Below are 144,179 nucleotides of genomic sequence, written 5' to 3' on the forward strand. Positions count from 1 at the left end.
TTCCGTTAGTAGACGCGCATCGTTTGTTCTCGGCAAGGGGACCGTATATTTCAAAACGAAGTGTTTCTCGCCTTCTAATATATACAGTTGTTTAGAATAACAGAGAGCTGAGCTAGTTGGTACGTATTCATTCTAAAAAGAGACAGGGCGTGCAAACACGGACACAAGAAAGAGATCAGGACACCACAAACGCCGACTAACAACTGAAGAGACGCACAACGGCTGAAAAGAAAGAAGGCACGAAAACTTATCTGCGCATGCCCATGCAACCGGCGAACCTATCAATCCGGCACGCGTGGCGGTCTACGTGGAAGATAACTGTTAAGGCATTTGATTTCATCTTTATGCAAGCTAATCGACGGTTGGCTCACGCATGCGCTACCACTATTCTCGATATGCCATGCTTCAATCATCAGACGCGTTTCTTCATTTCTATGCCGGTACAACACTGCGCATTCATCGAATTTTGGCGTGCACTTACAATCTCGACAATGTAAAGATAGATTAGATGGTGAGCCTCCTGTTAGGGATCTCTTATGTTCCAACAATCTCTGGTTAATGCATCGGCCCGTCTGTCCTACGTAGAAGCGGCCAGAGATTGTTGGAACATAAGAGATCCCTAACAGCAGGCTCACCATCTAATCTATCTTTACATTGTCGAGATTGTAAGTGCACGCCAAAATTCGATGAATGCGCAGTGTTGTACCGGCATAGAAATGAAGAAACGCGTCTGATGATTGAAGCATGGCATATCGAGAATAGTGGTAGCGCATGCGTGAGCCAACCGTCGATTAGCTTGCATAAAGATGAAATCAAATGCCTTAACAGTTATCTTCCACGTAGACCGCCACGCGTGCCGGATTGATAGGTTCGCCGGTTGCATGGGCATGCGCAGATAAGTTTTCGTGCCTTCTTTCTTTTCAGCCGTTGTGCGTCTCTTCAGTTGTTAGTCGGCGTTTGTGGTGTCCTGATCTCTTTCTTGTGTCCGTGTTTGCACGCCCTGTCTCTTTTTAGAATGTATACAGTTGTTATACGAAAAGTTATTGTTGTTATTCTCAAGCTCACACAGTTTCTGAAACAGCAATAGGTTTCAGTGCTGATAATTATTGGTTTTCTCTTGGTGCGGAAGCATTGGATTGAATTGAAATTATTTCTTCTGTTTACAAGAGAATGGAAGCAGAAGCTAAAGGCCATGTGGCCTGACAAAGGCTTCTGCTCTTACGACAGTTCAGCACGCGGGCCGTACGTAGCACACAAGTCAATAAAAGGTATACTGTACATACAGATTCAACTGAATAGTCACGAAATGAAAACGACATGTGTACAAAGAAGTAGAAAATACTAGAGTCGCGAGAAGAAAACAAAAAAAACAAACATAATTTTTCTAACCTGCTCGCGTTATTGTTTTTAATCTCAAGCTCAAACAGTTTCTGGAACAGCAATAGGTTTCAGTGCTGATATTTATTGGTGTTAATTTTTCTAACCTGCTCGCGTTATTGTTTTTATTCTCAAGCTCAAACAGTTCCTGAAACAGCAATAGGTTTCAGCGTTGATATTTATTGGTGTTAATTTTTCTAACCTGCTCGCTATGTGAAGTCGTGCACGCGAAACAAAAAGAAAAGTAGCGGTTGGCGCAGTTTTTCAAAATGTCGTCCCACCGGAATGTCTGGCTTGGCTCCCGGGTGTCGGATCGTCAAAGGGAGCTTCTGCTGGCTTTTATGAAAGAGCAGCCACAGATCGCTACGCCTTGGTGCCCGTTGGGGCCGTCGTTCACGAGTGAGGACCAGGAGGACACGTGGCAGTAGATGGTAGCGCTTTTGAACTAAGTCCCTGCGCGTAATACCACAGCCCAGTGGCAGGCCCGCTCATTTCGTTCGCACTGTTCGTTTCGAGAACCGAAAGCGACGCCGCACTCGCTCGTGTCTTCAAACGCATCTCCCACCTCCAACCGCAAGAGAAGCACTCGTCGCAAGCGCCATTTTCTCAAAATCAGCTGTTGCGGCAACCGCAACCGCCGCATCATGCCATGCGAAGTTCTTGTTCGCTCGAGAGAGCGCGTGCGAACGGGCTTGCGCTCCGTTCGTTTGTAGCAGACGACATGCTCGTTATGACGCGGTATGACGTCATCAAAAAATAAAAGATCAAGCAAAAATTCGGCAGATCCCACGTACCGTGGGAATCGTTGTTATGCGAAGCATGCGCGGGATAGTGACTGTGGCATAATTTTTCATGTTGAGCGAAACGTTACGGAATGACGCTAAAGAAATGTGGAAGTGGTGTAAATACACTCATGTGCTGAAGCGTCGCATATGTTTTGTATAACCAGTTTAAAGTTGCGTAACGATGCCAAAAGCAACATGGGTGTTACCATGTTGCTTGGATGACTACATCCAAGCCGTCTTTCACGCAGTATAAAAACCAGGCCTTGTTCGGTCTTGATAAGTCAATGTTGAAGCCACCGGTAATGATGAGGGACCTGGTCCTCCCGGCAGCTTACCAGACGCGGTAAGCTGATATGTAGTGCTTATATTCTTCAATACTGGATAGCGCGAATGCGAACAGCACAAAGAAGAAATACAAATGCACAGGACAGGTGTTACTCACAACTAAGTGCTAAGAGGTTTATTGGCAAAGAATATGGCAAGAACAAGCAGCGGTCAGCAGCGTTCGGCCAAGCGCAGCAACCACGAGCTCATGCCGATGGTGATGCCGCTCAAGCGCAGAGCAATGCCGCTGAGGCCACTCTTCTTCTTTACAATTGCCCTCCGCAGAAAAAGGCGCCATCCTGGCGGCTTAGGGTGAGGACACAACGATTGGGTCGTAGTACGGCTTAATACGAGAGACGTGGACCAGTTCGCGGCCCCGATAGCGTAGATCTGTCGATGGTGTGATGGGCTCCACGAGGTAATTGACGGAGGACGTTTGCTCTACAACGCGGTATGGTCCGAGGTATTTGGCAACGAGTTTTGCGGAGCGGCCGGGTGCGGTAGCGGGTACCCGAAGCCATACCAAAGAGCCAGGGGGAAAAGTTGGTGCCGAACGGTCTCCAGGTTGACGGGATTGCTGCTGCCACTGGTCCTCGGTAGAAAAGGAGCGGGCAAGCTGGCGGCATTCTTCAGCATGTCGGGCAGCTTCGGACAGGGGGGTACTTTCGGACTCGTCAGGTTTATATGGAAGAATGGTGTCAATTGTATTGGACGGTTCTCGTCCGTATAGAAGAAAGTACGGAGAAAATCCAGTAGTAGCTTGTGCCGCAGTATTGTAAGCGAAGGTGACGAAAGGGAGAACTTGGTCCCAATTTGAATGATCAGAGGCGACGTACATTGATAGCATATCGCCAAGAGTACGGTTGAAGCGCTCTGTCATGCCGTTCGTTTGCGGATGATACGCTATACTTGTGCGGTGCACGATTCGGCATTCGTCAAGTAGTGCCTTCAAAGCGTCGGCAAGGAAGGCACGCCCTCTATCGCTTAGGAGCTCGCGAGGGGCGCCATGTCGCAGAACAAAATGTCGCAACAGAAACGTGGCAACGTCACGGGCTGTGGCAGTCGGCAGTGCGGCTGTTTCGGCATAGCGCGTCAGATGATCTACCGCAACGATAATCCAGCGGTTACCTGCTAGAGTTGATGGCAGAGGTCCGTATATGTCAATGCCAACACGGTCAAAGTGTCGACTAGGGCAGGGAAGAGGTTGTGCCGGATAGACTTGTCTGGCAGGTAACTTTCGTCGTTGGCACTGAGCACACGAGCGAATGAACTTCCGTACGTAGTTATACATGCCGCGCCAATAAAATCGGAGTCGAAGCCTAGCGTATGTCTTGAAGAGGCCTGCATGCGCGCACTGTGGGTCCGCGTGGAAAGCATCGCATATAACAGCACGGAGGTGGCGGGGTATCACAAGAAGCCACTTGCGACCGTCGGAAAGGTGGTTGCGTCGATAAAGAAGGTCATCCCGAATGCAAACGTTGGTAGCCTGGCGACGGAGAGCACGAGATGGCGAACAGGTGACGGGATCAGAAAGGATGCCAATGAGGGCACTGATCCAGGGATCCTTCCGTTGCTCCGCCGTCATGTTGCGTAGGGCGGGAAATACAAGTGCAGGCTCAAGGACAGATAGGCAAGCACCGTCATCCGATACCGGTGAGCGGGAAAGGGCGTCAGCGCCCGTGTGCTTGCGACCGGATCTGTAAATAACGCGGATGTCGTACTCCTGAAGTTTGAGGGCCCAGCGAGCAAGTCGTCCAGAGGGGTCCTTAAGAGTGGATAGCCAACAAAGGGCGTGGTGGTCAGTGACGACGTCAAATGCGTGACCATACAGGTAAGGGCGGAATTTTCCAAGGGCCCAAATAATGGCTAAACACTCTTTCTCGGTAACTGAGTAGTTAGCCTCGGCTTTCGTCAGAGTTCGGCTCGCGTAGGCGACGACATATTCATGAAACCCTGTTTTTCGTTGCGCGAGCACAGCGCCAAGTCCGACGCCGCTGGCATCAGTGTGGACCTCCGTCGGAGCGGTAGGATCGAAGTGGCGGAGGATGGGCGGCGAAGTTAGCAGACGGCGTAATTTGGTGAAGGCGTCGTCGCAGGCTGGTGACCAAGCGGAAAGGTCCTTGTCGCCGCTAAGTAGGTCTGTCAGGGGCGCACATATGGTGGCGAAATTTCGAATGAAGCGTCTGAAGTACGATGACAAGCCGACAAAGCTTCGGAGCTCCTTGAGGTTCTTCGGTTTAGGAAAATCGGCGACTGCGCGAAGCTTGGCTGGGTCTGGAAGGATGCCATCCCGCGATACGACGTGTCCAAGAATGGTGAGCTGTCGGGTGCCGAAACGACATTTTTTTAGGTTGAGCTGAAGTCCTGCGTCAGTGAGGCACATGAGAACGCGCTCGAGACGACTTAAATGGGTGTTGAAATCGGCGGAAAAGACAACTATGTCGTCGAGGTAGCATAAACAGGTGTTCCACTTGAGGCCTCGTAAAATAGTGTCCATCATCCTCTCAAAAGTGGCTGGGGCATTGCATAGGCCAAAAGGCATGACAGTAAATTCGTATAATCCGTCAGGTGTGACAAATGCTGTTTTCGCGCGATCAGATGCTTCCATGGCATCTTGCCAGTACCCAGATCGCAAATCCAGCGAAGAAAAGTATTCCGCTCCCTGCAGACAGTCGAGGGCATCGTCGATTCGCGGTAAGGGATAAACGTCCTTCCGGGTTATCTTGTTTAAACGTCGGTAGTCGACACAGAAAAGAATGGAACCATCCTTCTTCTTAACAAGAACGACCGGTGACGCCCAAGGACTGTTGGAAGGTTGCACAATACCTCGCCGGAGCATGTCAGCAACCTGATCGTCAATAACACGGCGCTCCGACGCCGAGACTCGATAGGGACGTTGCCGTAGAGGCGCATGGCCTCCTGTGTCAATCGTGTGAGAAATGGTCGATGTGCGACCGAGACCAGAAGCATGGCTGTCAAAAGAAGCGCGAAACTTCTGCAGTAGGGTGATCAGCTGGCTTCGTTCTGAAGAAGACGTTGCGGCATCGATGGAGCGATGGAAAGCGTCAAGGAGTGGCTGATCAACAGCAGGGTCAGAAGTGAGTGCGCTGATGTCCGTAGAAACTGAAGTAGCCGGAGCGTGAAAAATATAAACGGTGCCGGTCGGCTGTACGCGACCAAGGCATTCACCATGGAACAAATGTAAGGGCCACGCCAGTGTGTTGTGAACGAGCGTCTTCGTGACGCCACTGTGGAGAGTAAGGAGAGCGACGGGCAGTGGAGAACACTTGCGGTGAATGAAGAGGTCAGAGGGCGTAAAGAGAACATCGCCATCTGAAATAGCGGCGCACGACACAGGCACAAGCATGGAAGAACTCGGAGGCACGGTGGTGTCGTCGGATACGCACAGTTTATAACACGTAAGGGGGGTTTCGACAGCATCAACGTCTGGAAGTGCAGAAAGCTCGAGTTCGGCGCGACAGCAGTCAATGACGGCGTTATTATTCGCAAGGAAGTCCCAGCCTAATATAACGTCATGGGAACACGAGTGCAGCACAACAAATTCCACGGTATACACAAGTCCTTGGATGACGACTCGTGAGGTGCAGGCCGCGAGAGGTGTTATGCTTTGCGCGTTCGCCGCTCGAAGCGACAGGTCGGATAATGGCGTCAGAACTTTTCGGAGTTCGCGGCACAGCTGGGCGGAAATTACGGATACAGCGGCGCCTGTGTCGACAAGTGCCATGACGACGGTACCATCGACAGACACTTCAATTACGTTGGCTGGAGAGGGGCGAGGACTTGTGCATGGCGACGGGGACGCAGTTCGTGCCTCGGGAACTGCGGCCATCAGTTTTCCTGCTCGGTGGGTCCGGTGCGTCGACGCATCGGAGAAAGCGAGCGACGACGTGGAGATGGTGAGCGGCGGGTTGGTGCAAAGGAGCGATCAGGGTCAGGGCCAAATGAAGAGGACGGATTGCGATTCCGAAGTTCCAGGGCGATCGAAACCGAGCAGCCTCCACCAGTTGCTAAGAGGTTTATTGGCAAAGAATATGGCAAGAACAAGCAGCGGTCAGCAGCGTTCGGCCAAGCGCAGCAACCACGAGCTCATGCCGATGGTGATGCCGCTCAAGCGCAGAGCAATGCCGCTGAGGCCACTCTTCTTCTTTACATAAGCTTCATTAAGCAAAGTTCCCTGGGATAAACACACAGCTGAGTGGCACACGCAGGCGCAGTCACAGTCACGGTACTGTCACAGTTGCAGTTGTTACAGTTGCGTTACAGTTGTTATGCTTATGCTTATCTGTTATGATGGGAACGCACGCACGTTTCACGAACCTGTGTGTATGTGTAGAAGGGGTTCTTGACAGTTCTTGAACAAGGTCATTATCACCGTGATCAGTGAGCACCAGCAGCTGGAGCGGACTTGTTAATCGGATCCGTTCGTGATCGCGGCTACGAGGGGTCTAAGTGTAGTGAAGTGCCAGGTGTAGCACAGCTGGTGGAAATTCTGGATGCCTCTTACGATGAAATGATCCATGATGCCTCCTGTCGTGGACGTGGCAGTGAGCTCTTTTGACGCCCTGTCCACATCCAAGCCGTCTTTCACGCAGTATAAAAACCAGGCCTTGTTGGGTCTTGATAAGTCAATGTAAGCTACCGGTATTGATGAGGGGCCTGGTTCTCTCGGCAGATTTATTGTAGGAAGCATTGACCCCGGTTCTTGCGCAATCGGCGTGGTCCAGTTGCGGACCACGTGACCGAGTGCATGGTAGTTGAGCGTCTTCAAGGGTTCTGTCTTCTGCTTCCTCATTTTCCTTGTGTCCGCCAGGGTAGTGTAGCGGTTACGGTGCGCGGCTGCTGACCCGAAGGTCACGGGTTCGATCCCGGCCGCGGCGGTCGCATTGCGATTAATGCGAAATGCTAGACGCCCGTGTACTGTGCGATCTCGGTGCACGTTATAAAATACGAGATGGCCAAAATTAAAGCCCCAACAATTATTATTATTATCACTTTCCTTGCGTGTCAATGTGTGTTCGCGTTTACTGTGTTGGTTGAGACTGTATCACCTGTGGCACATACCCGCATAACTTAAACTCTGGTATGCGGGTATGTGCCACACGTGACTGAGAGAAAGGGTTTCATGACGTACGCTACAGGTATTTTGCGTTATTCATGCCATGACCAGTGAATCGCGTTCACCATACACTGATCCCCTGCTATGCCAATTTTGGTATATTAGAAGTTATGGAGACGACCAGGAGAGCGCCCAGACGTAGGCTGCTAGATAGATAGATAGATAGATAGATAGATAGATAGATAGATAGATAGATAGATACGTAGATAGAAACGCCCAAAGTGCCTGAGGTTCGCTAAGAAATGCTTCGCATTTAAAAGAAAAATGGCTACGCCCCTCAGAGACGTGGTTTTTTAACACGGAAGTGTTTTATGCCGGGGTCCACCACGGCTCCACTGACTCATTTCCGTCACGGATATGACGTTGTAAAATATAGACTAACATATGGAAAGAAAAAACTTTCAGAAAAAGTTCCGTCACCTTGAGTCGAACTTGCGTCCTCTCGATCTCCAGCGCAACGACTCCGCCACAGACGGCATGTCATCCGCCATGCTAACGGCGAGCTATTTATGTACACCATTTGCCGGTGGCGCTACTCAGAGATCGGCGGTACAGCGTATTTTTGTTATCACTAGCGAGATGACGCGAAGGGCTCGAAGGGCGCCCTTTAAAAGTCGTCCCCCACGCGGATTAGCGCTCGCCTCGACTGGGCGTGGTTGCTCGTGCGGGCGCTTATCTCGTGATCTCGGTGATTTGTACGCCTTGCACTCTGCCTGCAAGTTTCCGTTGAGTGCACGAAGGTCAGCTCGCTCACTGCAGCGGTCGCTTTTGCGAAAGGAGCGCGCTCCTCACACAGAAATAAGTTACAACTGTGACAGTTCGCGCTCATCCTGTGTGTGTTCGTTCCGCGCGTCCTTTCTGCTTGAGTAGCGCATTGCAAGTGTCGAGCGGCTTGCCGTTCTTCGCATAACATACCGAAATTCCCGCCTAACGTATCCCCCACCACATAAATCTCTCTCCAGAAGTGACCAGGTTTTGTGGCGCAGACTTCAAACGGCCACACTCGCGAATCCTTTCCTTCTCTCCCTTATTACGCATGGCGAAACTTCTCCTCATTGCAACTTGTGTCCGAGCACCAGAGCCGACTTCAATCACGTCTTTGTGAATTGCCCAAACAACCCAAGCCCCCGTGGCAAGGGTCAGAACACCAGGAGCGATGGGAGGCTGCTCTGCGCAGCTCACAACCGGAGTTACAGCTCCGGACAGTGGGCTGGGCCAGAGGGGTCGCCGAAGCACAGAAGTGTCCGGCCACCTAGAGCGGCCCGAGGGCTCATCGTCGTCCTGCTTCCGCTTCCGCCCCCCCCCCTCACATGATTCTTTCACGAATCAATAAAGTTGTTTACCTACCTACCTACCTACCTACAATTTGATGCTTTAGCATTCATTCCTTCGCGCTTGGGGCGGAAGAATGCACAACAAACACTCAACTACGTCTGTGAAGACACGTTTCACTTTCGTGTTATACCGGTTGATATGACAGAGGGATCAGCCATGTTTGTTTCCGGCTTCGGCCAATCGTGTGCACCGCCAGAATGGGCGCAGAACGAACGGCGCAGAACAGAAATCTCCGATCACCCCACTCGTTATGACGCGGCATGACGTCAGCAAAAAAAGAAAACCTCAAACGAAAAAAGAAATGGCGACACCCCCCGGCCTTGAGTGGCATCTCCCACTTCAACCAATCAGCGCGCTTGTTCTTCCCCAGGAGAATGAACACGCGGAACGAACAGATCTCCGATCACCCCCTTAATGACATCCTCTTATGTAACGATGCAAATAAAATTGATGAAGTATTTAGAATATCGTTAATATAGACGAAACAGCCCTTACTTTCGAAACCAACGGAATGTGGTTTCAGTTTCGATATACGAGCATGGGGTATGAAAAACTTGCTGTAACTCGCAAACTAAGAATGATAGGAGGATAAATTTTGTTTGAACATATTTTTGAATGTTTGGGTATGCGCAAAGAAAAGAACTGAAAATCGACATCGCGAAAAAAAGAGACTTTTGAAGGCGACCTACCAATTTAAAAGTGGATAGCGAAACAATTGAGATAAAATACACGTATGATGACCTTTATATTTGTTTATCTTGTTCTGATGAACATCGGAGCAATAAACTGATTTTTCATTGACGTCATCTTTACTACCCATGCTGCACTTTTGTTCTTAGTGCACTCAACTGTTCGACTCTTCATATCTAGTACGCAGTTTCATGCTCTATGTGTATAAAAAAGAGCTGCTTATGAATGACAGCTGAAACCAAACTCCGTTTCCATGTCAAGATAATTTGACGAATGCTTTGAGCGTTGGTATCAGTAGGGCCTGAAAGAACTGGAAAGAAATAATAACGAAAATAAAATGCTACATTACACCAACAATTAGTTTACTACACATACTTTTTGACGTTTTTCGACCACTGAAACGTTACTTGCATGACACCTGGGAAAGAATTAGTGCAATGTAAAGGGCCTTGAAGCTAGTCGTAGCACACGTGTTGTTTCTCTGTGTTTCAATCAGTGTGTTGGATTCTGGGCTAAATAGTCACTACTATGACTATCAAAAACTGAACGTCTACCCTTCCGTTATGCAACGCGTCTGAAAGGAACACTAAAGGCAAACTACAATTTCTGCTACACTGAAAGACTGTTTCTGGAGAACGTGGAAAACTTCCACCGTAATTACTCGAATATAGGCCGGACCCGATTATAAGCCGACCCCCGAAATTCGCAAGGCCAGCAAAAAAAAAAACACCTAATCATTGTACTCGCATGTAAGTCGCCCCCCCCCCTCCAACACTTTCGCACATAATTTTTTCGAAAAAAACGTCGGCTTAGATTCGAATAAATACCGTATTGCAACGTGAGTTTTTTACTATCACTGTTGCTGTATTCGGTTTTCGCCCACAAAGACTGTCAGCAACGCTCAGCGCAAACCGCGCCTCATTGTTCGAGAAGCTTCGCGATTATTGTTGATCGTTTTGTTAAGATTGCGCGCAAGACGCGAACACTCGAGCTTATTCTAGAGCGCGCGACAGCCAGCGGTCACGCTGGAATATTCGACGGCACATCTATAAATGCCGACGCGCTTCACCTCATGTCACTTCATGGACGGCGACGCTCGGTTCGCCGCTATCAGTGCATACCGTGTGTATTGCTGTAAATTAACTTTCCTTTTCTCAGACACAAGTTCGGCCAAATACAGAGTTTCATCTTGCACACGTCGCCTGCGGCCTTCGTCGACGTCACGACTACGTGACATCTGGTGGAGGTGCTGTTCGTTCATGTTGCGGACGCTCCCGTCAAGCCGTGAACCTAGCCCACAGCGCGGAGAAGACATCGACGCCAACCACGACCAGCGAGCTAGCCGTAGGCAACAAGGTCTACCACCGGAGTACGGGCCTCTACCCTACAAGACTCGGAAGACCAAGGCCGGGACCACGAGTGCTGCAACTATGACAGCCACTGCGTCACCTCCCGCGATCGTGTTGCAGCGGCCAATGGAGCTGCCGATCTTTCGGTGATCATCATGTGATGACCCAGAAACTTGGCTCGAGTCATACGAGAGGACTGCATCCTTCAAAAACTGGGGACACCAGCGACACGTTACGCTATGTGTACTTCGCGTTGGAAGACAGCGCCAGTACGTGGTTTGAGAACAGGGAGTGTATCATGACAGCCTCATCGCATCATAGCTGAAGAAAGTGGCCAAACAATCCGTCAGAGCCTGTACCGAGTTTCGACGCGCGAACCCGACGCAGTAAAGGAACAAGTCAACGAAATACTACGCCACGACATCATTCAGCCGTCTAAGAGTCCGCGGGCGTCACCCGTCGTGTTAGTGAAGAATAAAGATGGAACCCCGCGTTTCTGCATCGATAAATCTCGCCTGAACAAAATCACGAAAAAGGACGTGTACCTTCTCCCACGGATAGACGACGCCCCGCATCGACTGCACAACGCGAAGTACTTTTCGTCGATGGACCTAAAGACCGGCAGTTGAGAAATCGAATTCGACGAGACAGACCGAGAAAACATTGTCTTCATAACACCAGACGGCCTGTTGTGCCATTTCTTCTTAGCTCGCCACCTGCGACCTGTATACAATACTGGCTAGCTTGATGTGGCAGACTTGTCTCGTGTACTTGGACGACGTCGTTGTGCTTGCCTTAACCATAGCCGAGCACCTCCGGCGCCTTGAGGCTATGCTTCAAGCAATCAAAACATCTGGACTCGCCCTGAAGCCAGAAAAGTGCCGCTTCGCGTACGTGGAGCTCTTGTACTTGGGCCACGTGATTAGCAAATCTGGAGTTCACCACGACCTACGGAATACAGCTGCCATCGCTGCCTTCCCGCCGCCCACTGACAAGAAGGCCGTACGGTGATTTCTGGGCTTGTGCGCCTATTACAGGCGTTTCGTCAAATGATTTTCACGGATCGCCGAGCCGCCAACACACCTCACGAAACCCGACGTGGAATTCCAGTGGGGGACGGCACAAGTCGAAGCATTCAAGAACTGAAACGACGCCTGCAGCTTTTGCCGGTACTTGCGCACTTCGACGAATACGCCGACACGGAAATCTACACCGCCGCAATAGGGATGGTAAAATCGATGAACAATTAATCTATTAATCGGTTAACAGAGCACCGTTAATCGATCAATCGCAACCCTGGCAGGAGGTGGCCCACCCTGACGAGGCAGAGATGCACTTGACAGCTTCTCATCGCTCACAGCCTACTGCATTCACCTGCTCTCGCCCCCCTTTCCTTCTATCGTGTGCCGGCTAACCGTAGGCCGAGTGCACGTGATGCTTGCTTACTATATTGCGTTATTATTAGGTTTTGGTGTGCATACTGCTTCCTTTGTCATGTCATAATGGTGAGCAATCGCAAGAGGAGCGCGGTGGGGGCGTTGTTCACAGAAGATCAAAAAAAACGATTACTGCGATGTGTGATAATGGTGGTAAGCATTACTGGAAGCCAGCGACGGAACCTCTTTAGATATCACCTGCTTCTCGCCACTTTATTATTGTGTCAAAGAGTCACCCTTCAAAGAGTGAGTGAGTGAGTGAGTGAGTGAGTGAGTGAGTGAGTGAGTGAGTGAGTGAGTGAGTGAGTGAGTGAGTGAGTGAGTGAGTGAGTTTTCTGGGACCAGGCCGACCAAGGCCAAAAGGTTAGAGATTCATAACAATGAAGAAAAAGAAGATTTATTGGAGCTCCTAACGCATGCGTATTCTTCTTTAGGGCTTTTCGCTGCTCTAACAAACACCATCATGGTGTAGACGGGTCTCCAAATATTGTCATTCCAAAACCCTCCTGAGATAGCACGCGTGCCAGCTCCCGATAGCGACCGCACCTTTGCATTCAAAGTTCACTATTGTTGCTCAAACGACACCCCCTCAACCCCACACCCCTTCATGATCGATCAAGATGGGCGGGGCCTTTTGTCTCTGCCTGAGCAGCATTCGATGGCTTGCCTAACACACGCCGGAATGTTATCGTATGCGTCTCCTAGCGACGAAGATGGACCGGTTCGTTTGATATCCCTTTCAGCCTCGTTCGTCGCCCCCGATCACGCGCTTTTACCCGTAGATAGATCATACTACGTGCGGGAGGATGCTATCGACTAGGACTTTATACGGAACATGATGGCGACGCCGACGACGAAGGCAAAAATCCGTCGAGAGTGTCGATATATTTGATAACGCAGCAACATTTCTTTCGAGATTATACACTTTGTATAGATTGTACAGTAGTTCTCTGTCCTAAACCACCAGACTGAATACCTTCGATATCCTATTCGCATGTTATTTTTCCTTTCCGTTGCTCGAATTAAAATGGCCCGAGTATTTTGGGATTTGAGCAAACTGCAAAACAATAAAATTATGATGAGCAGCATTTATGGCGGAGACTATCTGTTTTCATTCGCTTTCTGGTTTATATATTGATAGTGATGGACAACTATTTGTTTTCGGGAAGCTGCTCGATACACGAGGAATTTATACACTTAGATGTTGAGAAGCGTGCCATCGATGTCAGAACCAATTTAACCGAACAACAAGTTGCTTTATTCAGGGATAGCGCAAATTTGTGATCGCTGATTGTGAATTTTAGTTTAAATCATTAGAATTCCGTGTCACTCGAATGCACCGACAACATATCTTGTAGTTCTGCGTTAAGTAGATTCGTTAGTGTGGTTATACTCTCGATTGGAGAACCCTTCTGATGTTTGAATATAGATGGACTTCAAAGCTACACCACAAAACATAAATATTTATGGCATACTTTTGATTTGATTTGGAGTACAAAGTATTATTGTGTGAGCCCGAACGTTTTTTTTTACTTTCAGATTATGTGTATTACAACCTGCTTGCGGGCGGACACAACGCTGAACAAGCAGCGAAGAAGTGTGAAAGACAACACGAATAACCTGCTAAAAATAAAGGAACTATGCAATTTAGGGACGACTGCAAAACATAGAAATAAATAAAGCCATTTTTGATACTTCAATAAAGGAACTATGCAATTTAGGGACGACTGCAAAACATAGAAATAAATAAAGCCATTTTTGATACTTCAACTACGGATCTATGAGATTTTTGCGACATGCAATATGCATTTGTTGACGGCATGTGTCCGTGCAGACAAAACAGTGCGTAAGACTTGAAAGCAGCGATGGCGTTAAACATTACAGTAGCACGAGCGCGCTATCCTTCGCACTGCAAAAAAAACCTGCAAGTGCCTTTACTTCGCACGTCGATATATATATATATATATATGTGTGTGTGTGTGTGTGTGTGTGTGTGTGTGTGTGTGTGTGTGTGTGTGTGTGTGTGTGTGTGTGTGTGTGTGTGTGTGTGTGTGTGTGTGTGTGTGTGTGTGTGTGTGTGTGTGTGTGTGTGTGTGTGGTGTGTGTGTGTGTGTGTGTGTGTGACGTAAGCAGTTGCAGGGATGGCTGGTAGAAGTGAACGAGGAAGAAGAGCGCGTGAATGGAATAAAAGTATGGCGTCAGAGCCACAACACGTCTACCACATGTAGTCCACATCTAGTCTCATACAAGTCGACAGGATGAAGACCTAGCAGCCACTTAATCAGGCGCACGTCATCAACGAAGTACTCAACAAGACGCCATGACCATACACGGACCAACGAAGCACATCCTAGCTGAACACAACGACCAGCATCATGACGGCATCATCAACAGACCAGCAGCTGGACAGGACTTGTTATCTAATGTGTTCGTGATCGCGGCTACGAGGGGTCTGAGTGTAGTGAAGTGCAAGGTATAGTACAGCTGGTGGAAATAGTGGATACTTCTTACAAAGAAATGGTCTATGATGCCTCCTGTCCTGGACCTGGCAACAAGGTCTTGTGATCCCCTGTTCGCATCCAAGCTGTCTTTCCTGCAGTGTAAGAAACAGGCGTTGTTGGGTTTCGTTAAATCAACCTTGAAGTTACCGTAATGATCTCTTCGGCAGATTTATTGTAGGAACCATTGACCCCGGTTTTTGCGTGTTCTGTCTTCAGATCCGTACATTCTTTGCGTCCGCCGTGGCGGTGTAGCGGTTACGGTGCTCGGCTGCTGAGCCAAAGGTGGCGGATTCGATCCCGGCCGCAGCGGTTGCATTTCGATGGAGGCGAAATGATAAAGGCATGTGTAATGTGCGGTGTCAGAGAACGTTAAAGAACACTGGTGAACACTGGTTAAACACTGGCTAAAGACCACTGGAACAATGGTGAACATTTCTAGAGCCCTCTACTACGGCGTCTCTTATAATGATATCTTAATTTCAGGATGTAAAACTTCAGCAATTCTTATTATTATCACATTTCTCGCTGTGTATGTTCACGGTTACTGTGTTGATTGAGACTCTGTATCACCTGTCGCACATACCCGCATAACATGAACTCTGGTATGCGGGTATGTGCCACACGTGACTGAGAGAAAGGGTTTCATGACGTGCGCGACAGCTATCTTGCGTTATTCATGTCATGACCAGTGAATCATGTTCTCCATGCACTGATCCTCTGCTATGTGAAGTATGGCAATTTACAACCTATGGAGACGATCAGGAGAGAGAGAGATACGAAGAGGAAACGAAGGGAGGTTAACCAAGCTTTGGCTCGGTTGGCTACTCTGCACTTGGGGTGGGGGAAGGGGAAATAATAGAAAAGAAAGGGTAAAGAAGAAAGAAGAAGAGTAAGAAAGGGATGAATTAACAGTTTGAAACTACACAACACGAATTCGCGCTGTTACTTCACAGGCGCTCGTGAAGTCCGGTGGTCCTCAAGAAGCACAAGAGGGCTTTCGTGGCCTTGCGCATATGCGAGACCGTAGGCCAAGGTCCCAAGATCTTCTTTTCTGTCAGTGGTCTTGAGTCTGGGTGACGGAGCTTGACTTCCATACTACGTCGTTGAGCCTGGTATGATGGCCAGTGGCATAGAATGTGTTCAAGCGTCTCCTCGCAGGCGCAAATGTAGCATGCCGCACTGCTGGCCATTCCAATGAGACACGAAAACGCAGTCGTAAATGCCACGCCCAACCACATGCGGATGGCAAACGAAGTTGCATATTTGGGTCAATCGAATACAGGCGTGCGTTAGAAAAACCCGGCCTGTTCTATTGTAGAACAGTGATACGGCGTACAAGTGATTGTAGTCGCCACGCGGCGTCCGTTCTCAAGAGTGGTATGGGTGTCCGCAGGTCTTGGTCATGAGCCGATCGTGCAGCTTCATCCACGCGGTCATTGCCGACAATTCCGCAATGACTCGGCAACCATCGAAATATAATATCATGTTCTTCATCGAGTGATTGGTGGTAGTCGTGCCTTATCTCGTACACGGATTGTTCGTGTAATCCGTGCCGTAAAGCAAACCGTAGTGTTTGTAAGGCTGACCTGGAGTTCCAAAAGATGGCCCATCGATTAGGTGGCTGCTGAAGGATGTACTTGATAGCACCTTGAAGCGCCTATCAGATGGAACAACCGATCAGATGAACCAACAAAAAAAAAATAAAGAGCGGGGGGGAGTGCGAAGAGAGCAGTGGTTTTATTAGCTTTCACAGGAACGGCGCGGAGTTAAGCCGCGTTACGGCTATGATTTCAGCTTGTCATCTGCAGGAAATTGCCAGCTAGAGGTGATCCGCATCTGAAAATAAAGTGATTCACTTGGCATTGATTGTGGCCGCATAACAAGGAAAAAAATGATTGTGCCATCCGGCCTCATCGGGATACCGGACGTCCAGTTTTCCGAGGTCTGCACTGTGCGTAACATTCCGGGAATTGTGGTAGCCATGCCCAGCATTTCCGAACATCGGTTTTAGCTCACCGATTTTCACACCACGTGGCGCACAAAGCTGGAAGATTCAAAATTCGCGCGTAATACCGACCCGTACATATTACCCAGAATGCCCGACTACAAACCGCGGAGCGATACAGAATTAAAAAAGAAAACATTGTATTGCCGTGAAGAAGTGTTTTCTACATTACCGTGAAACAGTGCCGTGAAGCCACTTGCCCAGCGAAAATTCGCATCGAAAATGCAATTATTTTATAAAAGTTGTAAAGTTGGATACCAAATTATCCGATGTACCGAACTAATTCCCGTTTTTCTATGAGTTCGATATAGGCGGGTTCGACTGTATACATGTGCTTCTACACTGACAGCTTGCCCCCATAAGTTCGAAATAAATTGTCGGTTTCATTGTTATTACTTATTACTATTGCTCAATCTCTATACGCGAAGTTGCTACTGTTAATCACATCTGAACACTTTTCCTGAGTTTTTACGTGATCGACGTGAACTTTCTCATCCATTTAGTGACAGGCGACTTTTTTACCCCTCCAGGGCTGCTTTGCCGCTGTGCAAGTTAAGGAAAGCGTTTCAGAAAAAAAGTGCTGCCGGCGTAATCCCACCAAAATGCAAACACCTAGAACCGTCGTCCTAGAGTACATTCCACTAGAGTGCAATTAGCGAATAAATGATCGTTGCACTACAAGCTACTTTCTTTAAATCACCCCATGTATTTTCAATGGATGCTCAAAAGTGTCTCGGATTAAAACTAATCGCGATGTACAGCATTAGGGCGCTGTCAGATGAAGTGACTCAACTGCGATTCGCAAAACATGACGCACTGCTTAGTACTACATTTTTAAAGAATGCTCCCCTTGAAGTTACGCCGAGAGCTTCGCCTTAGGATCGACTTTTGCCGCAGCAGTCGATGTCCCAGATTGCTGGACTTGCTCGGATTATGTGTCGACTGGTGCAAAACACAGTAAAATTGATGATTTATTGACTCGGACCTTGGCTCCTGAATTTTCGTTAAGTGTTTCGTATAATTGCAATCTCGATACAAAAGCGTCCTCACAACGCCTGAGTCACACTGTTTGTGCAAAAGAACCTCAGAATTGTCATTGCTTGCAGTAAAAAAAAAATCCGTGCAAATTGTGTTCAGTATAGTCATGGATCACCGGATCTTGATGGCATGATGAGAGAATATTGCTCCCCGGGTACCGTTTGTACTTTGTAGTTACGAACAAGAACGTCTCCGTAGTGCCATGATGTATGTCTCGCGCGAAGTACTTTACAGGCCTTAAAGAGCGCCTGGTGGTGCTTAAAGAAGTGAATGCTGACAACTAGCGTTCTCGAATGCTTTATTATTATTAGAAAACGTTGGGCTACTAATAATTATCATCAGGAGCTGATGTAGCACAAACAGCCAGTCATCTCTCGAGGAGTTAATTGTGCAGCTACACTTGTTCACACATTGCAATTACGCAGTTATGCACCAAGAGTCACGCCAGCTGAACTCTGCAACGTGCGGGCGCTATAAGGAGGCTCACACATCACAAACAGCCATGGCAGAATTTTTTACCACTGTAAACAACTGCATAGCCCTTGCAAAGTGCCTTTTGGATCACAATGTCCAGTTCACTTTGTATATATACATATGTATGTATATCTATAAGTGTAGATTAATGGTCCAATCGGCCAGTTCTTTTTCAGTAAAGGATATAACACAACGCAGGCGTTGTCAACAGTGATATCAATATTTATTTCCCAACAGTTTCGGGAGGGGTCCTCCCTTCGTCAGGAGATGAGTTAAACTCACGTCGAAGTTTACCTTAGGTCATACACAGTTCTCTGTTTCTTTTATTCCCTCGTTTTTTTTCTGATTTCGTCGTCCTCTTCCATCTTCTTTTATTTCTCTAATCTATCTCCCCCACTCTCTCTGAAATGACTTGAAGGTGAGAGCGACGCAGCAACACACAAGTTAGAACTTCGGCGTCAGTTTAACTCATCCCTTGACGAAGGGAGGACCCCTCTCGAAGCTGTTGGAAAATAAATATTTATATCACGGTTGACAACGCCTCTGTCGTGTTATACCCATATATATATATATATATATATATATATATATATATATATATATATATATATATATATATATATATATATATATATATATATATATATATATATGGTGTCCCAGCTATCTTTAGCCAAGGGTTTAAAAATACAATATTAGAAGCAGGCGAGTGGAAATCACTTGCAAATACTGACAGTCACCTTGCGCACTACAGACAATTTTTTGTTTGCTAATTAACTAATTCATTAATTATGACTATTTAATTAAATCGCTAAATATTGACTGTAGGCAAGAAATGCGGCTTGCAAAGTTCGAGAGCGTCTTCAGAAGCCCCAATTCTATTATTTGCGATAAAGAAAGTCTCACGTATACCATTTTTTCCAAGCTGCAAAGAAAGCCCGCGAAATACAAAAAGAACCACGTGACTAGCGCGTTCACGCGCCTCGTGAATGCTGCCCTCAGCCGGTTCGAGCGAACAAAATCAGCTGCGGCCGCGACTCGGCGGCTCCGTTGCGGCGGTAGGCCGATAAGTTGACGGTGGTTTCTTGGCCCGCACTCGCTACAACTTGCACCGTCACGCGCGCCAACTGGCTGACGAAATGTATAACTTGTGGCGAAATGTATAAGAAGACACCCGTCATAGCAGGGAACAGCGCAGAAACACGAGACAAGAGAGGTGACAGGACTTAGCGTTGGCTAACAACATGAGCGTGATAGCCGTGCCCGCGAAATCTATGAAGCACTCGCAATTCATTCCATTGGACCATCATGTGTACCCTTACAAAAATCCTATATATGGACATATATAAAAATTCCCATATATGGCCACATCAGGAATTGGGCATATCAGGCCCATATATGAATATTCGCCATATATGTGCCATATAGAGCCATATATGGCTAGATATGCCCAATTCCTGATATGTGCCATATATGGCCATATATGGCCTGATATGCCCAATTCCTGATATACCCATATATGGATGAGGCCTATATATAAATGCAAGCCATATATGGCTTTATATGGGTACTTTTATATATAGCCATATATGGATGACTGCTACTATGAATTCCGCTTGTGAGGACGGCATAAATTAAAGCTGCAGAAATCATTCTACAGCTAAAATTAATGCTCCCTGATTATTGATGCCACCCAATGGTCTGCAGTAGCAGGCGTGTTTTCAACGCGAGGGATGGGAGCTGTTTCACTGCCCTGCCAAGAAAAATTACAGTTATCCTCAAAGCTTTATTGCTAAAACTGTCATTTTGCTGTTTATTACTGTTTGGGGTCAGCACATGACTGTTAGTCAAGTTTTTTAATGTATGGAGACATTCACTGCACAACAACAGTTTGGCAAGGCAGCTAAGATTCAGATCAGTTATATTCTTTAACATGCACGATCGAAGCATTCTGTGCCCATGTAGCTAAAAGCATGCAAATAAGTTGCTCTCTTCTTTCTTTTAGTGATTTCATTCAGGCTACATCAACTTTTCACGAAAAGATACATTGTGTTTAAATTGAGTGCTTATCGACATATTCCATTCAGTTTCAACAGGGTGGCTACTTGGGCTGGTTGGTACTGCATTCTAAAAGGGAAAATACGTTCTTTGTGCGCAAAACGTTTCAGAAAAGACAGATAGGAGTGCGTTCTGTCCTATCTGTATTTTCTGAAACGTTTTGCGCACAAAGAACGTATTTTTACTATTCAGTTTCATAAACACATTGTCCACCGTGTTTTTATTGAGAATATTTTTGCGTGTCAATTGGATTCTTTTGCGAGAGAAATTAAATTATCTACTTGCCACTGACCATGTGGACTGCGTGTGCATTGAATGATTTAGGGGACATGATATTTAACCTTTATGGATTTCGACCAATAGCGGCTGGTATGCAAGCTTGTGATGTGCAAGTATAGTGGAAAAAATGAAGTGACATTTCTTGAAAACCAGACGCTAAAAAATTGTGTTTTCAAAACTTTGCTGCTTTTGATACAGCGACTAAAACATTATATTTTAATCAGTTGCAAGCCCTAAGCGATCGTCGGCTTAATTTGTCGACTTGTACAAAATTACGTACAGTGGCCACGGATTCAAAGGCGACATCACATTTTTAGTATAACGACTTTGTATGCGCAACCGCTCGAGATAACCACATCATATCACGACTAATCTGGTCTCTACATATAATGTTGCTCTGGTCTACGCGTTCGACTCGAAATTACGCCGATATGACCCGAACTGAAGACGGTGGAGATGAAAGTATGTGCGTTAATTGGGTCCTAAATTGTCCGTTTCAATCCGTGAGTACTGTACAACCGTCTTCTAGAATTGCCCTCGCAAGAAGTTTTAGCCGGTGCACTTATCTTCAAGACAAGCGTAATTCTAAAAACAAGGTAAAAGCTGGGCGAGAACTGACAATTAAGACCGGGCACATAAATGTCATGACACATACTTGGGGATGCGGATTGCCAAATGGTTTTCATTTGTGAATTGCGTAAGTTGTAATTGACTTTTGGTGTTCTCTCGTCAAATGTCAAAGAAAAAAAATATCCAGATATATTTATGTTTCTTTATTTTTACGAAAACTACAATAACACGAAAGCCATAGTTTAGTTGGTACAGCGCTTGCTTCCGATAAATTGGGGGAGTCATGTCTGGAAGAAATTAGGAAAAAACAAAACAAAATGGTGTGTGAAAATAAAATAGCTAGAATACGACGGCTTAATCACGTAACCCCAATTATTATGCAGTCATATACTAATCAAAATATGCAATGCACTACGCTTTGTGAGTTTTCATAATTTTGAGTACAGCGTAAGAAGGCAGTGAAAAACGATAAACTTACCTTAAAATTTAGCAGAGGCTGTGATGTACAGAGCCAGTAAATCCAGAGGAACTTAATCACAACTTAAGACGACCACACTTATCCGTACAGCTTTTCCAGAAAGGAAGATGCGAGGGAAACTTGCACGCAAGCTTAGGCGTCCATTTTTGCGCACCAAAAGTTGACGATGGTCAAACCAACGGCCTCTCCACAAAAACACACTTGGCCTCTGCATCCACAATTGCACCACATGCAGAGAAGTAAATTCCTCAGGTCTGCGTTGAAGTCAGTGCAAAATCAAGCAGTCGCTGAACACGAAATAAGAGCAAGAGAGATCACAAGTGACGAACACGAGACGCGCATACTGCTCCGGTCAGCAAAGAAGCACAGCGGCGCGGATGGATACAGCCTCGATCATGATGCATCGCTAAGGTGTCCGTGAGATCACCAATTTACATAGTTGTCGCTGCAGTAAATTTTGCGAAGCTTATTGGCAAACAAAGTTTCAACTCTTCATAATTATTAACGCGATATTAACACCTTACAAGTTAACTTTTCGTGTGCTATTTTCTTTATCGCAACCGTAGATGGGCCTACGTGCCTTCTGGTCGTCTGTGTTCCTGCGTGCAGTGGAAGTTTCCAGTATGCATTCGCCGAATTGCTCACCCCTCAGACCGGAATCGCTCGTCCTCGCTTGTGTTCGCCGCGAGCAAGCAGCACCGCGTTTAACTAGTCACGCGGGTTTCGGGACAATAGGGCTCGCTCTATCCCCGCGGGCTGCCGAGAGGCACAGGTGCATGACCTTGAGGGAGGCGTTCGTAGAATCTGCAATTCGCTGCTTCACGTACGCTGGCTGCCACGACGTGTTCGATCCGGATATTTATCTTACTTCTCATGCTTTAATAATAATAATAATAATAATAATAATAATAATAATAATAATAATAATAATAATAATAATAATAATAATAATAATAAATGTACTGTTCCTACAACCCCTAGATGAACGTTGAATCAACGATATTACTCCCATGGCAAAAATTATATGGCCCCATTGAAACAAACGGGTGTGTCCGCGTACCCATGAGCCGCTGCGTGCGAGCGTGTAATTATGCATGTGCGCGCATATGTATACGTATTCGCGTAGAGTTCACAAACATATGCGCCACACTGTTAGTGTTGAAAGGATATAGCCCCATGTAGTTTTATTTATTACGTGGCTGCTCTACGGAGCGCTGTAAATAGAATGGCCAGTCTGGTTTATGTAAGGCCCTTAATTATTCACAAAAACGTTTCGTGATAAATGCATTCGCAAGATAACATTTAAGGCAATTGGTGCACGTTATTAGCGATCCCGATCAAGAAATGACGCACACAAAATAGAAGTCTTGTGAATTCGGTGTTATAAAACTGCCGCATTCTGAGCGCTTAATAATTGGTGAATTAAATGTGCATCGTGTGAGCGTCAATTGGACACTTCTTAACGTATACCCCTTAACTATGTATCGAGTGAGATTCAACTGACGCTTCCAAACCTCGCATCAAATGAATTCTTTGAATGTACTCATTACAAATGAGCATTAAGTTGACGATCTGCACAGTCAAGAAGTTTATACGCAGCCAAATGAAACGCAAAGCGCATTTTTGCAAGACATGAGCACGACACCAATTTTTAATGTAAGCATAAGGCCTGCGAGTTGTACTGTCTCATTTTTGTTTTTGAAAATACTGCCTCAAATATTTGCTCTGCGCATACTACTATGGTAAATGTGAACTGAAAGTGATCCCAGATGTGAGTAAACAACGTGCACAGAAACCTCGTTAAATGAAGTGTCCAGCATAAAGCCATCAAAAACGTCGAATTATCAGCAAGTTTGTCCACTGATGTGCGAGATAAAAAGCTGCATTAAAACTAGCTTTTATTTAACCATGCATTACTGTGAACAATAGAAGTTGCATGCATGGCGTTTTTTATATACCACAACTATACACATCGGCTTGGTTAATGAGAATAGCGAGGTTTGGGAGCTTGCATGTATTATATGTGCGGACAGGATAGCGCCCTTGTAAAAAACATCTCGTATATATAATAATGACGTCGTAATAATTGTCACCTATTGTGGAAACCTAAAGTTCATGTAAAACTCAGTACAAGCTATACACGAGTGAACCATGCACTGACACGTACATATATACCTTATTATTTTATTTTTATGATTGCATTGCACAATGTTTATACTGATACTCTGTTGGTGTAGATACCAATTAGGCCACTTTCCTTACGGATTGCCTTATATGACAATCCCCATATATGTTAGTAACTCGTGCCGTATATACGTTGTTCATCCCATATATGGTAGCGCAATCTCATATATGGATCTACTTGATGTACATATATGGTGTGGCCGTGCCATATATGGCGCATTTCACTCTATATATGGACCAGCCGCGCCATATATGGCTGTATTTGTCTCCATATATGGGCCACTCGCGCCATATATGGCCCTATTTACATCCATATATGGTAAGCGGTAGCCCCATATGCAGACATATATACTCATATATGGCCGCATATAATTTATATAAGTGCCACATATGACATTTCCGTAAGGGTAAGCACACCATCGATTGCACTAACCGACAAGGAAATTAAGTATCTCCGCACGTGATCATAGCACCGTCATGGACTAGTTGGGACGCATGCGTTGACTTCCCCCCTCTCTCTTTTGTTTATTTCCTTCTCCCAAAAAGCCTATATATTTGTGCACTTACGAAATAAACGCTCATGTTGTTAGCCAGCGCCAAGTCCTGTCACCTCTCTTGTCTCGTGTTTCTGCGCTGTTCCCTGCTATGAAGCCAAGCCAACAAGCTCAAATTTACACCCTTTTGAAGACACCCGTGTACTTGCGAGATAGCTTATGCCTGTCAAATTTGGGCTTTGGCAAGTTCAGTGTCGGAAGTGCGTCAGGCCTCAGTCTCTTCCGTGAAAACCCTTAAAAAAAAGAAAGAGAACGAGAAAAATATATTCATCAAGACAAGCAGTGGCGATAAACTCGCTCGCGCATTTTCATCGCATACGTGGCGTGTGAGGGCTCATAAAACGATACCCTTTACTATGCACCAGATCATGCATACACACTTGCGCGTTTCGGTGCACGTACTTGCCCTGCGGAATACTGAAACTGTTTCTCGCGGCCGTGTAAACACAATGGAACATGCGCGAACTACAAAAGGGCTCGGGGACTCTCGTTTAAACAGACTCATAGCCAAGCGCGAACAAACTTTGCATTCACAGCGCAGACGGTACATGAATGACAAAGAATAAATTCCATAATTTTCTTCTCTCTCGATTGATTCTCGCTTAATTTTCCTGCGGAAGTGTAGGAAAATCAAAGCACAGGGAAGCTTCCCCGAGCGTTCGCTTACTGCGACCGTCGTCACGCTCGTAGTGCACAGCGGCAACAAGCATATAAATGCACACATTAGCGAAGTTATCGCTGACTACTCACCATTCTTTCTCGTTTGCGAACGCGAATGCACCGTCGTCGAAGTGCTTGCTGCACACCATCGCGTACTTGGAAGGCATCCTGCCGTTGCGAAGCCTAACGAGCCACAGTCGGCGACGTTCCGCGTCGGTGGGATAAATATGGAAGCTTATTCCTGGATCTGTGCAGTATGTGCGGCATTGTGGCACCGAACGAAACCTCACCATCGATAACGAAGAGTTTTCTGCGGGTACGGAACACAAAATCACGATGTGAAAACAGAAGTCCCGTGCACTTCTACACACACCACACGAAACCAGTATCCACACTAGCGGGGTGACGGTGCTGCCACCTATAGGTCGATCTCGCCGCGAATAGTGCTGCTCTCAAACGTGCAACCGGTGAACGAGGTCGCCCGAGGCTGCCACGGGGAAGCGACAGGGTGCTTTGAAAGTGGCCGATGTTTGGGCGTCCGTCTTTCGTTGAATGACGGTGCAAATGCACGCTGCTGGCCGAGCGCTGCCGCGGTGATAAAGCGGTCACGACTGCGAAGAAAAAAAAAAAAAAGCCGGCAGATCCCACGCATTGTGGGAATCGATGTAATGCGAAGCAGCCAGCAAAGAGCTGCATACAACGTCTTGTTGTCATTGAGGAAAATGCGTGTCATGGTTTTCATGTTAACTCCTATTATTTATGTTCGTCACACAGTAACGTCGAGCAATACCAACTTGGGGGTCGATCAACCTAGAGAAACGGCCGCCAGCGCACCATGAGCGTGGCACGTAAGTCATGCTGTACATGACATGTGTGTCATGACTTTCATGTTAACTCGTGTTATTTATGTTCGTCACACAGTCACGTCGCGCAAGACCAATTCCGGGGTAGGTCTAGCTAGCGAAACGGCCACCAGCGCGCCATGAGCGTGGCACGTAAGTCATGCTGTACATGACATGCGTGTCATGATTTTCATGATAACTCGTGTTATTTATGTTCGTCACACGGTCACGTCGCAAGATACCAATTTCGGTGCATATCAATCTAGCGAAACGGCCGCCAGCGCCCCATGAGCATGGCACGTAAGTCATGCTGTACATGACATGCGTGTCATGATTTTCATGATAACTCGTGTTATTTATGTTCGTCACACGGTCACGTCGCAAGATACCAATTTTGGTGTATATAAAGCTAGCGAAACGGCCGCCAGCGCACCATGAGCGTGGCACGTAAGTCATGCTGTACATGACACGTGTGTCATGACTTTCATGTTAACTCGTGTTATTTATGTTCGTCACACAGTCACGTCGCGCAAGACTAATTCCGGGGTAGATCTAGCTAGCGAAGCGGCCACCAGCGCGCCATGAGCGTGGCACGTAAGTCATGCTACACATGACATGCATGTCATGATTTCATGATAACTCGTGTTATTTATGTTCGTCACCCGGTCACGTCGCAAGATACCAATATTGGTGTATATCAAGCTAGCGAAACGGCCGCCAGCGCCCCATGAGCGTGGCACGTAAGTCATGCTGTACATGACATGCGTGTCATGATTTTCATGATAACTCGTGTTATTTATGTTCGTCACACGGTCACGTCGCAAAATACCAATTTCGGTGCATATCAATCTAGCGAAACGGCCGCCAGCGCCCCATGAGCATGGCACGTAGTCATGCTGTACATGACATGCGTGTCATGATTTTCATGATAACTTGTGTTATTTATGTTCGACACACGGTCACGTCGCAAGATACCAATTTTGGTGTATATAAAGCTAGCGAAACGGCCGCCAGCGCACCATGAGCGTGGCACGTAAGTCATGCTGTACATGACATGCGTGTCATGATTTTCATGTTAACTCGTGCTATTTATGTTCGTCACACAGTCACGTCACAAGATACCAATTTTGGTGTATATCAAGCTAGCGAAACGGCCGCCAGCGCACCATGAGCGTAGCATGTAAATCATGCTGTACATGACATTCGTGTCATGATTTTCATGTTATGACTTGTCATTTATGTTCGTCATACAGTCATGTTACGCCATACCAATTTTGGTGCACATTCGATTAACCAAGCGACCAGGAGAGCACAAAGTCGTAGGCGGCTAGATAGATAGATAGATAGATAGATAGATAGATAGATAGATAGATAGATAGATAGATAGATAGATAGATAGATAGATAGATAGATAGATAGATAGATAGATAGATAGATAGATACGGTCAAAGTCGCAGAAGTTCGCTAAGAAATGCTTCGCATTTAAAACAGCAGTTTGATTCTGATTCATGTAGATAGGGCGAAACGCGACATAACGATGAAATGCCTCGACGGCTGCGGCAATTCGAGATTTCTCTCCCCGGTTCTACTCGCGCTCGGCGTCGCTTCATGGGAGAGGAGGTGGCTATCAAGTGACCGTTATATCGCTTTTACAGGCTATTCTCACGTCTTGAACCGTTAAACAATGCATATTGAATTTGAATTTGAATCGAGCCTCGAGCAATCCCGTGCTGCTCATAGAACGCTCGCAGGCTTTATCGGGCGTTTGATCTGCTTGTCTGCGGCTCTGCGGCGGCCTCGAGTGGGCGAGGAGAAGCGTCGGCGCGCCGGCGTCCTTGAATACTTTTTTTCGTCGTTCGCGCTTAATGGGTGAGCGGCTAGGGCCGTGCTATCGCGCTGCCGTTTGAAAGTGCCCGCGTGCGCGCTTTGTTGACGCGTTCGTTTGTCGTTTGAGACAAAGCAGCTGACATGCCGTACTCGAATGAGCAACGAGCGGATATGGTTCTGGCCCTAGGTGCATCACACGGAAACAGAAGGCAGGCAGTGAAGCTGTTTTAACGCTGGTATACAGGTACGCGGCCGAGCTCAATGACCATTGTGCGTACTTAGAAAACGCTGAAAGAGACTGGGACATTTACCACAAAACGGCACAAATCTTCAGTTTTGGGAGAGGAAGTGGAGAGGGATATCCTGTCAAAGCTTTCTGCAGACCCCCTGGCAAGTGTCCGTAGTGTGGGTGCTGAAGCTGTTATCTCGAAATCTTCGGTGTGGAGAATACTAAAGAAGAGACAACTTCATCCCTACCACGTGCAGCTGCACCAAGCATTGGAGCCTCTCGACTTTCAGAATCGCACAGACTTTGCAAACTGGATCCTAATCAAGACCGAAGAAGACCCAGGCTTCGTGAACAAGGTACTTTGGACCGACGGAGCTAATTTCTCGCGCAATGCTCAAGTGAACCTCCACAACGCTCACTATTGGAGTGACAAGAACACTCATTGGGCTTGGCAGGCGCGTCACCAATATCGGTGGTCATTCAATGTGTGGTGTGGCATTTACGGTGGTACTATAATCGGACCTGTCTTCTTCGACAGACACACTTACAGGCGAACGATATGTCAAGGATATCTTGGATGGACCACTTGAAAACTTTCTGTGCGAAGTTCCACTGGCTAGGATTAAAGATATCTGGTATCAGCATGATGGAGCTCCTGCGCCCGGAAGCAGCAAAGCGTGCAATTGGCTGGACAAATTTTTCCCGCAGCAGTGGATAGGGCGGCACGGGCCCATTGCTTGGCCAGCAAGGTCTCCAGGTTTAAACCCCCTTGATTTTTTTTCTTTGGTGGTACGTCAAGAGTCAGGTATACCAGGCACCAACCACAACATCAGGTAATCTAAAAGAAAAAATAAGACAAGTTTGCGACTCCATTCCCGAAACCATGGTCAAGAACGTCACGGAAAATCTGATAAAGAGATGCCAGAATTGTATTGCAGCAGATGGCGACCTCTTTGAACATGTTCTGTAATCGCGACTTAATTTTACGAGCACCGATCACCGAAAACAACAAAAAAAAAATGTCTCCTCATGCCGCTCGCCTACCAACGCCACCCGTGACTAGCTTCACGTCGTTGCCTCCTTTTACGCATCTCAAGTTCAAAAGAGACAATAAAGCTATTTCCTTGTTTTATTTATCCGTCTCGGACGCTTATCTCGGCAGCGCTCGGCCAGCAGCGTGCATTTGCACCGTTGACGGACGCCCAAACATCGGCCACCTTCAAGGCACTCTGTCGCTTCCCCGTGGCAGCCGCGCGCGACCTCGTTCACCGGTTGCACGTTTGAGAGCAGCACTATTGCAGTGCGCTCGCGGCCCGTCACGTGGCCTCTTTTCAAATTTTGCGGGCTTTCATTACAACGCGGAAAAAATAACACCGCGAGTCGTATCGTACAGGAAACAATTCAGTCCGTGGTTTCTAAAAGTGCTCTACAGCTCAGTGTTAATATTTTGGGTTATCAGCCAATATTTAAAAATTTAAGTAATTAGCAATAATTAACTAATTCATTTAGGGGAAAATATAAAATAGCCTGAGTATCTATAGGCTAGTGCGAGTAGTATACGTTTGGTTCAATTTGCCTCTGAAGAGCCTTTCATTTTCAAAGTCTTGGCTCAATTATGTGGGACTACCGGTATATATATATATATATATATATATATATATATATATATATATAATGAGAACTAACAGACAATAATTCCAAGGAAAGTATAGAGGATGTTATTTGTAGTAATTAGGATACAAATATGAAGAAAATAAAGTGGGCGAAAGATAACTTCCGCCCGGCTGGGATCGAACCTGCGACTTTCGAACAACGCCTCCTATGCTCTACCACTGAGATACGGCGGCGGTCATCCTCCCGTCCATGTTATGAGGTATTCTTGTGCATTTAAACCTAGGAGTGTTAGTCAGTGCCGTTCGCAGCCGTGGCGGCGAGTATGAAGCACTCTTTTTCTGCCTGTTGGCGGCAAGTAGCACGTGATCTTTTTACGAGCTGGCAGTTGACCAATAATCCCTCGCATACTACCTGAAGGCATCAAGTCTGCTACACCGAGACCCTCGCTGTGAATGAAGGAAAGAAGATGACTTTTAAGGGCTCGTTTTTCATTCTTAGACGCAATATTCATGACAACTAACAGACCACAATTCCAAGGAAAGTATAGGGGATGTTATTAGTAGCAATTAGGATACAAATTTGAAGAAAGCAAAGTGGACAAAAAGCCCCGCCACGGTGGTCTAGTGGTTATGGCGCTCGACTGCTGACGCGAAGGTCGCGGGATCGAATCCCGGCCGCGGCGGCTGCATTTTCTATGGAGGCAGAAGTGTTTGAGGCCCGTGTACTTAGATTTAGGTGCACGTTAAAGAACCCCAGGTGGTCGAAACTTCCGCAGCCCTCCACTACGGTGTTTCTCATAACCATATCGTGGTTTTGGGACGTTAAATCCCAGATTGACAAAGTGAACGAAAAGGTAACTGGCGCCGGCGGGGGGACCGCAGGCGACAAGTTATCGTTTGGATACGCATTCTCCTGTGACACACAAACACTGCAGTCCGATGGGCTCACCCATCCACTCCAGTACTCTCTTGTCGACCAAGCTCGTCAGCCACGTCTTGTTAAGCCAGAACGAGCGTCAATGAAACTTGGTTGCCTCTGGTGACGGACCAGGTCGAAAAACACGCCAGTTCAATCATAGAGTTTCCTACAATATTTCTTAGACGGAACTGTGGTTTTGCGATTGTTCAGCCACCATGGCAATTATCGGGAGTAAATGTATTGCTGGCGGCTTCGAACAGGCTTGTGGCTTTGTCTGTTGTTATTTTTTTTGCTTCTGTTTCGGATAAATATAGTGATCATTGCGAACTTCGCGTGTCTATTTCAACTGATGAGCCTAAAAAGCTCAAGGAGGTGAAGAGGAACTGCTGAACGTTTGCTGAACTTCGTCTTGCGACAAAGCGGCTGCAGGCCAGACAGAGGCAAATGTAGCCGAAAGAACGAACCATGTACTACCAATCATTCACATGCTCGCTGAAGCGTCATGCGTTGGAGCTCCCATAGACACTTGCGCCAGATTTCTCTCTAGTGTATTAATAGGAAATTCTAAGGGTGCAGTGAGTTCTAAATTCGACCCAGGTTTGGTGTGAAGAGCGGTTGGAGCTTAACAGGTGCGTTCGATGGAAACGCAGCACCTGTAACATGAGCGCAGGTAAGAGTTCCGCCGAAGATCGTCCCTTGTAACGCTTGAATGGCATCAAGGCCAAGAAGTGACCTTTTCCATGACCTAAAACTTCACTGACGCTAACTTTCCTTCATAATATGCGGTTCCGTGAAAAGCACCCAATTTTCTGATCACCTGCGCCGGGTAGTCTTGTGTGACCAGGCGTGACTTCAGCAGCAAGGCCAGGGGAAAATATTTGTTGTAGTCACGAACATTCAGGGGAGGGGGGATTCGACGGCTCCGGTGTGAACCAGCGTGTGAATAGCACATGAAGGCCCGCTCTAACTATGAAGATCAAACGGCTGTCAGTATTGGATCTTGAATCAGTGCAGGGGCTACGGTGCTGAAATTGCAGTTGTCTGCCAATTACCGGATCTGCTGAATGTATTCTACCGCCAAGTCCCTCCTGCTGCGTTGTCTGCCGGAATTAAGCGCCTACATAGACAGGGTATTCGTTTGGCGCGAAGCACGCATCAAGGACGGCAACAGCTGAGTGGTAGGCTTCGAGTACATTGCCGACACCTGTACCTTGGCCGCCATCAACCTGCGCCTGCTCATCAGCAGCCTTGCTATAACCCCCCGGCCTTCCTCACAGAGCCCGTTGAGGAGTACCGCTGTCTTCTTTTTCGGTGTGGCGTCCGAGGCAGCCGCGACGATGTACACCTTCAAGACGCAGGGCCATTTTGGCAACGTAATTGGATTCACGCCGGGCACTACAGCAAAAAGTGGGTGGTGGGAAGGCCTCCTTCATGCTGCTGGCGAGTCAGGCAGAGCAAGCAGATGTGCATAAAAAAAAAGAGGAGGACAGAACAGAATGACAGGCGTAGAAGTGTGGCATCCGAAATACCACGTGGAAAGTCCTAATATTGTGTCAGAGAGCCGAAATAATGAGTTGAAGAGGTGAAGCAGTAGTCAAAAAGCAGGATGGCCCACATTCTTGTGGGTGCATGTAGATTTACTCGTCGCCAAGTGTGGTGTCGGCGCGACCTCATGGGACGCCGAAGCCGGGTGCTTGCCGGGGCGGCGCTACAGGCACACGAAAAGGCCACTGCCGGGTGCCGACCGAAGGCCGTATTTTAATCGTGGCTATGGGTCATATACACTGATATTGCGCCCCTGGGGCCAATAAAGCAGGTTTTTAATCCGAAACCAAAAGCAATATAAAAAGTTATTATAGACCGCAAATCTAGGTCTGTTGGATTAAACAGGACAGCCGCAAAAAAGTCGGTTATGGATATGTGGCAAAGAAAAACAACTGAAAAAAGAAGACACAGAAGCAGTAAACATATAGTTCAGAGAAGGGTAGTAAGTTAAGCTGAACGAACATATATCACAGATGGCGTAAACAAAGTAGCGGAAGTAATAAGTGGCACAGCTTGGTATCGCGGCATCTTCAGCGGTCAATCGTGAACGGAATATGAATTGCCACATGCTGTAAAGCAATGACTTAGATGTCTGTGTTAATCTGCATGATACAGCGCTTTAGGAGTACTTATGCTAAAAAACTTTATTTTACGAATGTCTTCATTTTCTATAAAGTCATTTTACAAACGGAATTGATATGTTGGCGATATTTAAAATTGGTATCAACCACTGTTCCTAAAAATTAGTCATGAACAAATTGATAATGGCTACAGAATGAAAAAGGCGTAGGTAATGAAAAGTACTGTTTTTATAGGTAAATTAAAAAGCATGAAGTTAGGCTTGAACGTATTAATCAATAGCGTTTTAGATTTGCTGCCCCACGAGGGGTTAGATAAGGTAGAAGGTTGTCATGTTTACGTTTAAAGAATTCATGTAATGTGTATATCATATATTCGTAATCCAGTGCAGAACCACGCTGAAAGGATTTCAATGCAGAAAAAGCAATCGAGCTCTCACCTACTGATAACTTGCGATCCCGCTGCAGCAACCCTATCTATAGGTACGTCAGGTACTGTTCTGTTCTATTTTGTTTTAACTAGATTACTGTAGAGAAGTTTAGGTTTACGTCACCTCGGCTACTGCATTTCTATAAGTTCTGCAGGAAAAAAGGACAAAAATGGTTACCAAAAATAAAAATTTACCAACTAAAGAAAAAAAAACATATAGCACACTGAAACAAGTTAAAATAGCATGGTAATGTACAGTTTGCTTGCAGAAGCTCACATTGCAATAAAGCCTCCACACGCACACATTTCTAATTCTGCCCACAGTGTATGGACTAACACATCATTCCGTATATAGCAACACATAGCAGTTCATCCCAAGCGCTTATCTAGTCGCCTTTTTCGTTCGCCTTTTTCTGAAGATGCATTTCTGACCACGGTCCTAGTAATTTCTGTAATGTGAGGGGACTTCTCACCAAACAACCTAGTTTCTTCTGTAATTTTTTCTTTGAATATATGACATTTCGGCGTTATCATCCCATATGTAAATATGTAATGTACTGCTCCTGCTTCATGATGAATGGTAGTCTTTTTGAGCTATAAAATAACTCAGACGTATTTTCTTCGGAAAAATATCGACATCTTTATTTATTGAAAAAGAATGTCAGGCGTTTCTAATGGCGAGATGCAGTGCTCGCAGCGTGACGAGCCGGGTTGTGAACAACTCCTCGCCGCCATCTCTTCCGTAATTCTGCAAAAAAGGTGGCAACCAGCACCGTGCAGTTGCTGAATAAATAATCACGTTTACATGCTGCCAATGTGAATATCATTTAGGGAGCGGGGGGGAGCACGGTTTACAAACGGTGCCATGCCTATATTGTGCCTTTGCACTGCACTCTTTATAGAGTGATTCCACGTAAGATCGAAAAAAAAGATGGCTGGTCGACCTCTCAAATTTATTTCAAAATTTTATATGAGTGGAAGGAAGAGATCCGCAATTTCTTTTGCCGCCAAAAATTTTATCGAAGCACAGGAATTCAATAATGACAAAGAGGTGAAGTGGAGCGCTTATCCGCTCTGCTGTTTTGGCCAACTTTCATTATAAATTGCACAAAATATACTAAAGTTAGGTAGCTGAAATGTATTTACCTAAATATATGTATGTTTTTGCTTCTGCTCAGATATTTTTAGTTTTTATGGGTAGTGCAGATGTTTTTATAAAAAAAACCTCAAAATTGGCCCAGGAAACCTAATTGTCTTTATTTTGCAGGTCTTTATCTCACAAAAGCCTTGTAGCAGAGCGATGAAAAATCCGCGTTACGTCCTTCGCATAATTGTCTACAAAACTGCGGAATATTATATTTATATCTATTCAGTAAAGAGATACGATCGGGCTATTTTCAAGAAAGCACGGAACAATGGAAATTTCTGACGACAATTAAAGAAAAACATTTTTTTATATTTCTTAAACTTCGTCCACCTATTCTCCTCCCCATTAGCTTTCACAATCATTGAAAATATATTGCATAATTTTGTTGCACTAATAGTTACGGACCCTCCCATAAGACCCTTAGGAAAGGATTGGCAATTCCAACTTCTTGCCCAACAAGTGTATAAGATGCAGGCAAGATTGAATTTCTGTTTAATAAAAGGCCAGCAGTACCGAAAAAGGTGTCGGCGGCACTGAAGACGTTAATTTTGAAATTATTTGGTCACTGCAGCGGCCACGAGCGTGGGGCTACCAAGCAGGCGCGCGCGCACTGAGATGCTCGTTGTAAGAGACGGCGCAGTGAGAGCTCGTTTTGAGTCTTCAGAATCAAAACGAGCTCTCACTGTCAATCCTAAGCTGAAGAAGAGCGCGAAGAGAGGGCGCGCCTGCCGAGTTATTGCGTTGCCAGCGTTAGGCGCAGCCGTGGAAGGTTGTAGGCAACGCCAGATGCCGTATAACGTAGACGCCGTTCATGATGATGATAGTTTACTGGTCACGCGAATCGGCGGAAGGAAGAGCATAAATAGCTCCGCTTTTGAAACGGCGTTAAAGTTATACAAATTACCGGGTCAAATACCCACACCGTATGGTTTCTGCGTTCGAGCCTTCTTAGGGACGCGCCTGATAGAGATGGTGAGCTTTTCACTTGGCCCACCCTGAAAATTGAATTCAAAATCCAAGCTCCAACTTAATAATCACATCTTATTGCGTAGCCACTTTACCAAGTAAAAACCTGAAATTTGCAATGCTTCATGACCAAGTTATGTCCTCATGTGCCTGTTACGTGACCTGTGGACGTCGATATTGCCGACACACAGACATACTCTGCGCAGACAGGCCGCCTCGCCAATGGCTCCCAATCTCTCGGTGGGCTCTGAGCAGCTTCAGAATTGAATAGACATAGAAGACTTAAGTGCATCTGCAGCTTTTACAGCGAAAGCTGTTATGAGATCATTTCACCGGCCGTTTTTGGCGCCGTAGTTGTCCGCCGCCGCCGCCGCCGCCGCCGCTGCCGCCGCCGCCGCTGCCGCCGCCACCGCCGGTGTCCGTAACCAGTATCGCTCGAAATAAGAAAAAAATTCCAGGATGGAACGAGGTTCGAACCTGGGCGCACTGCGTGGGAGCCCAGTATTCAACCTCTGAGCCATGCCGGTGCTTGAAACTGCTTTGCAAAAAGGTCCTATACAGGCTTCATGTCGGGAAGGAACCACATTAGCATATGCAATATAGCGTGGTAGAAGAGTAAAATAAGCACCAAGCGTCGCACAACGCGAATTCTGTAACCAGGCGTCACAGAATGCGAATTGCGCAACGAGTAGGTTGTTGAATGCTCCCAACCCATTACAAACGGCTCTGCCATAATTCATCGTCATCAGGCACAGCATCAACAAAGTGCGCATAATGCCTTACATGCGTTTAGCAGGTACCACGGCTCTCCGTAGAATGACGAAAATTGACACAGTACCTGCTGCCCTACATCTCAAAAATTACAATGATTTATAGCGTAGTGGGTTCCTCGCAAGTGCACTTGTATTGGTTGCCAAGAAAGCCCATAAGCGCATGATCCATTTCCTCCGGGTCTCAGTAAAATTACAACGATTTATAGCGTAGTGGGTTACTCGCATGTGCACTTGTATTGGTTGCCAAGGAAGCCCATAAGCGCATGATCTATATCCTTGGGGTCTCAGTAAAGTTCTTCGCCCCCCCCCCCCCCCCCCCGTCTCTCTCCCACGCCAACGTATGGTATACAGCATGACGGGAGAGGGAAATAGCGACCGGGAGTCACCCAATGCAAATTACATAACTGGTGGGCCGTTTAAAGCCTCCAACCCATTATAAAGGGCTGAGCCATAATTCTTGATCGTCATAAGTCGTCGCGTCAACAAAGTGCACATAATGCCTTACAGACGTGTAGCTGGTGGCTCGCTTCTCCGCAGAATGACGAATAATGGCTTGGTAGGTGCTTCCCAACTTCACAGAAATTGTGATTTATGGCGTAGTGGGTACCTTTCTAGTGTACTTGTAGCCCCAAGAGAGCTAGCTTACAAGGGGCTCTAGAAACGCCACTCTTCCAGCTTTCGCTGTGACTGTGCTGCGGTTTCAGCGCAGGCCTGGCGTTTTATTCGATGCACAGCACAAACGAGCTTCAAGGATCATCGTAAAGATTTCTGATTTCCTTTCTCTGTCACATATCAGTGACACGAAATTTTCACTTACCGCATGAGCAGGAACAAGAATGTGGCCAATCATGGTTGCACCTGGGACGTCTACCTCCGGGACACCACGCCCACCAAATCGGTGGGCACACCATTCCTTTCAGAACTTTTCACAAAATAAAATTTTAGAAATAATGTAACATATATAGTCATACATGGCCGCTTCAACAAGTTTTCACGCCGACGCAGTAGAATGCAAGGTTGGTGAAAACATTAAAAGCCGACAACCAAGGTGAAAGTATATTTACTCTGATGTTTCGGCTCCCACACGGGAGCCTTGTTCATTGTGAGCACTCACTGTGAACATTCATGTTCATTGTGTTCATTGGTTATTGTGACCAGGCGAGACTTAGTGAGACCCTCGACTTCAATATAAGGCCGCCTTAGAATACCAGAGAGCTGAACTAGTTGCTAGGTATTCACGCTAAAAAGACAGGGCATGCAAAACACGGACACAAGAGAGGTCAAGACACAACAAACGCGGCGTTTGTGGAGGCTTGACTGCTCTGTTGTGTCCATGTTTGCAAGCTCTGTCCTTTCTAACATAAAAAAGGTTGCCATCAAAAGCTTGGAGTACGCTTAAGCTTCGTTTTTAGGTGTGCAAGACAATAGCGCTATCGGGTCCCGTTTGGGTTACCTTCTCATTCGCACTCAATACTTTGGTTATCGGTTAACACCTCAACCGTGCCGTGAAAGAACGAATGTCTGTGCTCACGGAACTGGCCGTTCTAAATCCTTCAAGGACGCCTACTGCAATTACACTTGCGAAGTACCCACTACACCTCTAAGGCAATGAGCTTGCTACGGGAGCCTTGTTTACAAATGAAACAATGAAAGAACGGGGGTTGGCTACGTACCTGCAAATAGATGGCACAAACAGCGTGCGTAAACAGAAGGAAGGGTGCCGTCATTGCGATTTTGAGTGGTATCAGTGGTTTGGATTAGTAACGACTCGAGATGAAGTCGCCAGGTTAGATTTCTTTCAGTGGCCCAGTCATTATCATGTCGCTTTGACACAGAATGTTCGGCGAGTACATTTGGAGACACTTTTTTTTTTAACGTCGTAACAGTGTTCCTTCAGGCGCCTTTGAAAATCGCCTGTCTCGCCGATTTACACCTGGTCACATTCTGCACACGGAATATTCTACACGACGCCTGGGAACTTATCTTTAGGAAACTTGTCCTTCACGTTTGTCAGCACACTTTTCAGCTTTTTTACTGGCACAAGCACCACGTGTACATCATAGGAACGGAGCACGCGTTTTAAGGCCTCACTGTTTCCGGGAGCGTACGGAATTGCGGCACGTTTTCAGGGAGCAGGCACGGAGGAGGCACTAACAAGCGGACGGGATAATTGACGCTGCACAGAATTAACAAACTCCTATTTGCATGTACATAGTCAACCCCCGTTCTTTCAATGCTTCATTTGGGAACAAGGCCCCCGTACGGGAGCCGAAACGTCTTTGTTATTTTTTAAGTGTTTTTGGTCGGCGTCTTCTTTTTTACCTTTTGACCATGATTTTTTCCGACAAGACGAGGTTTCGTGGAACTCTTGATTTCAGCGACACACATTGTTCATGCTGCGGCTGATACTGATGGCCATGATGAATTATTGCTGAGCCCACTTCTTACTCAACTCACATGCAGTGACGCCTGCTGCGATTTTACGCTTCTGCCACACAATATTACATAAGTTAGCGTCATTCCTAGCACGACATGACGACTCCTAGGATCGTTTTCCAAAGCAGTTTCGAGCGTCGGTGTTGTTTTGTGGATGAATACACGATTGCCATGCGCATTGCTTATGTTCGATTCTCGCTCGAACACGAATTTTTATTTTCTGCATCTATCCGAACTTTCTCTCAAAAACAACGCCGCCGATGCTGACTCGGCACTTTCTCAGACACGGTCCCTTATCACTATCTCGTTAAACTTTAGTAATCTGAAATATATCATTTATGCGAAAATTGCAATTATGCGTGCTTTGTTTTGAATGTATCTGCATTAGAAACTCGCACACTGTGATTTTTCAGCCGTTTCTGCACTTTTCACAGCATAAGCTGTTATGAGATCAAACAATAGCCAATTTTGATGGCGTAGTTGTCCGCTGCCGCCGGCGTCCGTAGCCGCTATCACGCACAGTGAGAAAAAAATAGCATCCATACTCAGGTGGGATTTGAACCAAGGTCCTGTGCGCGGCATTCAAGTATTCTACCACGAGCCACGGCGGTTCTTGAAACTCCTTCGCAAAGAGACCCCATACAGGCGTCGTGTCTGGCAAGGAACCACGTTAACAGATAAAATATAGTTTGGTAGAAGAGTAAAATAACAAACAGGCGGCACACAATGCGAACTGCACGACGATTGGGTGGAGTGAATCTTCTTACCCATTATTAGGAGCTCAGACCTAATTCTACATCGTCATCAGCCACAGCATCAACAAAGTGCAATATAATGCCTTAGAGACCAGTAGTGCGTACTTTGCTTCTACACCAGAATGTTGAATAATGGCATAGCGGGTACTTCGCAAACTTACCACTTACCACTTACCACTTACCACTTACCACTAAGTGGTAAGCAAACTTACCACTTAGCAAACTAATAATTATTTATGGTTTAGTGGGTATCTTGCAACTGTACTAGCAGCAGTCCCCCAAGACAGTTTACAACGGCCTCCAGAAAGGCCGCTTCTCTAGCTTTTGTTGTGACTGTGCTGCGTGCGCCACGCTGGCCTGGAGTTTTTTTCTTTTTTTTTAATTCAGTTTAAAGCCTTAGATGTCTCATCAAACACGAAAATTGACCGCCGGCGTAGGAGGCGTCAGTATCAACACGAAAAATGCAAGAAATCACCGATCAAATATTATAACTTGATGACTGCATCATGTAACTTCATTATAATGGTGCAGATCGCCAAAATTTACAGTCACGTGGTGACGGCATCACACTAAATCATCTAGTGGTCAAAGGCGGGTCATTCCCGGAGGCAGTGCAAAAGCACGTGTAGTGCACAAATCTTCCATTACCTGCAATCCTGGAGACAGTGTAAGAATACGTTAGGTGCAGAAAGTTTACGGAAAGAGGGCGGGGTGGAGAGGATCAGGACATCAGTTGAGAAGATAAAGAAGACGGCTTTCGCCTTCTAGACGTCGTAGCCGAATGTATGGGAAACCTGTGAGTATTTTATCTTTCCCTGGTATAACATAGAATATATCTGCACAATTGTAAAAATCACAAGCGTCAGTGATCAATTCTATTAGCTGAGCCCAATTTATGAGCTCCAACATATAACCATTTCCAACGGGCTCTCCTTAACAGAATATAGAAAAAAGATGGTTCATCCCTCGGTCATAGGAATCGGAATAACACGAAAGTAAAGCGTGCCCTTACACAAGTAACTGAATGTTTACTGTACATCGATATAAGAGAGTTTGCACATTGTATATTGATGTCTGGCAGCTATAGCACCGTTTAACGTGGATGCACCCACTTTGATGATTGGTGGTACATCTCCTTCCCGACGACTAACGTCCATGTTAAATGATTACACAAAACCTTGTGGTAGCTATAGTAGTTAACGGTGAAAGCGTAGTCAGAGAACGAGGTGTGGTAGCCAGAAGAGCGTCTCATATTGGACGCAGAACTTGGTCGCCATCCCGCGGCACGTTAAAATGTGATTGAACACCACGGCCGGACTAAGGGGAAACGCAAAGCGCGTCGTGCGGCCATCCGGCTGCGATTTATCTCGGCGCGAGTGCGTGAGCGGGGAACGCGGTGTAACAGCCATGTGAGGCAGGCGCGCGTCGCAGAGCTATATTTGGTTTGGATTAGCGGGACGCTATGAGCGACCGAGGCCGACGCTTTTACGATACTTGGGATAAGATCGCCACCTCGCGGTGTGTTAAGGCATGGACAAAATTGAACTTTTATTGAAAACACGCCGAATGGGACGTACGTGTAACGCGTTGCAGGTGTTAATCGCGGGGGCCACAGTAATGACGAATTACTTTACTTTACCGCTCCCAGAGGGCAACACCACCCCGTGGACCAGGAGAGTGGTAGATATAAAAGGCGCGTTTGTAAAGTCTCTAGAGTCTGTGACCGTGGCGCAGTGGATAGCGTGCCCGGCATCCGTTGTTGCGGACCAAGCGGTCGTGGGTTCGATGCCCGTTGACGGAACTTTTTTCTTTGACATCTGATCGTGTTAATTTTTTCCACGTCATTTCCGTGACGGAAATACGTCACTGAAGTCTTGGTGGACCCCGGCATAAAACACTTTCGTGTTAAAATTAGTGCTTTGACATTTTAAACTCCACATACATTGCTCAGCAGGAGGAAATATTCTTACAGCATGTGCAGTAACAATCTCTTCCAGTACGATAGCCTCTGAAACACACAGGCATTTCTCCTGGGCAATATGGCAGGTCACATGAGTCTGCGTCTGAAAACGGGAAGAATACACTGTGACCAGACAAATGGCTAATCACGACGCTCATTTTCATAAAAATGTTTTGTTCTGTATTACATGCTTCGTTCACTCACATCTAGACTTTCCTGTAGGGCAATAATAAAAATAAGCAGCAGTAGTAGCATTATACAAGTAATTTAGGGAACGTCTTAAATTCTCGAGTTGCCGCTGATCCGCATAACCTTTATTTATATATGAATATTGAATATTGGAAAATTTGAGGTGCTTTATGACATGTTGGGAATGTTTATTTGAAGAAACACAAGCAGTGTAGCAAGGAAATTACTGTGAAATTGTAAATAAAATATATGAGATATGTTATCAACATACCAAACATCAGACATCTAATAAAACAGTGGTACGTGTAACGGCAAATAAACAACTTTTTTTACAAGCTTATTATTTGCCTAAGGAACAAAGTGGCTATTAAACTACTAAATTAATATTTATGTCTGTTTCAGCAACTTCATACATTTGTGGCTGTATTCCCCATTCAGTGGCAATTTACATTGGCTGCGGAATAAATGAAGGAAAAACCATTTTACCCAAGATGGAATTTGGAAATTGAATATGTTAATGATACGTGCAAGAAATCTGCTTATAAGGAATAAACTCATCATCATCATCATCAGCCTGTCTATGCCCACTGCAGGGCAAAGGCTTCTCCCATGTTCCGCCAATCAACCCGGTCGTGTGCTTTCTGCTGCCACGTAATACCTGCAAACTTCTGAATCACATCTACCCACCTAATTTTCTGTCTCCCCCTCACGCGTTTGCCATCTCTTGGAATCCAGTCAGTTACCCTTAATGACCACCGGTTATCCTGCCGACGTGCTACGTGCCCGGCCCATATCCATTTCTTCTTCTTGATTTCAACTATGATGTCCTTAACCCCCGTTTGTTCCCTGACCCACTCTGCTCTCTTCCTGTCTCTTAAGGTTACACCTATCATTTTCCTTTCCATCGCTCGCTGCGTCGTCCTCAATTTAAGTTGAACCCTCTTTGTAAGTCTCCAGGTTTCTGCTCCGCAGGTAAGTACCGGTAAGATGCAGCTGTTATATACCTTCCTCTTGAGGGATAGTGGTAGATTACCATTCATGATTTGATAATGCTTGCTGAATGAGCCCCAACCCATCCTTATTCTTCTAGTTATTTCACTCTCATGGTTCGGCTCCGCGGTTACTACCTATCCTAAGAAGACGTACTCCTTTACAACTTCCAGTGCCTCGCCACATATCGCAAAGCACTGTTCTCTGCCAACATTGTTCCACATTACTTTAGTTTTATGCATATTAATTTTCAGACCTACTCTTCTAATTTCCGTATCCAGTTCAGTAATCATGAGCTGTAATTAGTCTCCCGCGTTACTCATAAATGCAATGTCATCAGCGAATCGCAGGTTACTGAGATACTCTCCATTAACTCTTATTCCTAATTCTTTCCAATCTAGGGCCCCGAAAACCTCCTGTAAACACGCGGTGAATAGCATTGGAGAGATCGTGTCTCCCTGCCGTACGCCCTTCTTTATTGGGATTCTGTCGCTTTCTTTATGGAGGACTATAGTGGCTGTGGATCCGCTGTAGATTTCTTCCATTATGTTTATAAGGCTTCGTCGATGCCTTGATTCCGCAGTGCCTGCATGACTGCTGATGTCTCCACCGAATCAAATGCCTTCTCGTAATCTATGAAGCCCATGTATAGGGGTTGGTTGTATTCCGCGCATTTCTATATCACCTGATTGATAGTATGAATATGGTCTATTGTTGAGAATCCTGTACGAAATCCCGCCTGTTCCCTTGGTTGATTGAACTCTAATGTCGTATTAATTCTGTTAGCAATTACTTTTGTAAATAGCTTGTAGACAACGGACAGTAAGCTTATGGGCCTGTAATTTTTCAGGTCCTTGACGTCCCCTTTCTCATGGATCAAGATGATGTTGGCATTCTTCCAAGATTGTGGTATCCTCCCCGTCGAGAGGCACTTAGTATACAGGGTGACCAGTTTCTCTAACATAATCTTTCCACCGTCTTTCAACAGGTCTGATGTTACCTGATCCTCACCAGCTGCTTTGCCTCTTTGCATTCCCTTTAGGGCTTTCTTTACTTCTCCTGTCAATACTGGTGGGATGTCAGATTCCTCTGCGCTATTACTCCTTCTTACGTTATCATCCTGAATGCCTCGGCTGCTGTACAGATCTCTGTAGAACTCTTCCGCTACCTCAACTATTCTATCCATATTTTTTGTGACATTGCCTTCCTTGTCCCTTAATGCATACATCAGATTTTTGCCTATGCACAGTTTTGTCTTCATAGCTTTGAGGCTTCGTCCGTTCTTTAGAGCATGCTCAATTCTCTCCATATTATACTTTCTTATGTCGGCTACTTTACGCCTATTGATCAGAATCAGAATCAGAATCAGAATTTATTATTAAAAAGTTGAGCGAAGTTACAAGCGTTTAGTATGCAGGAGGAGGTCCCATAGTCAAGAGACTGTATCGGGACCTCCTGTACAAAATGAAATAAGGTAATATGCACATCATAGTAGCAACAGTAGCGAGATCAATCATTTAAGCAAAAAAAAACATAGCATTCACAGAAAAATTATACATGTCATTACATAGACTAATACGCTTTTAAAATTTCACAGCAAAGCAAAAATGATGAGACAAAAGGAAAAGAAAAAAGAAACAATACAATAGTCAGATAATCTATGTCCAAAATACACTGAACAACTAAGCACACGTACCTTAAATGAAAACACAGTTGCTCTATCGTTATTCAGAATGAAGTAAGTGCATTTTTAGTTCTTTCTTAAAATGATGTAATGGTCTTGTGGTTTTCAAGATAAGCGGAAGAGTGTTCCAAAGGGAAATAGAGGTGAAGGCTACAGTTTGCTTCCCATAATTAGTCCGAATTTTGGGTAAAAGAAAATTGTTGTTCATCGCGAATCGAGTAGTGCTGTAGATCATGAGATTAGACGATGGAAAAATGGCTGGCGGAAGTTCGTTATTTATAAGCCTGTAGAAAAAAATACCTAAGTTGTATTTAGTGAGTCCAGTGATGGTGAGAATGTTATTCTCGCGTAGTAGTGCTTTGGCATTACAGAGGCGTGGGCTGCATGTAATTATTCTTATAGTATGATTCTGGACAAACTGGAGGGACGCAATATGAGTATTGTAAGTATTTCCCCAGCAGGTTATACCATAGGTGAAATGAGAATGGACGAAGGAATGATAGGTAGACAGTAATGTGGTGCGTGAGAAGTAAGGGCGCGTTTTAATTAGGACGCGTATACCATACGCAATTTTCTTTTTTATGCCAGCAATATGACTATGATATTTTAAATTATTATCCAGAAGAATTCCTAGAAAAGAGGAACTTGAGCTATGCGAGAGGGAGTGGGGACCAAAACTGATATGTGGTATTGATGATACGTTTCGCTGATGTGAACTGAATACAACAAATTTGGTTTTAGTAGCATTAATAGATAACATGTTGGTATTACACCAATTTAGAATGTTATTTAAATCTGCATTCAAAATATTTACGAGAGATGAGATATCTTTATGAGAGGTGAATATAGTGGTATCGTCGGCATACAAAATGCACTGGGATGAAGAAAGACAATTAGGTAAATCATTAATATAAATCAAAAACAAAAGTGGCCCCAGAATAGAGCCTTTGGGCACACCGATGTTGGTAGTTCGCTGTCGAGAATAAACGTCTGATATAGGAAACAACTTGAACTCTGTTATATAAGTAGCTTTTATTAGTGAAAGAGCGGGGCCAGAGATGCCAATTGACTCAAGTTTAGTGAACAGAATATTATGATTTATACTGTCAAAGGCTTTAGTTAGATCGATGAATACTGAGGCAACTAGGAATCCTTCGTCGATTAACTTTTTTAGCTGGTCAGTAAGATGAATAAGCGCCATCTCAGTTGAATGTCCATGGCGGAACCCAAACTGACAAGAAGAGAGGATGTTAAATTTAGAGAGATATTTTGTTAACCGTGTTTCAATTAGTTTCTCAATAACTTTTCCAAAGAACGGCAAAATACAAATGGGTCGGTAGTTATGTAATAATGATCTGTCACCTTTTTTTAGAACAGGTATCACTTTGCCACGCTTAAGTTCACAAGGAAATATACCATTTTTAAATAATAAATTAACAATAAATGAAAATATATCAGCTATTAGGTGCACAATTGATTTAATGTTCGCAGGATGGATCTCATCTATTCCAGCACTTGTCAATTTTAAATTACGTATTACGGCAATGATTTCGTTCGGTGTAGTAGGAAATAAGAAGAATGATTGGGGTAAACGACTCAAGTTGATGATTTCTGAAGGAGAATTTGAATTATCTGGGAAGAAGAAACTACTGAAAGCCTCAGCTATATCGGAAGGACAATCGTGCTCTATTCCGTCAATTAAAAGTCGACGTACCTCGTCCTGCCGCGTGTTTGTATTTAAGAAGGAGTTGATAATCTCCCATTTCTTTTTAGCGTTGTTAGCCGCCTGTAAGATTCTTTGTTCAAAATAAGACCTTTTTGCAGTTCTAAGTTTGCAGTTAAGAGAATTACATAGGCTCTTGTAACGGGAACGTAATTTCTTGTTAAATGGCTGTTTTTTAGTTTTCCTATATAAATTATCTCTTTTGCGCATTTCCGCCAATAGCTGTTGCGAGATCCACGGATTGTGAGAAAAAGCAACAATTTTTTTACATTTCTTTTTGGACGTGAACTTTCTTAAATGCGATGAAATTAGTGAACTAAATGTGGAAAACGCTTTCTGTGGATCGTTTATTGACTTAATTTCAGACCAGTTAGTGTTAGCAACAGCGGTTATGAAGCCGTCTTTATCCAATACATATCTGGTGTGTGAAGAGGAACAAGGGAGTACATTGGTTTTGAAGCGTAAGACGATGGGGTAATGATCACTAATGTCTACATGCAGAACTTTCGCCTCTGGTTGGTCAAGCAGGTTAGAGAGAGCGTGATCAATAAGCGTTCCTGAGCCGTTAAAATCTTCACGTGTGGGAACGTCAATTAAACAGTCATATCCATAACCGTGAAACAAACTACTATAGGTAATACAGGCAGGTGATGCTTCATCAAGTAAGTTAATGTTCATGTCACCCATTATGACGACATTTTTATTTTCTAGTGAAACTGTATGCAAAAGATGGTCAAGACAGGTACAGAAATCATTAACCGATGATGAAGGAGAGCGGTAGATGCAGCCAAATATGAGGTTCTTCTGAGCTCTAGTTAGAAAGAAGTTATCAATTTCAATCCAAACAGATTCACAATTGGCAACGGTCAGTACTAGGTCATGTCTTCGTCGATAAGCAATTCCAGAAGAAACATAAATAGCTGCACCACCATGATTGTTCGCAACCCTATTGCAGTATTCAGATTTATAATTATGAAAGCAATACAAATTTTTGTCATCGTCAGATAACCAAGTTTCAGTTATAGCAATTAACGAAAATGAGCAAGATAGCGAAGTGAAAAAATCGTCAATAATGTCAAAGCGTTTACGAAGACTTCTTGCGTTAAAGTGAATGATAGAATGAAATTCATTTAAGAAAGAATGCACTTGATCCGGTTTTAATACGGAAGCCATACTAGTTGCGCCAAAAAATTTGACAATAAGCTCTATTCTATTCTGTTTAGGTCGGATTCGTCTCGAATGCGCAGTACTTTGCTGTTAATTGTTTTTCTAGCCTTGATTTGGCAGTTGTCCGTCCACAGGAACATCCAGTTTCTTTCTTTTTTCAGTGTTAGAGCTTTGGAGAAGAGAGCCTTGTTACATGCCGTAAGGTGCTCATTTACAAACACGGGATAATTGGAAGGGCCAGAGAATCCAATGTCACTAAGACAGAGCTTGGCTTTACGCGCTTTACTAACAAAGTCAGCCTTCTTGGCTCTAGAACAAAATCGTGCGATGATGTTCTTCTTGTCATTTGAACGAGTAGGCACACGATGAACAATATCGAGGTCATTCGACGATACGGGACAACCAATTTTGTCCCCTACTGATTTCATGATTTCAACACAATCTTCTCCTTGGGAGCAAGGAACTCCCTTGATTTCGACGTTGCTAAGGCGAGAGTACTGTTCGAGCTCCTCGACTCTGCGGGTCAATGATTGGTTCTGGGATCTCAGTTGTTTGTTTTCATCGGTCAACGTAGCGTTCCCGCTACGCAGATCCTCAACAAGACCGTTCAAATGCTCAACACTGGTCCTCAGCGAATCAACTTCTCTCTTAAGTTCAACAACATCGATTCCAGATTCTTTCATCCTCAGTAGGATCTTACCAAACGTGAGCTCATGCGTGCTTTTAGCTAAGTTGCTCAACTTATCTTCCAATTCATCCACCTTTTTAGACAGTTCTACATTCGTCGGCATGGTGCAGGTATGCAAAAAAAAAAACAGAGAAAAAGAGAAGAACAAGACAACACTTGGTGGCAGCAGCAGCAGCAGTGGAAAATAAATAACAAGGCAAAAATTCTACGTAGGAATACCTGCGTAAAACAGAGGATTCAGGCTTAGATGGCGATCATGGGATGCCGCTGCTGCCAGTGAAGAGTGGGCGTCGATGCCGGCTTGTTTATAGGGCTAGCCGCGATAGCAGCGACTTAACTTCGAAAGCTCCGCCAGCTCTATTTTGTCTGTTGCATTTGAGGCTTTCATAGCTTGACGTTTCTTAATGAGGTTTTTCGTCTCTTGGGATAGCTTACCAGTGTCCTGTCTAACGACTGTATCCCCGACTTCCACTGCACACTCCTTGATGATACTAGTCAGATTATCATTTATTGCGTCAACGCTAAGGTCGGTTTCCTCGGTTAAAGTCGCGTACCTATTCTGAAGTGAAACTCTGATTTCCTGAACTTTCCCTCTCAGAGCTAGTTCATTAATCGGCTTCTTGCGTATCAGTTTCTGCCGTTCCTTCCTCACGTCAAGTTGAATTCTAGATCTTACCATTCTATGGTCACTGCATCGGATCTTGTTAACTACTTCCACATCAATAAACTATCAATGTTCATTGCAAAGCATACCAACGTGGGAATACAAAGGACTAACAACAATCACATGAATACATCATGTTTATGAATATTGTCACGGGATCGTGACCTCCACGAAGGAATCAGTCGGCGTGTTCAAGATGAAACTCTTTATATTGCCCAACTTGTGGCCGGGAAACGGAACGTCAAACTACAGCAATACACACTGCATACTGACAGCGGCGAACAGAGCGTCGGCCGTCGATAATCTGCTCTGCGGTAAGGTGCATCGGCATTTATACATGTAGCCTCGAACATTCGAGCCTTATCGCTGGTGGCATCGTTAGTTAGAGAATAACCTCAACTGTTTGCGTTTTTGCGCTCAAGCCTATAAGAAGATTCTAAGATATCCTGGAAGGTTCCCAGACATTAGGACGCGGCTTGCTGAAGGCGGCGGCTATGCGTGCAACGGACTAGTTGCGTAAGAATGACAAAAAGAAGCGCTTTGTGAAATAGGAACTCTATGCGCATTTTCCTCCCAAGATGTTGCCCGTTCCTCGAAGGAGGCCTTATACAATAGTATATGCGCTTAAACTACTGCGCGCTGCGAGAGTTCGCTGTCTATCATCATGTCTTTGTTTCACTCAATGTGTTTCGTATCATCACATGCATAGCATGTCACTAATTTTACTAAGGTAGGCGATAATTCAGCAGAAAAGGTAATTTGTCATTTTTATGTTTAAGAAACTTGTGTACATTTTCTTAAGTTCGCCAGTGTGTCCCGCCGGTTCTTTCAAATATCTACAAGCCGAAACTTTTGCAATGTTGTTACAAAAGATGCGTGCAGTATATATGTCAATTCCGTATAAGTTTTATATGCGTAATAGGTACATGCGAGTTGCATTAATACTGTTTTAATTGCAACAAACAGACAAGAATGCTAAAGAAAGTATAGGGGAAGTTATTTTTAGTAATTATGATGTAAATGTGAAGTAAAGTGGACAAAAGAAAACTTGCCGCTGACAGGGACTGTGTCTGCGACTTTCGAATAACGCGTCCGATGCTCTACCTTTGGGCTACGATGGCGGTCATCCTCCCGTTCACTTTATTGGTATATATGTGCATATAAACGTAGGATTGTTAGTCAGCGCCGCTAGTAGACATGACGACGGGGCTACTAGCGGCGCCGTCAGTGGTCTTCTTCAGGACGCGCTTTGAACTACGTTCCTAAACCTTTCTTTTTCCTGGCATAGTTACAAAGTGGCGTGTACTGATACGTTAGAAGACAAACCAACGCGCTTTCCTCACTATGGAAAGTAAACTATATCACTAGGTTGATTTACAGGAATAACTGCTGCATTAAAAAAATATTCTGATATTCGTGACATAAATAGTGTCATTACAACATGCTTCGCACTACTCCATCACTCGTTGCACTTGAGTCACTACACCTAGTCTTTATCATTACACCTAGCCAAACGATTCCTCCGCGTGGTGCCCGAGAAAGTGCTAAATTTAGTTGAAGTGGTATTTCACTCAACTATAGCGACGATAACGATTAACGCAAAACTTCATCTCTTACCGGGTACGAACCGGCTGAAAATCGACGTGATCTGTGAAATACAGATTACAACTGCAAGTACAAAAGGAGCCGTTCTCATGGCTACCTGAAAACGAAAGCGAGCATGGTAATATATTTAGACGCTAATATATTAGAAGGGTCCGTAATAAAAGCACCGGGACTCTGATACTATGTAAATATGACAATGGTTTACTTAGGTTGGGAAAAGCCTCGTACACGCCTCATGGGTAAAAAAATTGGCCTTGGGCGTTGAAGAAAGAAACGGTACCAAAATTGCCTCACATGGCATCATCAATAACGTCAAGTTCTGACGCCATCGACCGACGACATCATGACGTCAGGGATCTCAAAGTCCGCTAACGTCGCTCTATGCCATGAAACACGTCGCGACCATATCTGATGGCGTCATCCCATGTCATCTACGCTTGGTCAAATATGAGCCGATCCTGTAGGTAGTGAAATACGACGTGACGTGCACATGGCTTCAGGAGGTGGGAGGGGAGGTACGAACAACTCACTCGACTGAGATAGTCGAAGTAATTTAACTACTGCCTCATCAGAACATAGGCTTTTGCCTGTTATCTCCTTAGTGTTTCCTAAAGGGACTGTTTTTTCACAGCAGAGCAGTTTAAGCCGAGCGTTAGTCTGGCCGTCGTGGACAAAAAACCTCCTGGAGCGACGACGTCACCTCGTGTTGCTCGCTACCCCTGGGGCATGTTGTCATAGCTTCGCCCTCGCTTCATCTAGCCATAACGAGGCAAGGCCGGATACTTCGCTCAAGAAAGGTAGGCGAAGCTTGCACTAGTGGCGCATGGCCAGAAAACAGCGGACCTGATCGGCACCTTGCTGGTCCAGGCCTGAAGCTTAGCACTACTGGCTACCACCCTGCAACCATGCACTCGTCTCTGATGCTGGGGCACCCTCCGAGACTGAAGATTGGCGTGGCGTGACAAACTGGGACTTGGCGAGAATGGGCATCGCCTCGCAACACTTCGCAACAGAACAGAAGCTTGGCGATGCCTAGCAAACCTTAGCAAAAACTAAGCAATGCCTAGTAACATTTAGCATAACCTCGCAATATTTGGGAAAACTTACCATAGCCTCGCAAAATTGAGCAAAGCCTGCCATAAGCTCGCAAAACTTAGCAGAACCACGATAGGCCAGGACTAGCTGGTACCGATGCACTCCGCTCTATAGCCTTGCGTCACTATTGCAAGCTACGTCCACTTTTAGATGCGAAGCATCTTATGGCGGATTTCAAACCGGTGGTGGTGTGCGGCGTGACGACCATTACTGCGCATGCGCAGACCCTCTCCATACACCTCCTCTCCACACACCTCCTCTCCAACTCTCGCCCTCTTCAGTTTCCCACCACATCCCCTCCCCTTTCCCCCTCCCCACTCCCCCTCTGAAACGCGGGCTCGACATGCCGAAACGCTGCTTTTTAATGGACAAACAATTGCCCAAGAAAATGAGCAGCACTCATCTCTTTTGTTGCCCTGCGTAATCTATGGTGTTCCCATACGCTCCAGAATGCAGACGACAATTTTATCATACAGACGCATAAAGCCCACTGGCGTTTCAACCGATTACTTTTATAAGCAATATGCATTTAGGATTCGAACACCTCAACGACTGAGCTATTGGTTAACAACTGTGCATGAATACAGAGCGCAAACTTTTTACAAATCACAAATAGTATGACCACGAGCATTATTCATAGTCGCAGTAACAAAATTCCTCTTAACACACGTTGTGTTAGCGTGTAATTCTATAATATATTCTCCTTAAAAAGAAAAGTGAAGACATCCTCGTGATTTGAGAAGGCACACACATGACAACGATGACAGTAAAAAAGCCAAAAACGTGGCATATGCGCACATAGGTGTTCAGAGGCCACGACAGACAGTACTGTAGCGGAATGTGACGGGATTTAATGGGTTGCTTAAATGTCTTGACGAAATGGCTCTGAATCCGCGTGCAGATATTCATCCGTGCAAGCTACATTGTTCATTGTTATGTTGTATGTTTACTGATTCGTGAATTTTGCAGGCCAGTACCTTGCTATTATGATCAGGTAAGGCATAATGCAAGGCACCGCATTAATTTTTCCTACCTCAACTTATTGACGGTTTAGCTGAACTTAAATGAAAATGCTCCTTACATCGGTCTTCACCTGTTGTCGACCGCAATGGCGGGTGTCCAACTACGGCGAAACCACAATCACTGCACTGCAACACACACATTCCCTACCTTTAGATTGCTAGTCCTCCGTTAAGATGCCTTGTTGCTGCACAAACTTCACCACTTTAGGTAACCACCAACAGACCGCGCTCACTGTGTCCTTCTATTGTCTTAAAAATCGTGAACAAGCCATTGTTCCACAAAACAAACAACGACAGCTCATACACTTTGTCGATTGTTTGCAACTATCCTTTCTTCAATAACACCTTTCCATGAAGGGTTGACCTCGAGAAACGAAAGGACAACGGGCGGAATACACGAGTGCTCTGCTTCGAAAGTAATTGCTGCAAGAGAGAGCACTAGTGGCGGGTACGATAGCCTCGTGGTTGACAACTTCTGTTATGCTTTCGGGTACCAGCAGACTTCCGTGACCCACAGCAATCCGAGCATAGGGAACAGCTTTCACTCAAACTAAGCTCTCTCGCCGCCTTCTCCTCCGTCGTCTTCCTTTAACCGTGGAGCGGTTTAGAGGGACACTAAAGGTAAATAATTTGTCAGAGTGAAAGCTCAATGTATGACAACGTCTAAAACGGCAGTATTATCAAAAGCAGGGCCCTACTTACCGAGAAATTAAGCTAAATGTATCACACGATCAGCGCCACGAGTGGGACATTTTGGAAGTGATCCCGATGACGTGGGAGAGTCTGAATACAATTAATCATTAGTAATCAAACTAGCTGCAATAAATAAAAGAACCTCCCGCGCATCAAGAGACGCAATAAAATGCTGCTTGTTCGCTTCTGTTTGATTCATGGAGAAAAGAACCTCTTTAGCGTTGCCATGGGGAACCGCGCGCGTGGTTCAAAAGTTCCGTTTTCGCCAAACTGCGCTTCGCCCGGCGCCCTGCTTCGCTCACGCGGTCGCGTCTCAGTGGTATTTTCGGTATCGCGTACTGCCGCGTGTGTTCTGCACGCTCGTGAAAGTCGCTCTGACAGAAAGTTCGACAAAATACCCCATGCATGTGATGTTGCCGGATGCCCGAATGGTGCACGCCGCCAGTGCACGCCACCGCGCAGTAAAGGCGGGCAACGTTGGGCACGGGAACAGTGACGTGCGAAATGCCGCTTTTAGGCGGGTGATTTGAAGAGTGCTAACGCGATGCGGACCACTAAAACGTGATTTTATTTCAAAATAAGCATTTCCTTGGCATAAAAGTAGCACTATGAGGTTTCTGCACCGCTATTTCAACAATCAACGTCGACTTCTTATTTGCCTTTAGTGTCCCTTTAAGATGAAGCGTGGTCCCTGTGGTGTTGGTAAAAACCTCTCCTAGCTTTGACGTCACTGCGTGTTGCCTAGCGAATACCCAGCACACATGCGCCTAGAATCGCAACGCCGCGCCGAGGCAAGGAGTGGAAAAGAGATGTGAGAGTGAGTAGTGATTTGAGGGTGAGGAGGAAGGAATTAAGGAGGTGAGAAGGTAAAGGATTGCATTAGCTTGTATAGACTAGTTACGTAAGGGGATGGGAAAGATAAGGGAGGATGAGGCGGATTGATCAGAGGGTACGGAGAGAGGAAGTGATGAGGAAAAGGAGGAGGTGAGAAGGTAAACCGTAGCATTACCATGTACATCATATCACAGTATGGTGTAACAATGGGATGGAAAAGGCAAGCGATCGCGAACAGGTGACGTGAGGGGGAGGGGTAGGGAAAACAGGGCATGAGAGGGGTATTGAACAGGGCATTATAGGGGTGTGAAAGGGAAGTATGGTCGATGAGGAGGGAAAGGTGGAGGGCAGATGCTAAAGTATGACATAGCCTTGGATAGTATAGTAAAGCGAGGGGATGAGAAAGGGAAGTGGGGGGAGGAGTGATGTAACAGTCAGGAGGAGGAAAATGAGCAGGGGAAGGCCACCCGCTCGACTGTTTGGTAAGTATTCGCATCAAAAGTGTGTACCTGCCACACGTTTTAAATGCGAAGCATTTCTTAGCGAACCTTTGGCACTGCACTTCGAGCGTTTCTATCTACGTATCTATCTATCTATCTAGCCGCCTACGTCTGGGTGCTCTCATAATCGCCTCCTTAACTTTGTGTGGACCGACATTTGCATGGGAGGGTAAGAGGATTTGACGGACATGACTGTTGGGTCATGGCATGAATTACGTGAAAGTCCTGTCGCGTACGTCGTCAAACCGTTTCCTCTAGACACGTGTGGCACATATCTGTTTACCTCGGGCCACGGTGTACGGGTATGTGCCACAGGTGGTTAACAGTTTATATCTACCCAGGAACGGCGAGAACAGACATTGGCAACTTAAACGCGAGAGCGTTAAGAAAAACCGACATCGGCAGCGTTGACCCGACAAATGGAAAGAATGAAAATTAGGATCCCAGCAAAAATCGAACCCAAGCATTCCGCGTGGCAATCAGGTATTCTACCACAGAGCCACGCAAGATCTATAAACTGGTTTGTAAACACAGCATCTGCAGGCGTAATGCCAGTGCAACGTCAATTGTGGTTGTGGTGGTGGCTATCTAATTTTACAAGACAGCAATAAACACTACATATGTGCTCCTACGATACAAGCGTCATATCAGATGAACGTCTGTGGTTCCAGTGTTGGCTCCGCTTTTATAGCAGTCTAATAAACATTACATTATTACATATGTATTCGTATGATTCAGCAAACTATATTCAAGCATTAATCGACCCAGAGGACTATATTAACAAAAGTTACGTATAATATTCACATCATCGCACCGTAAAGTGCACTTAGTCCGCCAGAAGGACGCAGTGTCGTCTTCACTTCTTACGAGCCTGGGCGATGGCTTCTTGCTGACTGAGGATGATGACAGATTGATTGACAGCCGCTTTGTAGACTAGGCTACGTAGGCCGCATACGCCCAGGTAGTCTACGAATACGACAAGCACTATCCACTAATGTTGGTCTACGTAGCACTACCCAAACCTATCATCCTCGACGGCCTATACCTCACTACCGCGAACGGTGGCTTCAAGTTCCGACATGTCGCCGGCTCTATCGACACACAATTTGTCGACGAATTGACCGAGACATCCACGATTTCCAACATCTGCACTATACGTCATACCTCACTACACAGGGACCCTCGCCACCGTGATCACGACCAGATCCGATAAGAAGTCATGACCAGCTGCTGGTGCTCACTGATCACGATGATGATGATGACCTTCTTCACGAACTGTCAAGAACCTCTTCCACACATGCACACGGGTTCGTGAAACATGCGTGCCTTCTCCATCATAAGGGACAAGTATAAGCACTTCAGCTTACGGCTTCTGGTGTTCGTAACACCTAAGTTTCCTTTGGCAGCGTTACCCAACTGTAAACAACTGGTTATATACCACATATGCGGCTCTTCAACATATATGTGTTGCGGATAAAATTTATACAAATCTTTAGCGTCATTTTGTAACGTTTCGGTCAGTAAAAAAAAAACGCCAGGCCTGCGCTGAAACCGCAGCACAGTCACAATGAAAGCTGGAAGAGCGGCGTTTCTAAAGCCCGTTGTAAGCTCTCTTGGGGCTACAATACAAGTACACTAGAAAGGTACCCACTACGCCATAAATCACAATTTTTGTGAAGTTGGTAAGCACCTACTAAGGCATTATTTGTCATTCGGCGGAGAAGCGAGGCACCAGCCAGACGTCTGTAAGGCATTATGTGCACTTTGTTGACGCGACGACTGATGACGATGAAGAATTATGGCTCAGCCCTTTGTAATGTGTTGGAAGCTTTAAACGGCTCACCAGTTATGTAATTTGCATTGGGTGACGCCCGGTCGCTATTTCCCTCTCCCGTCATGCTGTATAACATACGTTCACGTGGGAGAGAGACGGGGGGGGGAGGGGGCGAAGAACTTTAATGAGACCCCAAAGAAATGGATCATGCGCTTATGGGCTTCCTTGGCAACCAATACAAGTGCACTTGCGAAGAACCCACTACGCTATAAATCATTGTAATTTTACTGAGACCCCGAGGAAATGGATCATGCGCTTATGGGCTTCCTTGGCAACCAATACAAGTTCTATTCCTCACACGTTTTATTGCTGCTTCTGCGGGGTCTGTACTCAGTGTTTTTTTCTTCAAGAATATATGGTTAGGTTTTCTGCTTGACGAGATGCGCCTACTGGTTTGAGTTTGCGGTATTGGTTTGTGCGCCTAGCATGGCACACCGACTACGGAGGCACGCCGACTGACGATCGAAAATGTGATTGCGAAACTTCAGAGATTCGGCGCAATTCCTTTGGAGAAGCAAAGCTGCAGTGCAAAAGCTCACATAAGGAGTGGTACTCTCTGTTTTTTGTTGCGTGCTCAGTTGTTTTTTTTTTCCTGGAGCAAACAGCTTTCTGTGGCTCTTGTACGTCGCTAGATCCGCCGGTGGACTTGCGATAGAAGGTAGGTAGGCAAAGCGTGCGTGCCCAACCGAGTCGCAGGGTGCGTTCATCGTTTAGGAACCTCACGTACACGTGTTATTTAGCGCGAAGGTTTAAGTACCATTTCGTGTGGAGGTTTATATCCGCCAGTGGCTTTCCGCCGCGGTGGAGCAGAGGTTATGGTGCTCGGCTGCTGACCCGAAGGTCGCGACCGACCGCGGCGGTCACATTTCGATGGAGGCGAATAGCTTGAGGCCAGTGTGCCGTGAGATGTCAATGCTCGTTAAAGAACATCAGATGGTCAAAATTTCCCGAGCCCTCCACTACGGCGTCTCTCATAAACATATCGTGGTATTGGGACGTAAAACCCCAGATGATGTTATTATCCGCGAGTGGAGCTCTCGCGAAGGAAACGTTTACGGTGGCAGCTGGCTAGTTTATTCTTTCGCTTGCTCGTTCATTGAGCAGCGAGTATAGTTCGTATGTCAAGTACGTCTACGAGGCGCACTAGCGCACTATGGTTGGTGCGTCTAATCTCTTAACGAATCAACCAACGCTGTCTTGACTGGAAATGATGTACGCCTTCTGGCGCATTCTTCTTTCAATGAAGCTCCGAGCTGCTGCTTGCACTGACCGTCATTTTCTAAATAAATAATAGTCGCCACTCTTAATACAGCCAACACCCATTGCCCATGTGTTTCTTGCACTCTAAAAACTGTCCGCACCTTTTGTGGAGTCTTCTTGTCCCTCACCAATAACCTGGCTAGTTTGCGCTTCCTCTCTTGAAAACTCGGCGCTCAGCACTTTCCTATCAAGGTGCTGTTTAATAACACGCACGCCATTCGTGACCTGGAAGTACGGCGCGCCCGGCGATAATGCAAGGAAAGACACGCGCGATTGATGGTTATTGTTTCAGGACAGGAATACGCCTCATAGCACACCCTTTTTTGTGAGGTTGCTAAACAATTAACAGGAAATAGCGAGCGCAGAGATTGGGTGAAAAAGAAAAAAGAGAGCGAGCCAGATGCTGGATATCGTTTTGTGGGAAAGAGATGCCTAAAATACGCCCTTTTGTATTGCAGGGTACAGTGCTACATATTACAGGCACGTATAGCGGCGTTAACTATATTCACCCAACCGATACTTCGGAACGGCTACCTCTAGTGCGTACTGGCAGCCTCAGTGCGTCACTGGTATGCACGACGAATTCGCCTCGCGAGGATGACGTATACAATGTACAAGTTTCAGAAGGCTTCATGTAGAGCGGGACATTAACGTTCAACATTACGCATGTCCTTTACAAACGCGTCCTAACATCTCCTAAACAACATATAATTAAAAAAAAATGATACCAAGAGCTAGACGGCTAGTGCGAATGCTTAAAGCGCGCCGCCTGGCAAGCAAGCGCTCTCTTTGCGAAGCGTCGTCTGCTACGCGGGAGCAAGGTAGGTGGCGCCATGCTCGAAAAGAGAGTGCGAAGGAGAGGAGAACGAGGAGGAACGCGAGCGGAGGAGGAAAGTGTCGCTACTTTACGAAGTTTCAGGGGCTTTAGTACGAGCCCATATGGAAGGACTGGACTGGCTGCTAGAGTAGGTTGATGTTATTATCAGACTAATACTAATGTCATATTGTGTTGCGAATGATAATTTCTTTCGATGCAGTTATACGAACTTCATTCACGGCACTCGATCACACAATTCAGAGAAAGCGCGCGCGCGCGAGCTCGGTAGATCATTGCTTTAGTGTATACGTACGTCCGTCGTTTAACAAAACTAAAGCTAGATATGTGTAGGACATAGAATAAAATAATATTTTCAAGATATTCGATAAGTTTTTCTTTTGACTTCTCGTGACCAAATACCAAGTCTTATATCAAGTCCACCCAGCGCATCCGTTTTTTTCAATGTGCTGCCAGTGTTCCCAGTGCGCAGGCAGACACTGTACAGTGTGATCAGTGCCTCCCAGCGCGCTGTAAGACACTGGGCCACAGGCCACACTGTACATTATTCCCAGCGTCTTTCAGCGCACTGGGCGGAACTGGCTACGCTGTACAGTCTGTCCCAGTGCCTCCCAGCGCACTGTAGTACACTGGGACACGCTGTACAGCATTTCCAGTGCCACCCAGTGCGCTGAAAGGCACTGGGAGGCACTGGCGACGCTGTTTTTTTTCCGATAGGGCTAAGCTTGCTTACAGAACGTGCCTCCATTGTTCCATCAGGAGGAATAAATAATATGCCTATCGTTCAATCTCCCCCCACTGGATGTTTTTGTTTTCGAAACAAATAGAGACATCGCTTCGTGTATTGTTTTCACAGCACGATCCATATTTGGCATGTAGAGATACAATATTCTTCGAAATAACGCGCAGCAAAAAAACAGCTCTTCCCTTGCTCATGTATTCTACAATATCGGGGAAAAACAACCGCAAGTGCATGAAATCAGTACAGCTATCCAAGCCTAGTCCGCGCAGCACATTTTCCACAGAGCTCGCCATCACATTACCTGTTAGTTCAGAAAGAAAGGTGGTGCCGAACATAGGAGAGCGCGCGAGTATTTCTACGAATCCCCGCGAGAGTTTGCGATGGGGACGGCACGTGCACAAATAAGCGACGAATGCTATTTGAAACAAACTAAAGTTATTTTCGGGGTGTCATCAATGTACTGTAGTTGCTTTTTGAAACGACGAAACAAGGCTAAGTGCATATTTGTATGTGCTAGCATAGCAAGCCGCCCGGATATTTCGGAGAAGTATTTCGCGCACACCACTGACTGCTTTGTCCCTCACGTAGCATAAGTACATCTTTCGACCGGCTATTTCGTATAAGGGATCACATGGCACAGACATTTGTTTTATAACAAACCCCCATATTCTATGCCAACGGCTGTGAGAAAACCACTCCAGGCAAGCAACGCTCTGTATTCGCCGACAAGAAATACAGCGCAGATACTCGTTACACTGCCAGCAAGTGGGATATACCCGATTCACAATAACCGTAATGCTCTTCAGTGACGTCCTATCTCAAATAGGTTTTAACAAATAGGTATGTATAATTGCTTACAACCTGTGAATAAACGTAAGCTCCCCCCACAGCCATCGATGTCGCACTCTGATAGAATTTGCATAAATACTCTGTCCAATTGCAGTTGCTTGATTCCGTAACGATAAGCACGCCTCGCATATTTCTGGTAGGAATCTTTCCCATACAGGCACATGTTGGTGTCGCTAGATTTCGGTAAAAAAAAAAATTGGAGGATCCTTGAGCTGCGCCTCAAGACTACAATGCGATAGCGTAATCGGGTCGCGTTCACACGGTGCCGCAAGTTAACGAGCGTCTGCACACGTAAAATTGGCTGTTTCAAACTATCCAAGGATGCCTACTGCATGTGCAGTTGCGAAGTGCCCACGACGCCATAATTCTTCGTTTTGCTAATTTGCGAAGTACCCACTGCGCGTTCGTGAGGCAACGCGCGAACCTACGCATATGCTCACTTTGTTGATGCTTTTGCGAGTGATCATGATAAATTATGTGCGATTGCTTTGTAATGAATGCGCCTTTAGATCACTCATTTGTTGTGCAATTCACATGTTTTGACGCCTGGTGGTGCGATTCTACGCTTTTACTGCGCAAATATAACATGCTCTAAGAACACTCATAGCACTACATAACATTCATATGGTGTCTTTTTTTTCATTCGAAACAAACTTGAGCACGGGCGTGGCTCTGTGGTAGAACACCTGCTTGCCACGCAGACGTCCAAGGCTCGGTTCCCACTCGAACCGAGAATTTTTTTATTTCCTTTATTTGCGTGAATCTCGAATTTTCGCTCATGGGCAACGCTGATTTGGGGTCACAACCAACGACATCGACACCGACGCCGAAATTTCTTCGAAAAGACATCTCTAACACTGTCGCGTTATAACTTGAGGTTCCTGGCAAACTTCCACAAAGAGTCTAAGAACACCGTTCAGCCAAAGGTTACATTTTAAAGGTACACTAAAGAGCAAAGCAATTCTGGTATTTGTAAACTACTCTAACGATATCAAAAACACCACGTTTGCCGCGAGAACACGCTCACTAAGCGAGAAAACGCGCAAAAATAAAGTGTGGGTGACGACGCCACGTTGACGTTTCCGCACCATTCGCCTTGACGTCACATACTTTGACGGCGCCTCCTAGGGTCCACGTAGTTCCTAACGGGTAAAAATGATGTGCATTCTCGTCCGGAGGAGCCATACATTTTTTATACCAAGTTTAAGGAAATTTTGTTCAGGCAATGGCGCCCAAATACAATGAATAGAGTTTGAAATCCGTGACGTCACACGGGGAGATTACGGCGCGAAATTTAAAATGGGAATTTTGACCTTCATTTTATTATCTGCTAATATATGTGTGATGGTGAAATTAACGACATTTGTGTTTTAACAAAGCAATTTATCAATTAAACCGATTCATTGTTTCTCTTTTGTGTCCCTTCAACGAGATAAATGGCAGGTGCACCGAAGTACTGGGTGTGGTGTTTGCTTTTATTTTTAGCTTGTAAGCGACTATAGCATGTTGGATCTAATCAGAGTTAGGAAATGCATAATAAAGGCAGGAAGGTTCACCATGTACACCTGGTTAACCAGATGCACTTGGGTTGCTACCCACTTATCAAAACTTCCTCGTGAAGTGTCATGCGGAAGAGCTCAAAGCGGGAAAAACCTAGGAAAGCAGGATACTGCCACAGACTCCTGCTTCCTCCGCTTTTGTTCAACAGTCTGTCTTGTTGAATTTTCTGCCTTTTTCTCAGGGTAGAAAGGGCTTTTTTTAGATCTATTTCAGTGCAGCGTTGTCCCGATCGTCCTCTTTTGCTCCTTGCTTCATTACATGTTGTGCCTCCATATCTTACTGTCAATCAGCTTATTTTTGCACATGCTCCAAACGCTTGTTTTTCATTTAGACGTCTCACCAGTTACTTCTTGCGGCGGCATTAAATCCTAGGGATTCTAAAGTCGCCCTCCACTCCTTTTCTTTTACTCCGCAAGCCTCCTACAACCTTGCAACTATCGCTGTCCTCCGATTCACCTTTACATTCCTATTTCTTTCTGAACCAATGCCGACAAGCCACAGTCATAATAGGCTGTAGAAGCCAGCCAACTGAAACGCTTTCATTGTGACGGAAAACAGTCGCGTCAGACTATGTTACCCCTCCCCCTCACGGACAAACAACTCGGAAGCTGTCTCTGAGCGTTTTTGATAAGAACGACCATTACTGGCATTACTGTCTCACCAAGCGGAGTGCAATCATCATGTAAGCGTATCACGTCATTAGACATGAAAAGAGGTACTGTAGAGCCACCATGGATATTCATGTGGAAGAAATTACTAATATTTGCACGTTAAAAGCACACACTCAGTGACCACGCCAATATAATGTATAATTGTTATAGTAATGCGTAAGCAGTCTTCTGCGTGGTCTCCGGAGAAAATTCCTCGTCAGTGTAGCAGCCTGACGGCGAAACAAACAACAGCACACCACTGCTGAAGAAAGTCGATTATAACGTAGGAATGAGATGCCAAAAATGGAGGCCGGAGATTCCTGAGAGCCTTTCATCTCATTACAATATAAATACAGTAGCAGAAAAATGGGAAATTAAAACTTCATCATCGCCAGTTTCAAGAAGCTCAGTATAAGCAAAACGGGAATTACATATGGCGCATATTGACTATCTGACAGCTCCATGATAAGGGGTTTCTGCTTCATTTTTTTCAACATAGTATATGCACTCTGACGTTATTTGTATAAGCAAATCTTTGTGTTTTGAACCAATTTAAAAGCGACAAACTTAAATCTGTAACTTGAAAAGAAGAACAATTCTTATTTTTTTTAATTATGTCCCCAATTTTATTTCGAATTTCAGATCTTCAGCAAGAAAGCCCCGCAACATTTTTCGAAGTACAGTTATTTCGTAATCTGCTCGAGCATCTTGTGCATTCTCCAGGGCAGGTTCTCGATCCAGAAATCCTTGACGAATGCCGGCATGAGTTTGCCCATCAAGTGTGCCACCGTGTTGACCACATCTCCGGCACCGTCCACCTTGATGTCCATGGACTCGATCCACTTGGGTGAAACCCTGACCGGTTTCAGGGCTACCTTGCCGCCAACTTCCTCGACGTCAAAGCCGATGCAGATCTTGACGTGGTTTGCCTGGGTGCCCAAGAGACCACTCTTGCCACCGCAGTATTTCCAGGGAATGGACATCTTCACTGGCGCTTGCGAGCCCATGCTGATGTCGACGTGTGGCTTGCCGTTCTTGCAGTACACGCGAACAGTGCCGTATCTCTTAAGGTACGACAAACCGCTGAGGCTCATGTCGCCAACTGTGAATCCGGCGAGAACTTCATTGTGTTTCGTGGCCTCGTTCGGGCCGGGGAATGTGTACTCGTTGGGAATCTTGGCGAGGAACTGATCGACCAGCTCTTCCCAGTCTTCATCCGGAATGTGACATTTCTCTGTGAAAGTAGAGAAGAGTGTTGATTGTATGGCAGTTTTTTATTGTTAATATCATAGACCAGGGACGCTACCTTAGGCTCACACAAATACGCGACTGGCTGCGCAACACATACATGGACAGGAAGGAAAGATACGCAAAGAGCGCACACTCGCTGCTTAGTTAGAAAGTAACAGAATAGAAAGTTGGGCGAGTTGGTGTATATTCATATTTAAAGAAAAGCGGCGCACAAAAACACGGAGCGCTGTGTGTGGTTCTCTTCTTTGTCTCCGTCTTTTTGTGCGCCGCTTTTCTTTAAATATGAATTAGTTAGAAAGGATTAAATGCGCTTATATACTCATTAGTACAGTCTCAACTTGGCGGTGGGTTCAAGAAACCACGACCACAATCGGCAAACCCCGAAAAAAAAACAGCACACAAAAAAATTGGCCGCGTATCTGCCTGCTCCGCTGCAAATGCCGTGTAAAGACGATAGAAGAGGCGCTGCGTCTACGCTACGCTGCGTAAGATATAGACGCCATCTGGTAATACATCGGAAAACATGAGCTTGTGCAGAGGGTTTCGTCCTCCGTGGCAGAAAGCATTCGTCGGCGCGCATGGCATGGCATTTTCAGCGCAGCCGCAGCCGCAGCTTAAGAACCTAGGGTCTTTAGAATTATGTATCTGTATTTTCTATTAAAGGAACACACCACCTAATACTTACCTAGTGATGTTGTGCCTCAGATATGCGTAATATTTACTTTTTGATCGACAACGTTCACAAGTATGAACAGCCGTACTAGTTCAGGATGGGTGGGCAGTAAGCAAGTTGTTCAACTTTGGCCGGGTGGCTGAATCGGTTGACAAACAGACAAACAGAAAGACAGACAGACAGACCAAAATTTCTGCGTTTAGGTTCCCCATGAAAGACTATCGTCTTTAAAATCGAGATAATCTGCGCCACGCGAACACTAACATGCCGTAAACTGCTATCAAGCTTGATGCTGAAAACACCAAACCGACGTGACACAGCTTTAACGTGCGGCATTCACGTGTTCCTCAAAAAGCGATTTCTTTGCCTGACATGATGATAGACGCCTGACTTACGCAATTTTCTCCCACATTTCTCATATGCAAGACCTCAATGATGTCCTTGTTTAATTCTTGCCTATCATCTTTTGTAATAAATCAGTTGTGAGTGTGAACTCGTGGTGTCTCTTTCTTACTTGTCCGTGCTTGCGTTCCGCAGTGAGTTATCAGCCAGTACCAACTCGCCCAAATATCAGTACTCTGGCAAAGAGGCAGCTTCATAGCGCAGGCTAATAGACAATCCTGCACTGGTTCGACTTCCTATTCTACGCCAACCATTTTACTGGCATTACTAAATTAAATAGCGTGTGCGTACCTTGCTTTCTACATACAAATTGTTCAAAACGTGGAAACACAAATGTGTGGTCAGTAGGGCAGGCTTAGAACTCTTTTCGGTACATTTATAACGAATATCGGCAGTACATGCCGACAAGTAGACACACCAATAAACTATTGCTATGCGAACGTCCATTCTGATAACTTTTGGGTAGAGGAAGGGGCATTAAAATACATAACTGTATGGCTGAACGCATTCATCGCACGTGATAGAACATCCAGCAACAAGCGAATGCAATGGCACTGTCACAACTAATTGTGGGACTGTTCTTTGTTTATAGTATGCGCAACTTTTCCTGAACATGACATTCCTAAGAGTGGTAAGCTGGGCGAGTTGGCATGGATGCATAGTTAAGAATAACTCTAAAAGAAAAACGAGAGAGAAAAGGAAGAACACGGCACGCTAGTTAACAGTCAACGCTCGGTCCGTGTTGTTCTTCCTTTCGTCTCTTGTTTTAAAGACGCTAGTCTTTCTTGGGATACTTAAACGGAGAAATTTTGGTCTGTCTGTCTTCCTGTTTGTCGGCACGTCACTCGATTCAGGCACTCGGCCAAAGTTGAACGACTTGCCCAAGGGCCAGCCATCTTGAACTGGTACGGCTGTTCATACTTGTGAACGTTGTCGATCAAAAAGTAAATATCACGCATATCTCAGGCGCAACATCACAAGGTAAGTATTAGGTGGTGTGTTCCTTTAATAGAAAATGGATACATACGTAATTCCAAAGACCCTACATTCTTAAGCTAATGCGACTTAAATGCGACTGCGCTGAAACTTGCCTTCCTCCGTGCCCTCTGCACGGGCTCATTGTTGTGTTTCGGTTTCGGTTCTTATTACGCTGTACGAATGCCATGGGGCGCCGCTCGGTCATTCCTGTTTTACGCAGGCGACGTGTAAATAAAAGAGTGTGTGCAGAGTACTCGTTGAGTGCGGACGTTTCTTCTGCTTCAGCGCATCGCGCCAAACCGCGTGTTCGGGCTGGTTGGCGTCCCCACCGGTCTTCGCCTGCTGCTGCGCCGGGACTACCAGCCCGCAACACAGCACTCATGTTTTCCGACGTATGGCCAGATGGCGTCCATATCTCACGCAGCGCCTCTTCTATCGTCTTTAGACGACATTTGCAGCGAAGCACGCAGATACGCGGCCAATTTTTTATTTCGCGCTACTCATAACTATACATGGCATTCATCTTAATTGCGTGCCTTTAAACTAGTCATGAGACGAGTATTTGTCAGAAGGAATGATCATACAGCGCTTAGGATGATGGAATCCCATTACATGAGAAGCACAATGCCGGTAAAAGTGGCCCACCAATGGCAGAAGCTACTAGAGTGGAGTATTAACTCAGAGCATATGTTTCTAAACAATATAAGTATTACTGTGTACATAAAAGAGACGCATCGTAAATGTTTTCGACATTTCAACTGTACAACTTCATGATTTATTGATCAGCGCTCTCATAACGTCCATATGTATAGACTATTTTGCGGCTGGGTTTAGGTGCCGACGCATTGTCTCTATTCTTGCCGTTTTGTATCTTAAGGAACTAAACGAACATTGATACGGTAGACGCATTCGCATGAAAACGGCTGCGTTGGTACATTCTACGTTTCACGACCTTGTTAACTTCACGTCACAACATACAAATATAAGAAAACTTTCGCTTAACATCCCAAGGGGGTGGCGCCCATGTGTCGCATGTAAAATTGTACATAGTTCGCACCCTCACTAGATAGGATTAATTTAAGACCATTTTATCTTACAAGAAAAGCTCCGTCTCAGTAATAGATGGTAATTACATTATAGTGCGAAAAAAACCTCGCGAACTCAACGCGAAGTTAATATGACTGGCTAAACAATCAGATATTCTTCATGCATACTCAAACTACCTCTATTACAGGTAAGCACTTAGGTTTCAGCTAAGTTAAGAATTACCGTTACGAGTACCACAATGTTCAATTTTTTAGACAAGAAAATGCGAAGGCCAGTCCGCAAAGAGGCGTTTATTTTCTTGTCTTCTTTTATGACAACCATAAATAACTCAACACCGTTAGGCGCAAAACTTTTGGACGAAGGATGAAAGAGAATATCGTGGGTACAGCGCAACATCAGAAGGAAAAGAAAACGACACACAGGAAAGAGCGCTGACTTTCAACTAGACTTTATTGAAGGTGCTTCGGCCGCTTTTATACATGGTGCAGGTACCGTGCGCATGCTCTATAACACGTGTCATAGTATGTATGATTACGCTAACTAAGAAAAGAATATTCTATATCGGATAGGTGAAGAGAAGGTGTACTAATGCACTGATCCGAGGCCTTCCTGATAAAAAACGCTTCTATAATTTCTCTTTCATGCTTCGTTTTTGCTTTTTTCAGAAACCTTGTCTTATGGAATACAGGACTGCACTTGCATTCCTTGCAATGTATGGCCATATGGCTACCATACCCATTCTTGACGTTGTACGCATGCTGCCTAGCTCGATCATTAAAACATTGCCCTGTTTGGCCTATATATAATTTTCCACAGGTTAACGGTATCTCATAGACAACATTTGATTGGCATTCTGTGAAGCTGTGCTCATGACGTATATTACATGGTCGATCATTCTTCTTGCAATTCAGGACACACACTTTTGAAAGCTTGCAGGGGGCGGAAAACAACAAATTGATATCATATCTGGTTGCTATTTTCTTTAAGCTGTGAGACACCTTATGTACATATGGTATGACATGCAATGGTCTTTGGTCCTTTTGTTTTCCCTTTGGTCCCGTGTTCTGGCGCTTTACTTTCTGTAGGAGGCTTTCGCAAACGGGTACGACGACGCTGTTGGGGTAGCCAGCAGCTTTTAGTTTACCAATCTGCGTAGTGAGACTAGCCTAGTAGCCTAGTACTAGCCTAGTAGACTAAAATTTGACCCCAAACAGCAGAAAAGAAAAGCGCTGAAGCTGACCAAGGACATGAATTTGGAGGCACTAAGAAAGCTAGTGGGCAAGTCTGAAAGAGGCTACTTGGAGGCCTTTTTCTCTTGCAAAACGCACAAGCCGCAGCATTCTTTCAGAGTGATAGTTTCGGAGAGATCGTCATGGCAGAAACATGTAGGACAGTTTCTTCAGGACAAATTGAAAAAGCTGACTTTTGAAGATCCGTTCCTAATAAGAAGCTCCACTGAACTGGTCCAGGAACTACAGATGGGGTACCATTCCAACATCGTGGGATTTTCGGTAGACATTGAGGACCTTTATTACTCGGTTCCACGTGATGGCCTTCTTTGTGCAGTGCGGAAGTGTTTTGAAGAACAGGAGCCGCAGTTTCAGAACGCTATAGGCTTGAACTCTGACAATTTTATCACGCTCCTAGAATTTTATCTTAGTTCGACAACCATCAACCACGATGGGCAATTCTTAATCCAACGCAACGGCATATGTATAGGTTCATCACTAGCCCCACTTCTTTGTGACATCTTCTTATCCGTAATAGACAACCGCATTTCTGCGAGCCTTGCATGTGTGCCTGTACGCCGAGTGTATCGTTATGTTGACGACTACCTAGTGCTTGTTGAAGAGAGCGGACAAATGTGTTTTAATGATAAAGTTACGGCCGTGCTCAATGTCTTCAAAGAGCACTCATGGGGGCTCAATTTCACATTTGAATTGCCAAAAGACAAGTGCATACAATATTTAGACGTTCTCATTTCATTCTCTGACAATAGGCATACTTGCTGGTGCTATCAACCTAGGAGCGCTAAGAATGTCCTCCCTTTTGACAGTGGCCATTCAAAGGTAATCAAAAGAGGCATTGCCACCACGTGTATTCAGGCCGCCCTTCATAAGTCGTGTGAGCACAAGGCTGAGGCTAGTCTCACTACGCAGATTGGTAAACTAAAAGCTGCTGGCTACCCCAACAGCGTCGTCGTACCCGTTTGCGAAAGCCTCCTACAGAAAGTAAAGCGCCAGAACACGGGACCAAAGGGAAAACAAAAGGACCAAAGACCATTGCATGTCATACCATATGTACATAAGGTGTCTCACAGCTTAAAGAAAATAGCAACCAGATATGATATCAATTTGTTGTTTTCCGCCCCCTGCAAGCTTTCAAAAGTGTGTGTCCTGAATTGCAAGAAGAATGATCGACCATGTAATATACGTCATGAGCACAGCTTCACAGAATGCCAATCAAATGTTGTCTATGAGATACCGTTAACCTGTGGAAAATTATATATAGGCCAAACAGGGCAATGTTTTAATGATCGAGCTAGGCAGCATGCGTACAACGTCAAGAATGGGTATGGTAGCCATATGGCCATACATTGCAAGGAATGCAAGTGCAGTCCTGTATTCCATAAGACAAGGTTTCTGAAAAAAGCAAAAAACGAAGCATGAAAGAGAAATTATAGAAGCGTTTTTTATCAGGAAGGCCTCGGATCAGTGCATTAGTACACCTTCTCTTCACCTATCCGATATAGAATATTCTTTTCTTAGTTAGCGTAATCATACATACTATGACACGTGTTATAGAGCATGCGCACGGTACCTGCACCATGTATAAAAGCGGCCGAAGCACCTTCAATAAAGTCTAGTTGAAAGTCAGCGCTCTTTCCTGTGTGTCGTTTTCTTTTCCTTCTGATGTTGCGCTGTACCCACGATATTCAGCATGAACCAACTCGCCCAAATCAAGCTCTTGTTGATGAAAGAGACAAGGACAGTCGTTAACTCCCAAGTGAAATTTATTATAAAAAGCTTAGCCCTTTGCCTGTCTATTTCGTCCTTCACCCAAACGCTAGGCGCCTAATGGTGCTGATGTATGCAGCACCAACAAGCTCAGACGCATGCTTTGTTGAGCAAACATATATGCTTCTTAAGATCACTCCCCGTGCTTACACTGAAGGGCGGATGATCGCATCACACAACATCTTAGGCACGTGCCCTTGACTGCGTCACTTACCTGGAATGGCGACCACAGTTGCTGCTAGAAAGCACATAATCAAGCCAGCTAGATGACAGGACGCCATTTTTCGTTCCGTAATCCTGAAACACAATGCACACATCTATTATTTCGCGACATTTCAGACGATGGAGGTTGCAGCTCGCTCTGCTCCTTTTTTTGCTGTTGCGATATTTTTTTGTAGCGTTTGAAATATTAAGCAATATAAACACCTTCTCCAAACTTTCGAAGAAAATACATGTGTTCGTAGAACTACGCGTTGCAGGCTATCTTGTATTATACATATATGTAGGGTTCATTCTTAGCATATTTTGAAGTATCTGGTATGTTTTTCATTACCGGTGTGTTCCACGTAAACTGCTTTTCTGTAATATTTCTTGCAGTTGACTTATGAACATGAGTGTTTCGAACTAGTCGCGTTGTAAATTACGGAATAAACATGTAGTTATCAATGTACATGCACAGTAATTAAGTTGTAGCCCCCATATTACAGAAACATGGATTGTCTATGTCTTGAGATTTATATCTGCGGCTTCGAGACTGAGACGATTGAACTCTCTTGCTTTTTTTTCCGAAATTCAGGGAACGTATTTGGAATGCGATTGACTTCTCTTTATGTTTGTGTTCCTGTGTCCTTTGCTAGCACCAAAACGCTCATAAGCTACAAATGTACATTACTGTTCACAGTTCACCCACTAGCTATGAAGCGCATGCGTTTTTAATACCTTTCCGGATACCAACATTACTTTTAAGTTCAAGCTGAAACGTCTTGAGTAATAAGGGATTCATGTGCCACAGTACACCTTTGTCTTAAGCATAATGCAATACAAGCAAAATATCTACATAGTAGAACCCGCCGCGGTGGTCTATTAGGTATGATGCTTGACTGCTGACCGGAAGGTGGCGGGATCGAATCCCGGATGCGGCCGCCGCATTTCGATGCAGGCGAAACGCCAGAGGCCCATGTGCTTAGATGGAGGTGCACGTTTAAGAATCCCAGGTGGGTTAATTTTCCGGAGCCTTCAAGTATGGCGTCCCTCATAATCATATGGTGGTTTTTGGACGTAAAACGCAAACAAATATATTATCTCTATACTATAGCCATTCACATAAAAAAAAACGATCATACTTCTGCAGATTAGACTTTAACCTCGACTGCAAAAAACTTGAGAAATGTATACCCTTACCTTCGGTGCTTTCGCTGTACCGCGTAAGCAAAAAACAGAGCTTTATAGGCGCGCTCCTTCCGCAGCAATAACCGGCAGAACAGGAGAGCTTGGCCCTGTTACTCGCAGTTATCACTTATATACCCGGGAAGCCGCGCGACTATATTTAGAAAAACAAACATTAGAAGCGCCTAGGCGGAAGGTTATCCGAAATCCCGCCGCCCCTAAATCGAAAACGCTAATGGTTCGCTCCATGCGCCTTCAGCGGCCAACCGTGCCATTATGAATGATCCCCGCAGTCACCTTTGGCAGTGCGCTGCAAGGACACACGAGTGTGACGATGCGGCAAGGCGCCTTTCATTCGAATCACGTACTATTTGAGAAGCGAGCGCGCTCCGCGCTGAAACCACAACAAAACAACTCTGTCAAGGCCGCACGAGCCGGGTGTAGGAAGAAGTACAGTTGGAAGATCTTTAAGGCATCGTTGTTCAACAGCACGGATCGGGTGTCGGGGCGAGGGAGATGTAATCATTGTAGTTATCTAAAGTAACGTAACGAGGCATCTATAGTGCACGTGTTCATTTTTTTTTCTGTCGTGTTTACTCAATACGGAAGGGTAGAGGTTAAACGTTGTGCCAGTCGTTTCTGTATACGTCCATGTCTAATCAAAAATTGCAGCCGTCTCGCTGCTACAAGGTGAGCTGATGTCGTCGTTGATTCGGCGGATGAACTTTCGCTGCCTTCTTCGTGCACCTTCTGCGCTAGTAGCGTCGCTTAATAATGAAAGGGCGCGTCGCTTCAGCGATATGTTCAAATACATTTAAGCGAAGAAAGGTCCATTGTGGCTTAAATGTCGTCGTTGCCACATCAATCGTAAGTGCAGACATTAACTCAGGACCTACGTTAGTTTCTTCTTTAACGTCTTTTAAAAAAAAGTAGTGATGTCTCCAGCAGAGATCTGCCGGGTCGATTTGAATACAACTCGGTGGAATTAAGAAACAAGAGCTTTATTGATTGTAGAAAACAAATGTCTTGATCCGGGGCAGGGTTTAAAAAAAATCACGAACACAATCACGAATCACGAAAAAATCACGAAGATTTATGAAATCGCAACAACAAAACAAAAAAAAAACACATTTCAATTGCATAAAGTGCAACTGCCAGACCATTTAAAATAACTGATTTGTTGCACTAATTTAGACCTTGAATGGAGCCGTTAGAACACTCACGATAGTTTTGCAAAGTACAGCTGCTCGCACGTATTTTGTAGAGTTCAAAGAAAATCACAATATATACAATATTCTCTTGACGTATATATAGGCTACCGTTTAAGTACTTGTGACGTTGTTTTTATAGAACAATTACGAATTCATAAACTTCTAGAGGTTCCTTATCGGTTCATAATTCTCATAAAGTGCGGCACGGCTTGATCTAGGAGTACTGCTAAGGGTCTCGTAATTCAACATTTAGGGCTTCAATGTGTCATTTTTGCTTAGCAATACTTGGGATCAATAGCAACGCATGCTCGAGGACCTTAGGCAATAAATATGCGTTTTCCTTCGACGTCTAACGAACCTATGCTTCTCTGGCTGTGTCTTCATGTACTGCAACTGACTACGTAGTGACAGCCAGAGATCAGGAGAGACGCAATTCTAGTGTGTCACCCGCATTTCATTGGCGCGACGTTTACAAGAGGGTCCCCTTGAAGTGCTGGCCTTTATAAAAGCCTATACTGGCACCAAGTGTAGCGTTACGTCTATTTGCGTTTCTATGTCACCTGTCTGAAATAGAAGAAAAAAGCCACTTCAAGCGCGACAACAGAAGGACGAAATAAAAGAAAATGACGCTCCAGCCTTGAAGCTACCGAAATATCTGGTAGTTAGTGTTCAAGTAGTTCGTATTCCATCCACATTCAGCATATAATCCTTCAGGCGGCAATCGACAGGGGCAATAGGTCGTCTTGGCATTTGCATCGAATACGTTAAAAGAGCCATCTCGGGTGTGATATAATTGGCCCTGTCGGCGGAGTGAGCCAGCTACTTGTTTATTTTCCCCCGAATGTCCGATCATCGTTTTTTGCAACTATAAATAGCAACACTTTATGCACAGCGCGTCACAAAGTATGTAACTGCATTGTGACCCAGCGAAGCGTAGCATGATGGCCATTTATAGACGCTCATTTGCGATAATCTTGACACATTGCATTTGCATACTCATCCGCCGGAAAAGCCACCGTTTATGAAAATACGCCACCAACCTATATGCGCAGTTCTTTACGCAGCCGTTGTGAGCGGCAGCAGTACAGAAAGCGAGGAAATATCTGCGAGAGGACCGAGTCTTCTAACTGAACAACGGATTACGCGCATCGAACAACAAGCGGACTGTAACCTGAGGTTGTGTGTCGATACCCTTTTGTTCTGTCATGAGCAAGGACAAGCGTGCGACTGACACGCTGCACATCCTGCGACGGTTGTCTGGTGGTTATGGTGCTCGACTGCTGACCTGCAGGTCGCGGGAAGGAATCTGCGCTGCGGCGGCCGCACTTTCGATGGAAGCGAAAATGCTTGTACTTAGCTTTAGGAGCACTTTAAAGAGCCCCAGCTGATCGAAATTTCGGGAGGCCTCCACCAAGTCGTCTCCGATAGTCATATCGTGCGGTATGCGACCATGTATATCATAGCACGCGGTCATTTACTTTCGCTTTACTCGTGCGAAACAAAGTTATACGCCCTTTTCTTTCTAGCACCACCCAAAACGCATCGCATACCCCGATGAACGTCTATCAAGCGTGGTAGCTATCAACACTTCTGAGCTTGGGGACTCAGTTTCGATCCACGCCTGTGACGCCCCCGCTTTGCTGAGAAAGAACTGCAAACGGTAAAGACGCAGATGTGGTTATAATTAATTTACGGCTTTCAACTGCTGCGTGCGTCAAATCCTATCATGTCTTGTGGCCTGTAAGACATAATTAGTTTCTCTCATCCAGCATCCAGGCTTTCTTCCGTTGGTTCAGAGAATACTCGAAACTGTAAAATGCGCGACGTCTGCAAGCAGACGCCATGTCAGTCCACATTTCAGTTTTAAAATAGCGATGATTCCGCATTTTGACTATCAGTTCTATCTTTTGATAACAATGAACTGACTTGCGTAGAAAAACAGCTGTATGGGCTTCGTTGTTGCTTTGTGCTACAAACTGGCACATGAGTAGAAAAAGCTTTGAACAAGAGGTCTCTAGAGCCAACGTTTCGGCAAGTGGTCTTGTTTTCATCAGGCAGTCTTCAAGTTCAAACCAGTCTTGTCATCAAGTTGCTGCCTTGAAGAATACAAGACAACTCCTGAAAATGTTAGCTCCAGGGTCACCTTTTCTTCAAGAGTAGAGCAGAACCTTGAACTTGTAGCCCACACTCTCACCGGGGCTGTCCGAAAAATTTCTCTGGAACTTCTGCCTTAAACTGGTAGATGGCAAATTTTCCCTTAGATAACTCTTTCACCACAACGCACAATTCCGTACACCCGATTTTCCGTTAAACTAGCTCGTTTGTAATGAGCGCCATATGATCTTGAGTACACCGAGCAAAACACCACTTCACTGGTTTGTTTCTATTCTTTTGCTTCATCGTGGTGAATGATGAGTCATTCATAGTAGACATGTAACAGCACGTGCCTAATAATAATGGCGGTTACATCACCTCGAAGGGTCAAGGAAGATGGCAGCAGCATCGCTATGTTCAACAGGTTATTAGTCATCCCCAGCACGCTTGTAACGTTTGAGCATTTGGCAACCTTGGCTGAAATGAGCCTTTATCAGAATTACACCCTATCGTCGTGCTTTTTCAGCAGCATGCCCTTATATGCTAAGAGTGATTAACTGTGTGTAGAGAGTAAACCCGATCTCGACAATAAATTTACGGCTACTGTAATAATGAGTAGCGGCCTCAGGCAGTGCGCGTATCATGCCCACAGTCAATAAAAAAACACAAGGGTTGACTTTTCCGGAAGCTAGGTGATGAGAGTAGCAGATAGAGAAGCCAAGAAAGCAGGAATAGCACTTTGTTTAGTTCATTCAGTGGGTTTTTCGTGTACTATTCACTCTTGCGCAACTTTGTATGTCATGCCTTTCGTCGCCTCCTCTCCTTCGGTTACATTATCCTGTTCGTTGCCCACTAGTCTTAAAAAAGGATGAACGGAACCGCTCGGACATAACGCAACACACGTACGTAGCGTTAACTTTGTTGGAATTATTTTGTGGCAATAGCAACGTTCACGCACGTGCATGCTATAGAAAACAGCAGGTGTACAGGGTGTGCCACGAAACATGTGCAGTTTATTAGGAGGCTGGAAAAGACACCAACGAGTACTCAAAGAATAATATATCGACATCAATTCACTCGGTGTTTCACTTAGTAGGTGTATTTTTAAAATATACTAATTATGTCGGTTACGGGCGAACTTCAGTCTATCAAAAAATAATGTAGCAGTTTTGACTGGGGTTAATTATTATTATTCATTGGATTAGCATACAGGTGACTGAGAAACATTCTGTCAGCGTTGTGAAAATGCTCCGGGAGTTCGAACGCGCTTTCATTCGCGTGAAACGTTCTCCGAAGCGCTCAATTTCATCGCATGATATATGCACCAGTGATGCTGTGTGTGGAACATAGGGCTTTAGCGCCAAATTACCAGAGTTAATCTGAAATTTTGTAGTTACTGTTATCCATTTTATTTAATTTCGTCCTGTGTAGATATACACTGCAATGTCATAAATAGGATGTCGGTGACGTGCAGATTCATCGGCCTTCCAAACCCTTCGTGCTGGCTAAATAAAGACGAGTTGCACTTATAATAGCTTGACTGGCTCCAAGCGACGATAAGCAATATTCTTTGCAGCAACGATAGAACATGATGTAGGTGTCGAATTCATGGGTGCGTTGTGCTTTCGCTGATTATTTACTTTTAATTATTATTTACCTCCGTTATGCCCAAGTGCGTGACGCTCCTACAGGTTTAAACTTGGGCACATATAACGTTGGGAATCCTGAACATAGACACACACAGTCTCTTATTTGACGTTCCGCATACACTAAGGACACAAACCATGCTCATTTTATATTATGAACACTGGTCTATAGGCGCTATAGTGAGACGCGTAATTATGCGTCCTTATCAAATCTCAGTTATCGCTCAATCTAAAAGAGGCGAACAACAGGCTTAAACGGCACATTCTGTCATTGCATTGGGGAAATGGTTAATTATGGGCCTCTTGCATACCCGGTATTGCGCTACAGCAAACATCTTTACCTCTAACGCGTGTCGGTCTAATATTTCACTATCGCCTTAATTGCTACATATACTCAGTACCTTTGTGGCCGTGGGTTTGGGCCAAGTATCAAGACTAGAGCAATGGTTTGCATGTAAATAAATTATTGTTGTTGTTTCAAGTTTTGTAGACTCTGTATCAGCCGCGGTTTCTTAAAACGGAGCGAAAACGCAGTAAAGAAATTTGCTCGCAGTTAGCAACCGTTCAAATGCGACCGCACGTAATTCGAATGTAATAGCATCTGGAGGGACGCCGTAGCGGAGGGCTCCGGGAATTTCGACCACCTGGGGTGCTTTTACTTGCACCTAAATATAAGTACACCGGCCTCAAACAATGTCGCCTCCATCAAAAATGCAGCCGCCGACACGTGATTCGAAACCGTGAGCTTCAAATTTGTGGGGTAACATCATGTCACTAAGCCACCACTGCGCTCGATGCATTGACTGAACTCGCCGCGTTCTGTAATGCGATTAGTCAATATCAGTAAGCAACGTAGATGAAAATGCAACCGGAGCAAGCGGTATCTGTTTTGTCTGTGTAGGGGACGCAAGTTCGCTCCAGCCTCCCTGTGTGCTGATTTCCTGCTATCGTCTTTAATTTGCTTTGGTTGATGTGTCTATATATGCACAACGGTAAGGAGTGTAGTACGCCCTATGCTCATAGTTGATTCCTGAACATTACTTGTCACACAATGATGCTAAGTCCTTGACGGGATGCTAAGTGTTGAACCTTGCTAAAGGAAAAGAAGGGAGCATATATTTTCAATTAAGAATGGTGTGGGTACACACCTGCCGTTCCATTGTGCTTCGTGCGGCTGCGCACCACTGTTCGGAGAAACTTTTGCGATAGGACGAAGCAGAGAAACGTTAGCACGTGATGTACTTGAGGCATATCACATACAGAGGAAGGGGAATGAATGCGTCAGTGTCCCCTCGATCACTTTGTACAAGAAGGAATGCTTTAGATAGGGCTGTGCGATAGCTTTTTTCTGTGTGCTTTTTTTTTGTTTGTGCTATGTCATAGACGCTTGTGCTGCGCCCCCTCTTTGTGCGCATATTTGGAACCATATATATTTAGGTGATGTGAGGAAAATAAACTAGGTGAAAGTGTGGCGCCCTATCCTGTCTTCTCTTTTTCCTTGGTTTTCTCAGTGCGCCACATATATTTTATTGAGAAGAACGCCTTATATGTAGTTAAAAATGGGACAGTAAGACCGGACAGTTTGTCCGTTGAATCGATCTGAAGCCTACACCTTGTGCGTAGTCGCAAGTAAGGGCTTGGAGGAAAGGACTACCTAAAAGCCAAGGACAGCGGCGGGCAAGTGGCATTTCTAAATAACCGAACACGTTTTGACGGCGGCATTTTAGCTCACAACACGTAGCGCCAAAGCTCTGATGATACAACCACTCCGCTAAAAGGCACATGCATCACCGGGCAGAATATAACATCTTTGACATGTCCCGCGTTCAAGCAAGCGCGCAGACGCTTGGCACGTTTTCACAGCACTTCTGATTTGCCGTCACTTCCATATCGCGCGCACACCCCCGAGGCTCGAGGTGGGCACTGCCACAGTTGTTTATTATTACAGCTTAGAACAGCTCGACTCCACGCCGTAATGCTAATGCGACGTAAAACTCCGTAATGATCTTTCCACGTACGAATGCTGATGTATTTTACTCGCCTTAACAGCTAAATCGGCCATGACCCGTTGGCCTACGGTTTCATGCGTACAAGAAAGACATGCTATTTTACTGAACACCCTTATGTGCGATTTCAAGTGCTATCACAACCAACTCAATGCATGTTTCAATTGCGAAACAAAACTGAAGAACAAATAAGTGGTCGAACAAAGGAACGAAGGGAACACATAAGCTATGCAGTGGATATTCTCGACTTCTACGTGTTCTTACTGAAACAAAAATAGTTTTTTTTTTCCAAGAGGACTAACCGACACAACACGTACTCACAAGGCATTGTGAGCACTTAGACACGTGTTCTTCTCTCCATATTTCTTTCTTTATATAAACGAAATAGATATTGCCGAATAATACGAAACCGATGAAATTGATATACCTTATGCAACGCTATGTATGTTTTATTAGACGGTTAGAGCGTTTTAAACATATAATTATTATGGTGAACTGTAAACTTCCATTACACTGGCAGACAGCAAACTAATTCCCGTCGCCTTATTTCACCTAGTTATATATCTTGACTTTAAATCAAATCAGCTTTTTATTTACTTAAATGTATATAAGGAGATGTTGGTGTCAATGCGTGACGCCGGCTACTCCTCTTGCACAATAGTTGTCGCGAGGTTGATAATAAACACAAGGCTATACAAAGGCACATATTACAGCCCTCGCGCACTAGTCCAAGTTGTCCAATAGAATATTCTGTACACTCAACACATAAGTTGACAAAACACAAGTATTTACACCAGTGAAATGTCCACACAAAACATAACAGTTCACTAAAATGTTGTCATAGCCGATCATGTCACTTGGGAATTGTCTCTTAATTGCCGCAGTGTAACAACAATGAGGTTTTCGCAAAGAATTCTCCGCTAAAACGAAAAATACAAGAATGTTGTATCCAAGGGTACCGGTTAACAATAACGCGAACATAATTTTATCAGATTTACTACTTTTGTGACATTTCTGATTCCTCCAAAACTCGCACTACTGCGCGCGCACCAATGTTTTGAGAATTTCCTCTCGGCCATGGGCCCAAGATGTTTGCTATTGATGGGGGCGGCTTATTCATGCAATCTAGTTTTTGTAAATGTTTGTTTCCAGGAGCATGATAATCTTTGCAGTGTAGAAGAAGGTGCTCTATGTCTTCTTCAGCTTCTCCACATGAGCATGTAGCACTGTCAGATTTTATTCTACACATGAAGGTCTTTGCATAGGCCGCGCCATGCCGAAGCCTATGAATGCCTATTTCTACAGGTCGGCTAACCTTTACCGGAATATTAAATTCTACCCCTGGATCGATTCTACACAACTGATAGTTATTTGCAGCATTTGCGAACCAAGTTTCCTTGGACAATGGAGAGCACAGTTTATTCAGTACACATCGCGCATCACTCATTGGTAGAGGTAGTAGTGACAAATTATTTTTCTGATGTGCTACATGTGCCATGCGATCAGCTGTGTCGTTTCCTACGATTTCGCACTGACTTGGAACCCACCGGAACATTAGGCTATGCTATGGTCCGTGTAGACGTGAGTATGGTCTACATATTAAGTATAAAGATATGATAAGGTTAATTGTTTTATCGTAATTATTGGCACCTCACTTTTACGATCTAATCCCGGAAGTGAAGTTACCGTTTCTGGAATTGAGAGCCGCCATGGGGGATAATATGCGCATTGAGACCGGTACTCGTGCTTAGGCAGTAAAATTTTGCATAGTACTATATTTTCATGTATCCCTGCGGCGGTTCTCTGCTAAATAGCTCGACATAGAGGATGGTTTGCATGTTGAGTTGCCAAACGAAAATAATGTTGACAAGTTTCTGTGTATCTTAGGGCATGTAAAGTTGGCTGACGAGACTCAGCAGTTACCAACGCACTGGCGGACGCTCTTGATACTCCAGGCCATATAGGAAGGCTTTGAACCGACGATCATTGGAATGTTTCATCTAAGTGACGGGATATCCCACGTAGAACCGGAGCAGAGTAAGCTATTTCATGTCGAATTATTGCCGAGTGTACACAAATTAGCTTGCACAATCAGTTAGGCATCCAAGGCACTTGTAACTTGCAGAGCGTCGTATTGCCGAGCCTACTCCTTCAAGCAGCTTTATTTTTCTAGAACAAGCAAGCAAGCCTTTTCTCACGTTGATCTACAATATAGTGTCATGTTTAACTGCAGCCGACTTTAAATGGCCGATGTGTATGACGTCTTCATCCACCAATGTGGATAACAACCGTAATGTTTTCACGTCAGTAAACATGCAACCAAGAATACAACTAAATCCGTTTTCTCGTGACACTTCTGCAGTCCTTGCGACGCGGTTCCATAACAGATGTAGGAGGAGTTGAGCACTGATAATACGATGATCTTCAGAGCGAGCTAATGAATCTCGAGCAAATAGCTTGCTTGTTCAGTTCGGCTGCCGTAGCTGGTATTATCCTGTTGAACTGAATGTCGCGTTCCACCCTAGGTAACGACAGCAACTGTCGGCGCGAGATGTCGTGCACGTAAACAAGTCCGAACAAACGTTCGGCTTTGTTGAACGAAGGCGAATGGACGTTCGAGCGTCGGTTATTGTCCCGTAATGATCTCCACATTCGTGAAAGCATTTTCCTGATAAATCTCGGCTTTCCTCTACAGCGGATGTGGCATTACAAGGGCAGTTTCTTTTCGACAAATGCGCCACAGCCTCACGAGGCCGACAAACACAATGCGCCGGCAGTGTGTGCGCAGATATCTGTTTCGGTCGCTCAGCGTTGCGTGTAAATTGTTGAAAAAACAAGTTCGCGCAGCGGAAATATTAGGGTTGAAAAAGAGCGCCCAGCGTGTCGGAGTGATAATGTTGTGTCAAGGTCTGAGTTACGACCTTTGACACTGTGCTTAATTGGACTGTCGTCCTTGAAGGAACACTATACAATAAAAATGATGGAGTAGAATGGAAAAGTGTGAGCTGTCCCAGCCTTTAAATATCGCTCGGCTCGAAGACGAACCAAGTTCTTTCTGCGTTCGAGCATCGGAGTGAAAAGAGTGAAAAGGTAAGCATCGTTTCAACTAACATGTGAATATCCTTAAACGAATAAACGCGCCATTACTTGTTGATTTGTAAAGTTCTACAGCAATAATTTATATAACTAAAGGCACAGCATCAATCTGCATTACAGAACAACCCTTCATAATTTTCTTAGCATGGTTTATTAGGCAGCAGTTTTTTCTAAAGGTTTTCTTCTTTCGACAGTAAAATCTTAGAGGAACCAATAGCTGTGGCCTATTGTTCTGTTGTTGTTTCGTTTGTTTACCAAGAAACGGAGTCCCTTTCAGCAATGATGCGATAATACTATCATAAAAGTATTCACTATCAACGCCTACTCGAGTGCAACATGCAAAGCATCGGAAAATAACACGCGTGTGCACCAGTTACGCCAAAGATGAACTAAAACAAGATATATTTCTGTTGTAGTATCACGAACGCTCCCATAACATGCTCGAACATGTATCTGCTTCGGAACGCCATACAGTTGCCCAATTTGAATCATATATTTGTATCGCCGTGCAACTTCATGGGATATTCTATTTGATCAGTAGGTTAATAGGACACTTTGGAAATGATTTTCATTAAGCTCATTTCGGTTTTCAACTGAGATATCTGTTATTTTTCTGCGTTATTCAATAAAAGAATACTCTTGAAAAACTCATTTCAATACATAGTAATATATATTGCATCTTATTGATTTCACTCGTATCTCAATCTACAGAGTTATGCCATTATTTACGCATTATCGAATAACACTACGCCGTGGGCGATATTTATAACAGTCAGTTTGCGCATACATGTTCTGTGCAGCGCAATGGTGACACATGCAGGATTGGTATTCGTGGCATTCGCCATCCTGAGGTTCTCGGCAGCTGAAGGTAAGCCTTTCAATTTTGATATTTTGATTTGTACACCGTTTGTATTAAAAGGAAAGCCTCATATCTCTCATCATCGCCATCCTATCTATTGTCCACTCCAGGAGCAAAGCTTCTTCCAATGATCTCCCGCCCACCCTGTTCCGCTCGAGTCGATTCCATTTTATGTCCGCAATTTTTTAAATTCCGTGGCTCCATCTAACCCTCTGCCGTCGTCGGCCGCGCTTTGAATCTATTGGCATATATGTCACGATTCGACAAATCCGGTGCCCGGCGTATACCTGCGCCTGCGCCTGCGCCGGTGTCGTCCGGTGCAGGCGTAGGTATGCGCCGCGCTATGTACTCACATGACCGCAAATACACAACATATTATGCGTAGAGCAAAATGTTGATTGATGTCATCAGTGGCGGCATCTAATGAGGTCATCGAAAGAAGTGTAATCACGTGACACTGTTCCGTGGTCGATCCTGGAGGTATTGAAAAAACGGGTAAGGTGCAGAAAACCTAAGGAGATGGGAGGGAATGAAATAGACAGGGAACGTCACCGTATTTTAATGAATGTAGCATGGCAATACAAGCTTTCGCCTTTGCTCGCCTAAGCGCTACCTAAAGGGACTGTAATGTTGTTGCAAAGGAATATGCGTAGCATACTTTTAAATGCGAAGCGTTTCTTAGCAAACCTTTGGAAGTTTGAGCGTTTTATCTACGTATCTATCGACCTATCTATCTATGAACCTAGCCGCCTACGCCTGGGTGCTCTCGCCTTTTTACCATGGTGTAGACCGAAATTGTCAAGGAAGGGTAAGAGGATTTGACGAATATGACTGTCGGGTAATGACTAGAATAAGGTGAAAATATTTTAAGGGAAACCTTTTCCTCCAGGCACAGACACGTTTACCACAGGCCGCGGTGCACCGTTAAGCGCCACAGGTCATTGACAGCTTACATCTATCTAGGAATGGGCAGAACAGACATTGAAGGAAATAAGATGCCTTTATGGGCTCATTTTTTCTTTGGTAGACACAATATTAATGAGAACTAACAGACAATAATGCGAAAAAAAGTATAGGGGTTTTATTTGTATCAATTGGGATGTAAATGTGAAGAAAGTAATGTGGACGAAAAGATAAGTTGCCGCCAGCAGGGACCGAACTTGCGACCTTCGAATAACGCTTCCAATGCTCTACCACTGAGCTACGGCGGCAGCCATGCCCCCGTCCAATTTATATGCTGTATATGTTCATTTAAACCTAGGAGTGTTAGTCAGCGCCGATCGCAGCTATGATGGCGAGTGTGGAACACTCTTTTTTTCTGCCTTTAGGCGTCACGTAGTACGTGATTTTTTTACAAGCTGGCAGCTGACCAATAACAGACATTGATGACTTAACTGCGAGACCGTTGAGAAAAACCGACATTGGCCGCTTGACTCGATGAATGCAAAGAATAAGAATTAGGATCCCAGCAGGAATCGAACCCAAGCATTCTGCGTGGCAGTCAGCGATGCTAACACAGAGTGATGCCAGGTCTACAAACTGCTGCGGAAAAACACCCTATGCAGGCGCAATGTCGGTTCAGCGTCAATTGAGGTTGTGGTGCTGGCTATCTAATTTTATAACAAAGCAATAGCACTACATATGTACCCCTACGATACAGGCATCATGTTAGGGTACGTTCTGTGGTCCCAGTGTTGGCTCGGCTTTTATAGCAGTCTAATAAACATTCTATTTGTATTCCTATGATACAGCACGCTATATTGAAAAGTTGCTCGACCCCGGAGGAATGCATTAACGAAAGTTGCGTATGATCGTCACATCATCGCACCATAAAGTACACTTCGTTTCGATAATACTGACGTGTGCGCTCTAACGTGAGTGATGTCATTACACCACACCATATGTTACCCTGTGAACTCCAGTGTTGTGGACGTGCCTAGTAAGCCCACGCTCTGCTCACAACTACTACACTTGAAAATCACGTTGATCCACCTTGTAACGCTTGGCTCAAAGTCATAAAATACAGCATTGAACATCGCGCTGACTGCTTCGCATAAAACCGATTCTCACAAAGAGTGGGATTTGCCGATTTTTTTTAAATAGTACTTTATGGACCAACGGCCCCAGATGACGTCGTGGTGCTTAGAACAAAAGTTTCCACAGTTTTGACGCAATTTTACAACACTAAATATCATGCAGCTTTGAAACACTTTAGTTAGCTTTCTGGTTTCACAGCATTCCATGCATACAAAGATTCCTCATTTAATTCTATATAACTTTACGTTACGATGACATGCGCCAACAGCCAATAAACTATTCCGACTATGGGGACACGTCGTAGGGGGGCGGGGGGTGTCCGAAGTAATTTAAGTAATTTTAATAAGACACATTTCTCAAAAGAGACGCTGAAGTAACAAACTAAATCAGTAAATATAGCAAACATTCGGCCTTTCAAGTCATATTGTCACACATTTCGCAGTGAAAGGTTGTATGCTGAAACAAAATGAGGTCCAGTGTTAGTCCTGTGTCTAAAATTTCGTATACAATTCCAGCTCCCGAATGTCAGAGTGACACTGCGAACATTAATGTCACAGCTTGTTTTTCGCAATTTTGTAACATGGAAAAAAGCTGAAGCCGATATTTCACTGCTGACTTGCAGGGCGCATTCTTGTCGCAGGGGCCGCATTTCGAGGGAGGCCAAAGAACAAGACGCCCCGTGGCAGCGACAACCTTTTTAACACAAGCGTTTTATGCCGGGGTCCACATAGACTTCAGTGACTTATTTGCATCACGAATATCATAAAATGGACGCTAACATATGAGAAAGAAAAGCTGCAAGAATAAGTTCCACCGCCGGGAATGCAACCTACGGCTTTTCGATGCGCTAAGACAAGCGCCCGCCGCTTTACCGACTGAGCTACCGACGCAGTTGCGCAACACTCTACAAACGCGCCTTGTATCTCACACATTTTCTCTCGCATGGCGGTGTTAGGCGGGGCGGGGAGGTGCCGTCGTCTGTGAGCGGTTAAGCAAAGAAATGCGGCATTACACTTACTAACGCCGACCGAGAACGATTCGGCGACGACAAAGTTAAAGCGTGGCGTCCGAGATTGCGCGCCGGCAGGTTTCCTGCCGGTGCGCCATGGTTCTCAGAGGCCATGGTCAAAGCATCTCGATACCAGCACAAAGGTGTGGCCTTTCAGATATGCTTCCGCTAAAACAGGAAATTGTTTGGAGGGTGTGTCAGTTCACCTTGTTATTTCGGTTGCCACATTGCATTACGGCTGAGCTATTAGACTGTGAGATAAAAAAAAATCAAAATAAAATTTTCTGCCCAACGACTGCGCTGAAATTTTGATAGCTTATTGTGGGATACGTATGGTTTCTCGCGCATTACATATAATTCACCTACAAACTTTTGTTAGTGTCCCTTTTTATGTGTTAAATACACCTCAGGGATTGCATGTCTTTGCGATGTGATGTTTGCTGTTCTTCTCACGCAGAAAGCTGCAGTGTTCCCACTGAGCTTCTCGAGAGAGCCACCAGGAGGCTCATCACTGCCCTTCCCGAAACATTTCCCTTCCCCGGTGATGAAGAAGCACCGGTTGTGCCAGGTTTATTTGCTGGTCCGAGTTCTTTGCTGGGCTTGAACCATCTGCGTGTTTTAAAGCCGTACCGAGTGTACTGCGAAGAGAGGTGATCCTTAACGCTGATTGCTTACTTTTTAAGATAACGTTATGCAATAATAAATTTATGCTTAGCGTAAAATTGCGTAGTTTCAGATTGTGGTGAGCACAGTTACTCTGACACCCCGTAGCACCCCTGTTCATACGGGCATAAGTGCGATCAGCGATAAATTTTGCGTCGACCAAATTAAATTCTTAGCTAGTCATTATAGGCCACATTTCGTGCTATTTATGTTTTCAGTAGAGGGCATTTGTAGAGATTTCAAAGGAAGGGAATCTGTGCCGCAGGTTATAAATAAATCTTCATCTTTCTTTTACATGCGTAGCATGTGCTCGTTTAGTAAATACGACTCTACAGTGAAACGGCAGGAGTCGAGGATTATTTATTTTATTTATTTACAAATACTGCCATCTTGCACAGCAAGCTATTGCAGGAGTGAGTACAAACACAAGATAAAATACAACACATTAAGTCACACTAAATCACATTAAATACAACACAGATAAAGTATACACATTGAGTATACACACTGAAGTATACACATTGAATGGGCAGAACATCAGGAAAGTATACACAGCTGATCAGTGAAAAAAGTTTGGCAATTGCTCAACGAATTCATCGTTTGACAGCTCGCGCAGGGAGCCCGGAAGACCATTCCAAGTATCAATAGTGTGAGGAAAAAAGGAAAACTTGAAGCAATCAATGGATGACTTCAAAGGAGCTATGTTAAGGTGATGACTTCTCCTTGTGATTCGAGAAGAAGGTTTAGTAAAGGCAATGGGTGCATCGATAAATGTTTCCCCATGAGCGATCTTATGCAACAGGACAAGACGGTCACAAGTGCGTCGGAGAGCCAAACTTTTTAGCTGTAATTCATTAGCATATAATGTAGGTGAAAAATGGCGATCATAACGCTTATATATAAATCTTATGGCTTTTTTCTGAATAGAATCAAGCATATTTATGTCAATGGCATGATGCGGTGCCCATACGACAGACGCATACTCTAGTAGAGGCCTTATTAGAGATCTGTATGCTACTAGTTTACATTCCCTAGTTGCATCTCGAAGGTTTCTCTTTAGGTAACCCAGCTTTCTTAGCGCCTTATTTGATATATTCAGAATGTGAGCATGTCATTTCAAGTCCGGGGTGAAAGTAACACGGAGGTATTTGAAAGTGTCTACACTTTCGAGCTTGTGGTTACAGCTAAAATATGAAAACTTTAACAGATGCTTTTTATTTGAGAAAGTCATTGAGACTGTTTTTTTGAAGTTCAGTGACATCTGCCATGTTTTACTCCACTCGCAAAAACGGTCGAAAACTTTATTTAACTGCAACTGATCTTGAGTGCCAGCCACATCAGAATATATGACACACTCATCGGCATAAAGTATCAATTTCACAGAAGTGCCAGCAGTTACGTTAACGACGTCATTTATATAGATGATGAAGTGTAATGGACCCAGTACCGATCCTTGTGGTACACCGGATGTAACACTGACCTGAGATGAGTGAGCACGATTAAATGCAACAAATTGTGTTCTTGAGCTCAGATAGTCCTGTATCCAGTCTGTAAGTTTAGTGTCATGAATTAGTTCCTTGATTTTAATGAGAAGCTTATTATGACATACTGTATCAAATGCTTTCCTATAGTCAATGAAGATGGCATCAAGCTGCCCTCTGGCATGAAGTGTGGATGCAATATCGTGGGAGAATTCTAGTAATTGTGTCACCGTCGAAAAACCAGAACGAAAGCCATGTTGAGCATGTGAGAGAATATTCTGTTCAGACAAGTACTCGATGATATGTTTATAGATGATGTGTTCCAGTAGTTTACAGGACGTTGATATTAATGAAACTGGCCTATAGTTGCACACCACCTGTTTATTGCCATCCTTATGTATGGGAACGACCTTGGCGCACTTCCAGAGTAATGGGACAGTAGATGACTCAACAGACTTTGAAAAAAATGACTGATAAATACCGAGAGGTCCATTCAGAATAACGTTTCAAAAACATATTAGGTATACCATCTGGCCCGGCGCTTTTCGTTGTATCAATTTTGAGTACAAGGTTACGAACGCCCGCAGTAGTAGTTAGCATGCTTGGGATTGTCAATTCCGAGGCACCTAAAACTTTTAAAAAGTTTCGCGACGTTATTTTGCAATTTTGTTGGGCATCTGATAAGGCAACGGCTGCGTGAGCTACAGAACAGAACACTTATAACTTCCATATCCAATTTCGACACGGTGATTGAAAAGCGTATGCTTATCTCTCACGCAATGCAGAACTATAAGGAATCCCCAATTACTCTCGGTGTGCAAAATGCTTTTGGTTGTACTGATCTTCAGAAATACAAAAATATATGTGTTTTTTAGTAGCCAACGTTTTCCTTGTTCCTGTTTTATAGGTGGTAGGGGAAAACTCGAACTGGTGCCTGAATTATTTAGAACTATTCTGTTTTTTTTTCTACGGCAGCAACTATGGAGAAGCAAAGAAGATGGTCAGTGTCGACTTCACCACTAACCAAAACAAAGGACTAGCTCTGAACTTTCCCTGGCGTTACTGCGGTGGAAAATCTGGAACTGTCAAACTTGACCTCCGTAAGATAAGGTGGGACATATTCAGTCACATTCAAAAACCATTATCTTCTCATAAATTCTGATCACCTTACTTGTTTTTTTTGTTCTTTCTAAATAATCATTACTGGAGGAGTTGCCACCAATTCATGTATACGGCTTTCCTCTTGGTTAATAATAACAATAAAAATTCAGAAACAATTCTTGCAGCCCAATGCGATTCGTGGCTGAGCTGTTGTTGTAACACAGGAACTATGGCTTTAGGCAGTGTCCGCGTAACCAGGTGTGCTATTCCCTGCCATGGCGGCAGCATTCGAATGCGTACGGTATGCAAATGTGCTTGGGTACAGTGCGTTTCCTGCTGGTTGAAGACCCCACACTGCACAAAATCAGCCTAGGTTCCCGCTTGATGGTGGTAGATGTAGGCTGATTATTTCTTCTGATGTGCCTCTCTTAAACAAGCGGCTGTTTCTGAACATAAAAATATGCAAATATTTCATTAAGATGTCTTGAGTACATGACTGATCCTCGTCCATGGAACCTGTTCGCTATTATTAATCTGAGCAGAAGCAACTGTCGAGATAAATGAGGTGGATAGTTAATTCGTCGCGCAAAACTTGATAAACTGAACGAAAATTTGTTCCTCATATCCCCCTTCAAGCAACACTTCCCTATAAGTAAACTGAGTCGATATTTATTACAGGACAGACTCGGTAGTGCAGTGGGCGGCAAAGCTATGCACACCTTCAAAACAAATGAAAAGACAATATTAGCTTAGCCTGCAATTTGCAAAATGCGTTTGAAAAAAACGCACTGTAGACTTCTTACAGCAGGAGTATTTATAAAGACTCTAAAGGCAATTACCAGTTACCACACACAACACAGTACCTGTGTCACCCCAATATACATATAAGACCTGTGCAATATGTGAGAAAGATAATGGTATCGAAAAGAACAATAAAACTTCAGTTTGGCCTAATTGGTTCATAATCCCGAGGCCAAAGTTTTAGCTTAAACACATAAGATGTCCCACGAAAAGAAGGCGCGATACTCACAAGCGCTTGTGTGTGTCGCATCTTTTCTACGTAGGGCGTCTTGTGTATTGGCGCTGTAAGTTTAACCTCGGGATTTTAAGGAACTCGTCCAGTTGTTTGTTTTTACCGTTATGCCGCAGCCATGTTAGCAATAAATTTTCTTTGCATGGAGAATCCTTAACTTCGTGATACATGTGCCTGTTTCTCCTGGTCTCTTTCTGTGCGCGGTTCAAGAATCAATTATGGTAGCTTTGGCTTAGGTGCTCCACTAAGTATCCATGAATGCAGGGAAAGTTTTTTTTAGGTGGCGTTACAGCGTGAAAGGAAAATGACACTGAGCTCGCTTAATGGTAATTCGCAGAAATAACATTGCATTTTCCGTGTGTGAGGAGCATTATTCGCGTTATTTCTCTGGAATTGCTCTGCGAACTACTGCGTACAAGTTATTCTACTTGTACGCCATATGCTTAGGTGCCTCCAGGACGTTCGTTAATAAAACGGAGGGCAGCTTTACCCTTCATTTTGCTATAATGCCCTCCTCCGGTTCCATCGCACTGCCCTTCACGAATTTCTATGTGGAATAAACGTGGTGCATAAGAAGCATAAAAAGCGTAATTTCGGTTTGCTCTTTTTCTTTCTCAGGTTTACCGTCATTTTTGAAGTGGTCAACAAAGCCGACGAGGAGGAGGTGACCTTGCGTGCCGTGGAATTGCATCCTGTCTGGATGGAAGATATTGTTCCATACGTTGAAGGACTCGGTAGCTTTGGTGCCCAAGCTGGCGTGGCCTTTTCCAAGATTTTCCCACAGGTTCTGCGCGACCTCTGGGTCAACATCCTACCCACATTCGTAGCAAGAATCATGCAGGACACCAGTCGCCACATGTAAACAGAGGCTACAAATCCGCATCCTGCATCGTCTTATTGCGAGCTGAAATAAAGATTATATTTTCATAAACTAGGTGCACAGTTCATTTTATTACATACCGTTTCTATTTCATCGCTGTTCTCGGGAGCATAAAAGCATAATAAATGCAGGAGGACCGCAGAGTAGAACAGATAGCAAGCAGCGGTAGCTGATATCCTTGTTGACATTGTGAAAGGAAATGGAGGTTATCGGGTTGCACAATGCGTAGCATAGATAACCGCCAGTCGTTCAGAGTGACGGAATGCGCACTAAGGGATAGGACACACAGCTTAGGGCCTCAAAATGCTATGTCAGCTAATAAACAAGGAAATTCGCAGGGACAGTCAATTGGATATCACTGGAAGAGGCACTTGTCCTGCAGCGCGTATGAAAATAGCTTGATGAAGATTATGAAGACGGAGGTTGAAGCGGCGGCCGGTGTAAATGTCCTGGCCATGTACACCATACTACAAGACTTTTCATTGAAGTGCACTTCTTCTAGCACACGAAAGGAGTAATTTCAAATATTTAAGGTACTTCATTTTTCTGGTCCAAGTCAGTGAAATACCCTATAATATTGCGAACCTAGGCATAATGAGAGTCGTGCATAGTTTAGCGTTATCTTTACTTGTTATCACAGCACCATCCGCAATGAAGGGACGTCACGTGGTATGTCGTGATCTATGAAACTTCATACGCCGTAGTTTGTAAGTGAGGTAATCGCAAGTCGGTGTTTTGAATGCACGTTTTTTTTTTCCTTTGTAGAAAGGTATGGTAGAAAATGTAATGCACCGAGCATCTTGACGTGAGCATAAAACACCTTGTTGACCTTGTACACAAGAGGGTGTACTCTGCTCCTCATAATATTTTACTCGAGAGCTGTTACCTCAGAAAAGGTATCCTTAAGTGCGCACCGAGATAGCGCTGGCCCTGCATGACCCGGAGGCAAGGGACCACGATATCATGCTCTCCACATTTCTTCTTGCAGGTCTCGACAAGGTAAGATGTAAACGCAACGCGCAAAACAACATACCGCATGAAAAACTGGGTTAAGCGCCATTTTTGGAGCTGGCAAATGGCTAGCGCAATCTACGTGGTCCTAAAATGGTGCTTATGCTGCCATAAGGGATCACTGTAAAGCGAAGTTCTAAATTTACAATAATTCTTGAATACAATAACACGTTTATAACTATGTCTACACGTCATGTCACGTGATGCGAAGAAAATGTGCCATATCTAACTGTACTACATTAGACGATCTTCCATATACTCTTTACATCAGGGTCATATCACTCTAAATATTGCAGTGAGTGCGTAAGAGGTAGTGAACATTTTAAATTCCTTCTATATGCAAAGTTCTGATTATATTTTTTTACAATATATAGACAAAAGCGCGAAGAGTACGTTCCGCAATGAGGCATATCCAAGCAAATGACTTTTACTGTAAATGTCCAAATCGTTTGCGCGAGAAATCAAGTGGTCCGACAACGAAAGAAAATATGGCAGTGAAGGATGGATTTATTGTGTATCGAAGTTACAGTAAAATGTCAAAGTAAATACTAAGATTATTAAAGCTCGTTCTTTCGAACACCTAACTACAGCTTCAGCGCTGATATTGTGATATCTTGCTTGCAATTAGTCTTGGCATGAAGCTGCATGTTCTCTTAACAGCTTACGGGTAGCGGACATCTCGAAAATTTAAATGATATGAAGTGCGCATGAGAAATGTATGCGACGATTAATCCCAAGGAGGACTGTCACGACATAGATGGCTTGTTTGCTGCTGATCGTCAAATTTACGCCATCAGCCAGTAGACGCAGTAAGAGAATTTAGAATTCTTTGATTTGTTGTTCAGCCTGGGGGGGCTTACATGTGATTGTGTGTGTTTTCTTTTTCTGCGCACTTGCCCTCTCCCCATGTAAGGTAAGAAATTGCGTGCAAGCATTTTAACCTCCCTGCCTTTCCCTTCATTCTCTCTCTTTATTCTGTGGTGTCCAGAATTCTGTCTAAAAGCTTAATACCAGCATCTATCAGAACTCATTTTTTTTCAATCAATGTGTTGATTATGCTCCCATAAGTAAATTACTCGAAATGTTTCAGGGCATCTTTGACTTTTATCCTAACTTTTGTGCTAACAGTTTCGCCACTCCTTTAGGGATAGTAGAAAAGCAGCAGATTGTGCTGCCACATAGTAACACCAAAAAAGCCAAGGAGGTTATCCTGGCTCTTATACACCGCTCCCGATTTACGTATCCTCAGTATTGAAATCCTTTCAATTTTCTATTAAGGTGTTGGGCTTTTTTATGCAAATAGACAGGGAGGTAGCTGCTTCCTCTATGCAAATAGACAAAGAGCAGCTATAGGCAAGTTTTGCCAGTGAGCATTTTTTTTTGTTATTCCCATGAGCAACACTCGTTAAAGCAAGTCAACCGTACACACTGTATCACCTTTTAGATTTTGAAATTATTACCCACTTTTCGCTGCAACTGTATAGGAAACCATCCATCTGCTTCTCAGAAAAAAGCATTTCCATGGACAGTGAGGGCCGCGTAAGGTAAGAGGTAGTAGCCATACATGTTAGCGTAGAACAGTGAAATGAAATATTTTTTTGCCTTCAATCTAACTTGAAGCAGCAACGTTTTAGTGCATCCAAACAAAAGAACATTATTACAGTTCTCAGAGGGCATTTTATTCCGGTTAACTCGCACAATTTTGCGCTCATGTTCTGCACCGTTCAAAGAACGATACACAATAGGATAAGTAAGGCACATTTGCAGTTGTTGCATTGCAATTCTAGCTATTATGAATATTGGACGGCAGTAATTTCAAACTTAAGAATCCAAATTGAAACTACAAAACAATGTTGTCGTCACGAGAAGATGTAACGAAGGAAGAAAAAAGAACCCTTCGGCTATCCTTTAATTATTTTATAGACGGGGCTGAAATTGCAAGCTCGCAGGCCGGACAAACAGCGAGCGATCATAAATCTAAATGTTGAATATTTATAGGATATGTATGGAATATTTATTTACGTGCATCTGCTGAATGGAACGACCTTTCCCACAGCACTGCCGCCAATACCTGCCCGACTCTATTGCTGCTAAGTGTAACACATCACCTGTCGCGCAATTAACATATGTGGTTATTTGTACAATTTAGATATATATCCACCCGTTATGTAACACCTCCAACAGGGGTCCTTAAGGAAATAAAACGAAATGAAATTAAATGCACGCATGACATGCATGGTTTTATGATGGGAACAAACGTTCAATCTAGAAACACACTAAGCATTACTATCATAACCAGACATACATAGGCTGTAATGTGCCTGATGGGATATTTAGGTCACCACAACACTACTGAACATCACACGTCTCGCCGCTCGACACAAGTTTTTGTAGTCGCCTGCCCTATGCTCTTATCGGTAACTCAGGGCAACGGAGATGTTGCAATTCGGCTTTATGGAATTCTGAAAGTGAGCCACAAAAAGCAGGTATTCCATATCTCCCGTGTCATAAAGTCTCACAAATGACATTTGCCCAGGAATCCGCTTAATGACCAAAATATATGGGACGAAACGAGGATAAAACTGGCCATACGACTTTTACACGACCAAGCATCAACACCACCTACGCTTCTCTTTCAGAACTGGACCCTTGGGAGCAACTTAAAGTGCGAGGTATATTTCGTTAACAGAAATTGTAAGGTAAGCTATTCTTTACGGCAGTGAATGTTGCCGAATTTGGTTATATAAAGGAACAGCGCTTCTATTCTATGCCATTGTCAGAGTACGCAATGCGCCTAAAGACTGATCGACGCAAATGTGTTTTTGGTGTTTTAATTCCTGTAGCCAGAGAAGATACGTTGTCTGTTCACTGTTACCATTGCGCGGACTGCTTTTTACGGGATACTATGCGCGACTTCGAGCATCGCTTAGTAGCGATATACACGAGAAGTAAGACACTATCTGGTCTGCGACTACACCTATAAAAATGTGATACATTCACAGGGCAGGGTGCTCTGCCAGCGTCTCTACTTTTAATACTGTAAAGTAAACCATACTGCCGCATTTTGAAAGCATACTGTTCTCTGTGCCCATTTCTGCTACTTTTCTACTCTTTGAGCACGATTTTTCCCGAACATTCTTAATCCAACGTTTAACGCAATATGCTCGTTGTTGTTTGGTCAACTAGCCGAAAAGCGATATCTATGAAACATTGTTCAAAAAGCCACTTTTAAATGTTTATCTTCAAGTACGACACTAAAGGTTTAAAGTAGTTGCTTGATCGCCAGAATTTAAAAATTTTTTGTGATTTTCAAATATACGTAGAACTAGTAATTCTACAGGTGCAGAGGTTCAATCTATTACCGGAGAAAATCTTCTTGACTGCACCGCAAATATGAGAAACGTAAGCAAACACTGGTATGAAAAAAAAACTAGTTGAGAAACCTTAATGTTAGCTACTCACGAATTGTGACGCATAATGTCGGAAATTATGAATTTCCGCTATAACCTGCCATAGCTTTTCTGGTCATACATTGCGTGAACGATTAAATTTCAGGTAAAGAAGAGAAAAAGCGAGTACGGCAATGGACGATGGTTGCTGCAGATATGTGGAAGGAGTGTGGATCCACAACTTGTTCCAAGAAGAAAACGTTCGGTCAGCCATGAGATACAAACCGCGACGAGGTGACGTCGTGCTCGTAACCTACCCCAAGTGCGGCACTAATTGGACGCAGTTCATCATTTGGAACATTCTGAACAACGCCGAGACCCTCGCTGACCCTGCCGAATTCAATCTCATGTGCCCTTTCATCGAGTTGACCGGAGCCGGAGCTGCAAATAATCCAAAGAGGCGCGGTGGAATCACGACTCACTTGCCCATGAGAGCATTTCAACCCGTGGAATGGGCAAAGTACATCTACGTAGCGAGGAACCCGTACGACTGCGCAGTCTCCTACTACCACTTCTCGAAAGGGCTGACGCCGAAGACGTTTACTGATGTTTCTTTCGAGAGGTTTCTATCCCTCTTCACCTCCGGCAAGGTGAAAGTGTTTATATTATCGCATTTTCCTGACTATCAAGTAACATCTTGAAAAAAATAATGCTACATTAATTGTCATGAAAACAATCTCATTCCCGCAGCTATTGTGGCTGCAAGTCAGGAATTGTGTTACTCATAGGGGATTAGTAAAACACCGTCTCAGTGAACGCATTCGAAGAAGCCGCAATAGGCAAAATATACCCAAGTGCTCAAACACTGATTTCACTTTACATAAGAAGAGAGCTTGTGACGCGTAAACCTGCCTGGTGCAATAAATTAAAGTGTGACTACACATACAGCTGTGATTTAGAGGCACAGTACCCCGAGCATAAATAACTTTACTACGCCATAAACCTATTGAAGGAGGGAGAGAAAACAACTTTCATTGCATCCAGGATGGTGGGAGACGGCCCATCCGGCCTTCTTTCTTAAACTGCGGAGTCCGAAAGCAGCACTGCATCTAAGAAAGGCGTTACGCAAGACGTGTTAGCTATCAATCAACTCATATGAAATGCTGTTCACCTACCCACAAGAAAATGTGTTCTTCTATGGCGGTACTTTAGATCATGAAACCTAACCACTACGTGGGTACACAAAACAGCTCTGCTGCCTTCATTTATTTGCAACGAAAGGCCGGATGGGATTGACCATATTTGACAATGAATTTGTATAGCAGAGCCGACTGTCTCACCTGAGCCATATACCTAACTGCTGCGAACGCTGGCAGAAAACGCACAGAAGTTGCTCGAAGCGGCTGAAGGAAAATTTGAAAGGTTGTATCAATGGTTCAAAATAGTGAGTTGTTGGGCCACTTGGTTCAAGACTGATGTGTACGGGAGCGTGGAAGCGGTTCAGAAGAAATTGCGCAGGAGAGGAAAGACCCTTACCTGCAAATGATATTTATTATAAAAAAAAAACAGCAAAAAACTTTATGCGAACGTGCAGTCGCAATAAAAAATCTCCAATCTGAAGAGCGCACCGATGGTAGTGCTATATCGCAGCGAAGAATGATATCAATCTAAAGAAAAGATGGCTTGGAGGGGTTTATTTCTTTAGTGAACTAAACCGCTCAAGAATTTCAAGTAAACTTAATTTATTCAGCATCGGGTATATCGATGGCGTTCTGGTGCACTTGTATGCATTGCACTGTTAATCTGGGCCGCCTCACAAATTTCTCTTTCATGCTTGCGGTTTGCTCGACTTCTCACCTGTGCCTCCTCGATACATGCTGTGCAACCACCACTCTTGCTGCACTGAGCGTGTAGGTTCGCCATGTAATTTCAAGCCGTCAGCGACAAATTTCAAGCAGCTGAACAGTTTAACTGAATCAACAAATGCACCCATCCAAGCTTTCTGTTAGTTTGATAGCGTACGTTCCTGTGATACGGCGATACCTTTTTCGCTCTTTTTAGTGCGTAGATTATTTAGTTGTTTCTTCGCTTGCATAAACGTTGGGGGTGGGAAGTTTCTCTTAAGAAATATCAATTTCAAGTGAGCGTCTTTTGCCTACTGTGCACTTTCTCTGGAACCGCTTCTGCGCTTCCCTACGAGAGCTGTAGGAATGGGCTTCTTGGTGGTGATACATGGCGGAACTTGTAGCGCACCAGGAAGGATACGGATGAAGGAAGTGAAGACAGGACGAAAGCGCATAGTACTTTCTTCACTATCTTCCTCCGTGCCCTTAGTGTGCTTCAAGCTTGGCCAAGAAAAAATAGTCATGCCGACAATTGGTCTACAGTGCCAACGCACAGTGGTGTGTCGGTGGTGTTGTTTTGGACATTGCCGAATTCTTCCATGTTGTCTAATTTGTTGACTGATAGCCTGATAAACCGCCAGGGCTGCTACGGCCGCTCTTATAGATTCAGAATGCCACCATGACAGTATTTCACAATAGAAAGTAAATTTCCGATGTCCAGCGCAGTTTTTTGTGTGGCAATGGTTTCTGGGCTCTCCAGTTGGGGGAATCTGCATTAAGCTTGAAGTTTAAATGGGCCGCAAATCGTTTTGCCCCATAAACCTTCCGCCCATCATGACCCGCACTCGACCCCGCGCACTGGAGCTTAGCAGTCCTAGACTATAGTTACTGAGCCACTACAGCGGTCTATTAGTTTACTTCTCAACATCAGTCACAAATGAGAGTTCACATTTGTACATTTATTTCAGGCCATCTATGGGGACTATTTTGATCATCTCCTACCATGGTACGAGCGCCGAGACGACGCCAACATTCTCTTCATCACATACGAACAGCTCAAGGCAGACACTAGGGGAGAAGTGCTCAAGATTGCAGATTTTCTAGGAGAACATTACGGAGCAGCCCTGCGCGAAGACGAATCACTTTTGCAGAGAGTCATTACTGCTTGCAGTCTCGAGAACATGAAGGCTTTCTTTACGGACAAGCCAATGGAACGGGTGAAAAATGCGTTGGAATTTGCACCAAAAGATAATGGAGAAAATGGAAAGTCCTTGTCTAGAAAGGCAAAAACGTTTCCAGGTGGAGCCGGTGATCTACACGAGGGGCCCGGATACGTTCGGAAAGGAATAGTTGGTGACTGGAAAAACTACTTCACCTCAGAACAGATTCAGCGAGCGAAAGCATGGATAGAAAGAAAGAGTCACGGAAAAGACGTCATGAGTATCTGGGAGAACTGTGGCCTGCCGTGAAAAAAAGATGCCGGTGATTTGTATTCCCATTAATTGGAATGCACGCTGACTTGCTTTGAATAGAAACTAAACTACCTAATTACTTCAGTGGCCTCTGTCACTTTGTACCGCATTACAAAAACTGATGTCATTTTTCTGTTCCAGGTTCGGCCTTTTTCCCAGGCCATTGGCCGAAACCTTTTGGGTAGCGTCTACTGTGCATTGTCTGTCCTAATGAGAAGCGAGAGCCTTTATAGCTTACAGTTTAGAATAACTTCCGATTCTGTTACATTCAATTTCTGCAGTTAGTTCGAACGCCACCAGATGCTAACGGCCTTAGCAAGAATACGAAGATCATCATGACCCCTTCAACTCTGTGACGGTGGACGACCAGCGGAAGTTTCTTGCACGCGACACAGAGGTGGCACAGCGCCATTACGAAGGATACGTGCACATTTGTCTTTAGCCGGGGTGGAGGTGCATCGCTACGACACGCCCACACACACACACACACACACACACACACACACACACACACACACACCACACACACACACACACACACACACACACACACACACACACACACACACACACACACACACACACACACACACGCACACACACACACACACACACACCACACACAAAATTTATTCTTGATCGCACTCTAAGAAAAAAAAAAGAGTCACAAGGGGGTCATGGAACCGTGACTCTCTTCGGGCGTCCATCTGACCCCTTTTGGATGGTACAGGCAGAGAAAAAGAGTTAGCATTTTGGAAGGAGTTACTGGACCCTCCTGAAGCGCGTTTCGATTGGCTTCGGTATACGGAAGAGCCGCCCTATACGCCATACATATCGCGCGCTTGCCCTTTGGCGCCGTTGTGGCGCCTTGCTCGCCGACGGAGACGGGGTTGGCGCCGGGGTGGCGCGCCGCTCTCCTCTCTCATAGGGTGCCTTGATGCGCGTTTTGTTGCACGTTTTGTCCAGGGTGAGGACATCTGCGGCGTCTACTGCGGCGCGGCTGCCATATTTTAGCCCACGGCTTCTTACCGGCGTCTCACCCCTCTACGGCACCTGCGCTGAGAGGCACGAGACGCGGGGCAAAAAATGGCGTCGCCCCTTCAAAGAATGGCAACACCCTAAGGGGGGCGCACACATCGAGGCACACTACTCTCTCAGTCGTCTCAGCGGTCTAAGTCTCTCAGTCTCCTCGTCTATTGGAATGCGTTGCCCGTTTGCGTTGGTTGCGCGTCTTCGGTGGTGTTGACGCCGGCTCCGTGCACGAAGTGACGCTTGGAGGGAGGAATATTCATGGAGCTGCGGACACCGACAACCGGCGCCAGTTAACGGTGAGTGTACTGCTTTCGTAGGTACTAATTACACAGCTTTAGCTGGGCGTCCGCAGCAGCCTTGCTGAAGTTATCTGCCAGCCATTTCCAACAGCAGCCTGCGCCCGCGGGGCTGTTGCGGATGCCCGACTAAAGCTGACAGTTAACGAGTTACCACCGTTATGCGCGTTGCTGTACAAGCTCCCATAAAGTGAGCGATGCAAAGAATTATCGAGCGTCATTTCTTACTGATCGCACGTTGTGTCTGCACTACTGAAGGTGCAAGATGAGATGCACTTTAGTCTACTTCATAATAACATTTCCATCGACCTTGAGTGTGCAGCGTGCTTCCGCGCGTGGGAACGTGGAAAAAAAAGCCTGTGTACAGAACGCTCAGACGCACTATATATAATGGTTTTTGTTGGCTTAAAGACGGTAATTTGAGGTGCAGATATAGTACGGTGGCTTCCAGAACGTACGCGGTAGTCATTCAAGTTGGACACGCCTCGCTGGTAAAGTGAAAAGGCTCTAGACTTTCGACGGCGCGCGTTGTTGCGGCCGCCGCCGTGTACTCTTTTCCCTCGTTTCTGCTTGCGGTTTTCGTGGTTTACATACACTGCGATGACGTTGGGCGTTATAACAGAATCGAGTGAGTGTACGTGGTTGTAGGAGTTATGTGCGCCAATTCTAGCATATGATATTTCTGATCTCGACGTAGACGGCGTACGCACGCGCTGGGTGTCGATCGGGCCCTCGTACTCGCATCTCTTTATCTGAGTATTTAAGGATGCCTTACGTTTATAAAACATGCAGTCAGTAACCGCTCACGGCATGCCCGTGACTGCCGGAGGATGTGCTTTGTTGTTTTGCTGTTAGCCTTTATTATGTCTGTGTGAACCATTTATTGTGTAGGTTTTGCAAACCTTTCCTGCAATTTCATTTTCTCATCATAATATCACGTTCTGATTTTCAGATACCGTTTTTCATGGTGCTCACGCTGGACAGGAGCGACAACCTAACAAGCCACAAGTCTGATGCCTGAAGCCGTCACCACTTTCTGATTTATTCTTAATCATAAGGAATAAATATGGAAACATGGTGGCGATTTCTGCTGTTTATTTAGCACCATATGACACTGTGCACATCACAGTCACACATTTTAGTTGGCTATACTCATAGAAGCATGTAAATGAGAAATACCCAAACTTCTTAATTGAAAATCACAGACCATCTTTTCGCGCTTTCTATATAACTTTGCTGGAAAATATGTGTTCTTTTGACGAGTTTTATTAAAATATTGCTAAAACTCAACAATTTTTTTTGCAGTCGCTGGGCAGAACGGCAAGTATTATTGGGCTTGCTTAAAATGAATACTCCACTATTTTCATCAGTAGTCGCGCAAAAGTAGAGGAAGGGTCAAAAGAATAGCTAAAATACATGTGGAGTCGCTTGACGCTTCGGTGTGGGTCACTTGACCCCCGTAGTAGTGTTACCGGCAAGAGTCGTCTGACTCCCTATAAGTGGTAACGTGATCCTTCGGATGAGAGTCTTTCCACTCTTCCTAGAGGGTCAGGGGACTCTCCTAGAGCGAGCCGACCCTGACCCACCAAGAGAGTCACCGTGACTATTTAAAGAGAGTCCTATACGTGGCAAGTCAGAACTCTCCGAAAAGAGTCACGCATGCTCTTTTTTCTCTTAGAGTGCGGTGGTCATTACGTGTGTTGATCGGTGCGTTGCTTCTCAAGCGTGCGCACTACACACGGCCTCCCCGTTACAGATAGAAGTGAAATTTAACATGAAGAAAGGCAGCTTGTCTTTTTGCCGACCTAACGCGCGAACAACCGAGATAAAACAGAAACGATGAAGGACAAACAAGGCACCTTTCCCACGCTCGCTCCAGCCGGGAGCAGGAGGTCGCCTCGGGAGCCTTCCCTTCCACTTTGTTTTAGCTCTGAGCGAGCGGCGATATGCATTTGATTTCGTTGTTGGCTCATTTACTTTTCCGCGCAGACGCCGTAAAATGCCAGATCATCCCATAAATAGCTTTACTGTAAAAGAATAATATTGAACAAAGCACGCAGATATACCACATATTTATAGCTTTTTAACTCTAAGCTCGTTCTGGTGCTGCTTGTGTGGGCGTACTCGTCGCATGTAGTACACTGTTCATAACTATATGATAGGGTATTTATGTTGAGAAGAGGAGCGTCCTGTGACTGATGCTTTAGTTTGAACCATAGAACACATACAAGAACCTGAAGCCGTGTTTAGTGTGTCAGATGGCCCCGAAATGAACGCACAATACGCGTAACGGTCTGCTTTCTTTTTCTATGCTTTGTATTAGATGCTATATATGAAGAAAGAATCATCCGTATTAAAAATTCAGCAGCCTTGCTAAATCGCTGTAATGCGGGCAAGTGGAGCTTGGCGTGGGCGTGCCCGACCTACTGCTTCTCTTTCTTTCTTTCTTTCTTTCTTGCTTGCTTCATTTCCTACTGCCTTTCTTTATAGGTAATGGCCGCCCTCGTAAAGCTCTTTTCGGCTGGAATTGGCGTGGCGTCTTTCATGTACTTTCCAGCGTTGGTCAGCCAGTAGAACGGCCCAACGAAAGGGCCATCACGCGGTCATGAAAATGCGGTTTAAGAAAATGCGTTTTAAGAATTTTTAAGACTTTAAGATTTTTCTCAAATCGGAATTTTCGTGTAATCTACAATTCCTGATATCGACCTTACGCAGCGTCTAGCAGATCGCTTTTAGTCCGCAAACATGAAATATTGAAATGAACCCCTCACGGAATGTGTACTGATGCGCAACGCTAGTTCTGTTATCATGCTCGGGATCGGAAAGTGGCATGTTCGAATCCTGGTGGCGGAAGGTTTTTATTTTTTTCTCATACGCTTTTTTATAGCGCAAGCTGTTATGGGAGAGCAACAATAGGCGATTTGTGGTGGCGTAGTTGTCTGCTGCCGGACACGGCGGCCGTCACCGCCGGCGTCCGTTACAGCTATCGCGCGAAATGAGAAAAATATCCAGGATTGATCGGGATTTGAACACAGGCCGTCAGCGTGGCAGAAGAGTATTATACCACACAGGCACGCCGGTGCTCGAACTTCATCTAAAAAACCTATACACCATCATGCCGGCAAGTAACCACGTTAATAGATGTAATGAAGCGTCGTAGAAGAGCAGAAAATTTGGAGGAATCTTGAGCTTATCCTTCAAGAGTAGAACGCGATAGCGTAATCGGGACCCGTGCGCACCGCCTTCAACCGTGCCATAAGGAACGGAGCGTTTGTGCGCGTAACATTGGCAATTTCAAACTATCCTAGAATGTCTATTGAAAGTACTCTTGCGAAGTTTCCACTACGCCTAAAGTCTTCCTTTTTCAAATTGGCGAAGAACCCTCTACGCGTCCGTGAGGCGAAACGCACACTTGCACACTATCTAAAAGGTGGGCAGATTTAAACCCCATATTCGCTGCGCAATTCGCATGTTTCAGCGCCTGGCGCGATTCTACAGTTGTGCCACGCAATACTCTATGCGTTAAGGAGACCTCTCCCTCTACATGTAATTCTCATTGTGTTTTTTACGAAGCAGTTCCGAGCGCAGGCGTGGCTCCGTGGTAGGTGACACCTGCTTGCCACGCAGTAGGCCTGGCATCTCGAATCTATCTAGAAGTTTCGATCACGGGCAGCGCTGATTTTTTCTCAGAACCAAAGACGCCCATGCCGACACCGACACCCACAATGGAATTTCTGAGAAACGAGATCTTTAACGCTATCGCTTTAAAATAACAACCAGGCGCCACACAATGCGATCTGCGCACTGAATGGGTGGTTTAAAGCTTTCCACCCATCAGAAGGGGCTCAGCCATAATTCTTATCATCATCAGCCACATCATCAAAGTGCACATAATGATTTAAAGATCCGTAGCGCGTGCCTTGCCTCTTAGCAGAATAACGAATAATGGCATAGTCCGTTCTTGCCCTACTTGAAAAAATTATCATGACTTTCGGTGTAGTGGATACCTCAAAAGTGTACGTGTTGTAGCCACCCCGAAAGAGTTTACACGATGCTCTAGAGAGAAAGAGACATACCTTTATTTTTGTCCTTGCTGGGGTCAAGGGAGGCGAGGCCGTGAGACGCCCTACCGGAGCCCCCCTTCCTCAGGCAGCGGCCAGACCTTGGGTCTTGTCGGCGTCTTTGGCCAGCCAGACTGCCCAAAGTTGGTCATCCGGGCACCCGCTGAGCAGCATAGCATCCCACTGCTCGGGCGTAGTTGTCTCAAATTTAGGGTTTTTGGTCGCTCCTTCAGTTTTCGCTGTGACTGTGCTGCGTGTTCCGCGCAAGGATTGCGTTGTTTTTCTTTTTAGGGGCGAAGCTCCTTAAGGCGGCACCCGTTCGTCCCTCGTAGTCGTAGTCGTAGTAGTCGTAGTGCGTAACCAGTCTTACGCTTTGACCTCCAAGGTGGTGCCGGTGGGAGATTTTTCCTGTGCGTTGTTGAACAATAAAAAATTCGCAGCGTGCGCGTTAACTAAAAGCCGAATTCTTCTGTCTCTCATTCCCCATTAGCAGCCATTGGCATGTTCCAGTAGGAAACGTTAGTAGAAGTAGAAGTGTAAGTGTTAGCTAAAAGCCGACTTCTTCTGTCTCTCATTCCCATTAGCAGCCATTGTTTACCTCCAAGGTAGTGCCTGGTGAGATTTCTCCTGTGCGTGATTGAACAATAAAAATTTTGTTCAAAACGCCGTTGATTGATGAAGTAAACCAACGAAAGACGTCAGATGTTTTGTAAAAGCAAAACGAAAGAACGCCAGATGTTTCTAAAGCAAAACGAAAAGACGCCAGCTGCTTAACGAAAGACGCCAGATGTTTTCTAAAGCAATGGTTTTCTAAACAATGAAAATTCACAGCGTATATGTAAAATGAAAGTGAGGTGCAAGTCGTCATAACTCATCGAACCTTTAGTATAAACGCGCCCGATCTCACGTCGTTGATGATGTACTGGGCAGAATTCACGAAAGATTCACGGTTTACCGATGAACCTCCGCAGCTTCGCCCACTCATCATCATTCACTCCGTGGATATGCTCTGATTTTTTTATTGTACTAATGCTTTCTACATCGCCTTCCACTGTCATATTTATGTTTCGCAGGTCAGCACAATGGTTTTGACGCGTTCGAGCCGTTTTGCGCTGCGTCATCATTCTCCAGCCTCCATCATACGCCAGCATGCTACAGGATCCACCATATTTTACCTTCGATTACCCTAATGCACCATAATGATGGATCGTGGAAGCCACCATTCCACATGGTGGATATATTTTCATTAGTGGCCTCCGCAATACACAAAGTCATTTTTCCGTTTACATGCTACAGACTCTTGACAAGATGCTACAAATCGGCGCAGTAGCGCAGATGGCTATACTCCGTTTCATACTTCAGGTACAACGCTATGGAGGCTAACGAGATTGCTTACAGTAGATGCGTTCAAACCAATAGTTTAATTATTTTAGCACGCGTAATGAGATTCTTTTCGTTCTTAGTCCGAGTAAGAAATGATGTTTTGGGCCTTACAAAATAAAGCAACCCCTTTGTACGATTATCAGTAAGGTGTGCTGGATTGCTTTCTTTGTTTTCGCTTTTTGGTGTTTCCTTTGCGGTGCGTTGGGACGCCTCACGCTCACACTAGTGGTCGGCTGGGACGAGCGTTGACAACGACGAAAGTCAAGCGGGAGAAGTGCGGAAGTACACATTTCGCTGACCGAACTTCCTGCGTACCTTCCACAGCGTTGCACCTGATCAATGAAACGGAGTATTGAGACATCATGACATGCATTGGCTCGGTCCAAACGCAGAATGTCCTATAGAATATATGCCATCCACCGCATTGACCAAACGCGAAGCCTCATCAAAATTACATCAATATCGAAGCTAATCACTCAACAATCATCATCATCCTCATTCCCGACATGTGCCTATTCTCTTTCTACTGCAGGACTATGGTCACTGCCAATGTTCTCCAATTTACCCTCCCTTGCGCGAATTAATTTCATTTTATGAGTGTCCTTTTATTCACCCGACCTAGCTTTTGGCTGGGCTAGGTCGGACAGGGATCCTTCAATATCCATTCCTTTGTTCTGACTGATCACTGGATATATGTCCTACGGATTACGGGGTCTGCCCAATCTGTTTCTTTGCTTTAATGTCAAGGACATCGGCTATCACTCTTTGTTCTATGATCAACTGTGACTGTCTTTTTTTTTTTTTGTCTCCATACTGCTACGCCAATCATGTCTCCGTTCATAGCACACTGTATGGTCGTCAACTCTTTCGCGTGCTTCTTTGATATTTAAGTCAGGTACCGCAACTATGCAATCTTCGTACACTTTTCGCTATACCGACAGTGGCAAATTGACCGTCATGATAAGTGCATGCCTGCGACGTGCATTCGAGCCTATCCTTATGTTTCGCTGAATTAGCTTACTCCGGTTCCAGTGTGCGAGGAAAGGTGACAACAGACGCCAGAAATAAACTGTATGTAAAATCACCACTGAGCCACTTCTTTTCTTAATGATTAAGCACATCAAGCAGAAATATGTACTTGCGCTGATACGCAACTTTATTTGCACAGTTTCATCGACACTCATATCTAGATGCCGTCAGTGCGTCAGCAGACGTCTGCACATAAAGGATACGCGACACAATGGTTTCATCTATCACGTGAATTATTTCTTCAGTTGTCAGCAAAGATCACTCCGATGGGTATCTCAGGCCGGATACGTTTCTTAGAGTAGCCTTCAGTAGTTATTCTTTGGGCGGTTAATATAAGAGGTATCGGTGCTTCCTTTTCAAAGCCAGCATTTCCCCATATTTACGGATCAGGCAAAAGAAAGGTGCTGAGTCGTAGGTCCAAGCTATTTCGTAGGCTCCTCGACCATGTAAGTACAATCTATCGCCTATATTTTACATCCCTTTGGTAAATAGATGACATTTGAGTACGTCATGATCGTTTTGAAACTTCAAGCTTCCGATAGTAGAAATATTAGCAGGGGGTGTTCAATAACAATGAGGGTGCATGTGTGACGACCCCGTTATTTCGCTGGGAAAAATATATTTTGCAGTCCGAGTCCCCCGGGACACAACACTAATCTTAGTCTCGCAAAAAGAAAAGTGCTGCCTTCGTCGAAAAATTTCGCAAGCCTCCAGTTAACCTGAACCACTTTTCGCGCGGGAAATCGGATATTGACGAAATCCCTACATAAATATTATTGGACCAGACGGGCTCAAAACTTTTTCTTGGCGTACTATGGATAGCATGAGTTTACAAAATGTTATCTTGGAGTATTATTGTCCTAATATTAAGAAATAAAATCGAGAATATGACACATTGCTCGATAATGACCTAATTTCTGGTTTATTTCACTGTGCTGGTTTCACAGTCAGTATTTGAAAAATTCTCCAGAGCGTTGCAATAGCTCAGCTTAACAATTTCGCCAAATATAATTGTAAAGTATAATGTCAAACGCGAACCGAAAAAGTTGAAGTAAGGTCATGTCTCTAAAATGCAGTATTTTGAAATTCAGTTAAAGCAAAGGCCACCTTCGATTTTCATTAAACTGCACAGAACTAAATCAAAGCGCGCGTTCTCATTCAATTTATAAAAACATGTCGCAAATTCTTGTGAGAGCGGAGTTAGAAAGCCACCAATCTGGACGAACTGAAACGAGCTAGCAAACAGCTATAGTTGCCACTTTCAAGATGTTTAGGTCGTAAATGTGTTCTCTCGTATTTACCAGAGAATATATTTACACTTCCGTTTCCCATGCCTTTGTTAAAATATACTATAGAAGGCTATGCCATGCTTTACCGTCCCCCCTTCTCATTTCCTTCCTCCTCACACCCACATCACTTCTTCCTTCACTTCCCTTTCAATCCGCCTTGCTATACTATACTATGTATTTCTTCCTCTCTCTTTCTTTCTCGTTCTGTCAAGCTGTCAGTTTTGAATGTCGTTTTTGTCTCTGTTTTTCTCTCTTTCGTTCCTTTCTTTTTTTCTATTTCTTTTTTTCGGTGACTCTCTCTCTCTCTGAGCTCCTTCTTTCACCCATCCGAGTTATTGCATCCCATGCCGGGCAAATTGGTGCCGCGGGAGAGCGCGCGCCGAGTGCACGTGTTCGGGGAGCGAAGCAGAACATGAAAAAGAGCACGGAGAGAACGCGCGCCGGACCTCTGATGATGATAGTTTCTTGTCGATGAGGCACGGAGTTTTGCCAAGCTTAAGCAGCTCCGCTCTTAAAAACTGCATTCAAGAGACAGCCGAACCCAGGAATTATGCGTGGTAGTCAAGTATTCTACCGCAAAGGCACGTCAGGACTTGATACTGCTTTGGAAAAAGAGCCATGCAGGTGTCATGTAGGGTCACCGTCAGTTATGCTTGCAGTGTTGCTTATCAACTTCTATAACAGTGTGTTAAACATTATCCATGTACTCCTATGACTTAGCACGCGGTCGGCAGACGCGCGAGAGAGAGGCAGCATAGGAGAGGAGAGAAAGGGAGAGGGACGTGCATGCGCTGGCGCTCATCGCGGCGCTGTGCAGGAGAGAATTTCGGCATGTCGAGTCCGCATTTCAGAGGAGTCAACCGAAGAAAGCGCTGGACGGAACGCGCGCAGCGCTCTAATACTTGAAGGAGAGGAGACTAGAGGAGGAGAGTAGCGCATGCGCCGCGAGAGCAGAAGCGAGAACGCAGGAGAAGCGCAAGCAGGTGCTGATAGAGAAGTGGAGAGAGTAACGCGCAGCTGTTGGAGAAAGGGAAGGAGGAGAGTTGCGCATGCGTAGTGTGAGTGCGGACTACCAGGCCGCGGGACATACCCCCAAACATGAGATGCTTCGCATCTAAAATTCAAGAGAGACACTTTGCAATGAGCCAGCCAGCCTGCTAGAAGGTCTTAACGCAGCCCGGAAACACTTTGCATTCCCCGCTATTGTATGTCTTCACATACAGGGTGTCCCAGCTAACTGGTTGGTGCCAAGTGTTCAAAAATACAATATTAAAGCCAGGTGAATGAAATCAGGAGCGTAGGCAGAAATTTCTTCCGGGGGGGGGGGGGCGGGGTGGAGCGCCTCCTTGGTCTGAAGTGGAGACCGGGCAGGTAAGCGTGGTCGAGTGTAATTTGCGCTATGTATCCAACGGGACAAAAAATATTTCGGGGGGGGGGGGCGGTGTGCCACCCCCTGGCTACGCCACTGAGTGAAATCAGTTGCACATTGCTGACAGACACCTTGCGCACTACAGAGAATTTCTTGTTTTGTAATGATGTTGTTAATTAGGATTATTTATTTAAATTGTTAAATATTGACTTTTGGCAAGAACTGGAATTTGCAAAGTTCGAGAGCGTCTTCAGAAACTCCAGTAGGATAATTTGACAAAGAAAATCTCACGTTTACCATTTTTTCCAAGCTGCAAGGAAAGCCCGCGAAGTAGGCCTACAAACAAAAACATAGCTGGTCGCTCTGTCATAGGAATCGGTATAACACGAAAGTAAAACGTGTCTTCACAGACGTAGTTGAGCTTTCGTTGTGCATTGTTACGCCCCGAGGGCGAAGGAATGAATGCTATAGCAACAAGTTGTAATGTCACGCGAAGAACGACAAGCAGCTCGAAACTTGCAACGCGCTGCTCAAGCAGAAAGGACGCATGGAACGAACGTACACAGGATGAGCGCGAACAGACAATTGTTACAGCTCGACAGTTAATGCGCGCTGGTCGAATACAACGGAGGACGCACGAAACGAACGCACAAGTGTACACAGGATGAGCGCGAACTGTCACACTTGTAATTTATTTGTTTGTGAGCAGCCCGCTCCTTTCGCAAAAGCGGCCGCTGCAGTAACTTCAACGCAAACTTGCGGTGAGGGCGCAAGATGTACAAGGTAAGCGCGGGCGCACGAGTGACCACGCCCTGTACAGGAGCACGCTCATCTCAACGCGCGGGGCGACGACGTTTAAAGCGCGCCATTCGAGCCATTCGCGTCATCTCGCTAGTGATAACGAAAACACGCTGTGTACCCCGATCTCTCAGTACCGCCACCGGCAAGTGGTGTATATAAATACCACGCCGTTAGTACGCTGAGCAACGTGCCGTGTGGGGCGGAGACGTTTCGCGCTGCGCGCTGGGGATCGTGGGGTCATAAGGTCGACTCCGGTTGGCGGGACTTTTTCTTCTAGGTTTTTCTTTGCCAAACGTTAGTCTTTATATTTCACAACGTCATATCAGTGACGGAAATGCGTCAGTGAAGCCGTGGTGGACCCTGTCATAAAACACTTTCTTGTTAAAAAACCTGCTTGTCTAGCGCATTCGTGCGCCGCCATCGTGCTGCTATCAACCGTGGTTTGAGCGAACGAAATCAGCTGCGGCCACGACTCACCGGCTCCGTTGCAGTCGTAGGCCGATATGCTGTTAATGGTTTCGTGGCCAGTGCTCGCTACAAACTGCACCGTCACGCGCGCCAACTGGCTGATGTGGGCCAAGAAACCACCGCCAACTTATCGGCCTACCGCTGGAACAAAGCCGGCGTGTCAGGGCCGCAGCTGATTTCGTTTGCGCTAACCACGCCTGCGAGCAGTACGATCGTGCGCGCGATTGTGCTAGTCACGTCTGTTTCCCGCTGGGAATCGAACCCACGAACGTTGCGGCCGCGACGGCAAGCGCCCGACGCGCTAACCCACTAAGCCATCTCGGGAGATGCTAGGCACGGCGCGAACGCGCCTTATATCTTTCACACATTCTCTTTCGCGGCGGGCGGAGCGGGGCGGTGCCGCCATCTGTGAGAGGTGAAAAGAAGTAATACTTCACGATCGACACTCACTACCGCTTACTCCGAGATTGCACGCGATATCTGAGGTCATGGTTAAAGCGTCTCGATACCAGAGAGGTAGAGTGCCGCGCTGGCGTCGCCGAGGCACCCTTGACGGAGTTACGTTCTTTGCCTTTGGCTTCGTGTTAACGTGCGTCGGCTCATCGGAGTAGTGCATCTTCCACGTGCACCAACGGGATTTCTCCGCCGCCGACTGCTTCACTTGCGAGAGCACCGACTAACAAAACTGCTGCAATATGCGTTGCAGAAAGGACGCGATTTCGACGGGCGAATGTCGTGCTTTGGTGGAGCGAGAGCAGTGCCTGCGAGACAGAGGCCAGCGGGACGCACGCGTTTGCGGCTCAGGCTACGAACCTCTACCTCCCGTGTTGCTGAAGCGCAGTGCGTGTTATGTATGCATGAGCACAGGCGTCGGCTACCCATTACTAGAAAGCGCACACCGTGCCGTTTCGCTCCTTAATTGACGACGCTTTGAAGAAGTGCATACTGGGTAACAGTGTTGATTATGAGCTTGTTGATATCATCCTTACGCGGGATTCACGATTCGCTGTGTCCAAATATATGTTCACACCGTCAGCTACCACAACAGTTTAATCATGATCATGGGCGTTAGTCGTCGCGATAGAGACATGCTGTCAACATGGGTGCATACACGTCAAACGGTGCTATAGCTGCCAAACACGAATAGACATTGTACAAGCTCTCATATATCACTACACAATAAGCACTACTTCTGTGAAGACACGTTTCACTTTCGTGTTATACCGATTCCTATGACGGAGGGATCAACCTTTTTTTCTTTTTTTTCGCGGGCTTTCTTTGCAGCTTAGAAAAGTGGTACACGTAAGAGTTTCGTTATCTCAAATAATGGAATGGGGGTTTCTGAAGACGTTCTCGAACTTTGCAAATCCCAGTTATTGCATCAAGTAAATATTTAGCAACGTATTTAAATAATCCTCAATAAAAATAATTAATTACAAAACAACATTTTTTGTCTGGTGTGCAAGGTGGCTGTCAGCAATATGTAACTGGTTTCGCTCGCCTGCATCTAATATTGCATTTTTAAACCCTTGGCACAAGTTAGCTGGGACAACCGGCATAACCCTCACTTTTTAACGCGAAAGTGTTTTGTTCGGAGGTCAAACAAGACGTTAATGAGGTGATTTCAGCATCGCAAATGACATCAGTAACGCCGCTCGCGAACAGATCACGAAGAAGTACATAGAAAAGTTTTTATTTTACAATAATTTACGTTGGCCACAAGAGTGAAATTTTGTTAAAACGGTGCGCTATGTTGCAACGATGAATTACTTGAGACCGCACAGTAAGAAATGTTACTCGCATTTATTAATCTGAAATTATATTAATTTTTTTTTCTACAGACACAGACAAACAATAATTTACGTTGGCCACAAGAGTGAAATTTTGTTAAAACGGTGCGCTATGTTGCAACGATGAATTACTTGAGACCGCACAGTAAGAAATGTTACTCGCATTTATTAATCTGAAATTATCTTAATTTTTTTTTCTACAGACAAAGACAAACAGCTGAAAATGGACCAAGAGTCTTACCGTATCGTCAGAGGCGTGTGGTTTCACAATATCTTTATGGACGAAGCAGTTCACTCAGCTATGGATTACAAACCGCGGGACGGAGACATTTTCGTCGTAACGTACCCCAAATGTGGAACCAACTGGACAACGTTTATTGTTTACAACATCCTGTCACGCGGCAAGGAGGTCTCTAGTGTCGTCGAGTTTAGGCAATTATGCCCATTCATCGACATGAGCGGAGCAGGCGCTGCCATGAATCCATCCCGAAGAGGCCCTATCGTAACTCATCTTCCGTTGGAGGTTTTCCCGCCGGTGGACAACGCGAAGTACATATACGTGGCAAGGAACCCTTACGACTGTGCCGTGTCCTTCCACCACTTCATAAAGGGATTCACTCCAAAGACGATCACTGATGTTTCTTTCAAGAAGTTCCTACCTCTTTTCTTATCAGGCAAGGTAATTGTCCAGTTTTACACATGTATGCATGAGCCATCGTTTTACTGACTCTTATCCAGCGTCAGTCACAATTGCCTATCAGAGCTTTATTAAACATGTCCGGCGGAATTCAACGCTGTGGGGCTAGAAGCACCCCGCCTAGGTGACGGCCTCGAGTCCTTGGGCGTGCCGAAAAGCCCACAGATGATCGGCGAGGTCATGGCTGAGCGCAAATAAAAATTGCAGTTTTGACTAGGCTCGCAAAAAAGGGCACGTCGGAAGATTCGTTGAACATGGTAGTGCCTTCAGCAATGTGCTCATATTTACAGTACCCAGTCAAGTGAAGTTAAAGTAACGCACATTTATTATGCAGGAGAACATCCATCCACAACTCAGTGTAGCTTGCACTTTATTAGCCACTAGTTGACACATGTAGCAAAAACGAGCGATGTACACAATTGTGTACAAACGTCCCTAAAGGTAGAGAGTTCGGCAATGGGGCAAAAAAAGGTTTTGTGTAGCTCTGCGGTACCATCTTGCATCTTTCTTCTCCTGCGCAGGTAGTTTATGGGGATTACTTCGACCACCTGCTGCCATGGTATGAGCGGAGAAATGAAGGCAATGTCCTTTTCCTTACCTACGAGCAACTGAAGGCCGACACGAGGGCAGCGGTTCTGAAGCTTGCCGACTTTCTCGGCGAGGATCACGGCGCTACACTGCGCGAGGACGACGCTCTCCTTGAGAAGGTGCTGTACGCCTGCAGTCTTGAGAACATGAAACTCTTCCTTAGCGAAACCCCAGTGGGGGTGAAAAAACTCTTCGAGAAAACCTCAGAGAAAAGTGCTGCCGCTGAGAAGATGAATAACAGGACGACGGAGCTTGTCGAGATGCACGAGGGCTCAGGGTTCGTACGCAAAGGAATAGTTGGGGATTGGAAAAACTACTTCACAGAGGACCAGATAAAAGAAACTAAGGAATGGATAGCGAGAAAGACCCAAGGAAGCGACGTGATGACGCTTTGGAGTGACTGCTACATGCCTTGAAGCTGTGGAACAGGTTGTGTTGAGCCAAAAAGCAGCCGGACTAGACAGAAACTGAGGAGACGATGGAGGTTTGAAAAGAGGGAAAGCCTTTTAACAGGGGGTGATGCTATAGCCAACGCTTTGAGAAGGCGTCTTGTCTTCTTCGAGGCAGCCTTCTTCGCTGCCTTGAAGAAGACATGATCACTTTTTGAAACGTTGGCTACAGCGACAGCTACGTTCAGTATTTTTCATGTCAAGCGTTGGAGGTGTCATTGAGGCTATATGTGTTGCTCCACATTACATCATAAGAACCTAACCTATTGCCTGCACATGATGGAAACTGTTTGGACTTCTATTTCGTTGGCTTAATTCGTGGTGTTCAATAAAAAGTTTAGAGAATGCAGCATCTGGTCAGAGGGCACTAATCTGGGCTTTCGTGTGCATTCTAAAACGCAGGTTGGCAGTCGTTCATACTATACAAAACAACATACCTATACATGTGCTGTGCCCACTTGCAGCCGTGAGGAGTGAACAACGAAAGAAATGTTGGGCGAGCGTGAAGACGTTAGTTGTAAACAAGCGCGATAACAGCGCAAAAGAGGCGACAAACGCATGTTTTTATATTGACACTTAAATCCTGCTTTACATATGCGTGTTCATCATATATGCATCGAAGTTCGTTTTTTCAACAAAAAATTGGACAAAAAAAATTGGGGGCCGCTTAAGCTTCGCTTTAAGAGCTGAACGCGATAGCGATATCCTGCCCCTTCGAACACTACTTCGAACACTACGAGTGTTTAACAGAATGCGCACACTAAGGTGTGTGCCTTATGTAATGGGTAGCATGCTTTAAAGCAAAAACTTTTTCGAAGTTGCGATGCACCCACTATGTGGCCTTAAGGGAATACGGGCAGTAATGTGTGTGCCTTTTGTCATGGGCGGCTGTCTTTAAACCATCAAGTCGTTAGGATATTGACATGGCGTGACGCCCGATGGCAATGTACGCTTGTACCCCGCAATATTACTGCGATATTACATCTCGTACTGTGACACCTGTATACAGGACGCGTATTTTTGGGAAGCATGAAAGTTACTTTCAGTGCAGCTCTAAGCAGAGGCGTGGCTGTGTGGTAGAACACCTGCTTGCAACGCAGACGGCCAGGGTTCGATTCTCACTAAGACCCAAGCTTTTTATTATTTATTTTATTTGAAACTTTTTTGATTTTGCGGTCACGGACAAGATGATGATTTTTCGCTCACAACCAACGGCGACGACACCGACGGCGGAATTTCTCCGATACGAGCTCTTTAACGCTATCGCGTTGAAAGAAAACAACAAGCCTGACTACTTAATCGACAGCACAGTAAAAAAGGTATGTTAGTTAAACACGAGTTCGACTTATCCTGTTTATTAGGTATATAGCGGAGTGACTCAAAGTGACGTCAACTTTTAGCTCAGGTTCATGTCGCAAGTTTTTGTTGTAGTACTTTTGTATGGGGTGTCATTTTATCATTTTATTTATCGTTTATGTCCTTTTCTCTGGATATTGTGGAAGGCGGTATGTATATCAATCACACGCTTGCATTAAACCAGCATTATGCTATATACAGCCTTTCTTTTCCTGTCGTGTTTGTCTTCTTCCTGCAGCTGTGGCTCTGGTTGACCACAGGTGTAAGAAGCGAGCCAAACCGTTTTCCTCAAAGCATCCAGCGGCTTCATGTCTTCGCGGGCAACTTCCCCAAGATACACTTACCTGAGCACTGGCAAAGCTTAGGTGCTTGACAGGAATCAGAGTTGAATGATGAATGGTGCAAAAAAGGTGAATGAGTGCAAGGAAGGCTGACGGCAATTGTGTTTAACGAAACACTTCTAATCCCGTGGTGATATCTATGGCAGCTGCTCTTCACTGCAGAAAGAACAATGCTTCATGACGGGTCGGCGACCTTTGATAAGGTAAATAGGCGCAGCCGACCTTCGACGTAGTGGTTTTCAGGGTGAATTTCAAGGGCTGTGCAAGCTCATGAACAATCTGGAAGAAGATACGCGACGGATATAAGCGGAGTTGTCCTCATCGATGAGAAACAGTGGTGACATTGCTCGTCATGAAAGTTCATCGTCCCACTTATAGAGCTTCGTAATTTGCAAGAACGCGAATAAAAATAAATTTTCATCGTGGCAACTCTTAGATATGAACCAATGACAACGGTACACTACGCCTTCAGGAGCCGAGCGCGTAAACCACTGAGTTGGTAAAATACATTTTAGCAACTGACGTGTGACAACACGTCTCAGCAATTACTACAAGTTGTTGTACAACAGGCAGACGCAGGGCTCTGTGACGCCTCTACCTGTCTTTAAGGAGCCAGAACAAGGCATTAACGTGCTAGGCGAGGTTTACGGTTGTGTGCCTCATAGATATTATCGGGCACAAGGTGGTCGCGTGTTTCCGTGGACAATACCTTGTTGACACACTAGGGCGGAATGAGAGACCGGATAAAGGCAGACAACCTAAAATGGTGGCATACAGTCCCAATTTTCGAACTGGACTCACATAAACTCATGCGTACGAGAAAATTAGAATTACGAGCCCGTAAACAAGGCGCCCAAATATGCTTAAAATTTAGCGAAAGGGGTGGTGTCGGTTACGGGCACCGGCGGCGGCGGCGGCGGCGGCGGCGGGCAAGTACGGCGCCACAAACGGCCGCTGAAATGATCTCATAACATCTTTCGGTGTAAAAAAAGGAAGAATACTAGGAGGGAAATAAGACACGATGGTAATTCTAATATTAAAACATCGGTGTGTTGCGGTGCTGCCAATGAACCCACGTAAGTATACACTGTACGCTGCGTATGTTTATTGTTTTTTTTACGCCGAACAGAAGCGTGCCAACGGCACTACATGACAGGTCAAGATACTGTGCGAAATATAGCTTATGGTTTTTTTAGGCTGCGTAGCGCGGGCGATCGGTGTGTGGGTGTGTATGTGTGTGGTGCTTTACATTGCAATGGTTGTGTGTTGTTGAATGTTAGTGCACGTGCCACAAACACTGCATCACTCAATGCTGATTCAGTTGGAAATGCCAAAAATTACGCCGACATAGCGTACAATCACCATCCTATTTTTTTTGCTCGGTTAGTCCAGACGGTTCAACTGTTAATTCCTCTGGAGCATTCTACGTGAACCAACATTTAAACCAACTGTAGTAAGTGCTAGGGAGTGAATGTTGAACCCCTGTAGTTACTCCCGTAGTTGGTCCAAAAATGGTTCAAAATCTGTGGCAGCTCATTTAGTCCTCTGAAGGACCAATGGCATGCCCCATTTTAGTCCTTTTTGACTTGGAGTGTACGACTGCGTACAGTCTCCTACTGCCACTTCTCGAAAGGGTTGGCGCCGAAGGCGTTCACCGATGTTTTCTTCGAGATGTTTCTGTCCCTCTTCCTCTCGGGCAAGGTGAAAGTGTTTATCAACTGGGATTTTCTAACCACGAAATAATGTTTTGAAAAATCTTTCCGCCAATAATTGTAACGCAAACAGTCTCCTTCCTAAACGTAAATTAGTGTGGCTGCAGGTAAATCCTTCTCTTACTCATAATGGAATGACAATATACCGTCTCAGTGGCCACGTTCACCATGGCCGCTAGTGAAGAAAAATGTCTAAGGTACTGAAGCATTGAAATCACAGTACAGCCACCCATTTTTTATTCAGAACGCGTGAGTGTCAACCGCCTAGTTGATAACCTCCGTATGGCGGAGCGCAGCGGCGAAATGAACGAGAATACGCGCATGCGCTCAGTGATCAGTCCAGCACAGCTTTCGTCTGCCAGACTGTTACGCGAACCGGGCCCATCCCCACCTGCTTTTCAGTCCCCGCTTTTTTTCCTGTTTTTTTTTTATGGTTTCAGTGGCAGATATCGTTTTTACCTCAGGAAAATGCTGCGTGAACCACAGGTAAAAAATGAGGGTACGCAGGTTTTGTAACAAGTGTGTGTATATGACATATATTCCATCTCATGTGCGACCAATTCACCTTTTCTTTATAACTCTATGGTAGCATTCAGGGGGGAGAAAGGATCACGATAACGGTGCTCAAAATAAGCGGGGGTGGTGTCCGGTTCCCGGAGCAGCTAGCAGAAGACAGCTGCAGAAGACTGCTCAGAGCGCGCACGCGCGTATTCTCGTTTATTTCGCCGCTGCGCTCCGTTATGTAGCGCTTATGTAGCGACCAACGCTCACACACTCAGGTAAAAAAAAATTGCCGGCTGTACATAACAGGATAGCTAGTGACGCGTGAAATTGCCAGGTGAAGCAAATCAGTGTCACTAAACACACAACTGGGATCCAGAGGCACAGTAAACCGATCATAAATAAATCGACTCTGCCATAATCATGTTCAGAGAGAGAGAAAAACTTTTATTGTACCCACATTGGTGGCAGGTGGCTCATCTTGCCCTCTTCCTTAAACTACAGAATATCAGAACGTGAAAGCAGCCCTGCATCCAGAAAGATGTTACGCAAGACCTGATAGCAGCTCTGAATAAATTAATATCCTACCATTGCGAAAATAAGCAAGCGTGTTTTTGAACGGCGAGGCTGTGTAATCCAGCCGTTATGTCGACCCTGCCGCAAAACTATCCTCATCATGAACCAGTATGTGCCACAGATTTTGGGCAAATTCCACTACTCACCACTACGGCGTGGCCTTGTACAGTATAGTGCATCAAGGGGGTTGGAAAGGCAGTTGAGCGTGAGAGATGTGATGGTGTGGAGGAGGGAAAGGAAAAGGCGGGAGAGTAAAGCCTTGCACAGAAATAATGAGAAAGAGAAAAAGAGAGAGAAAGAAGTAGAGACAGAGAAAACAAGATGGAAAGATAGAGAAAGATTCTTGCCGAAAAAAAACTTCACCATCCGGGATCCGAACCCGCGTACCCTCAACCCGAAGGCGACCGTCCTAACCACTCAGCTATCCAGGCAGGCTAGCAGAGCATAGCATAGGCTTGTATAGTATAGTTAGCAAGGGGGTGGGGAAGGGAAGTGAGGATTAGGGAAATGAGGAAGGGAGACAGTAAAGCATAGAACAGTCGGAATTAGAAAAAGAACCAGACAGAAATAAATGCAGAAAGAAAAAGAAAAGGAGGCAGAGAGAACATCAACAAAAGAGAAAGAAGGAAGTAGAGGAAACCTCAGGAAACATATTAACTACGTAGGTACACATAACTACTGTGCTAACTTCAAACATTTGCAAAGAAAGACCGAATGTCAGTGACCATAATTGCTGATGAACTTTATAGTTGACAGTATACTGTGACCTCTCAGTCATATACCTAACTGCTGCGAGCGCAGGCAGCAAACGCACAAAAGTAGCTCGAAGAACTTGGAGGAAAATGTTTTATGGCTACTGTTTGTCTGTGATACCATGCACAGTGGTCTCTGTGGTGCTGTTCCAGGCACTGCCGAATTATTCCATGTTGTCTAATGATTATTGTTTTATCTCTGATTGACCACAAGCACTGCTACGGCCAATCTTATAGGAGCGCAATGTCAGCATAACAACATTTGACAATAGCTTGTCTCCATCGCGGCGACTAACGCCCATGATCATGCATTAACCGTTCTGGTAACTGAGGTTGTGAACATATATTTGGACAGAGCGAATCGTGAATCCCGCGTAAAGATGGCATCAACTAGCTCATAATGAACACTGGTGCCCGATATGCACTTCAAAACGTCGTCAATTAAGGAGAGAAACGGCATGGTGTGCGCTTTCTAGCAATGGGTAACCGACGCCTGTGCTCATGCATACACTAAGACACTGCGCTTCAGCAATACCGGAGGCAGAGCTTCGTAGACTGAGCCGCAAACGCGTGCGTCTCACTGACCGCTGTCTCGCTCCACCAAGGCACGACAACGGGAGGAATCCCGTTGGTTCAGTGGCAGCTGCACTATTGTGATCCGGCGCACACTAACACGAAGCGTAAGGCAAGGAACGTAACTGCGTCTAGGGTCCCTCGGCGACGCCAACACGGCCAGTGTCCCTCGCTGGTATCAAGACGCTTTCACCATGACCTCCGATATCCCGCGCAATCTCGGAATAAGCGCTAATAATCGTCGATCGTGACGCATTACTTCTTTTCACCTCTCACAGACGGCGGCACCGGCCCGCTCCCCCCCGCCGCCTACCTACACAGCCAACAGAGAGCACTGTGCGAGAGAGAATGTGCGAAAGATACAAGGCGCGTTCGTAAAGTGTCCGGCATCTTCCGAAGTTGCTTAATCGGTTGGGTGTTGGACGGTTATCGTCGCGGCCGCAAAATTGTGGGTTCGACTCCCGGCGAAGGATATTTTTCTTGGTTCTTTCTTTTTCACCCGTTGGCGTCCATTTTATCAACGTCATAACCGTAACGGAAGTTTACGGCTTAAAACACTTTTGCGTTAAAACTACTTCACTACAGAAGAGATTGAGCGAACGAAAGCATTGGTAGAAGAGCCACGGAAATGACGTGATGAGTCTCTGGAGAAACTGTGGCTTGCTTTGAAAAAAAATGTCTCTCAATTCAATTCTTGTAATATTGTGTCAAACTGGAACATAACTTACACCACTACACGAAAAAGCTCCATCATGTCTCGTCACAATGGGCGAACCGTGTCATTCTCTCATAAAGCATATGCGAATATTTAACTATGTGTCATTCGCTGAAACCTCTCGAACACTTGTTAGTCCGGACACTGCACATGTCTCTAATGCCGAGAAAAGCAAACCCTAAAAATTTTCCTTTCAAAATGCCATTTACATCTATCTGATGACAGATTTACATCTATCTGATGATCTATATGACAAAAAGGAGAAATATATTTTCGACTAGGTCTTTTTCGATTCCATTTAGTGTAAGTTTAGAACTCCAGCAGATGTTAACGGTCGCAGTAATTCATTGAAAATACAACGTTGAACAGTGCAGACAGGTCTATCATACCTTTGGATCTTTTCAACAGTAAGTTTCGGTGCTATCGGTGCACTCGGTGCAGTCGCATACACAAAGGTGGTGACTATTTTAAAGGGTGTTTATTCTGAAGAGTGAAAGATGCTATTAGTGATGGTTTAGTTTATCCCCTGGAGAATCTGAGTTCTGGTGTGTTTTCCTGGCGTGTTTTTTTTTGTGTTCACTTGCGTAAGGATGAACACACGAAAGACTTTACTGCGTATTTCCTTATTTTATAATGTGTCTTAGATGTTGAAGAAAGGGGAATAATTATTGATACCAAAATATTCAGAGAAACTACTAAAATAAAAGTGATATGACATGAGGTGTTCTGCATGTCTTAGATAACCCGCGCTCCTACTCAGGCGATTTTCTAACCTTTCTCTAGCACCGATGAACACCGAAAGATAAAACGATAAGTTTTCTTCTCACGCATGATTTTATCACTGAGGTTGCATACAAATGTACACAAAGTTTCAATACAGCGATACAAGAGTATTACTGGGATGCGCATTTGCTCGAAATATACGATAATGTGTTTTAACATGTGTAGTGGTATATAAGTCGCAATGAATGCATTCTCGATAAGTTTCATGCAGCCTATGTATGCTAAGGAAAATTTTCATCTGCGTTATGTGTTCGGACCTTCATTCCCCGGTGTCTGAAAGCGCCTTTTGACGAAAACCACACAACTTCCATTCTTTGATAATTTCAATAACTACGCCACAGTCTACGTCATTTCCGCATTTACGCTCGAGACTTACACACAAAATGGCCACAGATAAACACAGTAGCGCATGCGACTGCAGGAATAATGACATTTACGGGTACGGTGTCGCCACTTCGTTTTCAACAAAACAGTCAATATTTACGGTATTCAACACACGCGAAGTGTTGCCGACTATACATGAGCACGTAGTCTAATTACTTAAAGGAGAACGCAAAAAACGTGACAGGACATGTAGAAGGTGCACACAGCGCTGCACATGCAGGAGAAGAAGCACAACCCCCTGTACGTCTTCCTCTGTATGTCCGGTCGATTTTTACGCTGTTCCTTCAAATATGTACGATCATCAAGCCCAACTGTTCGCAGTTTCGCGTCTTACAATTTCTTTGCCATCATCATCTCCATCTGTCTGTTCTTTTCCAATCGCTGGATGAGATTCCGTCCCATTTACCTCCAGTTTACGCTGTGTTCCGCAAGATTATTTCATTTCATGCCTGCGAACTTGCTAACTTCTTCACCGCATCAAGCTCTCAGCCGTAATCGACTGTTTCCCATCCTTCGGCATCAATTCTGTTGCTCTGACTCACCATGCATCAGTTATATGTCCTGCGCATTACGTCACCCGCCCGGGTTCCATTTCCGTCTCTTGATAACGCGAAATATGCCCCTTACCTCTATGTGCTCTCTGAACCACTCTGCTATTTTTATACGTCTTAACGTTGTCCCGCCTTTTTTTTGTCGCATGATGAGGCATTCTTAACTTTTTTCTGGAGTTTCTTTGTTTCCCGCAATGTTTCGGCGCCATATGCTAGTTCCCGCAGTATGCAATCAATATACATTTTCGCAACAGGAACAACGGTAGACTGACTGTCGTAATTCGCGAATGCCGGTCGTGTGCACTAGAGAGCATCCGACCACTTCATTGTACGGATGCGCTCCTTATTACACCGTTCCTTTACTTATTTCCTTCAGCGTTTCAAAGGCCGTGAGAAAGGTGATCACAGCTGTCCTAAAAGAACTGTACTGGGAAATATTACCATATCAACAATTAGGAATTGTTTCGTTCCTAATTGTTAGGATTAACCAGCAAAATAATGTTTTCTAGCCCTGATGGGCTAGCTGACTGACGAGTTTCACCGGCGCACATGTCTCCATGGAGTGAGCGGGCCAGCGACCGGCAGAACTTAAAGATACGAAACACAAAGGATCATCTCAACAACACACTATACGATGACTCGCTATCAGTAAAGAGCACTTCGATGGGTATCTCATGTGCGATACGTGCCACATAATAGGCTTTTGTGGTTGCGTTTTGAGCGATTGATGTAGAGGCTATCAGTCCTCTCTTGGAAGACAGCCATTACCCGTCATTTACGAAGCAGGCAAAAGTGCCGCCACGTAGCTCGAAGCTGTCAAGCAGTTTCTGCGACCAGGTAAGCACCATCTGTTGCCTACACTTCACATTGCGTTGGTAAGCTAACCGCACTTCAGTGTATCATGATGTTTCGGAAGTCTAAATTGATGATGATATCTGGCGGTTTAACGTCCCAAAACCAGGATTTGATTATGAGAGACGCCGTAGTGGAGGGCTCCGGAAATTTCGACCACCTGGGGTTCTTTAACGTGCACCTAAATCTAAGTACACGGGTCTCACACATTTTCGCCCCCATCGAAAATGCAGCCACCGTGGCCGGGATTCGATCCCGCGACCTTCGGGTCAGCAGTCGAGCGCCATAACCACTAGACCACCGTGGCGGGGCTCGGAAGTCTAAATTGACGTAAGGGGTAAGAGCAGCACGATCCTAATCTAGTTGATGGTAATTCATTGTAGTTAACAGAAAGGCGTTCAGACACCGACACAGAAGTAAGAAATACATACAGTGTCTGACTGGCCTAGTTCATCATTCATGCTCTCAGAAAATTGAGCTTGTAGCTGAAACAATGACGGCGAAAGGGCAGGAGCGCGCGCATAATGCCGATTGAATTTTTACCGGCAAATAACGATATGTATGGAAGGAAGGTAGAAAAAATCCACGTATAATCTCTTTTGAGAGTTATCCAAGTTATGCGGAAGCCTATAGCTTTTTTATCGTAGGTTGGAGCATTCTCTAGGACGTTGTTATGGGACGGCATCAGTATGACGTGTTTCATATCTTTAGCGTTTGTGACCGCTCCGTGGTGAGCGCGTCCCGCGACCACCGAAACGCATGTTTTGCATCAAGTTTAAACGAAATTTGAGTTTTTCTGATGTGTGTACAATCCTCCTTCTCGGCTTCGCATTGTATTTTAGAGAGTGATTTTACTCTCCTTCCATGAAATTCAGTGAAACCGTCATATAAAACGTTCGCCTTTTACATTTCTTTTGCACCGTTCGTACAACGAATTCGCATGATTAAGATATGCACGCATCTTGCAAACGTAGATGCGTAGCCAAGTGCTTTACGCACTTGCTTTTCAGCATGGGGCCTGCTTTGAAATCCTGCACTGCCATGAAAGTTTTTGTTTTGCACATTTAATTTTTTATTGTGTTGATCGTCTTACTTGCCTGACGTACACACAGTTTTCTCGTGGAGTCGGCATAGCAAAGCTCACTCATTTAACACCATAGTAAACAGAGCAAGCGGCAATTTGATTAGGTGTTTTGTATGTACAGCCAAATGGAACATGTATGAACGACAAACTGCTTACAATCTACGCAAGCGTAAAATATGTTCCGTAGAACATACGCAACCACAAAGCTTTTATTTTTTTTGTTCGGCATGGAAGTGGGTGCAGATGCATAGCCAAGTACTCGAGCACTGCTGCGGTTTATCAACACCAGGATGATGGCACTCGTATTATGACCGAAGCTGCACAAGTAACGCGAGAACAGCACTCATGTTTTCATAAATACTCTATCACTGTGTCAAATAAGGAGTTTGAGTTCTGCGAGGGAGACGCGCGCGGTAGGCGGTGCACTCGAAGAGGAAAAAAAAAAGAGTATGTGTGACTCTTTTCGGAGAGTCCACTTGCCGCGAATACGACTCTCTTTGAAAAGATACGTGAACTCTCTTGGTAGCTGAGCGTCGGTGCGCTTTAGGAGAGTACCTTGACCCTCTTGGAAGAGGTAAATGACACTTATCTGAAGGATGAAATTAACACTCCTGAGGGTGTCAGACATCTCTTGCCGGTAATACACCTAAGTGGGTCAAATGATAGATACCGAAGCGTCAAGCTACTGTGGAACTATTTCAAGTTAGTCATTTGACTCATGCTCTGTTGACACTTGAATACAAATGGAAGTAGTGAAGTATTAATTTAAACAATTCTAATAATACTTGCCGTTAAGCCCAGTGACTGCAAAGAAAGAGCAGTTCAGTTTTAGCAATACTTTAATAAAACACATCAAAATAACAAAGCTTTTCCGGCAGAGTAATATAGGAAGCGCGAAAAGATGGTCTGTGATTTCTAAATAAACAGCTGACGGAGGATTTGTTTACATGCTTGTGTGAGTATGGCCAACTAAAATGTGTGACTGTGGTGTGCATAGTGTCATATGCTGCAAAATAGACTGCAGAAATCGGCATTATGTTTCCATAGTTATTCCTTATGCTTATAGATAAATCCAAAAGTAGTGATGGCTCCAGGAATCTGACTTGCGAGTTGTTATGTTGTCGCTCCTCTTCAGCATGAGCAGCCATGTAAAGCGGTACCTCAAAAACAGGACGTGCTAATGTGATCAGAAAACCGAATTGTTGTAAGAGTTTGCGAAGCGCTACAGAATAAGGGATCTACACAGATATAATGAAGGCTCACAACAAAACAACACATGCAAACAGTCATGGCAAGGCCGCAAGGAACTATGTATTTGCCGTTATCGTATAAAACACAACTTGCAAATGTAGCTCTTGAATGTAGGAAGGAAGTGGTAATTTCAAGGGCTCGTTTTTCTTCGTTATACACAATATTAATGAACACTAACAGATAATAATGCCAAGGAAAGTGTAGGGGATGTTATTAGTAGTAAATGTAAGGTAAATGTGAAGAAAGAAAAGTGGACGAAAAGATAACTTGCCGCGGGCAGGGGCCGAACCTACGACCTTCGAATAACGCGCCCGATGCTCTACCAACTGAGCTACCGCGGCGCTCAGTTGGTAGAGCTTTATAGAGTATATATGTACATTTAAACGTGGGAACGTCAGTCAGCGTCGCCAGTAGCCATGACGGCGAGTGTGGAACACTCTTTTTTCTGCCTGTTGGCGTCCCGTAGGACGTGAGCTTATTACGAACTTGCGGCACAATATCAAATGAGCCTCTATTAAACGACAAGCAACATTGGTTTAGGCACATTTGCGTGGGTGCCACTCACCTCTTGAGCGCCTCCGTCCTCTTGTCCAACCAAAAGGAGTATAGGACCGTGTGCCTCGTTGACAGGACGAACGACGCTGATGACTTTCCCATCACGAGTGGAGAGGCGACATACCATAGCGGCAGCTTCGTTTCTCTATGTGTGGCTGTCATTAGGACTGAAGAGGTGAAAGAGGCGATTCGAGATTCTGGGAATAACCAGCACAGAAAGGCTGATTACTTGCACTTCAAATCACGCTTGATGCAGTGCACCGTTACTGTACACACACAAGGCACGAATGTATCGCTTTAAATTAATTCTGAACGAAGACAAATCTTCACGTAACAGATGGTAGGAACCTCGTTTCGCAATAGACACCGGTAATGCACGAATGAAAGCACTCCTTGTCTGAGAAATCGCGTCAACATTAGCTCTCGGAATAAGCCCGGCATTGAGCTGGAATATTCCGACACCCAAGCGCATACTCCGGCAGTCAGGGGCACTCCGTCATCAGCGGTTATGGACCGCGTGTTTTACGAAAGTAACCCATCCTTGAAGACTCAAACACATGCGAGTGAGAGCGCCGGAATGATACCCAGTGCGCGGGGACGCGGTTTACGCTTAGATCCGACATGCCATATGCTACAATTACCGTACATAGCTCCTACAGTAACGTACACTCACTCGATTCTGTTATAAAGCCGAACGCTTTCGCAGATGTAGGAAAACCACCAAAATAAGGAACAGAAAAGATGGGAAAAGAGTGCGCGGCGGCGGCCCCAACAACGCGCTTTTCACCTTACCAGCGAGGCGTGAACCTGACGGCCGCGTACGTGCTGGAAGCATCGTATCATATCTACACCCAAACCACAGTCTTTCAATCAACAAAAACCATTTATTAGTGCGTCTAAGTATTCTCCACGCCGAGTTTTTTTTTCATCTTTCCACGCGTGGGCTCACGATGTACACTCAATATCGATGCAAATGTTCTTTGGACTTGCACGAAAACGCATCTCAAAACGACATCGTGTACCTTCAGCAGTACAGGCACAATCTGCAATCAGCAAACAATCGTCCTTGATAACTGATTGCGTCGCTCATATTACGGGAGCTTGCACAACAACGCGCGCAATGGTCTCACATCGTTAGAAGTTTTAGTTGGGTATCCGCAACGGCCCCGCCGAAACAGGCTGCCATTGGAAATGGCTGGTAGCCTACTTCTGCAGAGCCGTTGCAGACGCCCAACTAATGAGGCATAACGCCTAAAAAAGCATTACACTCACCTTTAACAGGCGTACATTGTGCGTGCCCGCAGCTCTATGAATATGGCGCCCTCCAAGCTCACTTCGAGCACGGAGCTTCCGTTTGCAATATAGAGTGACCGCAACCGAAGATGCGCACGCTTTGTCGAGCACAAAACTACAACACATGCTACGTACTCCAAGAGACACGGGAGACTGAGACAAGAGACGCCGTCGCCGCCATTGTGCCTACGGCGAGCCGCGGCACCACGACACATAGCGTATATGAACGGCGCCGAAAGCGTACTACGTGATATATATGACGTCTACGGCGGCGTCTTCAACACGGAAGCCAATTCAAACGTGCTTCACGGGAGTCAAGTGACTCTTGCAGAAATTTTATAACCATCTTTTTTCTTAGTCTACCTTCCAAAAGGGGTGAAATAAATAACCGAAGAGAGTCAGGGCGCTGTGACCCTGTTTTGACTGTGTTCTTTTTTAATACAGTGGTAAACCAATTGTTCTAAAACGAGGAGAGGGATTTTGCCTGGCGTGCGATAGCTTCGTATCTTGCTTTAGTGTTCACGTTCGTTCACCTCATTGTTTCCAAATAACCTTGAATCGGTAGTATGTACTTGTATCTGTCCTTTTGTCGTCCTTGTTTGAGCTACACGATCAATATTCTATACGATATAAGCAGCACTATCGTGATTCCCCTTTCCTATTTCTGGTGTTTTATGTGCATATATGGACTGGTTACTTTTTAAAGAAAATCTCTAGCATAAAGCTGCAGAAACCGAACAAAGCAAGAAAAGGGTCCTTTGTTCTGTTTCCGGGCTATTACGCTATAGATCATGCAGTACCAACTAGCCCGATCTGCCACCCTTCTTTTTAAAGCGAATGTTTTGTTCCGCGGTCCAGCGAGACGTTACTAACGTCATTAGCGTCTCGGAAATGACGTGAGTAAAGCTGCGCGCAAAACGATCACTACTGAATAATTTCAAGAGAAAATCCTTTTCATATTGCTGCCACAGAAATCCAAATATTCACAAACCAAACGCTAGAAAGCAGCAAAGAGTTAGTAGAGATCACGCAGAAAAGGTATAACTCTTATTTCTTAAACTAATCTTCTGCTCGCAATTTTTTTTGCACACAGACGCCACCAGCTCAAGATGGACCAAGAATCGTACCGTTACGTCGAAGGGCTGTGGATGCACAAGTACTTTAGGGACGAAGCAATTCACTCAGCTATCCATTACAAACCCAGGGACGGCGATGTTTTCGTCATGACTTATCCCAAATGTGGAACCAACTGGACAATGTTCATTGTTCACAACATCCTGTCACGCGGCAAAGAACATTCCAGTGTCGTCGAGTTTAGGCTCATGTGTCCGTTCATCGAATTGACCGGAGCAGGTGCGGCCTTGAACCCATCCCGAACGGGTCCTATCATGACCCATCTTCCGTTGAGCGTTTTTCCGCCGGTGGACAACGCGAAGTACATATACGTGGCGAGAAACCCTTACGACTGTGCCGTGTCCTACTACCACTTCTTAAAGGGGTTAACGCCAAAGACGGTCGCCGATGTTTCCTTCGAGAGTTTCCTACCACTTTTCTTGTCCGGCAAGGTAAGTGTGCCGCTTCTTGCATATGCGTGATAGCCATTGTTTTGTCCACTATTTTATCGAACACCAACAGCGACTGTCAATCTGAGCTGCGTGGCAAATACTGCGAGTAGCGGTTGTGCAACCTGGCTACAATAGTGAACGTTAATTACGTGGGAACTATGCTGTTACGTGGACAACGGTAGTACTGTGATTAAGTATGTGAATGTCCATTCATGTGTAAATTTCGTAGCACGGGTATTAGGTTTGTGAATATCCAATCATGTGTCAGTTTTGTGCTATTTTCTTAATATTGGCAGCTTCGCGATGAAGAATATTGTGTAAAAGGTTTCCTTGGAGCGACACCTATCCGCCTGGTGCGCTTCTGCTTTGAGGAGTGTAACGGGTAACACAATTTTAACGTTGCAACGTCCAAGTAAGAGGCGACGGAAGCGACGAGCCCAGCCAGCCTTTTCGGGTGTGCTGCTGACTGAACAGCGCGTGCTCCCACGGCAACCGAAAGAAATAAAAAAGTGGAGAGAGGGGTTAACTTGGAGCATTGCAAATCGGTGGAACTTAGAAGAGGTGTTGCATCATTGGTGCGGCGTGTTGTCGAGAGATTGCGCTGGTTTGCTTTTGCGCAACGGAATCGCAAAGTTAATTCAAAATGCATGGGATGCTTTGGAGGGTAGGGAGTCGTGATCCGCCTTTTTCCTCACTAGTCACCAGGGGAGCCGAGTGGTGGCGCCACCATACCAGCGCACGAGGCGCATATGCAACAAGCGCTCCTTAGGCAGATTTATTAAAAAATAGCTTTTTCATTCCTCTACGGTACCCCTTGCTTCTTTTTCTCATCCGCAGGTCATTTATGGTGATTACTTCGACCACTTGCTGCCTTGGTACGAGCGGAAAAATGAAGCTAATGTGCTTTTCATTACCTACGAGCAACTGAAAGCAGACACGAGGGCGCAGGTTCTGAAGATTGCCGACTTTCTCGGCGAAGATCACGGCTCTGCACTACGCGAGGACAACGCTCTCCTCGAGAAGGTGCTGCACGCCTGCAGTCTCGAGAACATGAAAATATTCTTCAGCGAAAGCCCGATGGAGGGCGTGAAAAAAATCCTCGAGAAAACCTGCGAGAAAAGTGCTCCCCCTGAAGTATTGAAAAATATGGATACGGAACCTGCCGAGATGCACGAGGGCTCAGGGTTTGTGCGTAAGGGAATAGTGGGTGACTGGAGAAACTACTTCACAGAGGAGCAGATAAATGAAATGAAAAAATGGATTGAAAGAAAGACCCAAGGAAGTGATGTAATGACTCTTTGGAGTGACTGCCACATGCCTTGAAGCTGCCTTTGTTTTGTCAAACCAACAGCCTTTTTGAGTCAAACAGTAGCCGCAATATTTAAGAGCTATCTGCAGCTCCACATTAGATCCTAACACCCAAACAAATGCATGTGCACAATAGAAACTATGTGAAATTAGTATTTATTGTCCTTTACACTGTGGTGGTCAATAAAAAGTTCAAGAAACAAAGCCCTTGGTCGGAGAGCGCTTCTGGGCGTTTGTGTGGATTCTAAATCACATGTTTGCTAAAAAGCAGCAGTATGTATACAGCGTTTATTTTCGCGTCTTCTCTGTTTTCTTTCTGCAACTGTTATTCTGAAGAGAGCGATTCGTTGTTATTCTGGTTGACCAAATATGTGAGAAGTAAACTGGAGCGTTTTGGCCGGAGTATCAAACGACTTGATACACTTGAGCGCATGCTCCCAAAACGTACAGTGATACGGACGCTGGCCCAGCTTCTGTGATTGACAAGGAACGTGCCTCTGATAAAGAAAGGTGGAGAAAGGTGAATGAGCGCAAGAGAGCCTGCCGCCTCTCTTGCAAGTGTAGCCGAACATTTATAATTTCATCGTACAATCTATGGTGCATTACCCTTCACTGCTGAAGGAAAAATACCACATGACGAGTCGGGGGGCTTTGATACGACAAACAATAATAATATCGGGGCTTTAACGTCCCAAAACCACTATATGATTATGAGAGACGCCATGGTGGAGGGCTCCGGAAATTTCGACCACCTGGGGTTCTTTAACGTGCACCTAAATTTAAGTACACGGGCCTCAAACATTTTCGCCTCCATCGAAAATGCAGCCGCCGCGGCCGGGATTCGATCCCGCGACCTTCGCGTCAGCAGTCAAGCGCCATAACCACTAGACAACCACGGCGCGGCATATACGGCAAACAGACGTAGCCCACTTGCGACCTAGCGATTTTCAGGCGGTAGTCAACAAGCTGTGCAAGCTTGTCAAGCATCTGGAAATGGAGATAACACTGATCGAAGCAGGGTTCTTCTCACGGCGAAGAATGATATCAGCAGTGGTCTTCTTCGAAGCATACCGCCACACATGTTGCACTTCGGGAATTCAAGAGTGTGAAAAAATGGTTTTTCTTTGACTCCCGTAAGATTTCAGCCAATGTCAGCCAATGTCAGTTGTACATTATTCAATGTAGAGCCGATAACGTCCACCACTGACCTGTCGCTCCGCAACACGTCTGAGCAAATACTGCAAGGTGGTATACACCACAACGATCCAGTGGACTGGGGCGCTTGTGCGCGCTTCAGGAAGCCGGTACAAGGCCTTACTGTACTCGACGAGGCTTGCGTTTTCTGCATCTCGTGGATATTATTAAAGACGATAGTCTTTCTTGGGGAACTTAAACGCAGAAATTTTGGTCTGTCTTTCTGTCTGTCTGTCTTTCTGTTTGTCGGCACGTCCCTCGATTCAGCCACTCAGCCAAAGTTGAACCACTTGCCCAAGGGCCAGCCATCGTGAACGGCTGACTAGGTTCATACTTGTGTACATTGTTGATCAAAAAGCAAACATATCTGAGGCGCAACATCACTAGGTAAGTATTAGGTGGTGTGTTCCTTTAATAGAAAATACATAGATACGTTATTCTAGAGACCCTAGTTTCTTAAGCTGCGCTGAAAATGCGACTGCGCCGAAACTTGGCTTCCTCCGTGCCCTCTGCACGAGCTCATTGTTGTGTTTCGGTTTCGGTTCAGTATTGCACTGTACGAATGCCATGGGGCGCCGCTCTGGCAGTCCTGCTTTACCCAGGCGACGTGAATATAAAAGAGTGTGTGGAGAGTACTCGTTGAGTGCGCACGTTTCTTCTGCTTCGGCGCTTCGCGCCAAACCGCGTGTTCGGGCTGGCTGGCGTCCCCGCCGGTCGCGTTGGTCACCGCCGGTCTTCGCCTGCTGCTGCGCCGGGACTACCAGCTCGCAACACAGCATTCACGTTTCCTGACGTATTGCCAGATGGCGTTCATATCTCACGCAGCGCCTCTTCTATCGTCTTTAGACGACATTTGCAGCAAAGCACGCAGATACGCGGCCAATTTTTCTGCAAGAGATCGTGGCATGTTCATAATTCCACTTCGACACTGAAGTGAGGACAACATCTCAGTGTGGACAGCGTCGCCGGATAAAAAAGAGCATCACAGGATAGAAGATAAATCCGGACAGCATCACCGGATAAAATATACAATTCGTGCCCGAAAATTACTATTGCGGGCAGTAAGGAAAGTGCCGAAAAATGTTTGAGATTCGCCGAGGGCTACATAGTTAGCAAAGAACAACGTCGGTACCACGTATGACATCAAGTACCTTCAACAATTGATATGATAAAAAAAATTGGCCGCGTATCTGCGAGCTTCGCTGCAAATGTCGTCGAAAGGCGATAGTCTGCTGCTATTTATATTTTGCCTTGTGGAATATATATTCCTGTGGAATGAGACCAATAGCACTGTTCACACGAATACGCATATATACGCAGGTAAGAGTTTAGCACATCTCTCATCGATTGATTACATGCACGACAATGATGCAACAAAAGCTCCGGTTATTTTACGGAACAAGTGTCTTTTTTTTCTCAAACTAATAATGCCCACTGCCTTCCATCAATTTATAACAACTCCACGCAAACGCTCAAGATAATGTAGAAAGAAACGATGAGGTTTTGCGTGATAGTATGCGACATAAATGTAAGGCACGCCGTCGGGATTAATTTTGAACACCTGGGTCCTTCAAAGCGTACCTAAATTAAGCACACGGGTGGTTCTGCATAAATTTCGCCCCAAGCTAAATTGCGCGCCGCAACTCCGTTTAACACTGCCGTGTCATTCAATTGTCTGTTTTTTCTTTTCTTTTTTTAGGGACAGTTTGACTACCGAAGTCTCAGACTTCACTTGATAGAAATATTTCGCTGTAGCGGCACAACGACCGCACAATAAAAGGACATCTTAAGCACAACAACACGAAAGTGCATGAGCCTCGTTTTTGTTTACCACCGAGTCGCTGAAACGCTGCATTCACACACTATTTAATGCTCCTCGTGTTTGGGACTATGCCAAGTGCACTTTACGATGTGCTTGAACCAGAAAGCGGCACCAACACTGAAATGGTTCTGGCGAACGAAGGGTACGACACCAATACACAGCCCTCTCGAAAGTCGCACTCACTGATCTTATTACAATGCGCATGCAGCCGAGCAAGCTCATTTGCTTCTGTACACCCTCTTAGGTATACGTACGAGCAGTTAAACTCGCGCTAACGTAACAGAACAAACCGCCCTTTGAGAACTTGCAGGACGTACGCGCACATGCAAACACAACGTGGCTAGCAGACGACGCAGGCAGCAATCCACACTAGGCGCGCTTCAGCCAGTAGCCGCCAGGCGGCGACTCCGCTCGATCTCGCGGCCAATAGGCTATGTCTCTGGCGGCGTGGCTCGCCCTCGTGCCGTCGGCGTTGACGGCGCCTCCTCTCTCAGTCTCGCCTGACTCTTGGAGTAGGTTGCGTGCGTTGTAGTTTTGTGTTAGAGAAAGCATGCGCATCTTCGGTTGCGGTCACGCTATATTGCAAATGGAGGCTCCGTGCTCGAAGTGACTATAGCCGGGTGGCTGAATCGTGTGACAGAGAGACAGACAGACAGAAAGACAGACAGACCAATATTCGCTCCACTCGTGGCCGCGTGAAGCCGTAATGTTTACTTGTGCTGATCCGCAACTTTACTGACAAGTTTCATCGACACTCATATCTCATTACAGTCAGAGCGTCAGCAGCTGCCTGTGCACAAAGATACTGAACACAATGGTTTTGTCTGCCCCATGCATTATTTCAGGAGGTATTCGCAAAAAGCACTCTACTAGGTATCTCAAGCCTGATACGCTTTTTAGAGTACCTTCGGTCGTTGTTCTTTGGGTGGTTAATATAGGAGTCGTCAGTGTTTCTTTTCAAAGCGAGCCTTTCCCGATATTTTCGGAGCACGCCAAAGATTGTTGCGGCCGCCTATGTGGAATATATTAGTGTCTTTTAGATTATGTGAGTTGTAATATATCGTATATTTGACATCTTTTTGGTAAAAAAACTACAAACTGAATGCATCATGACTTTCTAAACTTCAGATCTTGAATAGTTTGAAGAGTAGCAGAATTGTGGATTCCTATCCCTCTAATGTGAGCCAAGACTAAAATATGTTTAATTTTTGTAAGATTTCTTCATAGACATGTCGTTCTGCCTGGGCTAAAGACTTGACTGGACTTGGTAACTTGTGAATCTCTCCGCTAGAGCCCCCCCCCCCCAAGTATGACCACGGCACTTAATGGGAAAACACTGGCTTCGGCCTAATTTTTTGTGGTAATAGACGCACCTGAACGGTTATACAATAAACATAATATTGCCGGAAGATGTCAGTAAAGCAATAAATTCAAGGAAAGTGAATCGTTTTGATAGCTGTCCCCAGTTAAACAGATCCTTGACTATACGTCATGAGTGGCTTTCAAATATGCGAAATGTTAGCGAACAGCTTTTAAAACATATAAGTTTGTACCAGGCCCGTAACCAGGAATTGTTTTCGGGGGGGCACTTGGTGAAAACCTTGAGTATTTGAGAAAAACACCTATTTTTATTTTTTTAGTAAAAACACGTACTTCACCAAAATTTCGAAGGGGGGGAAGGGCGGGCCCCTACACCTTCCCCCCGCTGGCTATGGGCCTGGTTTGTACGAAACTCTGAGGCACACTGTTCACCGATGGTACCAATCAGATCGATGGTGATATTCGTATTGAGTTCTTTCCTCGAAAAAAGATAGATAAGTATAACAAATTCAGAAGCTCTCAAAATAAGTTTGTGTAATTTGCTGGTGGTGTTAGGCGATTAACGTTTCTCTTTAGATTCTTTTAAGCCTGTTTCCGGTCAATGCGTACAGAATTAGAGACACAAGAGCCGTACTCAGGAAGAACATCGTGAAGTGCACAAACATAAGCAAGAAAAATTAGTAAAAAGAAGCTAAACATTTTTCATTAATAAGTGGTTTATTTGACAAGATGCCGACAAATTGAGCTACATTTCAAATGACGAATTCGATAAATTACTGGAATTTCTAAATAAAAAAAATTCTGTAGATCCCACGCGTTGTGGGAATTGGTTTAATGCGAAGCACTCAGCTAGTACTTCTATGCTGTATTTTATGGCTTTGACCAAACGTTACGAGGTGGATCGATGTGTTTTTGAAAATGTAGTAGCTGTGTTAGCATTGTGGGCTTACCAGGCATGTCGACAACACTGGTGTTTAAAGGGTAAGTTATGGTGCGACGTAACGTCAGCCCTCACGTTAGAGTACACACGTTAGTATTATCAAAACTAAGTGCACTTTATGGCGCAATCATGTGAATATAATACGTACCTTTCGCTAATTTGTAACTTGATGAATCTTAGGAATAAGAATGTAATATTTATTAGACTGCTATAAAAGCGGATCCAACACTGGAACCACAGACGTTCAACCTGATGTGAGGCTTGTATCGTGGGATTATAAATGTAGTGTTTATTGCTTTCTTGTAAAATTTGATAGCCAGCGCCACAACCACAAATCACGTTGCACCGCCATTACGCCTGCATAGGCCATTTTTCCAATCCAGTTTATAGACCTGTCATAGCTCTTTGGTAGAATTTCTTATTGCCACGCAGAGTGCTTGGGTTTGATTCCTGCTGGGATCTTAATTTTTATTTTTTCCATTCGTGGTGTCAACGCTGCCGATGTTGCTTTATCTTAACGCTCTCGCATTTAAATTACCAGTGTCTGTTCTCGCCGTTCATGGGTAGATAAAACTATCACTAGCCTGTGTCACATACCCGTACACCGCTGCCCGCGGTGAACGGGTATGTGCCACACGTGTGTGGAAGAAAGGGTTTGATGAAGCACGTGACAGCATTTTCACGTTATTCATGTCATGAACCGACAAATCCTGTGGCATGTACCCAATAGGCCACACAGGGCAGGCTACACAGGAAACGCCGCACAAATTACGGCTGCCTTAAACAGCTTTGCTGTTAAAACCGCGGTCTTCACATGGTCATCGCCATTGCATAGCTATGTTGCCATGCGCGTAAACTGAAACATACACGCAAGTTCAAGCATTCATAAGCTTCTTCAGACACCTATTTCACTTGAACCTAAAATTGTTTACTTATCTGTTTTGCCGTGCGCCTATTCCTGTTGAAGCCTATAGAAACTCGATCTAGTTGGCAAGGGTTCATCGTAGTGGAGCGTAAGGTTTGCATACGCGGGAACCGGAGTAGGGAAACATGCTGCGTGGATGTAGGGTCTATTTGGTTATTCATAATCAACGGAAGCTGAATGCGTAGCTGAAACAAGCATGGCGAACGGACAGGGATAGGAGCATAATCACCGCTGAACGTTTTGTTACCAAGCAACGATATGTATGAACAGAACGTGCAAAAAATCTGCATAGAATCTTTTTTGGTAGCTGTTTAAGTTATGCGTAAGTGTAGAGTTCTATTGTAGTTTTATTGTATGCTGCAGCATTTTCGGGAACGTTCATTTTGGGTGGCATCGCATGGTGCCTTTCTTCTTTTTAATGGTCGTTAACTTGTGCAACGGTCCCATGGCAAGCGCACTCTGAGACCACCGAAACTCGTGTTCGGCGTCGAAGGTGAAGCGCGGAATCAAATAAGTACGCGCCCTTCCACTATCAGAAAGTTTGGAAGCCAAGCGATGCTTCGCGTGTGGGTACCTGACCAGATCTAGTACATTCCCTATTTTTTTCTCTTCAATGCGAACCATATTCCAGTGAAGCAAAATAAATTTGAACGCTTCTATCTATCTATCTATCTATCTATCTATCTATCTATCTATCTATCTATCTATCTATCTATCTATCTATCTATCTATCTATCTATCTATCTATCTATCTATCTATCTATCTATCTATCTATCTATCTATCTGCGCACATATGGTTGCTGTCCTGGTTGCCTCCTTAGCTTGGCATATGCCAAAATTCGCACAGGAGGCAATGAGTCTCCCATGAACAAGATGACATATAATGACGTGAATAACTTCCTTTCTTTCTTTTCCTCTTTGTTTCTTTCACTGTTTTCTTTCTATCGCATTGCGCAATGCTCTCTCCTAATTTTAATTCTTTAAGGTGATGATCATCTCTCGTGACAGAGACAGGGACAGTGTTCTTGTTGAGCCGGATCATGCTTGCTTACGCATTTAACACCATGGGAAACAACCTACATAGAGAGGGTCACTTCTATGGGTCACTTTGGTCACGTTCCGGGCAACCGGTAGATGTATCAAAAAGAGATTGCATGGCTACGTTTGCAATGTCCGCAAAGGCATATCTGTTTGTGCCCTAAATATATGCAAACGCATATATCTAAGCAGCAGCAGGTGCACGTTCAATTACTGAAGCACTACTAGGCTTGATGAACACAAGGATGAACGGACTCGCGCTGTCGTTGAAGCTACAGATATTACGCAGGAACGTCAGTCATGCGTTCGAAGCCTTCTATCGCCTCGTCGGATAAGGCGTTTGTGTTATCGGAGGTTGACACGTGCGGTTGGCGGTAGTGGTGAACCAGTTTCTTTAGAACGAGGAGGGGGCTTTGCTCTGATGTGCTATGTTTTTGCGTATTGCTTTCAGTCTTCATATGACGTTGTTTACGATATAAACCTGAATTATGCTCTTGTCCCTATTGTCACGCAGTCGTGTCGTTGACGAATGTAGCAGTCGGGATGCCTAAGATGAAACTTATTTGGCCGAACTTGTGGTCGGGAAACTAAAAGTCAAACTACAGCAATACATATTGAAAATCAGTTCTGCGGAATCCCGCAAGGTGGCGGAAGGGTGAAGAAAGAGAAGATAGACAACCACCCGTTTGTAGCACGAAGCCAGAAGGAAATCCATACGGATTTCTCAGAAATAAATCCCCTTAGTTGCCGAAAAATTCGTCCTGGTCCGGGGTCGGAACCCGGGACCAACGCCTTTCCGGGGCGGTCGCTCTACAAATTGAGCTAACCAGGAAGCTAGTAATTGGCAGCCCGAGGGCGAATTCATCGACAACTCGAAGCAACTGGACACATATTGAAAATCAGTTCTGCGGAATCCCGCAAGGTGGCGGAAGGGTTAAGAAAGCGAAAATAGACACTCTATCCTGATAGCGGCGAACAAAGCGTCGGCCGTCGATAAGACTGGTCATGGCTGGGACGCGCCGCCTTTATACATCACGCATCGAACTTTCCAGCCTTATCACTGGTGGTCACGCAAGCTCTGGAATAATCTTGACTATTCGCGTCCTGCGCGCAATGTTAACAAAATGATCTACTACAATCGCGAAGCTTCTCGTACACTGCGACGCAGTCAGCGTCGAGCGTGGCTAACCATCCTTGCGGGTCAAATCCGAATGCATCAAAATAAAACAAGCGGGCGTTCTTGCTCGGGCTAAGCACTCAATTTATTCGAAATATCAAACATAATTAGAAATAATATAACAGAAACACAGTTCGCTATGAACCATCCAGTCCCCAAGGTCTTGATACACCCAGAAAACCCTTTGTATTTCCTGTTTCTCTTCTATTGTGCCCGTGTATGGAAGCTTTACATTTAAGCCGAAAGTGTTTTGAACCGTGGTCCACCGAGATGTTACTGACGTCATTTCCGTCTCGCAAACGACATCAGCAAAGCTGCATGCGACAAGATTACAAAAAGGAAATCAGAAAGAATTTTATTACAATAATTCATGTGGGCTACAGAAATCAAATCACCTAGAAACGGTAGGCTGGGAAGGAATAAAAAAAGATAAAGGAGAAGGCAGGGAGATTAAACAGACGTGTCCCGTTGGCTACCCTACGCTGGAGCATTGGGAAAGGGAACAAAAAGATGATAGAGAGAGAGAGGAGGGAAAATAAAGAAGGATGCTAAATAGCAGCAAATGAATTATTTGACACCACGCACAAAATTAGTATTTAAAATTTTTTAATCTGAAATTCTCTTCTCAACATTCTTTTTTGGCAGACGCACACAACCAGCTGAAAATGGACCAAGAGTCTTACTGTTTCGTCAAAGGCGTGTGGATACACAATTTCTTTAGGAACGAGGCAATTCGCTCAGCTACGAATTACGAACCCCGAGATGGAGATGTTCTCGTCGTAGCGTATCCCAAATGTAGAACCAACTGGACAACGTTCATTGTTCACAACATCCTGTCACGTGGCAAGGAGGTATCCATTGTCGTCGAGCTTAGGCTCTTATGCCCAGTCATTGACATGGCCGGAGCAGACGCTGCCCTGAATTGATCTAGGACAGGTCCTATCATGACTCATCTTCCGCTGAAGGTTTTCCCACCGGTGGACAACGCGAAGTACATATACGTGGCAAGGAACCCTTACGACTGCGCCGTGTCCTACTATCACTTCATAAAGGGATTAACTCCAAAGACGGTTGCGGACGTTTCTTTCAAGGGCTTCCTATGCCTTTTCCTATCTGGCAAGGTAAGTGTGAAATTTCTCATTAGGGCGCGTGAGCCGCCATTTCGTGCACTCTTTTGTCCGATGCCAATCCTAATAGTCACTCTGCGTGACCAATATTAACGCTTGCAGACGTTACCTACGAAAACGGTCTGTAAATGCATAAATTTACACAACATTACTTCAAGACACTCGATATTCATTTGAAACAAAAATATGCTTGTAACAAGTTTACTTATGCGTTCGATAGTGAATAATGTTATTTAAATTGTGATTACATACTTATTTGTCCTGAAGAGATGAAAAATTCTGAAACACCGGGTATCGCATGGCCAACGTTTCGACAAGTGGGTTTGTCTTTTTCACGGTAGAAACTGGCTTCTTTATCTGTGTATCCTGACGTCATTCATGCTCTGTTATTGCATAAATAGGATCAAATAGGATGTCAAATGTCTGTATTGCATCAATAGGATCAAATGTTTGCACTATGTTAAACATAGTGCAAATTCGTTTTCACTTATTTTCGTTAGGGCAAAGGACACACTGTACTTTTGACGTGGCTTGCGGAAAATGGCAGTCGAACGACTCGTCGAACATAGTAGTGTCTTCAGCAGAGCGATCATATGCAACAGTACATCTGTGCAATGAAGTTGAGCGAAAACAATAATTATGAGGGATATTGAATTCATCCGAAGTTCACTGTATCTTGTTCTTTCTTAGCCACTACACCGTAAGAAAAAGTCGAGTATTTGGGGAGTATTTCTGCCGCAGAACCGTAATCGTCATCGACCTCGCGTACTTTCCTCGCGTTATCGCCGCGGCCCCAGCACTTCCCGGTCACGAAGGGCGCGGGCGTTATCAGCGTGACATATCACTCTTGATAGGATATTGATGAGAGCCGGGTTTTCAAGAGGGAACGTGAGCAAGCCAGATGATGATTATTGTTTTGTGGTAGAAATACTCCCAAAATACTCGACTTTTTCTTAGAGTGATTGTCTAAACAACTTCGAAAAAGAAGCGTTATGCATAATTCTGTAGAAGGCGTCGCAAATGGTAAAGGCAACAGGTTGTGCCATAGAGCAACAGAAGGTTTTGTGTTGCCCTGCGGTACCATCTTGCTTCGTTTTTTTCTTCTGCGCAGGTAGTTTATGGTGATTAGTTCGACCACCTGTTGCCATGGTACGAGCGGAGAAATGACGTTAACGTCTTTTTAACGTCTTTTTGTGTTACCTACGAACAACTGTAAGCAGACACGAGGGCTCAAGTTCTGAAGATTGCCGACTTTCTCGGTGAGGATCATGGCGCTGCACCGCGCGAGGACGACGCTCTTCTTGAGAAGGTGCTGCACGCCTGCAGCCTCGAGAACATGAAACTATTCCTTAGCGAAACCCCGGTGGGAATGACAAAACTCTTCGAGAAAATCTGAGAGAAAAGAGCTGCCGCTGAGGACATGAATAACCGGCCGACAGAGCTTGTCGAGATGCACGAGGGCTCAGGGTTCGTGCGAAACTACTTCACGGAAGACCAAATAAAAGAAACCAAGGAATGGATAGCGAGGAAGACCCAAGGAAGCGACGTAATGACGCTTTGGAGCGACTGCCACTTGCCTTGAAGGTTTGAAAGAGCCTTCGTTGTGTCATGTAGCAGCCGGTCAAGGCAGTAGTTTAGAAGATAGAGATTTTCAATCTTTAATCTTTAATCTCTTCAAAAGGTTAAATATGTTTTAAAAGGGGTTACACTGAAGCCAACGTTTCGACAAGTGGTCTTGTCTTCGTCAAGGCAGCCTTATTCGCTGCCTTGAAGTAGACAAGACGCCAGCGACACCCCTGTTCAAGGATTTTCATCTCAACCAGTAGGCTGTTTATTGAAGGGATATATACTGCTCAACATAAGAACCAAACTGTTTACATGCACATGGTGGAAACTATGTAATATCCTTGTTTCTTTTCCATGGCATTGTAGCGCTCAATAAAAAGTTTGCAGAACGCCGCCCTTCTTCGAAGGGTACTAATCTGGGCGCTCGTGTAGATTCTAATACGGATCTCGGAGGTCGTGAAAAATAAACGACACATTCATGCGCCGTGCCCACTCGCGGCAGTAAAAAGTGAACAGGAAAAGAAATTCGGGCGATTAAGAATACGCCCGTTCTAAATGGGTGCGATAGTTGGGCGAAAAAGGGCGCAAATGGAAGCGTTGAACATGAACTCCTACATTAGTAAATACGCATTGCTCATACGTGCACGGGAGTTCGCTCTTTGAAATGAAGAAAATTACACAAAGTGCCAAACAGAAGAAAAATTCCATAACCACTTGAACGAACTTCATCCACCCTGCAACACTGCGCGAACTGCGTCACTGTACCGTAAAACGTATGCGAATATTTTCATTTACAATTTCGCCATTAAACTATCTGTAACTCAAGGAAACGTTTAGGGACACTTGTCAGTCGGCGCACTGCACTTGTCTCTCATACCGAAAAGGGAAAGGCCTAAAAATACCTTTTTCCTAATGACGGTTACAGTCATCCGACGCACGATCACATGTGACAAATAAGAAAAATTTACTTCCGAATCATGCTTCTTCCGATTGGAATAGAACTAAATTTCGAAACGCCAGTACATATTAGAAGTCTTAGCAAAAATATCAAAACACAACTTTGGACAGAACAGACAGATATACCATGCTTTTGGACCTTTCAACAGTAAGTTCTGGTTCCTCTTAAGCCGCTGTAGTCGTACATGTACACTTAGTAACTATTTGTCAGGTTGTTTAGGATAAAGAGTGCAGCATGCTATTAGTGATACTTCAGTTTATCGCGAGAGAGTCAGTATTTGGTTTCGTTTTTCTGGAGTGTTCTTCTTGTTGAATTGCGTCGAGATGAACAAATGAAATACTTCACAACGTATCATATTTGATGGTGTAGCATGCAGATTTAAAAAAGATGAAAAAATATACATATGAAACAGACGCAGGAACTACTCAAATGCACGTTGCATAACGCGAGGTATTCTAGATGTCTCAAATAACCAACACATCTAGACAGACATTTCTCTAGCGCCGGTACACATCGAAAGATGAAACCACACCGCCTTTTCCGACGCAATATTTTGTCGCAGGGAATACACATAGTTGTAGACAAAAGTTTCGATTAAAGGGCGCAAGAGTATGACTTAAATTTGTGTTTTGTTGTATTCTACGATGATAGTTTTGCGGTGTGTGAGGGTATATACGTCACAATGGACCTATTTCTGGTACGTTTCATTCAGTGTATGCTAAGGAAGGAGCTTTTCGAGCTGCATTATATGTTTCAACCTTCATTTTCCACGGAGCTACCGGGCCTTCTTAGTGAAACCAGGTAAGTTTTAGTTTTTAATAATTTCAATAAATATTCCACTATCTAGGACGTTATTTTTCCAACTACATTTTAGAGTTGAACACCAAAAGGCCACATGTTAACGCCGTAGCTCATAAGGCTGCCGGAATCATGAGATCCATAGGCGTCGGCGCTTACTTTTCAACAGAATATTAGCTACCAATAGCACTCATCAAACGCGAAGGTTTGCCGACTTGACCTCAGCGTCGCTCCTAACAGTTCATTTACTATCACCATAATAATTCTCTGCCTACTCTCTACCCACTGCAGGATGATAGATCCTCCAGCTTAACTCTAATTATAGCTGTTTTCGCGAGAAGATTTCATTTCATGCCTGCAAACCTCTTCCCATTGAATTAGCATAAAGTGCATCCTTGTTTATTTCATCTTTACCCTTTCAGTAATTACTGCGAGCCGTATTTCCATCACTGCAATCCGATACACCTTTTCCGTCTCTGTGATGTTTCGCTTGACATTTTTTGTTACCATGTCCCTTACACTGCCTGCCGTATATTTGCTGATGAGTCCCCTAGCTCTTTCTTTCAACTGTGAGTCCACGCTCTTCCCATACAAATACCGCAATGTTTTCTCTTCCTACCTGCTGTCTTTCATGTTCCTTAACTCTCTTCGAAGCTAATTGTCAAACCGCTGAAGTTGCTACCGACTTCAGCGCCACCACGCGTCTGAATGTCATACAGTTAAGTGTGCTCTGTTATTTATTACTGCTACAGTGCGCTATTTTTATGCGTAGGTTAAAATGTAGGGTAACAGAAAGGTTGCGTAGGGTAAAGTAGGGTAATTTTGACCGTGACGTAGTGCATTGTCCAAAAATTGGTTGGCAACACCGGTCAGTGGTGGTCTTCGAAGCATATCTCCCAAATATTGCGCTTCGGGCATTCAAGAGCGTGCAAAAAATAAGTTTTATCCGTCAGTCTCATAAGATTTCAGCCAATGTCAGTAGTACATTATCAATGTGAGAGCCGAGAATGCTCACCACTGAGATGTCGCTCTGCACAACGGACTTGCAGTGTAGAGAGTCAGAAACACGTCATTTTTCCGGAAGCCATAGCAGGCGTGAGCTCCCGTGCACCGTCTCAGAGTTGGAGCGCGTAGAGGGCACTCCGTAATCACTCATCGAAAGTCGCTTTTCGGCACTTACGTTTAGAAGAGCGCATTCCCCCGCCTAAAGCGCGCTCGAGCTCCTTAACTTAAAGCGCTTAGTGTCAGTTTCGAGGTGACTGCAGGGGAAATGTGTGAACACTACGTCAGAGGATGATACAGCGGCGGGGTGAGTGGTCAGGAGATCCGCCAGTAATGATCATGTAAGGTATTTTGCTGAAGAAAACACTGCCAATTTTCGGACACGGCTAAACATACAAGCAATTCTTGGTCGCCGATCAGTTGAGCAGCATAAGGAAACAATACATTCGATGAATACAGTCCCAATAAAAGCCTTTTCGCATGAGAGGAAATAAATACACAGGATAAAGGCGCACGTGAAAGAAAACTAGTGCCATTTCTGTTACCTCCCTAAAGAAGCTCATACAGATTTATTTTCATCCTTAGAGCCGGGGTCAACTCATGACTTCGCGAGCACACTCCGAAATGGTGCTAAACTTAATCGTAGTTGACAATGCTACCATTATCATATGAGCCCATAATATATTTATGATTTTTCGCAAGACTATCAGACGCATATACCATCTCGTTAAGCCATGAATGTCGTAAACAAGAATTTGCTTGTAAATGTTCCTTTAAATCTCGATGCCGGCCGTCATAGCGGACATCTTGCAAACCTTGTGACGTGGCGAGGTGACACAGGGAGACCTGACAAGCCATGCTAGCGCGGTATGTGGTGTCACAGTCCCATGCAGTAGCCAGAAAGGCAGAATAACCATAAACAGAAAGGCAGCATGGCCTCCAAGCGCAATTTACAGGGTGGCGCCCGCAAGAATGCTAGCAGGGCAAATCTCCCTGCGATGTCCTTTCATGACACTGCAGTCGTAACCTTACAAGACAAAATATTTACGCACAGTATAAATAATACTCGCAAGAAAGTTAAATGACGAGCCTTTTTAGTGGACTTTACGGAAGTTTTAAGCAGGAACCTGAATCATTATTTCGTTCTGCTCGCTCACTATTTCTCCTGTTCGCATTTCGCTGTGTCAAGTTTAACTTAGTGAGGAGTCGCGTTCAAAAGTCAACACTCTTTTTGTTGCATGTTCGATTTGTGTCTGGTATAAGCTGCAGCGCCATATTAGTGTACGTCCGCACATTTGTTACCCTTACAATATTTTCCTTATCTTCATTGCTCTACATTTATTACTGCTTCCTCTCATGCTAAACGCTTTGGCTGTACTTTCCACCTTACACAATGCCTCTAAGGGTGTGTAATGTATTGTTAAATAATAACCATTACATAAATAAAAGCCTTAGAGACACTGAATTTTTAGAGTGTATGTCT

The 144,179-nt window shown here is 45.0% G+C and overlaps 5 protein-coding genes and 1 long non-coding RNA gene across 6 annotated transcripts in view; 4 read left to right on the forward strand and 2 right to left on the reverse strand.

The window, feature by feature from the left end:
- Positions 1–33,835: 33,835 nt before the first annotated feature.
- LOC119373657 (uncharacterized) lies at positions 33,836–52,301 on the reverse strand. Its single transcript, XR_005179929.2, has 5 exons — positions 52,230–52,301; positions 49,977–50,061; positions 41,265–41,357; positions 36,921–37,025; positions 33,836–33,965 (listed from the first exon to the last, which is right to left on the reverse strand). It is a non-coding gene; the product is annotated as an uncharacterized LOC119373657 (long non-coding RNA).
- Positions 52,302–62,508: 10,207 nt separating this feature from the next.
- LOC119373450 (uncharacterized) lies at positions 62,509–70,830 on the reverse strand. Its single transcript, XM_037643470.2, has 3 exons — positions 70,608–70,830; positions 69,421–69,503; positions 62,509–63,072 (listed from the first exon to the last, which is right to left on the reverse strand). Exons 2-3 carry the CDS (start codon positions 69,485–69,487, stop codon positions 62,522–62,524), a joined length of 618 nt encoding a protein of 205 aa, XP_037499398.1. The 5' UTR covers positions 69,488–69,503; positions 70,608–70,830; the 3' UTR covers positions 62,509–62,521.
- Positions 70,831–80,420: 9,590 nt separating this feature from the next.
- On the forward strand, positions 80,421–89,762 carry LOC119373615 (uncharacterized). Its single transcript, XM_037643665.2, has 5 exons — positions 80,421–80,628; positions 81,444–81,513; positions 85,008–85,200; positions 87,670–87,804; positions 89,447–89,762. The coding sequence occupies exons 2-5, from the start codon at positions 81,450–81,452 to the stop codon at positions 89,688–89,690; spliced, it is 636 nt and encodes a 211-aa protein (XP_037499593.1). The 5' UTR covers positions 80,421–80,628; positions 81,444–81,449; the 3' UTR covers positions 89,691–89,762.
- A 4,542-nt stretch (positions 89,763–94,304) lies between these two features.
- Positions 94,305–97,460, forward strand: LOC119373761 (sulfotransferase ssu-1). The gene is made up of 2 exons (XM_037643823.1): positions 94,305–94,758; positions 96,921–97,460. Exons 1-2 carry the CDS (start codon positions 94,381–94,383, stop codon positions 97,419–97,421), a joined length of 879 nt encoding a protein of 292 aa, XP_037499751.1. The 5' UTR covers positions 94,305–94,380; the 3' UTR covers positions 97,422–97,460.
- A 29,593-nt stretch (positions 97,461–127,053) lies between these two features.
- Positions 127,054–129,166, forward strand: LOC119373760 (sulfotransferase 1C2). Its single transcript, XM_037643821.2, has 2 exons — positions 127,054–127,520; positions 128,358–129,166. The coding sequence occupies exons 1-2, from the start codon at positions 127,065–127,067 to the stop codon at positions 128,841–128,843; spliced, it is 942 nt and encodes a 313-aa protein (XP_037499749.1). The 5' UTR covers positions 127,054–127,064; the 3' UTR covers positions 128,844–129,166.
- A 13,821-nt stretch (positions 129,167–142,987) lies between these two features.
- Positions 142,988–144,179, forward strand: part of LOC125756414 (amine sulfotransferase-like) — a 4,827-nt gene continuing 3,635 nt past the window's right edge. The window contains exon 1 of the mRNA XM_049411179.1: positions 142,988–143,003. Within this exon, the coding sequence (XP_049267136.1) occupies positions 142,988–143,003 (16 nt within the window). The remainder of the gene's footprint in view (positions 143,004–144,179) is intronic.

This window comes from Rhipicephalus sanguineus, chromosome 11, assembly GCF_013339695.2.
Source record: "Rhipicephalus sanguineus isolate Rsan-2018 chromosome 11, BIME_Rsan_1.4, whole genome shotgun sequence".
Classification (NCBI taxonomy): domain Eukaryota; kingdom Metazoa; phylum Arthropoda; class Arachnida; order Ixodida; family Ixodidae; genus Rhipicephalus; species Rhipicephalus sanguineus.

Excerpts from the sequence above, each read along its gene's own strand:
- LOC119373760 (XM_037643821.2), top strand. The coding sequence starts at position 127,065 with ATGGACCAAGAATCGTACCGTTACGTCGAAGGGCTGTGGATGCACAAG. Across the intron at positions 127,521-128,357 it reads CACTTTTCTTGTCCGGCAAG|GTCATTTATGGTGATTACTT; the intron begins GTAAGTGTGCCG and ends TCTCATCCGCAG.
- LOC119373450 (XM_037643470.2), bottom strand. The coding sequence starts at position 69,487 with ATGGCGTCCTGTCATCTAGCTGGCTTGATTATGTGCTTTCTAGCAGCA. Across the intron at positions 63,073-69,420 it reads AACTGTGGTCGCCATTCCAG|AGAAATGTCACATTCCGGAT; the intron begins GTAAGTGACGCA and ends CTACTTTCACAG.
- LOC119373615 (XM_037643665.2), top strand. The coding sequence starts at position 81,450 with ATGGTGACACATGCAGGATTGGTATTCGTGGCATTCGCCATCCTGAGG. Across the intron at positions 85,201-87,669 it reads CGAGTGTACTGCGAAGAGAG|CAACTATGGAGAAGCAAAGA; the intron begins GTGATCCTTAAC and ends TTTCTACGGCAG. Across the intron at positions 87,805-89,446 it reads CTTGACCTCCGTAAGATAAG|GTTTACCGTCATTTTTGAAG; the intron begins GTGGGACATATT and ends TTTCTTTCTCAG.
- LOC119373761 (XM_037643823.1), top strand. The coding sequence starts at position 94,381 with ATGAGATACAAACCGCGACGAGGTGACGTCGTGCTCGTAACCTACCCC. Across the intron at positions 94,759-96,920 it reads CCCTCTTCACCTCCGGCAAG|GCCATCTATGGGGACTATTT; the intron begins GTGAAAGTGTTT and ends CATTTATTTCAG.